Source organism: Lampetra planeri, chromosome 51 (genome assembly GCF_965212315.1).
Source record: "Lampetra planeri chromosome 51, kcLamPlan1.2.h2, whole genome shotgun sequence".
In the NCBI taxonomy this organism is placed as follows: Eukaryota; Metazoa; Chordata; class Hyperoartia; order Petromyzontiformes; family Petromyzontidae; genus Lampetra; species Lampetra planeri.
This window is the reverse complement of record NC_136157.1, coordinates 2877217-2984945: the sequence shown is the minus strand read 5'-3', so window position 1 is coordinate 2984945 and position 107729 is coordinate 2877217. Positions and strand designations below refer to the sequence as shown.

At 50.5% G+C, this 107729-nt stretch overlaps 3 protein-coding genes across 15 annotated transcripts; 1 reads left to right on the top strand and 2 right to left on the bottom strand.

Moving 5' to 3' along the window:
* The first annotated feature begins 6140 nt into the window (after nucleotides 1–6140).
* Nucleotides 6141–62674, top strand: YEATS2 (YEATS domain containing 2). Of its 10 annotated transcripts, none has more exons than XM_078616687.1 (34): nucleotides 6142–6419; nucleotides 8914–9024; nucleotides 9927–10024; nucleotides 10986–11078; nucleotides 11868–12125; nucleotides 12445–12563; nucleotides 13784–13945; nucleotides 15490–15601; nucleotides 16921–16965; nucleotides 19720–20032; nucleotides 22127–22396; nucleotides 23195–23317; nucleotides 24613–24722; nucleotides 27150–27263; nucleotides 27357–27542; nucleotides 28331–28550; nucleotides 29997–30143; nucleotides 33932–34084; nucleotides 35100–35245; nucleotides 37277–37438; nucleotides 39519–39644; nucleotides 46795–46929; nucleotides 47343–47457; nucleotides 48838–48990; nucleotides 51239–51325; nucleotides 52999–53128; nucleotides 55007–55083; nucleotides 56340–56422; nucleotides 57817–58036; nucleotides 59030–59142; nucleotides 59628–59795; nucleotides 59972–60046; nucleotides 60173–60246; nucleotides 61182–62674. In XM_078616687.1, the coding sequence occupies exons 2-34, from the start codon at nucleotides 8925–8927 to the stop codon at nucleotides 61300–61302; spliced, it is 4608 nt and encodes a 1535-aa protein (XP_078472813.1). In that variant the 5' UTR covers nucleotides 6142–6419; nucleotides 8914–8924; the 3' UTR covers nucleotides 61303–62674. The 10 variants fall into 10 exon arrangements, with proteins under 10 accessions (XP_078472821.1, XP_078472813.1, XP_078472817.1 ...); XM_078616691.1 differs by having other exon boundaries at nucleotides 6142–6433; nucleotides 27381–27542; XM_078616690.1 differs by having other exon boundaries at nucleotides 6142–6433; nucleotides 30003–30143.
* On the bottom strand, nucleotides 48503–101916 carry LOC144734481 (uncharacterized). 3 transcript variants are annotated; one of them, XR_013588521.1, is made up of 8 exons: nucleotides 101673–101914; nucleotides 99490–99666; nucleotides 95769–95859; nucleotides 94509–95150; nucleotides 94043–94390; nucleotides 91241–91566; nucleotides 82513–90134; nucleotides 48503–48516 (listed from the first exon to the last, which is right to left on the bottom strand). XR_013588521.1 is itself a non-coding variant. In XM_078616697.1 (7 exons), the coding sequence occupies exons 5-7, from the start codon at nucleotides 94265–94267 to the stop codon at nucleotides 87053–87055; spliced, it is 3633 nt and encodes a 1210-aa protein (XP_078472823.1). In that variant the 5' UTR covers nucleotides 94268–94390; nucleotides 94509–95150; nucleotides 95514–95859; nucleotides 99490–99666; nucleotides 101673–101916; the 3' UTR covers nucleotides 82100–87052. The 3 variants fall into 3 exon arrangements, 2 of the variants coding, with proteins under 2 accessions (XP_078472823.1, XP_078472822.1); XM_078616697.1 differs by lacking the exon at nucleotides 48503–48516 and having other exon boundaries at nucleotides 82100–90134; nucleotides 95514–95859; nucleotides 101673–101916; XM_078616696.1 differs by lacking the exon at nucleotides 48503–48516 and having other exon boundaries at nucleotides 82100–90134.
* LOC144734482 (tripartite motif-containing protein 59-like) lies at nucleotides 63501–80026 on the bottom strand. Of its 2 annotated transcripts, none has more exons than XM_078616698.1 (5): nucleotides 77801–80026; nucleotides 71305–71484; nucleotides 70169–70318; nucleotides 68637–68834; nucleotides 63501–66138 (listed from the first exon to the last, which is right to left on the bottom strand). In XM_078616698.1, exons 1-5 carry the CDS (start codon nucleotides 77894–77896, stop codon nucleotides 65107–65109), a joined length of 1656 nt encoding a protein of 551 aa, XP_078472824.1. In that variant the 5' UTR covers nucleotides 77897–80026; the 3' UTR covers nucleotides 63501–65106. The 2 variants fall into 2 exon arrangements, with proteins under 2 accessions (XP_078472824.1, XP_078472825.1); XM_078616699.1 differs by having other exon boundaries at nucleotides 71305–71481.
* Nucleotides 101917–107729: the final 5813 nt, after the last annotated feature.

Sequence of the window (107729 nt, the reverse complement as noted above, 5' to 3'; positions counted from 1 at the left end):
GTATATAAGGGGGACCGAACCAGAGGTCCTGGCTGCGTCGCTCATCGCCGGCATCTCTCTTCATGATCCGGCCACGTGGCCGATCTTCTGCAAGGTTCTCATCGTCGTCAGTTGGACGCCGACGATGGGGTTGTGTAGAAGGGTCAGCTATGTGTAGATATTTAGAGACATTTACATACATGTATCGCCCAGTGTTGTGCTCAGTGTGAGAATACGACGTGTCTCGGAAGTCGCTCACTGCACATGTAACAAGTTGATGGCGCATCGATTACACTCGATTATGGCAATAAGGTGATGATGTAGGTGCAGCCTTTGTCAATACACTGTTGGGTGAGGGCATTCTCACACCGTTTGGGACACGGGGCGTATGCGACTTGCTGGTCACTACGGGTTGAAGGCGAGGAGACCATGGGAGTATAGTCAGTGCCGGATTAAACTAGTGCGGGGCCTGTAGCCTTTGTTATGAAGGGGCACTAAATAAAAAAAAACTTAAATATGAAAACACAATTGTTTAACTTGCATAGTAAAGTAATTGTATGTTTTTCATTTGCTATACAGCCAGATAATATGACAAATCGCTCACACAAAGGCACAAAGACAAAGGCTCCCCCCGTGTAGCCTTTAACAGACTGTTGGTGCAAGTGCTGTTAGCGAGCACATATGAAGGCCGGCACGGCACACACGTGGGTGGGTGGCCAGCACCACGCTCGGCCGCCTTTATCTCCCCAGCGGCGACGTTTACACACCGCTCCCAGGTACTCATTTGAGGCGAGGAGAAGCCCGGGACCGGTTCAGACCACCGTCACTGATGTTGGCCGTGAGCGGTGAATTGTACTCGGGTCGCCGGGTTCGTGAACGCAATGTAATGCTAATCACTGCACCACTGCTCCCCATGGTATAAATACACATCCTGCTCACGGTTACTTCATTCATGCCTTTCCGACAGGATGCAGCACTCTCACGGCACCCCTTTTCGATGCAGAGACGAATAATCTTTAGCAGCGTCCAACCGCGAACAGCCGAAACATCACTCCCTTGTCACTGGAAAAAAAAGACCTCATTTTGGTAAAACCGCATAGAGCCAAAGACGCGTTCGGTAAAGCCGCGTTGATCAAGATTCCCCTTGTACAATGTCACTGCAAATGTTGTGAATGAAATGGGCGATACAAGGACAAAGAACGTAAGCGACAATACAAATGAGACAGATTGTTTTTGTTTATTAAATCAGGACCCCAATGTACCATGCTAGTGTTAATATAATTCACGTGTGTGTAAAATTACACACATTATTCACCATATTTTCTGCAACTGTGATTGCCAATAAGGTACTACTGGTATGATGGGTATTGTTGCTGAGCAATGGAGTAGTGGTCCGGTGCAGTCTACGGTGAATGTGGGGGCCGATGTCCACCCCACCGTCCTCGCTAGGCAGGTGGGGCGGGACGTCCGCCCCTTCCGCTCCCTCCTGCTGGGCCCCCGCCGACCGAGTGATCAGGCCCCCCTCGTTAGCGCCCTCTCTGAGGGACATACTCGTGCTGCTGGCTCACAGCAGCAAGGAGTTAACCCACACACCCGCGGACGCCACAGCTAACGCTAACACGGCGCACAGCGGTAGGCCCACACCTGCGAGCGATTACCTCACCAACCGCCCGTGCCGCGGCTCCTCGTCCACTCTCGCAGTGCGTTTTCCCACGCAGTTGCTCCACACACAAATCACAGACACCACACCGATGCTCTGTGCTAACTTTTATTTGCGGCGCAAATATTTTGGGAGAAGAGCCTAGCCTACTGCTGCCTAAGTGCCCAGCCACTCAAACGTCCTACCACATACCTCGAAGCTGTACTCACAGCGTCGCACGGATGCTGTGAAGGTCAGAGGGAGGACGAGAGAAAACTTTACCTATCACTGCCTCGTAGCAGCACTCGCTGGCATCACATGGATGCTGCGAGCAGCTCGAGGAGGCAGGACGACAGGTCTTGGCGGTCCAGAGGTTGAAGACAACAGGCGGTGAATTGTCCCAGGCTCCCCTTTTTAAATCCTTTATATTAAGTTCGCATGCTTGCTTGCTTGCGTGCTTGCTTGCGTGCTTGCTTGCTTGCTTACGACCGTGTAAATCTTTCGGTCGTTTTTTAACCCACTTCCCGTGATCCAATCGAGCTGACATTTTCCACACAGACTCGTTGTGACAGACAATTAATGTTCGTGAAAAAAAATTCCCAAAATTTTACACTTTTTAGGCAAAAAAAAAATATTTTACATATATTCAAATAGAACTCATTCTTGGCTTTGGCTGAACGTCACAGTATAAGAGCCCAGAGCGTAACCCCTCCACAGGCCGTGGCGGAGTAGCGCAGTTGGTAGCGCCCTCGCTTCCCATGCCAAAGGTCACGGGATCGATCCCCGTGTCCTCCACAGGCGAATATATTTTAAATCCTTTATATTAAGTTCGCTTGCTTGCTTAGGACCGTGCAAATCTTTCGCTCGTTTTTTAACCCACTTCCCGTGATGCAATCGAGCTGACATTTTCCACACAGACTCGTTGTGTGTGACAATTAATTTTTGTGAAAATTTTTTTCCAAAATTTTACACTGTTTAGGGAAAACAAATTAAATATTTAATTACCAATTGCTTAATACTGGCAGACAATCATCTGACCCATAGATTGCAGCCATCTCAAGCCAGAGGACGAGAGGACTCTAGCCGCCACGCATATAAAGGATTTAGAGTGAAAAACTTTGTTTTTACGGGTTTACTTGTTATCCCCCTAACTTCAAAATCCCGGGGCCGCGCCGCACCGCGCAGCCAATTGTGTGCCTACCTGCGACCACCGCCCGCTTCCATTCCCTTACATGGAGTGCTGCACTGGCGGCCCCTGCTACCCTTTGTCCATCCAGCCATATTCCTTCTTGTGTGATGCACCCTGGGTAATCGGGACAGCCGCCCGGCTGGCGAATCACACACCTCATTATCGTCAATTTGTGTTGGGACCGCGTCGATTGCACCCCTAATTGGGCCACTCTTTAGGGGACGTTGGCGTTTAACCCCGATGCTTTTTTAGCGCAGGCAATCTAGGGACAGTCTCTTACGAGATGCCCCCATCGGTTGCATAGATAGCACGCCCCAGGGAAGGGTGGTGGCTCGTTAGGAGGCTCCTTGCCCACTCCCCCTTCCCCTCCCGAGGCGCATTTGTCCGAACTCTGCTTCTAATTGAGACACCCGCCCGGTTAGCCCCCCTACCGTAGAGCATCGCCCTCCCACCTTGGCCTAGACTACCTCCACTGTGGATTGCAGTTTGTTCACATTGTCGTGTACTTGGGTCACCTCCCCCACGTAAATAGGTCACATGGCCCGCGATATCTCCTATGCCAGTCTGTATCCCTGCCACTGATCCTGGGGTTGTCTCACTGGGTCCCGGAGGCTCCCTCGTCCCCCCCCCCTTACCGTCCTGGTGAGCTTCTCCTCTGGAAGAAGGCTTGCAATGGTGCACTCCCGTCCCAGCCCTCGAAACTGCACGCGCTCATGAGCAATTCTCTGACACACGCGCATGTGCTCGACAAGGGTGTTAAATGGGGGACGCGGGTAATTCGCATCTGGCTGCCACCACGATGTGCAAGTCTGATATCGCTGGACTTTCTTGGTGGCGAGGTCATCAATGATCTCGGCATCGTACCCCGGGCGTGCGCTCTGTGTGGCGCTGCGATCCCCCGATTTTGTTGTCTGTGCTTCTCGCTTTCTATTCCCCCCAGCCCCTCCCGATGTCGTGTATGCAGCTGGCCCGGTGAACCTTTTTGCACCCATACAATTTGAAGCCAACTCAGGGGCACCGCAATGTGATCTGTCCTGCGAGGGTCGGCCAATCTCCTGGCACCGGGAAACCGTGGGACTTTCCTCCTAGGGACCCTTCGGATAAAAACCCATTGCACCAGGCGATCCCCTGCCAGGACACTACGTGTGTGCGCTGCGTGTGTGTGCTCAGGGTGGGCACCAGGGGGGAGTCGCGGCGCTTGCAGAGTTGCTCCGAGGCCGTGGCACCACATGAACATCAGTGCTGATGAGCCTCAGAAAATTTAAACCGGTCCATTATTTTTCATTTCATGCTTGAAAACTGCTGGCGGGAGAGAATGGATACGAAGGAAGAAGCAACAACCGAGAAAAGAAAATGTTACTTGAACCGATTCAGAACTCCTCTGATCGATGGCGATGTGGGGCGGATGAACATTGCCATATCCTGTTATCGAGGATTTTTCTTTTTACGGATAATAGGATTACTTTTTCACGCAATATACCTGTATCCACTGTAAAAACTATGTAAGGACAACAGAAATCCGGTTATATAATGCGGGGCAGAGGGGAAATGCGTTTTAATCACGTACGTATGTTGAACTTCTTTTGCACCGTACGTAGCCATCCGTGTTAATCGGAGGTGCAGGACAGTAAGAGTGGGGATGCGGATAAGTAGTTATAATAATTATTCAGAGTTCTAAGAATATATCTCTCTCATAGCTGTCAACCCATACGGTTTACCCGTATTCTTGTACAGTGAAATTGAGTTTTCAGGTCCATACGGCGTACAACTGTTTCAATACGGGCAAAAAAAATGTATATTTGTTTGTGTTTCTCCCTTGTGATGGGATTTTGTGTGATGAACGTTGAGATTTATAAGGGCATGGGGTGACCAATAAGGTCTGAATTGGTCTGTAATAAGATAGGGCTCTGATAAGGGGTTGACAGATAATTTAATTGGGGCTTGAAGGACAAATATAATGGGGTTGCGGATAATGGGAGTTATCCTCTTATCTCCAAAGTATAATTCTAATAATTATTCAAAGTTCTCCGACTGTATCACTCTTATCCGAACCCGTACCTGTCAGCCCCTTATCAGTGCCTACCTTATTCTTTACCGAAAGAACCAAAGAATAAGAATTCCTGCAGTCACGAAAGTTTTAAGTCAGACCAATTCAGACCTTATTGGTCACCCCGTGCCCTTATAAATCTCAAAGTTCAATTTACAAAATCCCATCACAAGGAGAGAAACACAAACAAAGCGACATTTTATAAATGTGCCCGTAACGAAACGGCAGTACGTCGCATGGACATGAACACTCAGACCTAAACACTCAATTTCCCTGTACAAAGAAAACGGGGTTAAAGCTTTCGTGACTGCAGGGATTCATCTTCTTGGTTCTTTCGGTAAAGTCACGTAGAAGGGAAATAATAAAAAATAATCCCTCCCCGTAGAGGTGGTTCAATTTCGATTTAAAGTTTTCGTGACTGCAGGGATTCATATTCTTGGTTCTTTTTACGGGGAGGGGTTATATTTATTATTTTATTATTTCCCTTCTACGTGACTTGCAATTCAGTGGCCTAAAATACAATGTTTCGCTCCGGATGATCGCTGGAAAGTATGATCTGTGTTTTGATTTAGTGTGCTGATCTTAAAGGTGCATTGATAAATGTTGATACTCCGACTGATGCTCCTGCTGTTGTGGAGTGACTCATGCAGCCAGCTATGGCTGCAGAGTTTGGTAGTACATTTTGTTTACGTCGTTTATTGTGAAAATTCGGTCACAGTTCCTATGATCACTGTTTCATTGCTTTTATGGCTTTATTTTGGTGACTTTCGAAAAGTGTTTTGGTTTGGCCATGTTTGTTGTAGTACAGAGTTAAACTGATGGCCTTAATCAAAGTTGTCTTGTGGTTGTTGTTGTTTGACTTGCATCCCACTGCGATTTTTGCACACAGCGTTGGTGTACGGTGCTTTTTCTGCAATATTTTGCTGTCTTTTCTTGGATTTTCTGTATGCACATAGTCACTTTAAGATGTTTTCTTGTTCATGTTTTTGTTTGTTGCGGTTGCACCCGATTCAAGAGCCGAATGGCTCACAGGGCTATACCTAATAAATGAACTTGACTTTACCGAAAGAACCAAGAAGAAGAAAAAGAATACGGGGTTAAACCGTGTGTGTGAACACAGTTATGTTAATCTGAATGGACGGGACAATAATAATGGGGATGCGGATAATCGGAGTTATCCTCTTATCTCTCAAGTACTTCTAAGATTATTCAGACATATAAACAACAACAAAATAAATGTATCTCTCTTCCTGTTATCCGCAATTGTCCACTACGAGAAACGAATTGGCTGCGTTTCTTAGGCTTCAACCCCCTTGAGCCCCCACGTGGACTTAAAGGGCCGCGGCCGCGTACAAAAGGCGGTCTCCGTCTATGATCATTCCGCTCGCAAACCCCTCGTTACAAACCACGCAATATCCCTGACGACGCGAACAAAGAGGCGAACGCGCAGCCGTCGATTCTGCCGCGGTGGAAAACGACGAGAGCCGGGAGTGGAAGAGAAATCGGGAAGAGGCACGGGACCGAGGAGATCGCCGGTGGCTTGGGGGGTGCCTCCCCGGGCCGAGGTGCGCCGCGCCCGGTAGGGAATCTAGGAAAGTGGCGTGGTGGCTTTAATGGTAGGGCCTGGCGAGTGGCATGACATTTTTTTGGTTTCTTTAATTTGTGGTTGTTTTGTAGCGTCGTTGCGTTGTGTCATTGCCGTTGTGCAAGCTCAGTGGTGTCGAGGGATCTTTTAAATGTTGGAACATGGGCAGTGTTGTTCTCGTTAGAGGGATGACAGTGGAGTGAGTGGTTGGGCAGGTGAGTGTTTTTGTGTTGAAATTCACGTGGGGAACGATATACGGCGATTGCTCATGGGTGCAAGAAAAAGGCACCATTCCATACAGTTGTTTGTTATGGTTATGCCATGTCAGCGTTGTCGGTAGTAGGATCAGGGGGGGTTGGTTTTGTTATACTCAGTAATGGTAATTCAAATCAAATCTCAAAGTTGTCATTTGCGTAATTCTCGTCCTGCACGTGGTAATATGTCCAGGAGCTGCATGCCAATGTTGATGTCTGCTGGCCCACGAGATCGTCGTTTTGACATTCCTCGTTGAAGAGGCGTAGACTGCAGCGATTTGCAATATAGTTCCGTTTTGGTTGCATGGCCACAATTGCACCGTGGCTTGGCTTTAATATACCTCTGTGTATCTCAATGAGTCTCCATATATCTCTTTGCGTCACCGTATCTCTGTGGGTTTAGTATATGAGCCATAGTTTGGGTTGTATGGCCACAATCGTACTCCTGTAGGGGGCCACGGTGGCGACATATAAACCAGCTCGCCTGATATACAGGAGGGGGGTGGGTTCGATCTCGATCCTGTTGTATATTTGGAGTTTGCATTGTTATTCCCCGTGGTCGAGTGGATTTATCTCAGGTTTTTGTTCTCTCCATATTTAGAATGAACATGCGTTTAGAGTATTTGGCTGCTATACATTGCCACATGATTAAGCCACTTCGTTGTTGAGCTATCATTCGTTGTCAGGGTTACTTCTAAAGATAGAGCTACGTAGCTCAGTGGGCCTTACCTGGTAAAATTATTAAACAGATTTTTATAGTTTAGTTTCAAACCGTTCGGTTTGTCTTGAATTTTCCCATTCATGGAGGAGATCTTCATGTTCTGATTGCGCTTTATGGTTCCACCGGGGTCTGTGATGCATTCACACTTCACGTCGTCCCTGCCGCACTGGCATCGTTGCAGCTGAGTTCATTATAATTCTTTCATTCAAATATTTAACTGGGTTATTCCTTGGGATGCAACTGTTTTGCGAGGGGGTGTAGGGAATGATTGATTGCACGCACATTGAAAATGAGGATGTGATGCATTCTGTCACGAAAGGAATCGCACCACTTAAAAATGTGTTTTGCACAAGTAAATACCGGTGTAGAGAATGGTCACTGGTGTGCACAATTATAAGAATAGATTTACCGTAAACCAGTGTGTAGAGTAACACGATACAATAAGTGCATTTTGAACTCGGTTTTACAGCTTGCGAAATTTTTCCATTTTGGTGGCTTTTCTCGTCATTCGCATATTGGATTTTTTTCTGAACTGCTGTACTATTTGCGAACTTGGGTACAATCTTCAAACATTTCCCAGTGAGGTTGTGTTTGCTTGTTATTATGCTTCGTAATAATTTGAAAACATCATGCAAACAGCACTTGTGTAGATACCAGAGGTGTGGACTCGAGTCATGTGACTTGGACTCGAGTCAGACTCGAGTCATGAATTTGATGACTTGCGACTCGACTTGGACTTGCATAACAATGACTTTGTCCCACCTATGAGATGTGGACTCGAGTCATGTGACTTGGACTCGAGTCAGACTCGAGTCATGAATTTGATGACTTGCGACTCGACTTGGACTTGCATAACAATGACTTTGTCCCACCTCTGGTAGATACTGCAGTAAACTCACCAGTAATGTTGTTTGCCTTGTTGAGTTATATTTGTATCTATTAATGCTAATTAGTCTTTTGGTAGGTAAAGGTTCAGCCCTGCCTATACTTGTTCATGCCACTGCAGGTAGAATGGGCTCCACTAGATAAGGAGCTCAATAGATCCCCTTAATTGAATATTTGGCCTCCTCCTCAACGCTGGCCACATGTCTCTGAAGAGATGGGGGAGTACCCACACTTTACCACACCACACATTACCTTCTGATTGGCCAACTGTGGTGTAGACATTTACTCTGCTGGGTAGATATAGGCCGCATAGATGAAATAAGTGTCTGTTTTGATTTGAAGCTTTCGTGACTGCAGGTATCCATACTTTTTGGTTCTTTCGGTAAAGTCACGTAGGTTTAGAATAAAAGAAATCACGACGTTTCGGGCGCAACACATGATCGACGCTTGTGTTGCGCTCGAAATGTGATTTATTTTATTTTATATCTACGTGACTTTACCGAAAGAACCAAAGAGTAAGTGTCTGTTGTTTAATCTCCTTGTCGGGAGATCGAACCGACTACCCCTGATTTGCAAGTCCATTGTGCTAACCATTAACACCCCCTTTGCTACAGGAGAAGCTGACATGTCTGGTGTGAAGAGGTTATTTGAGGGGAAGGACCCCGACTATGAAGATGTGTCCACGGTTGTTCAGAATAAACGGCAGCGTGTCATGGAGCAGTCAGGTATGATTGCCTCGCGTAAACCCATTGTTCCATCTGCCAAACCCAGGGCTCATTTCAAATGCTGCATGTAAATACGGTGCAGTACAAACTTGCATATCTGACTCGTTGAGAACTGAGGTATAGGCAGATGTGTGAAGAGGTTGGATTTATGAGCATCTGTAGGAAATTACAGTTACACCATGCATAGATACTGCACTGGGTGGGGCAGTTAATTGGTCAGGGTGGATATGTGATGGTCATTTATGTAATGTACTGCACTGCACAATAATCATGCTATCACAAAAGTAATGTAGCTTTACAGCAGGACCTGTGGAAGTGGTGCGAATGTGATTGGGGCCTTTCTCCAGAAAAAAGATTGCTGATGATGTTGATGACAATGGTACTGTTGACATGCCTGACTTAAAAATTAAGTGCCCACATTTCATCAGTAGACTATCGGCCCAAAATGTATATTTGGCATTATCTATCATTTATTCCACTTAATATGTTCATTGCCTCATTGGCCGTGTAGCAGCAGAGTTTATAAATGCACAAAAATTGAAAATGAGGAAGTTGTGCAGCATAATGAGTCAACGGAGTTCCTCTGGGTTACTAACCCATCCGTTTCATTGTAGTTTTGGTTTTACCTTGTTGCACCATGTGTAGCCAACCATGCCAACCGGAGGTGCGGGTGAAGGACGACGGGGGAAAGACATCTTGGGGCTGTTTTCGAGAAAGACATTTAATATTTCCTCTCTGTGCGTTCGTGCATTTCTATATGTAGTATTCGCATTACTTTTCGCTGTCGACCCAAGTAAACAATTGTATCGTCGCGTCCCACTGAGTTTCGGGAAATGTAGTCTTAATTCTGTAATGCGTGCTGGGGCTGTGTGCATAAATGGTCTTGTTCCGTGCCTCTGCAGCACGTGACGCCACTGTCCAGCGCATTGAAGCCATCATCCGAGAACAGTTTGCCCAGGAGGTGAAGAATAAGGAGCATGAGATTGAGATAATAGATTTGGTATGTGAACCTGTGACTGTCAACCCATTTAATGAGCACTGCGTGTCTTTTTAGTGGTTGTGCTGTATTGGATATTTCCCAAGCCAAAGCAGGACCAAACCGTGATACGCTGACCACACAAGGCACCTGAATCTGGCTTATGACCAAACAGTGCATTGAGATAATAGACTTGGTATGTGAACCTGTGACTGTCAACCCATTTAATGAGCACTGCGTGTCTTTTTAGTGGTTGTGCTGTATTGGATATTTCCCAAGCCAAAGCAGGACCAAACCGTGATACGCTGACCACACAAGGCACCTGAATCTGGCTTATGACCAAACAGTGCATTGAGATAATAGACTTGGTATGTGAACCTGTGACTTTCAATGAATTAGATTTTATTAACACTGCGTGACTTTTAGCGGTTGTGCTGGATTGGCTATTTGCCAAGCCAAACCAGAACCAAATCGTGATACGCTGGCCTCACAAGGCACCTGAATCTGGCTCATGACCAAACAGGGCCAGGGGCCTATGTTGCATCAGTCACTACACTTGAACATTTGATGCTGACGTTACATGTCAATTGCGTGTGACATCAGTGGCACGACTCGCGTTCTTGCAGTGAAAAAACAACCTCGCACCTCCTCAGCCATGCTGAGGTGGTTCGTTATTGCCCCAACGGCATCTTGGTTTTTTTAGTGGGAAAGAAATAATTGAATGGAATGGATGTGGACCCCTGCCGCTCCCCTCCCCCGTAAAGGCTTTAACAGACTTGCGTAAAGTGCTGTTAGCGAGCACCTATTAAGACCGGCATGGCACATGAAGCGGTGGGTGGCCTGCACCATGCCTGGCGGCCTTAGTGAGAAAGAATTAATACATGCCTATACACACATTTATAAGTAAACTTTCATTTCCAGCATAGGCTCAATGTCATTGTGCATTCTCCCACCACATCCTGCTGCCCACCCCGTGCTGATGCAGCGGCTGGCCGAAGCGCGGAGAATGATGGACAAGCTTCGCGCCTGCATCGTGGCGAGCTACTATGCGTCAGCTGCACAGCCCAGAGCTTCAGAGGTCAGAACTGTTCGTCTTTTCAATGAATTTTTCTCGGTTCCCCAAAGGTGTTTGACGTTACACACCGCGTTCGTTTGTATGAGCTTTAGCACGTGCACTGGTAGGTGCCGCATTGGTGACATTTGTAAACAGGGGGTGATCCATTTACATGTACTTCACTGATTTTAATTGGCTTTGGCAGGACGTGTTCCAAGAAGGAGATATGACTAATGATCAAGAATAGTGACGGAATGGCGGCCAAGGAGTATAACGCATCCGGCACATCCATCATGCGGCGATGAAATCAGCTCCTGTGCAGGTGCTAGGTGAATTGTTACATTGCAGAAACCATATGACATGGCGGTGGCTTGGGAACACCTTAATTCTGCAGTGGATTCATCATGGCTGATGATGGTGATTACCCTCTGTGTAGTCTGCACATGTCACACTGATTGGTGGCACAGCTGTTAGCGCACTGTGCTACAAATCCGGAGACTTGAGTTCGATTCTCACTGATGGCCAACACGAGTGGCGATTATCTAAACCGGTCCTGGGCCTCCCCTAGGTCGACTCAGCCTCACATGAGTACCTGGTGCAATGTGTTAAAGTCGGACGTGGTTCGGGCCACCCACCCCCTCCTTTGCCATGCTGGCCTTTATAGGTGCTCGCTAACAGCACTTTGCCCCAACAGTCTGTTGAGACTATACAGGGGATCTTTGTCTTTCTACTTCACCTCGAGATGTACCTGTCTTTAGACGCTTTTGTAAATCCACACTGTAAATTACTGTTGTTGTATTCGGCTCTCTCCAGGGTGGCGAGCGCAAAAAGTCCGTGGAATCGACGGCGTTCAACCACCCGGCCATCCGCAAGTTCATGGACCCTCCCTCCAGGTCGTCCTCGCCTGCCAACCAGAGGTCGGACTGCTCGTCCCAGGGCCAGTCGGAGACGGAGTCGATTTTCCAGCCGAGTGACGAGCGCGATGGGTACCGGGATGAGAGGGAGAGGGCAACAGAAGAGGATCCAGACTTGGCCAGGGAGGAGAGACGCCCCTGTAGGAACACTCCCAAGGTGTGGCTTTGTTTCTCGTTTTGAATGTGCTTTGTTCGTCCTTTAGGCTCACGAGGGCACATATCGACTTAGGTCAGTTAAGTAGCAAGAGAGATTTATTATGACATGACCGAGTGGTAGCGGGAAGCAACCATCTAGCATTGTATTGATTAATGGCTATAGATAATCACATGCCTCCCACCACATAAAGCTGCCTAGTTAAAATAATCCTTTTCCATTATGATAGCAATGAAAAATAGCATTGAAACCTAACATTCACACCTACTTTTCCCTGTGGTCGCTCTTCACGTTAAATTCTCGATTTTGTTCGGCTATACAGGACACGTTTGGAGTTCCGAGTGTTGCAGAGGTGGAAAAGAGAAGGACCTACCTCCAATCGGGGGATGATCCATCCCGTCTATATTTCAAGAAAACGATCGTCGTTGGAAATGTTTCAAAGTAAGTCACTAGTTTTGCGCGCTCTGAACTTGTCCCGTTTGCATCGCGCACTTTCAGATGCACTTTTGCGGGCGTCTGGAATGCCCTTTCTTATTAGGAAGTCACTGGAGTAATGCATTTTTTATTTATCTAGATTGAAAAGTAATTTGTGTTTAGTTTGTTGTCCTTCCCCCACACCTTCAATTAGCACGGTTGGCTACGTACGGTGGAAAAGAAGTGCAGCATACATACATATGATGTGACTGTGAATGTCACTGTGTGGTGCCGGGCTTGCGAAGCCACGGCGGATAATATGTTGTCATTATGTACAGCCCGGTTACTGGGCATAGTACCAGCTCTAGCGGTGCTTGGGTGAGTGCTGGTCAGCGCGGAGGCACCACGTACAGTGTGCGGTGCGGGCTCCCGGTGAGGGAGCAAGAGGGAGCGTCAGCCAGCCAGGGTTACGTTGTGGCATGATACGCTGGTTGACCTGCCGACACGTGACTGGATGATATTGTAGGGGGGCCACCGTTGGACGGGGGCCGCTGGGTGGTCACATGGTATAAAGGAGCTCTCGGGAGCCTTCGGGAAAGAGCTCGAGAGATCTAGAAGGTGGGCGGGGCGGGGGGCGGAGCCAGCCCCAGCCCAGGCCGATATAACGGGGCCCCGCGAGGGGCTCGGGGTTCTTCGTATTGCTGGTGAATAAGATCCACGTCGGGTTGAAGAAGCCTCTAGCCACGTGGTCCGGGACCCAGCTTGTGGTCCGGACCGGGATAGCGAACCGTGTCTAGTTCTGCCGTAGCGTGGTTAGATGGGCGTTCATCACCCAAGTGTAGGTTGCGTTATGTTGTGTTGAGTTGGTGAAATAAATAGTGTTGCTCCCAAGACGGCGTCTGCGACTCGGTTGGACTCACTACACGTACATTATCCCAGACAAGACCAAGGCAATAAGTACTACAATGTAGCGATTAGAAATAAGAACAAAAATCACGATATACAAATTAGAGCCAAAGCAAACCACGCAACAGAAGAAATTCGAAACGGTGCACAAACATAAATTTATATTAAATACAATAAAATAATGTTCGCGTCATGAAAATTGTCTCCGAGTATTTTACTTTTAAAAACCATCCTGAGGAAACTAAAGTTACAGAAACCTACAAATGGATTTCGGGTGTGATCATTGCACTTGCGTGTCAAGAGATGAAGGATATGTGGCAATGCCACCTTCTCCCGCGCAGGTACATCGCACCGGAGAAGCGCGAAGAGAACGACCAGTCGACACACAAGTGGATGATTTATGTGCGCGGGTCGCGACGGGAGCCACGCATCGACTACTTCGTCAAGAAGGTCTGGTTCTTCCTGCACCCGAGCTACAAGCCGAACGACCTGGTGGAAGTCGGGTACGAAATGACTAAATACGGCTCTCTCGATTAAACCTTGCCATCGTGCTTGAATTCAGGCATGGGGAACAGTTCCTTAATGAGGGCTAGTTACAATAGCTTTGGCGGGCCGCACATTATCACAAATCTCATTCGCTTGTGTTGTTAACACGAAAGGCTCTTGCAGCGATAGAAGTGGCTGCGATTGCGTTGACGGGTTGAAAATGACGAGCGCTGCTCCGATGCTTATAAGTGACGGTTTGCGGCATCGGTAAATCTCACGTGGTTGCGGGCCGTATGAATCAAGCCTGGTCATCATCATCACGCTCCATGGGCAGATAGCCTGTAGGTGTCCACTGCACATTTTGTCACTTGTTTCCAGTTTCCTCTGTCTTGTGGCAATATGCTGAAGTCGTGTGCTGCATCTTTCTGTCACCAAACTCTTATGTCGTCAAGCCGGTCACTGTTAGGTCTTCCTTTCTTTCCGGTTCCTTCCATTTTACACGCTTTTATTTAACTCACTCTGTCTGTTGTCGTATTCTCAAAAAATATTGTAACTCAATTTTTACCCACTTCCCAATGTGCTATCGACTGCAAACTTGGTATACTTATGCCATACTGATGACAAGACTATATTCTATCATAAAAAATCAAAAACATTTTAAAACATTATTTTACACGCTTTTGATAAACTCACTCTGTTGTTATATCCTCAACTCTGTTGTCGTATCCTCAAATATTGTAACTCAATTTTAACCCACTTCCCAATGTGGTATCGACTGTAAACTTGGTATACTTGTGTCATACTGATGACAATACTATATTCTAGCATAAAAATGATATATATTTTTTAAACAATCTTTTTTATATGTTATGTTTCGGCTTGGGTCTAATTGTCCACGCTCAACTCACGTTGGTTGTAAATCACCACGGTCCCTTACGTTATGGCAAGCCTCGGGGCCACTTCCTGGAGTCGTGGAGTTCTGCCATTACTCCTATATTTTCCTGTTGTCTATCCTACTTATGTGTCCAAATAGTGCCAGTGTCCTCCTTTCACTGCCTGCATCATCAGGATTTCTTCTATGTGCAACCTTTTTCTTCTACGTTCGTCATTCTTTGGGACCAGTCTAGATGCAGTATCCTTCTATAGCAATACATTTTGAATACCAATATTTTATCTCTGTCAGTCATGTAGATTCTTCAACTCTGCTGAAACATCTTACTTGTTTTGTAACTGCACACAGTGTACACCAGGGCCATCGTTGACATCCGTAGCACTGGAGCCGATGCTCCCCAGCACGTTTTTTGGCCCTGGAAAGTGCCGTTGGCGTGGCTTGTGTTGTTGCTCTGGAGACCAGGGAGATTGATGATCGATGTTCGGTCGATGCGTTGGTGGCATTCATTGTGATTTCCCACCTAACAGAGTGGGCCGCATGAAGGCTGCCATCTTACGCTCTGTTTTGTAACTTTTACGTTGCGTCACTAATCCACGATGTTTTCTCCTGGGTTCGTCACCGCCTTGTCGCATGTTGCGCGCTTACCGACGCCGAACACATGTTTTGCAGCGAGCCCCCGTTTCACCTGACGCGACGCGGCTGGGGCGAGTTTCCCGTGCGAGTTCAACTCCACTTCAAGGACCTGCGCAACAAGCGTGTCGACATCATCCACCAGCTGAAGGTGCAGCCATGGGGCCCGATGGTGGCGAGATGTTAACTACCTCGCCTGGTATACAGCAGTTCGTGGGTTCGATCCCGACCCTGATGCCTGTATGTTTGGAGTTTGCATCTTCTCCCCCTGGTTGTGTGGATTTTTCTTCACATTTAGAAACATGCCTTTAGAGTGTTTGGCTGCTTTAAATGTCCACATGATAATCCACTTAGTTGAGATGTCATTTGTGGGCAGATCGCTTCTGAAAAATAACTATACAGGCAGTCCCTGGGTTACGGAAAGGTTAGGTTCCCGAGAATGATCCGTAACCCGAATTTTCCGTATTTCGGAAACTGAACAATTTTCCCCCAAAAATCAACGATAAAATCCCATAAATAGTTGTTCCTTCTTGACCGTTTTCTCTCGGTACCGTATCGCGCTGTCCATCTTATATCGCTATCTGTATGGTATCACTGTACATACGCTGTGCACCTTCATATAATTATTTCATTCATCGAATATCTACCATAACACTACCCATAATTAAACTGATGGAATATATACTGTATCCAGAAAACAAACAATTACGTTACAAACAAATTCATTTACCTAGTGAAGCTCGGGCTCGATGAAGGCGGCGTTTTGGCGGAGCTAGGCGTAAGGTGGGGCTTACGCTTCGCTCTGTGGTATTGATCCGCAGACCTCACCGCGCCGCACTATTTGCGCTTACGTAACAAACGCAAAGTTTCGGCATATTCAAAATATTAACGTGATTTAGGGGAGCATTTCCATAAAGTCGGATTTCCGTAAGTTGGGACTTATTGGATAGCTCAATGGCCCTTAAAATAAAAAGTCTAGTATAAAATAAAAAATAGTTTAGTACAAACGGTAGGTGATGTAACTTTCAAGATAAAAGGTAAAGGTGCAGCCCTGAAATTGCTTGCTCTACACCAATGCTACGACGAGGCCCTCAACTAGGGGGATATCTAGAGAGCTCCTCTGGAGTGCATTTGACCAATTCTTACACACTGGCCAAGATGTCTCAAATGTCGTGAAAGAGGTGGTAGTACTCTCATTTTACCCCACCACACACGACCTTCCAATCGCATAACTGCGGGATACCCATTTGTACCACTGCGTGGATCGAGGCGGCGAGCGGGATTTAAGAAACGTTCCTATTGTTTCTCAGCTGCCTCGCCGAAAGATTCAACAGGAGACCTCTACATTGGCGTCGTTCATTAAACCGCGGCGGCAGATTCCCAATGCTTCTTTACGTGGTGTTTTATAACAATTGTGCGTTTTGCCGTGTTGCCGTATAATTTACGTGGGTTTGTACATTGCGTTTGCAGTTGGATCGCACCTACACAGGACTGCAGACCCTCGGGGCTGAAACTGTGAGTACATCAAGTTCTGTTTGCATCGCTCGTTTGTGGCAGAAGTCACGTTTCCTTTACGTAATTCTCATTGCATGTGTAATTGTAATGTGAATAAAAGATTTCAAAAAATTTTAATTTCACTTAATTTTTATAACCCTTTGTCAATTTACTACTTGATGAAGGCCGACACCGTGATGGTCATGGGGGTAATTTGACCATATTCCACCACACTGTTCAGTAAAGGTTGGTAAATGGGTGACCCCGGACCGATTCATATATCACTCACCACTGACATTTAGCCATAGCCAGGAATCAAACTCAGGTCGCTGGGCTCCTAGTGTGATGTGTGAACCACTGCACCATGTCGTAAAGGCTGCCACGATAACATTGAAAGCCTTGCCTAGCCACCGCCAGCTCGGTCCTCTAATTCAGAAATCTACCCAGCACCTGCTCACGTGCTGATTTCATTGCTCCATCGCCACGGTTGAAGTGCGGTCGCCCGCTCCTTGACTATCACTGTCATTAATCCAACCACAGGCCATCATTCCTGCAAGCCCTGACATGTGCTGCCCAAGCCCACTTACTTTTCTGAATGGTCTCGTGGATTTATGTGATCTCCTAAATATATACGTGTTCCATTTATCCCCAAAGTCTTGCATCTTTTTCAGTTTTGTCCCACTTTCTTTTTAAATGTCTCATGTTTCTGATCCATTTCACAAAGCAGTAAGTACGCTTTTAATAATAAAAATAATAAACAATGTAATTCCGCGTAAAACACTGGACAGTGGATTGTGTTTCTCTATATTTCAGTGAGAGGGTGAGTTGTTTGCATGTCAGAGGAGTGCCGTACTGCATGACACAACACATTTCGATTTAAAGCTTTCGTGACTGCAGGGATTCATCTTCTTGGTTCGTTCGGTAAAGTCACGTAGAAGGGAAATAATAAAATAATAAAAATAATAAAAATAAAACATAATTAAATAATATAATATTTTTTTATGTTTTATTTTTATTATTTTATTATTTCCCTTCTACGTGACTTTACCGAAAGAACCAAGAAGACACAACACATATCCATGACCATAGATGCTGCAGTCTTGTTATATCCGCTTTGCAGCAAAGCTGTATGCCCCCCAACTGCCCTTCACGTGATAATTATGAATGCCTCACTGAATAAAATGGCATTTGGTAATCCTAACAATACAGCTGACACTTAACTCTGACGGGTTTTATATAATGGGTTTGTTTTGTCTGCTGATTAATTTGCCTTGAGAGAATGACAGTATTCTGTGTGTTTATGCGTAATGTGCAGTGTGTGCTTTGCTAAAAATGTGACCAGACGCATTGAAGAATGGCATGTTGATTTGAAAGAACACGCCACAGGCCAGTCTTCAGGTATCTACTTGCTGTAATCCTCAAGCAAACCGAATTAACAACAAGTCTAAAGTCAAGTCATAGCACATCTATAAAAAAAACACAATGTGATGGTGATCGTCCTGAGCCAGAGACACACGGAGTCTCAAAGCATTCTAAGGATTGTCTCGCATTTTGTTATTGGGCCAATGGAACTTTTTGTCATTTGCAAAGGAAGCCGGAGTACACAGGGAAGACCCATGAATGTGATGGGATCCTCATCAGCACTGCTGTTTCCAGGCTACCTCACATGCCCAGAACGATATCAACTGGAAAGCCGTAGTAGTCACCTATCCAAGTACAAACCAGGCCTTATCGCTTTGAATTTGACTTTGCCATGGTAGATGTCTCTCCATGGAACCTACCATGAAGCATGGAGAGATGCATGCTTGGCTAACATACTCTTAGAGCAGGGGTGGGGAACGTCCGGCCCGCGGGCCGTATAAGGCCCGTGAAATCATTTGATCTAGCCCTGCCAAGGCAACCGCAGGCGGGACTCGAAATTCAATAAATCTAGGAGCAAACCTGGAAAAGCAGTTGCGAGTAGCAACATCATCAATACCAGCTAACATCACCACGCCTCACCAAAGAGAAGCAGTTACAGCCATCACATTAGGGGTGAGTTAATTAAATGTTTGACCAAATATCACAGACAAATTTTTAAGTTGATAATTTTGTATGGACTGTGAATGATGTTATAAATATCCAAATGGCCCTTGGCAGAAAAAAGGTTCCCCACCCCTGCCTTAGAGTAATGCATAGATTCGAGAACAATTAAAGTTCAAGACATTGTATTTACTGTTCAGAAAAGTAAGTAGGCTTGGGCAGGACATGCAGTACAGTACTAAACTGGGACTGGCATGTGTTCGTTTCTGCTTAGCGTTGGGAAGCAGTTAACAACGAGTTGGCAATGCTACACACGTTCAGTTTTTGAGCTTCAGAAGTGGAATAAAAAAACAAATCTACATTGTTTTTACTCTTTATGTAGTCTCCCCCAAAACAACCCCATTATATGGAGGACTCGGTATGTCCTTCCACGTTTTTTCGAGGACACGCCGTGTTTCATACGCAGACAAAGAATCGAGGCTATTAAAGTCAGGTCAAGCACAGAAAACTGTGGTATGTCAGACATGTGGGCAAAAAGAATGGTGACCGGCTGCGGAAGATGGTGATGGAGGAAACATTGGAAGGTGCTCAGGGAAGACCACTATCTGACTGGATGTCAAACACCAAACGGGGGGATGGTAGCTCTCTCAGTTGAAAGATGCAGCGACAGACAGAGAGAGAGAGACTCTGCAAGGCGATATCAGCGAAGGGCGTGGGGTGGCACTGAACCGCACGTGTGGCCTACGGCAACAGGTGGTGGACGTGGAGTTGGACCGGCGCTCGCTAAGCGACGAACCCGTTTCTGCGTCGCTGCCGCCTCCCGCGCCGGTGCTACGCCAGCACCTCACGGCGTGCGTGTCGGCGCTCGCCTCCCCTTTCCCGTCGTCTCCGCCTCCCGCCGTCACAACCATTGCCGCGGCCGTCGCCGGAACGGGCGGCCGAAGCTTGCCGAGCGGTGGCGCTTTCTCCTCCTCTTCCTCGTCGTCGCTAGACACGACGCCGGCGCTGTCCCCCTCGCCCAGGGCCCAGGCCGTTGCCGCCACCACCACCACCGCCGGCTGCTCGGGTGAGCCGGATTTAAAGGCAAACTTGCCGATTTTATCCCATGACGTGAAGGTAATATTGCTTTGCTGATTGGATATATGGGGGTGGAGTGGCGGTGCAGTGATTGATACACTACGCTATGAACTTGGCGTCCTGAGTTCGATTCCCAGCTAACAGCAGTGGCAAGTGACATCTGAACCAGGTTTGAATTCTGCCATTTCACCAACCCGCATTGACCAGCGTGGTAACAACCTCAGTGGCTGACAAGGTGTGGAGAGGCCTTCTTTTTGTGATCACCTGACTAAAGGATTTGTATAATAATTAGATGTTCTCCAATCTGGCCAGATGATGCTTTGGTAATTAGTGCTGTACTCATAATCTGAAAAATAAATAGACAAAATAAGTACCACTTAAAAAAAAAACATGAGAATGTTTAATTTTCGCCACCATTGGAGGTGAGTACATCCCCAATCTCGCTTGGACATTGAGACATTTTTACCTTTGAATGGGCTATACACATGATATCACTCAACTGATGACGCACACGCGTGACATCGCCCCACGGGTATCTCTGGTAACGAGGCGCCGTGTGTGCAGGGAGCAGAGGCGGCACCACGAGTAGCAGCGGTGGCAGTGCTGATCACTCGGTGTCGCCCGTGCCGCACATGGCCAGCTCTAGCGCATCGCTCACGCCGTCCACCCCACCTCACTCGCTCTCCTCCTCCTCCCTCGCGTCCTCGCCCGCCGTCACGCCCGGGGCGCCGCCCGCACCCGACACTCCCGACGCCGCCAGCTCAGGCACGGCCCCACGCACTCGCTGGTTCTGGGGCGGGTCATGGCACGGGTCAGGTGTCGGGGGATGCTGCCGTGGTGTGATGGTTCGTGCACTGGACTTGCCGTCCAAAAGCTTGCGCTTAATTCTCCGAGAGCAGCAGTTGAATCAATGGGGCAAGTCTTTTTGAAATCCCTCTGTTCACCCAGCAATATACATATTAAACTAAACTGATATTTGACCAGGTAAGGCCCACTGAGCTATGTCGCTCTTTTTCAGAAGTGACTTGTCTGTCACAAGTGATAGCTCAACGAAGTGGCTTATCATGTGGATATTTATTGCAGCCAATACTCTCATATGCATGTTTCTAAATGTGGTGAGAAAACCCGGAAGAGCTGGAGAAAAATGCATGCGACCACAGGGAGGGGTCAACAATTTTTGGAAACCTTTTAGATCAACTATTTACCCCCCACTTTGGACTTCTGAAAGCCTCTTATAATTTTGTTGACGGACAAATGGACAGACAAATGGCACGCCGGGCTTTCACAATAGCTTAGTATTTGTGTATGTATATGTTATGTTTTTTAGAGAAGTTTTCAAATATATTTTCCCTCCGGGCAACGCCGGGTACTTCCCGGTAGTAGGAACTACATGTTAAAGAGTTAATTCGTTCTGATAGCATCGAACATTAATTTTTTTCTGCCAAAAAAAGTACCTTATAATATTGAAGCAATTGATATTAACACAAAGTTACTGACAGCATTATAAACACTTCATATTAAAAGAAACGTGATTAATTGATAACGTTTCATTGATTATAATCAATGCATTAATTAACATTTATTTTACCTACAACATCCCGTCGTTAACAAGGAAATGGTCGGTAAGCGAACACTTTGGGCTCTGTGGAGGACCTACACTACTATACACTACATTATACACTACACATTGGGCTCTATGGAGGCCCGTCGTTAAGCGATTATTTGTTAACAGGGGTGGTCGTTAAGAGGGGTTCTATTGTTCCTTATTTCATCGGGCCCATGGCCACACGGGGCCTACCACTGCGAAATGGCCTGCAAGTAATATTTATCCATCGCTGCAAACATTTTAACCGTACTAATCAGATATTGTCGCTGAATCTTTTTTATACTTAACATTGCTGTTCCTAACTTTAGCGCACTCAGTCACTGCTGTCACTGCAAGGGCCTCTTACAGTGACAGAAGTTATTTGAGCCGCGAGTGTCAATGTGTGGGTTGCCCACCAAAGGATATATTTGAAAGGTTCCCAAAGCCCTGCTTTACATTTTGACGAAACCGCTCGATGCCGGTTGTCTCCCTGAGCAGGTGCGAAGCTCGTGGAGGTGAAGAAGGAGTGCGTGGACAGGTTCTCGACCGTCTCGGGTGGCGGGTCCCGGGTGGAGGGGCCCAACGGCGAGCCGGGCACCACAAAGGAACCCGCGGGACAGCGTCCCACCTTCAGCCCCCACTGCAACTCGGCCTTCCAGCCCATCACTGCGAGCTGCAAGATCGTGCCGCAGGGAAAGCTGTCGACGCTTGGGGAGTCGCCCGGGCGCTCCTTCCAGCCGCTCACCGTCAGCTGCAAAATCGTCTCAGGTTGTTCGCGCTCACTCACTCACTCGCCCCACACGTGCGTGTGTTTGTGTAGTGTACCGGTTAGCGCCCTGCGCTATGAACAAGGACCCAAGTTCGATTCCCGCTCACGACCACCAACACCAGTGATGATTACACTGTGTAACAATTTTTTTTTTGTTCCTGGGTAGTAAGTGTTGTTTCCTCATTGTTTATGCCTCAGAAGTACAGAAAATTTATATTATTCCCCACAAACTTTGCTTTTGTGATCAAGATAATTATCTTAACCGGTCCTGGGCATCCCCTAGGTCGACGCCGCCTCAAATGATTACCTGGTGCGGTGTGTAAACATCGCCACTTGGGCGACAAAGGCGGCCGGGCGTGATGCTGGCCACCCACCCCCTCGTGTGCTGTGCCGGCCTTCATAGGTGCTCGCTAACAGCACTTGCCCAAACAGTCTGTTAAGGCTATATTGCGGACCTTTGTCTTGTGTTTACGGAAGCGGCGCTACACGACTTGGTGTGTTGCGCTACGAACCCAGCAACTAGAGTTTGATTCCCAGCCACGGCTGAGATCGGTGACCTGGGGAGTTGAACTCGGCTTTAAAGGAGTACCAAGAGCCAATCTCTAAACATTGGCACTCTGTGGTCAGATGAGACAGGTTCCGGCCACACTGGCCAGGAAAACTAATCTTCTAACAGATGTTTGGACGGTGTGCACACACAGCCTTAGGCATGAGTCTGTGAAATAAAGAGCTATTCAATATGTTGGGCCGCACCATTAATGTGTTCCTTGCCACTTATCTCACCGCTTCTGCTCCAGGTTCTCCCGTGTCGACTCCGAGTGCGTCCCCGCTGTCTCGCACATCCTCGCTCTCACCCGTGTCTGGCAAGCAGAGCCCGGCCGTGCTCTCAGTGGGGACCCCGTACATCATTGGCAGTCCCTGTGCGTCAACCCTACTACCTCCTCCCCAACCCCCCCCCCCCCAAACCTGCCAACACCATCGTTCAATTCCCTTCCATTGTCATGCATATTGTTTAAGCTATTGGGGGGAACCGACGGCCTGACATTTCATATCATATGGGCCGCAGCCACACGAGGCTTGCCACTGGCGTGAAACGGCCCACAAAGCAATGTTTATCCGTTCCTGCAAGCGTGTTAGCTGCACTGAGTACTAGTGGGGAATACTTTCGATATGACGGAATTGTGTCTCTAATTTTGGCAAGCTCAGTCTCCTGTTGTCTTTGACGTCACGCACCTCGGGGGGGGGGGGGGGGGTCAGACATTTGTGACGATGTATGACGAGGGGGGGGGGGTTGAGAAATGTGACGTCACATCAAATACGCAACTTTAAATAAATATAGACAATAGGTTCTACTTAGTTAAATAGACTTTTTAATAAATGTTTTCTCCTATAACATCAGAGTGCAGCGCCACATTAAATACGCACTACAATGACAATAGTTGAAAACGATTTTAAACATGTTTAATTTTTTTTTTTTGGGGGGGGGGGGGGGCAGAGCTTTTTGACGTCATATTTGAGGGGGGTCTGACTTTTTGTGACGCCGTGTGATGAAGGGGGGGGGGTCAAAAATCGTCCAAAATCACGTGACGTCATTTATGGACGGCCCCTAAGTGTCAACTAATGTGTGGCTCGCCCAAAGATATATTGGAAAATCCTATTCGCCTCTCAGTAAGGAAATGGTTCCCTGCCCCTGGCTTAAGCCAATCGTGTTATATCCTTGTGTAAGTGTGTAGTCCTACAGTTTAAGTATTTATCCTGAGTTTTGTGAGTTTGTAATCTGGAATAGGTATATTTGAGCACACTCATGTGTTGTCTGTCTCTGTGAGAGAATGTTTGTCTTTTTTTATAATTGAGGAGCAGTGGCGTAGTGGTGAGCGCTAAGCACTCGCAACCAACCTGGCGACCTGAGCTTAATTCCTGCTCATGGCCAACATCCTTGGTGATTATCTGAATCTGTTTGGGGTCTCCTTTAGGTTGACCCGGCCTTAAAAAAGAAAGTACTTTGTGTGATACGAACGCATGACTATTGGAAAGACAAAGGCGTGATGCTGGCCACGCTACCCCATTGCGTGCCGTGCCTGCCTTCCCAGGTGCTCGTCTTTCAGCACTTGCCCCCAACGGCCCGTGTCGACTACACTGGTCATCTTTGTCTTTGTTGTCCACTGTCATTCATTTGTGCCGTGTGTGTGTGTTTTTTCTGCATTCGTTGGCACAGCTCCGAGCCCGGTGCCGAAGGTGGGCACGGCCGGGGGTGTGGACGCTCGCTCGCCAGTCTCCAAACTGCACATTCATGGCGGCAGCTTTGTCAGCATGTCCGCCGTCAAGGTACAGCCCGCGCAGACATGGCGGTGGTTAGCACAGCGAATAGCGAATTACGCTTATGATACCCTGCCGATCTGAGATGGGTTCCCAGCCAGGGCTGACATCGGTGGAAAGTGAACAGATCCTATACCCCACTCCTCCACTTCACCAATGCCCACTGACCAACTTGGTGAAGTATGGATAAACAACCCTCATGGCTGCACAATGTGTAGAGGCCTCCATCCATCCAGAATTGTGTTGACATTTGACAGATTACATGGACACCCTCGCAGAGCGTGCAAACAGCAAGAACACAGTCACGCTATTTCACCTAAAATAAAAATATGTCTGACCTGGTGGTCTTAGTCCTAGGCATCTGGAAATCTGTTAAATGTTTTATCTGTGTGTGTGTATGCGTATGTATGGGGAGCGGTGGTGTCGTGGTTAGCGTGCTTAGCTTTGAACCCGGCGACCTGAGTTCGATTCCCACTCACGCCAGTGACGATTATCTGAACCGGTCATGGCCTCCCCTAGGTCGACTCAGCCTCAAATGAGTACCTGTTGTGGTGTGTATACATCGCCACTGGGGAGACAAAGGCGGCCAGGCGTGGTGCTGACCACCCACCCCCTCGTGTGCCATGCTGGCTTTCATAGGTGCTACTCGCTAACAGCACTTGCCCCGACAGTCTCTCAAGGCCGTATGGGGATCTTTGTTTTTTGTTTGTGGAGCGGTGGTCATTCTACTGAGTGTTGAAAGGCAACCGACTACAATTTCTGGCCGTGGATTAATCTACAGTGGTTAATCAGAACCTGTCCTGGGCTTTCTTTTGCTTGACTCGCTCTTAAATGATTACCCGGTGCGCTGTACAAATGTAAAGGAAGGTCTTTGGAGGCGTCCATCTCAACAGGGGTAAGTCTTTATTTTCACTTGGAGAATCGGTTACAGTTCCGTTGAACCTGGCTCAGTTGCACTCCACCTTGGTCGTCTTCTATCACCCTCTTAAATACCCTCCTAAAGGCTCTGAGCTCAGTCAGCCAGTGTCCCCACGTGGACCTGCTCTTAATTCACTCAACGTGTGCATTCCCGAATATTCTCCTGTACAGTTTCCCATGCCTACGCGTCCACTGTTACTCAACGTGTACCCCAACCATAACTCTGATGTGCAGTCCCCTACATAAATATCAGCACTGGGGAGACAATGGGGGCTGAAAGTATTGCTCACCAAGCGAACTTTAGCTTGTGTTATGCCAGACTGAATGTGAGTGTTTACTGACGTCACTTGACACAGTTATAATTATTACTTATTTACCCAAGAAGCCAATACTCTTTTTACACGCTTTTATTTAACTCACTCCGTCTGTTGTCGTATCCTTAAAAAATATTGTAACTCAATTTTTACCCACTTCCCAATGTGCTATCGACTGCAAACTTGGTATACTTGTGTCATACTGATAACAAGACTATATTCTATCATAAAAAAAAAAAAATATTTTTAAACATTTTATTTTTAACTCACTCTATCTGTTGTATCCTCAAATCTTGTTACTCTATTTCAACCGTCTTCCCAATGTATCGACTGCAAACTTGGTACAGGTATATCATACTGATGACAATACATTAGAACTATATATTTTTAAACAATCTTTTTTTACGGGTCTAATTATCTATGCTCAACTCACGTTGCCTGTAAATCACTATGGTCCCTTACGTTATGGCAAGCTGCGGGGCCACTTCCTGGAGTCGTGGAGTTCTGCCATTACGAGTACGGTACATTTCATTAAAGCGTGTTTTTTTAAAAAGTATTTAAAAATATTTTTTTGAGGATGGTTCTGCATTGTATGTATGTACGTATGTTGAACGTCTTTCGCATCTTACGTCGCCAACTGTGCTAACCAGAGGTATGGGGGGGGGGGCAAGAAACTAAACACAAAAAGAAGTTTTAAAGAAATGAGTTTTCAGTCTGGATTTAAAAGTGCAAAGCTCCAGTGGCTTCCTAATATCGAAAGGACGAACCTTCCAGATGGCCACAGAAGCGCATCTGAAAGCGCGCGATGCAGTCACCGTCTTTGTTCGATGGTTAGCCAAAAGGCCGCTGCGAGGATGAATGAAGTATATAGAGGTGTTTTCGGCCAATTAATGGGTGTGTAAGCATGTGGGAGGACACGGGAGCACATGGAGGAAACCCACGCGTGTCAGGGGGTATCATTATCCCATACAGATGGAACGGACGACACGAGTCCACGCTTGTTGCGCTACATTCTCCTGGCAAGCCAGATAAATGGTTACCTCAACACCCAATGGGAAGGAGTGGCGGAACATTTGTCTGATCCACCAACCCTCACCTCCACAGTGCTGGTTCACCGGAGTGCTGCATCGCCAGTGCCCGGCTGAATACTATCCCGTACGGCTAACCGGAGAATATTTGTCTTTTTGTGTGCCTGGCGACTTAGGAGGAGGCTCTCTTTGCAACCATGCCACCTCTGGGCCCCATTGGCAGCCAGGCAAAGCTGCAGACCCCCAAGGCTATCCCAGCTACCATGGCTACACAGACCACCTTGCCCAAGGTACATAACGCAACGTCTCCAGTCTGTGCTCTGTCGCATGCTTTGCCAACATTTTGACGTCACCTTACAAGTCCACTAAGAACCGCGGGACAGGTGTTATTGCACAACATCTCCCAGATGGTGATCAAGCAGGAGCCGATGGACGTCCAGCCGTCGCCCTCCGCCGGGCCTTCCCAGCAGCCCCTGCAGCAGTTTGTGACGATGAAAGGAGGCCCGGTGATCACGGTGCCCTCCCAGAAGACAGCCTCGCTCTCCACGACGACGCACACGCCCACCAAGGTGCTCAGGTTTTTTGCGGCCCGCACGTCGCGTGTTTGTTGCATGCTGCCCCGTTTGCCTCACAATTTGAACGAGAAATGCAGGACAAGGGCTGTTGCACAAATTCAACCTGTTGTGTTTTTTTCACGATTTAGGTCATGAGTGTGGAGGGCCAAACTGGACCTGGGAATATATCTCTAATTTTTTAAATGCCTTTTGGGCGGGCCACATTAACATGCATCAGAGCGTTATCCGCAATAAGTCTTGTGCATATTATCCAATACGAATGAACATTTAGTACAGAGTTGAGTTTCTATTCCCCACTAACCCTGTGGAAAACCAGTCCATTTTATGCTGGTTGCTTCACAGTTGGCGACAAAACCTAGAGTTAAATAAATAAAAATTCCCGAGTAAAAATACATGCTTAAAAGCATAGAATAAATGCATGTGCATGATTTTTCTTCCTTGTGTTTTTTTCCCCCTTTCTAAACTATTTTTTTTTATTCTACCAGGTAAGGCCAACTGAGCTATGTAGCTCTTTTTCAGAAGAAACCTGGCCACAAATGACAGCTCAACGAAAGTGTCTTTTCACGTGGAAATGTATAGCAGCCAAATACTCTAAATGTATGTTGATTCCAAATGTGGAGGGAAAAACCGGATCACTCGGAGAAAAATCCACACGACCACGGGGAGAACACGCAATCTCCATATATACAGCAGGCATCGGGGTCTGGATCGAACGCACGACGTCCTGCGTACCAGGCGAGGTCGTTAACATCGCGCCCTGCTGTGCTGTCCTTCCACCGCAGGTGCTGGGGATCCAGGCGGGCTGCTCCGTGTCGCCCGCCAAGCAGACCCTGACGCTCTCCAGCGGTCAGATCCTGCTCGCAAAGCCGCTACCTCAGACGGCCAAGCTCCTCCCGCAGAAGGCAGCCGCTGCATCGACCTCGGGGCCGGCCGGCCAAAAGGGCATCACCGTGGTTACGACCTCGGCTGGCGGTGTTCAGAAACCCATGTTAATGGGGACAGGTAAGACCCGCCCATCGCCGTGGATGTTACCATAGTCCATGATGTATGTATGTGGATAATAACAATATAAATGGCATTAGCGCAAGGCTATCGTGAAGGCGCTATCTATCACAGATGGGTATGGCTTGCTCGTAGTTGGCAATATTGTCATGTGGTTGTATCCTGTTTCGTAATGAAGTAATATGCGGGTAATATTAAAATTATAACAACATCACAGGATCTTTCAAGTCCACTGTGAAGCAGACGCTGAAGTATTTTTTTTCTGCACCTGCAGTCTTAACCAGGGTGGCCGCTTGTGTTCAACCACGAACCTCTGCAAATAAGCGGGAAACGCACTTCAGCTCGGCCACGTCCATCGTGCCTTGCAATGAACCTGGAGACCTTAAATTGATTTCCGGTCACGGCTAACATCATTGGCGAGTGGTGTCAGAACTGATCCTTTTAGGGAACCAAAAAACATTTGATCCAACAATTTTAAAGTTTTCAACCACACAGAGCATTGTTAAGCCATATTGTGGGATCATGATTTTTCAGCCAATATGTCATAAATCTATTGTTAACTCTCGATTATCCTTTGGATGGATTATCCGGATTGTGGGTTAAACGTTCCCATTCACACATTTTGGCCTGCGCGCTGATTTAATCATCCACTGCCCGTCACTGTCAAGGGCCAGTGATTGACTGGCTGCCCATGTGACCACAAATATTTTGACACGTAATGGGATCACTTTAAGAAATACTAAAAACAGGTGACGCTTTTCAAATCCTCACCCACATTCTCTATAAGTAAACAACAAATATGCTTTCTTACCCTAAATGTAGACGTTTTTGCATTTCTCTCCGATGTGCCTTTGGGGTCTACCGCGTGTCGTTAAGCGTCATTTTAGACGTTTCTCTCCACATTCTCGGAGCTTCTTCAGAAATTAATCCGAGCTATACTAAACTATTAAACTAAACTTTTTTTATTTTACCAGGTAAAGCCCACGGAGCTGTATACTCCTTTTTTAGAAGTGACCTGGCCACAGTTGATAGCTCAACTTAGTAGCATGTCACGTGGACCTTTCTAGCAGCCAAATACTCGAAACACGTGTTTATAAATGTGGAGAAAAAAACCGGAGAAACTGGAGAAAAATCGACGCGACCACGTGAAGAACATGCAAACTTCAAATATACAAGCGTCAGGGTCAGGATCGAACGCACGACCTCCTGTATACCAAGCGAGGTAGTTAACATCTCACCACCGCTGCAGCCAGACCTACGCAATCGGGTTTTTTTGTTGGTTATCTGGGCCATCTGTTTTTTTCTTTTATCCCGGCCATCTCCTTCACCCCATGACCCGAGATAATCGAGAGCTGATTGCGATTCTATGATTTGTACTTGAAGGAACGATTGTAGACGAACTGGGCTTGCACAAACCGCCGCACTAACGTTTGCCCGACGCGTCAGCGACAGTGGCGGCTGGCAAGGCGGTCATGGTGAGCAGCGTCGGGGCATCCATCCTCTCCCAGTCTTCGGCGACGACCGGAGGGGTCAAACATCCCCCAGGAGTGGCCACAGCATCGTCGGGCACGACCAAACCCACCCAGGGCCAAGGTAAGAAAGGCGTCATTGGGCGGTGCGGCTGCCGATGATGATTATGTTGACGTAGTATGGAGGAACGGTAACATTTTACAGTTTGATGTTAGGCTTTAACATCCAGTCGACAGCTTTGGGAGATGCGGAGTACCATTACAGAGTGAGTAACAGTGAACAGTTGGGCACGAGATGTCCAGTTGTTTGAACATGTCTTACTTGGACATCTTTGAAAAAGAGCTTCGCAGTTCATCGGATTCCTCCAGTCTAAATAAAGATTCTGATTCTGAAGTTATACCCCACGCTCGTACTGCAGTGGCCTGGAGTGCATTTGTGCATATGGTCTCTACGTAGCGTCCGTGTGATATACTCATACGAGTTGGCATTGTGCCACCGCTTCACCCCAGCTATTCTTGAGAAATGTGATTACATTGATGTTATATCCACTTGCTTTTCCATGGTCTTATGATGATACGGATTTGCTCGAGCAAGCTTTGAAGTCTGAAACCGGAGCTTGTGCCAGAAAGAAAATATGCGAAATTTTAAATACAGTTTATATCTTTGTATACATCATCACTGAAGAACATAGGGAGATGCTAGATTATAGATATGGAGGTTATATCAAATATGGGAAGGAGCATTGTTTTCCATTTGGAATAACTGTGCGGAGAAGAGATTACATTTGAAGTAAACAGATTAGAGGTGGAGAGGTATTTATATCCGACTTCTTTTTTCTCTCTAGTGGCACGTACATTGCACAGTTGTATTGAGCGTCATTGTTTTGCATTCATGAGCATGGTTGGCTACGTACGGTGAGAAAGAAGTTCAACATACATACATGGAAGGGGAGGGCTTCCTGAGATTCACTCTGGGAGTGCTGGTGAATCAGGGCCCAGTATTCGTTATTGTGCTAGATTGTGGGCAATAAATTAAAAATAAACAAACTGGAGTTTGGTTTACCACATAAACATAACGTAAAGTAACAGTTCAGCCGCCTATTTGAGTCCAGAACTAATGTTGTTTTCGGTTCATTTGTTTAGAGAGAGACATTCTGGACCATTTTTCACAGTCTCGTCAGCAGAGTCAAGCTTATATTAAATCAACGCTACTGGAAAACAATGGTCAAGATTTCCCATAGGGCTGAAAGAGGTTAAGGTGCAGCCCTGCAATGGTTTGCTGACACCACTGCTGGCAGAAGGGCCTCCACCAGAGCAGTGTTTAGAGAGTCCCCTCTCTGAAGTATTTTGCCAGCTCTTCCACGCTGGCGAGACGTCTTGGAAGCGGTGGCGGTTACCCGCACTTTACTTCACCACGAGTGACCTGCCGATCGACTAAAATGTAAATTTGCATTCTACTTTTACTTGTCGAGGCAGGCGAACGTGTTGCTATTCGCAAATCCACATCGAGCAGCAGTGATCCCAAACCACATCCCAGCGGAGGTTTCAAATATGGATTTTTCCTCTGGCAGAACCGAAATGGGATTATGGGAAGTGCAAGTGAGCTGCCAATGTTGACAACACAGCTTATGTGGATGGTTGGTGAACTCTGGTGACCGTACCACTGATAAACACGCACGTGGCCTTGGGAAGCGCAGGGGAGAGGGGGGGAGCCAGAGTTTATGGTGTTCCTAGGGTTTTTTTCTCTCTCCCTCGCCAAATAAATAGCACAGGGGCCACGCGAAATCCTCCCCCCCCCCCCGCGTTTTTTGGGTGCCAGGGAGGCAGCGCCTTATTGTAAGCGCCGGCAAATGATGGCGGCAGCGGCTGGCAAGAAAAGGTGGGCAGGGCCTTGCTAGGAGTGGCTGTGTCATTTCTCACGAAGTTGGGGAAAAACAATGGGCAAAATGGGAAGGGAGTTGAACGCGGGGCCACGACCCTTTGCGATCGAATACACAGAGGTGCAATGTGTGCCCGTGCGTCTGCCAAGGACAAACGGAAACTACGTTTTTATAAACAGTTTCCATTCTGCCTCCCTGCCCCAAGAGTTGGGTGTACAGTGTAAAACAACACACGCCACAACCATACGTGTTTTTTAGCGTATTAAATATCGCATGCCCCAACATGTGCGGGGTGATGTATTATGCAACTTGACTTTTAACTACATTTTCTATCAGGCTGCAAAAGTATTATTGTTTTTTTTACCAAAGTAAAACCCTCGTGTTATATCGCCGCATGTGCTTTCAATGAAATAAGTAAATACTGTGGATAAGTAAACAAACCACAGGATACAGTGGTGTTTCATTTGGGAACGAGATGTTGTCTTATGCATTGCTTGTATCATTGAAGTATTTTTTTTAACTTAGAATGTTTTGGTAAAAGACAGTTAATATGTGGGCATTCAGCGGGATATTTTAATGGTTTTGACTGTTAATATTCATAAGAACAGATCTAGGTCCACTGATTAGCCCTACAGACTGCTATTGTAGGTGCTGGAAGGGAGGGATTTCTTTGAGAGGAGGATTTCTCCACAACTCTGGCTGTCGCCTCATGAGGCTCATTGTCATTATTGGCGACACGTCACAGTACTCGAATTGTAAATGTTGTGGGTTTGCTCTCCAACACACAACCGGTGTGCTTTACTCGTAACGAATGGGCACGTTTTGTTTACGTGACAAACCTTACTAATTGGCCGTGTCGGGTGGTGGTGGGTTTAACGACACTTTTATATTTACGCGATCTAACCCAAAAACCTCTATTATGGATAATATTGGTCACGAAAGCCTACGTGTTAATACTGATAGTGAGTGACCTATTATGGCTATTCAGTCTTGATGTAATATGGCACAGACAGGGATGGTGAGACCAGTATCATGCAAACCTGACCGCCTTTGTCTCCCCTCTGGTGATGTCTACTACTCTGCACAAGGAGTAATCATCATAATCGGCGTGAATCTATCCTTTGTTGGGTGAAGGCCTATAACATTACATTTGTAACACTGGTAATAATTATTACTTTGAAACATATAATTCAACTATTTAGTACATTTGGTATTTACAACATTGTGATAGTGCCAGGCTCTCACGAAGATGGGTGCTACGTTTCACACAGTCTGCGGTAGTTTCACAGTAGGGGGCGATTTTGCTTTGATTCCCAATAATGGCCTCATTTCGAATGACATGGGGGGATCTTTAACTGTCCACTTTGGATCAGAGTGCATTTTATGGTCAATACACCTGCAGTAATAACCAGGGTGGCCTGCCGGATGCAAACTTCGAACCAGGTGCAATACGCGGCGAATGCGCCACTGCTGGGCCATATCATCGCATCTCAGAATGTACAAAGAGTCGGACATAGACGACAACATAATGGTATGGTTGATGTGATTTGAGGTTATTTTCATACAGAGGGGAGACGGTGAGGGCTGGCAGGCTTCTTTCGTTTGGCTGATTTAGATGCAGAGCAACAGCTCCAATTTCACATTAACGTGGTCAAGCCAGAAAAGTGCATCAGGAGTGTTTGTCTGCGATATCTCCTTCGTATATTTGTGGATCGGGCATTGCGTCGTTATACATTGTGTATGGCCTGTTATGGATGACCACAGTTGCACACTGGCGAGTTTTTAATTTTCCATTTGTTCATCAGGCTAAAGGGCATAGAGGTAAAGGGGGTGAGTCAGTCCACATGATGCACACCTCCGATTAGCAAGGTTGGCTACGTGCGGGATGAAAGACGTTCATACATACACATAAATGTGCGAATGAAGACGCTTCACAATCGTAGGCGCAGCACGTTAAGAAAGTCTCGAGCGCTTTAGCAGTAGAATCGGTGCCACACGCGCGCGGGCGGTGATGTTGTGCGTGCCCGTGCAGTGCTGGCAACTCTGCAGCTCCCCGCCACAAATCTGGCGAACCTGGCGTCACTGCCGCCCGGGACCAAGCTGTACCTGAGCACGCACGGCAAGCACGCGTCTGGCCGTGGCAAGCTGCTGCTCATCCCGCAGGGAGCAGTGCTGCGCACCAGCGGTAATGTACCCCGTCGTGCAAAACGCCTTCGTCGGCGCCCCTCCGGACGGGCTGGCGTCCGTTTCGCGTCCGGCTCGCGGAGTCTCGATCATCCTCTCGAACGCCTGTGTCCGGGCTCACGAATGTGTCCGTCATGCGCCCACTGGAGCATGGATGGGCATGTCTGCGTTGTGTCATTTTATTATGTTTTTTTCCCCAGAGTAGTCTGCAACACTACCGGAGGGTTTACCCCCACAACACCTCCGAGATTTTCCCCTATGAAATCTTTCCGGCTGTCTGGCTTTTCTCTCTCACGTACAGCAACATGACCAAAGGGGGGAGGGGCTACACTCAGCCAGACCACGTGACGAGGAGGTGTCTCCAATCCACGCCCACTGCCCCTGGTGGGCGTGGCCAAACTCACGTATTAACAACCATGAAATAAACAAGCAGTTTCAGTTTTAACTCGCATCTACCCTCAGTCAATTGTCAACCCTTAAACCGCAGTAAATTATGATGGAATTCACCTACTCTTTGTAGCGTAGGGTGGCCCAGTCGGCCTCACAGGATGTCCCCTCATATTGCAATGCGGGCACATGACACTACCTGCTTGTCACATACAGCTCTCTCTGCCCACTACAATTAAAAAAACATTTTTGCTGTGGTTGTTCCACCTGAAGACGGAAGCTTGTGTTGCCTCCGAAACGTCGTGATTTCTTTTTTCACCTACGAGACTTTACCGAAAGTTTCAGAATTGCTTTTTGTGTTTAGTTTTTTGTCTTTACCCTGCACCTCCGGTTAGCACTGTTGACTGCGTTTGATGCGAAAGAAATTCAACATATATACATACGTGTTTTATTTAACGCCACTTGATTTCTACGCTACTTTAAACCGCGCCTATAAATCAATCAAGATCAACGGTTTTCGTTGAAAAACGAACCATGCGCTTAAACAACCGAGCACGTTGAGAGGCCGCCGTTAATGAATGCCGGTGTGCGTTCCGAGTGTGAGCGTTGACGCCGCGTGTCTCGTGCAGCTGGCCAGACGCTGCAGGGCTCGGCCGGAGGTGCCGGCAGCGGCGTCACCTCCTCCTCCAGCGCCGTCCTGGGCTCCCTGCAGCAGCACGGGAAGCAGCCGCCCTCCCTGCCCTACACCTCCTACATCCTGAAACAGACCCCGCAGGTAACCCCGCTCACACGCTGACGCCACAGCTGCCTGCTGCGGCTGTCCTCAGGCTGCAGCGTGTATCAAATTGTTTGGCGCGTATCGTGACGGTACTGCAAGATGCCCGTCCGGTGCTCGCCGAGCCGCATTGGCTTCCGATTGCCGAACGAATACATTATATGGCCGCGCTCATTGCACACAAAGTGCTTGCCGCAAATTAGCCCACAATACCTTGTTGATCTCGTCAAGGACCATAAACCATCACGTAAACTCCGGTCATCCTCGCAGCGGCTTTTGGCGAGTCATCGAACAAAGATGGGCACCATATCCCGCACCTCCACATGCGCTTCAGCGGCCGTCTGGAACGCTCTTCCTACCGATATTAGGAAGCCACTGGAACTAAATAATCCATATTCATTTCTTTCAAACTGATTTTTAGTGTTTAGTTTGTTGTCCTTCCCTGGCACCTCCGATTAGCACGGTTGGCTACGTACAGTGCGAAAAAAGTTAACCATACGTACATATTTCTCTATCGAGTCGGCATTTTTTGTTATATTTACAGTCTTGGTCTCCTATTCTTAGTCACGGCTCGGCTCAGGCTTTGGCCCTGGCTCAAGCGAGCTATGGCTCACAGCAACGGTTGTGGCAGCACTGGCCTAGTTTGGAAATATATACGTTTGGCTAGCGTTCCTCAGAAGCCCCAGGCAACAGCATCGAAAGAGCAACTAGGCATCCCCGACAGCCAAAACGGGTGACATTTTACTCGCCCCAACGCTCGGATATTTCAGCGGTCATCGACGGCATTCGGTGATGAAACAGTTGTGACACGTTCAGGGTTGGATATCTTCACTTGGAACTTCCCCGAGTTGAATGTATGTTTGTTAATGTTTTGTATTTCTATTGTCTGACGGTGTTTTTTGTTTAAGTGTGTTTGGTCATGTTACAGGAAACCAGCACACCAGATTTGACACGATAAGCAAATGACCGCCATACTTCCCCTCATTTCTGGTGACCCCTACTCTGCCATCTGTAGGCATGCTTTCATTACGTATTTGGTTTGGCGTACACATTAACACGAGCTCAAAATAACTTAATAGGCAAAATAACTGAGCCAAGATACTCGTCTAAATACCAGCCAAGAGCGGTAAGACGAATCGTGTCATAACATTTCATCAATTGAAATTGATCTCACGCTCGGCAATCAGGTGTTGTTTTATACACTCTATGCAAATAAATGCACATTATATGCAAATGTTGGGATTCCACTGCGAATTGTGGGAATGCATCTGAGCCGAGCCACCACAAGGCCCTCACGGTGTGGGTGTTTTTTGTTGGATACTTTCCATGCCGAGCTGTAACCAAACCACTATATACTGACCTCACAAGACATTTTAATGAGACTTGGGGGTTAGGCAAGGCCAGGGGTGTTGATAATGATGCATTTATTGCGTGCGATGTCAGTTGGTACACTGTGAGAACACAGCATCACCGCTTAAATCTACAAAATTGTTCAGAATCGGCATCTTAATTTCGACTGAAGGAATCTAATGAGCTATGAAGCTCTTTTTCACAGATTTCCAGTAGGTTAGGACATCTGTCCACATCATTGCGTTTGACATCAGTCAGTACCCAATGAAGACACAGCATGACCGCATGTACATGTTTATTGTCCTTCCCCCGCACCTCCGATTAGTACAGTTGGTTATGTGTCCACTCGTTCGTGGCATAGTGACATCAGCGGCACGGTTGGGCTTCGGCGAATGCGCCGCTGCTGGGCCATGTCATCGCATCTCAGGATGTACAAAGAGGTGGACACAGAATGTAAGATAATAGTATGGTTCATTATATTTGTTCAGGTTTTTGCAGTGGAAAAACAAGCTGGAGCCTCCTGAGCCGCGCCGTGCTGACTCGGCATGGCCCCGGCACGGCTCGGTATTACAGTGGGAAAAAAAATAAGATTCGCGGATGGGTGTCTTGCGGCAGCCTCGCCTGGTGTCGTGTTCAACGTGTTGACCTACGTCTCCCCCCCCCCCCCACTTTCTGCCGTAGGGAACATTCCTTGTGGGGCAACCGGCATCGTCGTCATCGTCATCGCAGCCATCCCCAGTGAAGGCAGCCGGCTCCCCCGTGCAGCCCCACCCCCCCGGGAGCCCCTCCCCTGGCCCCGCCCGTGTGCCCACCCCAAGCCAGCAGGCGGCTGTCATCACACAGGTATCGCCCATTCCTAACGGTATCGCATGGTATGCAGGAGGCCGTGGCTTCGATCCCAACCCTGACGCCTGTATATTGGGAGTTTGCGTGTCTCTCTCTCTCCTCGTGGTTGCGTGGTTTTTCTCCGGGTCCTCCGGTGTTTCCCTCCACATTTAGAATCATGTGTATCGAGTATTTGGCTGCAATAAATTTGCACGTGATAATCCACTTGGCTGGGCTATCATTTGTGGCCAGGTCGCTGCTGAAAATAGCTGTATAGCTCAGTGGACCTTACCTGGAAAATAAAATTAGTTGAAAAGTTTATTTTTAGTCAGTAATCTCAACCGTAATTAAAATGATGTATCATTTCACTGCTGGTTAAAGGACTCCGCAAGCCGCCACCAATACTGCGACGCAAGAATTCACCAAGCACACGAGCAGATTTCATCGCTCCCCCCTACGGGGAGGACACGATCTGGGGCGCGTTCCCTCCCTCGGCTGCCACTCTGTCGAGGTGTGGAGGGTGGGCACCAACAAAATTAGAAGACTGCGCCAGAGAAGACATGGGAATTAATGTAATGGTAGTTGGAAAAATGGCACAGGCCAAAGGAAATGTAAGCTGCTGATCGTGAACGACACAGACTCTCATAGGGCTTCGCTAAATAAAGAACGGTACGATATGTATGCCTGTCATGTGTGCAGTAGCAGTCCACTTCCAGACCAAGTTAGGAAGTAAGCAAAGGGAGGTACTTCACTCGTACTTGTATGCTGACGGAGATAACGGGAGACGCACAAACACAGAGGCAGACCCGTACAGAGTGCAGACACAAGTGCTGTTTGCGAGCACCTATTGCGGCCGGCATGGCAAGCGTGGGGATGTGACCACCACCACACACGTGGCTACCTTTGTATTCACAGTGCTAAAACGAAACTTACCACCACTCTCCCGCAAGTGTGGAAATTTCAGTTTGTCTGTGTACGTCCGTCACCACATTATTATTATTATTTGCGCATTCCTCCGTTGTCGAGAAAGCTGTACAAATGATTTATAACTGATTTACAGAAATCCTAATTGCTTTACGAAACTATGGCTCAGTAAATAGCCACTTGGTGATCATACTGTGTCCGATGTTATACGTCTGCATCTGAAAAGTGTCTGTAACGTACGTCGAGAAATGTCGAGGATGGCCATGTATTGGCGCTGTTGCGGGCGTGCTTACGTTATGAATTTATTTTCTTTAACACCCTTAGACAACGCCGAGTGGTTATGACTCATTGTTGGGGGATGGGGTGCAGGAGGAAACCTTCTGCCACGTAATTGATCTGAGCTTGAATTTAGCTCGAGGCTCGGGAAGCCTTCTGCTCGGGTCTGGGCTGACGGGCAATGACCGAGGACAACAGTCGTAATAAGAATGCCCCAATATTTACCTGGGTATGCCTCACTGAGTCTCCAAGACTCATTTTCAGGAGGGTTCTGCGTGGGATAGATGGCCACTGCAATTAGTCTTTTCCCATTCCGATGACGTACGTGTACATCATCATTTTATTTTTCACGATCCAATTCTGATGACATACACGTATGAATTCTGCATAAAAGGCCATGTTTTTACAGTTCTGTGCGGAGACTACAATGTCTTTAATAACAAGGGAGCTATGCCTCTCTAAAAAATGATGCTGAACCGTTTGCGCTTTCCAAGATTCAGCAGTGAACGGGACCCACCCTGCAACTTACAGACGACTCGGAACGGGAAAGGATTAAACTTTAAGTCAAGATTAATGAGTGTTTCATATGTGGCAAGAAACAGCATTTAGATTCCTTTCGAGGCCAGATTTTCACCGTTTTATTCTGGCTCGGCAAATAGCCAGCGGATAACCACCCATACCACGCTGAGGGCCTTGACCTGGCTCAGCTCAGGTGTACCAATGTAAAAGGGATACACATTGCCGTCCTTGCGTAGGTCGTGACAGCATGCTCACCAGCCCATCTGTGTGTCTTGAGTGCTCCCTTCCGTGCGCGGTGTGCCTGTGGTGCCAGACGGTGTCTTTAGTTGCTGGCTCCAGCGGTTGATTGATTGGAGGTGTCTGTGACTGCACGCCACAGATCATGCAGCCCCCGGGAAGCCCGTCGGTGCACCCCACGCCCTCCTCCAGCCCCGCGGGCCCCGAGGCAAGCCCGGCTAGGACCACTACGCCAGCTGCTCTGCCCCAGCATGCCGTGCCGGCCGCTGTGAGCATCTTGCACCTTGGCGTTTTCACCTCGCACCGCTTTCTCTCCCTTCCGTGTGGCTCAAAGCGTTGCAGAGTCAACTCTTAGTTATCCATCGGTAGTGGAGAGAGTGGGTGCATTTCCCGGGCGATTTGTACGCATGCAGGTATGTATGTTGAACGTCGTTCGCAACGTACGTAGTCAACCCCGCTAATCGGAGGCGTGGGAAATGGACAACAATCTAAACACAAAAAGCAGTTCTAAAATAATTAACCCGTAAAAACAAAGTTTTTCACTATAAATCCTTTATATGCAATTGCTAATTAAATATTTTAAAAAATTCCTAAAAAGGGTACAATTTTTGATTTTTTTTTTTTCACGAAAATACATTGTCACGCACAACGAGTCTGTGTGCAAAATGTCAGCTCGATTGGATCACGGGAAGTGGGTTAAAAAACGACCGAAATATTTGCACGGTCGTAAGCGCGCAAGCAAGCAAGTGAACTTAATATAAAGGATTTAAAAAAATACGTTTTCAATCTAGATTTAAAAGTGCATAGCTTCAGTGGATTCCTAATATCGGAAGGAAGAGCGTTCCAGACGGCCGCAGAAGCGCGTCTGAAAGCGCGCGATGCCGGTGACCATCTTTGTTCGATGGTCAGCCAAAAGCCGCTTCTGCGAGGATGACCGGAGTTCACGTAAGCATGTGTTTGACTTGCACCTCGTTGATAGTACAAGTGAAGCATCCTCGCCGTGGCAGCTTTTGACTGCTGGCCATGGAACAAAGACGGTCACCGCATCGCGCGCTTTCAGATGCGCTTCTGCGGCCATCTGGAACGTTCTTCCTTCCGATATTAGGACGCCACTGGAGCTATGCACTTTTAAATCTAGATTGAAAACTCGTTTCTTTAGGACGGCTTTTTCTGTTTAGTTTGTGGTCCTTCACCCTTGCCTCCGATTAGCTCTGTTGGCTACATATGGTGCAAAAGAAGTTCAACATACATTCACATACAAAAGAGCAGCAGTGTTGCCTGCCCTCCTGCCAGTCCCTGTTACGATGTTTAGCTTCCTCTGCGTTGATGAAGGGAGCAGATGGCTCTTCCTTCCTGACCCCCGTTGGTTGAAGCGATCTCACCAGCCATGAGCGTGTACACAGAGAAAGCACACCTTTGTCATTAAACATGCTTCACGCCAGATACTAAATATTTTGTAAACCTCCCTTTTCCTCCCTTCCTAATATTGTTCAACTAAACACACATCCAACCGTAGAGACGCAGCAACACAGTCGGCCCAGGAGCTATGTGGTTTGGATTTGCATGGCTGGTCGTTACATCGCAGGAACGTGAGAGGTGGCCAGATGATTGATCATGCCTGGTGATGATGATGATGATGAGACAAACATTTTTCGAATGAAGACGGTGTGTTTTATAAATTGTCTTGTACATCAGGTGTTCATTTCTTTCGTTTTTGTCCAGACTGTCCTGATTTTAAAGCTCGGATTGTGGGGTTTTATCATGTCCGTGTGTTTATATTAATGTGTCTACTATATGCATAGCGCTGCTGAAATATTCATCCACGTGTGACGACTATTTTTAAGAGGACTCGGTCTACGTTATGTTTTGGTGGTGTCAGATTTATCACCAGGCAGAGGTGAGTAATTTTGCCGCACAGCAAGCACACGATGACCCGTCTAATTGAATTCTGACGTCTTGACGCTGCAACGATTTCCAGCCATTATCAAAGAGATTTTCTTTTTGCGTTTACATGCTTATTAAGCGGCATATTTCACAGGCAGAAGCGGATAGTTGTAAATCGCAGCCGTCTAATATAATGTGGACGGCAGTTAGCGTTTCTGAGCGACAATTGTCGGTTGAGAATGTCCACCGCCGACGTTAGGGTGCTTGCAGGGGGCCATCCATAAATGACGTCACGCACATGGGGGGGGGGGGGGTCAGACATTTGTGACGATGTGTGACGAAGGGGGGGGGGGTGGGTTTGAGAAATGTGACGTCACATCAAATGCGCGACTTTGAATAAATATAGACAACACGTTCTACTTAATTAAATATGCTTTTTAATCAATGTTTTTTGTTACAACATCAGAGTGCAGCGCCACATTAAATACGCACTACAATGACAATAGTTTAAAGCGATTTGAAGCATGTTTTAATTATTTTGGGGGGGGGGGGGCAGAGTTTTGTGACGTCATTTGAGGGGGGGGGGGGTCTGACTTTTTGTGACGTCGTGTGACGAAGAGGAGGGGGGTAGGGGTCAAAAATCGTCCAAAATCGCGTGACGTCATTTATGGACGGCCCCTAAGTGTCAACTAATGTGTGGCTCGCCCAAAGATATATTGGAAAATCCTATTCGCCTCTCAGTAAGGAAATGGTTTCCTGCCCCTGGCTTAAGCCAATCGTGTTATTTCCTTGTGTAAGTGTGTAGTCCTACAGTTTAAGCATTTATCCTGAGTTTTGTGAGTTTGTAATCTGGAATAGGTATATTTGAGCACACTCATGTGTTGTCTGTCTCTGTGAGAGAATGTTTGTCTTTTTTATTTATGGAGGGCCCCTAAGGTCACCGGTGTCCCCGTTTCATTCTCACGGCGCGGCAGTCGAAACGAGAAACGGCAAAATCCCCCGCTCCAACGCCGCTGTCCCACCCAGCAATGTAAAGGACGTCCACTACAATGAGTCGCTCGGCAGCTGAGTCGCGTAGTGCTGGGGTAAAGTGTGGGGGTACTGCCATCTCTTCGAACGTGTCTGACCAGTGTGGACATGATGGCTAGATATCCTCTTATAGTGGGGGGGGGGCTGGGTGGGGGCTCTTTCGTCATCGGTGGTGTGAGCAAGTAATTACAAGGCCGCACCAATTATATTTCTAGGTATATTTATTTGCCTCTGCGGATATCCATATTCAATATCGGTTGCCTGCTAAAATGCACTCTAGACTGCATTCTGAGTTGGCAAGCGCTCGGTAGAAATATATCCGCCTCTGAATCGCACCTTTTACCTGTCCGTTCGCGTAGCGTGCACCGCGATGACCTGCAACACGACAGTCTCACGACATGCCACGCACCGCAAAAACACGGAACAGTAACCGCCACGTATCCCGAACGCCATCCGTGAAAAAGAGCTTGATAGCTCGTCGGATTCCTGCAGTCTAAATAAAGAACGTGATTGCTACGATCTTCAAACTCCACTGTCAAGAAGTAGGGCAGCCAAGGAAATGAAGTGAGCCATGCGCTCACTCTTCCAGCTATGCAGCAGCAGCTAATTTAACGTATAATTTACACTTTTCACGCCCATCGAGTTGGTGTTGGCACAGTCACACCCTCCCCCCTCCCCCAGTGCAGCAGCCTCGCTAATGCGACAACGTTTTCAGTTTTCCTTTACAGTGTCAGCTGGAAAGTGCCCGGGGTGGGGGGGGCACAACAGCACTTCTTATGCAGCTAAGACTTTTATAAATAGCCCCTGGGGTGTGTGTGTTTTAAAGCAAAGTCTGGGCCCGTCAAGTCGCTTTGGGTTGGCCACTCGGGTCACCACAACGCCACCCTGCTACTTCACACACGTGTGACGACGTGGGGCTTTCAGATACCACGCCTGCTGCCGATACTAACTACTACTACTCACCCCCGTAGTGACGTTTTAATGCAAGTTTTGGTGGCTCTGAATAATTGGTCAGCTCTCTCGATTTTCCAGGGTTATGGAAGGGAGTGATGGCGAGGATAAAACAAAAAACCGAGATAATGCCGACACTATCTCAGCTGGGAAATAATAACATTTGTATTGCATAGCTGCAGAGAGCGAAGGTGAAATATTGCGTCATTCGTTTTTTAACGTTTACCAAAGTATGCGGACAAGAGTTGGGAGCAGATAACAATAGAAGCAGCCGCGTCTAAAAGAAACACATCAGCAAATAAAGCAAAACGTGCATTCTATTTTTTTAAACTGCACGGTGGCGAGATGTTAACCACCTCGCCAGATATACAGGAGGTCATGGGTTCGATTCCAACCCCAACGCCTGTATATTTGGAGTTTGCATGTTCTCCCCGTGGTTGCATGAGTTTTTCTCCGGGTCCTCAGGTTTTCCCTCCGCATTTAGAATCAACATCACGTGTTTAGAGTATTTGACTGCTGTAAAAGTTCCACTCGATAAGCCGCTTTGTTGAGCTATCCATTGTGGCCAGGTCGCTTCTGAAAAAGAGCTAAATAGCTCAGTGGGCCTTATCTGGTCAAATAAAAAAAATCGTTTAGTTTGATATGATTTGCTTTAAAATCAACATGCAGTACAAGGATTTAAATATTGGCAGCCTTCCGCTTGGGTCTGTAGGCTCCGCAAGTAGGATTGTGATGTTCCTTGCTTGTAATTAGGGGCGCCTTCAGATGGAAATACTACAGTACTGTACATTTTGTCAGTCACGATAATCATATCGTCAATTTGGCTAAATATCATTGTCACATTGAACGTTTGAACTTTTGCAAATATTTATTTTCTGACAAAAATTTTTTGAAACAAACACAACCATTAAATTAGCACCTTGCAAAAATTGTTTTTCTTAACTGGTGGCATGGTTGTTAAATTGCGTCATTGTTGCCGTGCATTTCATTGCTTAATCATTACAGTCATGTGCGTTATAAGCGTTACGGTTTGTAACGTTGCATTGATTACACTGGTGGCAAGTTGAAGTTCAGCGAATTGCAGATGATGAACGATTTAGTAATCCTCATTCCAACCGGAGGTACGCAAGAGCTCACAAACGATACCATCGAAAAAAAATGCATGCAATCGCAAAGGTACGGGTAACGATTTTCGCGATAATAATCACATCGAAGGATTGCATACCGTATCTTATTGTGGGAAACCATTTTGCGACAGCGCTTACCTACCACACATCTATTGCTGTCCTCGCTATTACGGCCGAAGCGCGGGTGGCGTTTTGGTGAAGCAATTGGGGTGGTTTTTTTCCCTCCGAGGCAGATTGTGGCCAGACAGGTCGAGCACAGATGTGACTGTGCCCGGGTAAACAAACGTAAAGCCCAGTCTTTCCTAGAAAGGGCTTGGGTTTCTATAATAAGCCGTGCCAACATCTGTTACCTAACCCGCTGTCCGTGTTGCACGCTGCCTTCTGCCTTGACCAAAGTGCTGTTTACGGTTTGATGTAATCCTTTTTAGCTATGTTCTGCCGTGTGTGTGTGTGATGTACGTAAATCTTATTTTTTTTTAGAACAATTGAGAGCATGGTGTGACACGTTTCAGTTCCACCGTATGTGTTGAATTTAGATGGTTTGGCAACGCGCGTGTTTGATGTCGAATTGACGTTCCTGTTTGCCGGTGTTCGCTGAACCAAACAGCTAGCTCAGCTGTGAGTGGATTTTTTTATCGAGTTACAAAAATAAACTAAATGTAGTCGACACGGACAAATTGGTAAACAAGTCTGCGTGTAACCTGGATAGATGGCTGTGAACATGTAAGGCCCTTTGTCATTCCACTGCTAGATGAAAGACTGCTCCACGCTGTGTCGGTAATGAGGGCTGTGCTCCCATTCTGCACCACGCTGGTCAGTGCGTGGGTCGGTGAAGGTGGGATGCCCCAGGACTGATTCCGATATCACTTGCCACTGATGTTAACCACGGTCGGGAATTGAACTTAGCTTGCCGGGTTCGTAGCGCAGTGTGCTAACCTCTGCGCCACCGCTCCACCCATTTTAGCGATCCAATGACCTACCTATTCTTTGGCAGGATATAAAAAAATACCCACTCGTCCAAAAATGTACACTATTTTTAAACAAAAATATTTCTTACGTAAACAAATCCAGGAAATACTCGGAAAGCTTAAAACAGACGAACAGAAGTGAACGAATCTGGAGACCTCCATATCCTCTAAAAACAATCACGACAGCTCACCCTGTCACCACAGTGGGGGGGCGGGGGGGAGGTGATGGTTATGACGCTAGCGGCGAGCCAGCGGTGACGCACGCAGACGTAGGGCCCTGCTTCTGCGGGACGCCATGTGCCCCCACCTTCCTCCCTGCCGCCATGTCAGCCGGGCACTTCGCGTGCTCCGTCTACGGCACAGCCGCCGTCACTGTCGCCCCAGGCCCCCGATCTCCACTTCACAAACAAATCGGGACGGGGGGGGGGCCCTCTCTCTCTCTCCGCCTGCTGCTGTCGTTACAGCGGTAGCCTGGCAGATGCTGCCACCCAGTGGCCGTGAGGCTGCAAAGCAACGTTGTGTTCTATAAATGAATGCGCCTTCACACTTTCTGACGTGTCGGTTGTAAATAGCGCTGGTGACAGGTTATAGGCTATTGGCCATGACCTGGGCTTTGTGACCAGGTTACTGCGAGGAGTATCATCATGTGGACTATGGGGCCGTCCATAAATGACATCACACACCTGGCAGGCGGGGGGGGTCAGACATTTGTGGTGATGTGTGACGGTGGGGGTGGGGAGGGGGGTTATAAATGTGACGTCACATCAAAATGCGCACGTTCTTCTTAATTAAATAGACTTTTTAATGAATGTTTTCTCTTACAACATCAGAGTGCAGCGTCACATTAAATACGCACTACAATGACAATAGTTTAAAGCGATTTGAAGCATGTTTTATTTTTTTTGGGTGGGGGGGGCAGAGCTTTGTGACGCCGTGTGACGAAGGGGGGTAAAAAATCTCCAAAATCGCGTGACGTCGTTTCTGGACGGCCCCTATACAGTCAAGTTACAGATATGAGTCTCATCATGTGGGCTATGTCGTGGGTGGCTAGACACCTCCACGTGTTTTTAGATATGCCTAGGAGACACCCACAACATTTTGAACAACTAAATAAAGGTTCCCTAAATGCCGATAATGCCGATAACTTAACCTGTAAATACACATGATTTTCCGTAGAACTTCTTTCGCATCGTACTTAGCCAACCTTGCTAATCGGAGGTGCGGTGGAAGGACAACATACGAAACAAACTACACAGTAGCCCACAAAGCAGTAGCCTCCGTACCGAGTTAGCAGCCAGCAGTCGAGTCCATTTAACATAATGAGAGCGTGGTGTATCTCCGCTTTTTCTCCGATGACAGAGTGGGTTGGCGAACTTGCGAGTGCCACCTTTCATCTCGCCGATAACCCCCCCCCCCCGCAGCTTCCAACAACACGTGGCTGTGTGCGCGTGCTCCGCAGGGCGCGACGATGTCGGGTCTGGGCGCCGGCACGATGACGCTGCCCCTCAGCAGGCCGCCCTCGGCGCACATCCTCCTCTCCCCGGGGCAGCAGCTCGTGGCCACGCCAGAGAGCGGCTGCTCCCCGGCGCATCAGGTGAGAGGGAAAAGAGCAGTTGAACACGTTCGTAGGCTTTCGCGAACAAATATTATCCTAATCAAGGATTTGTTTTTGGGATTCGATCGCGTGAATATAAATGTGTCGTTAAAACCCGCAACCACCCGACACAGACAATTAGTATGGTTTGTGACGTCAACAAAATGTTCCAATTACTTCAGCACAACGGTGTGTTGGAGAGTAAACCCCAAACGTCGTACTCACATTGTAAATGCTGAGTTTACTTTCCAACACTCCGGTGATCTGAAGTAGTAACTAATTGGCACATTTTCTCGTGGGACCTTTGAAATACTATAGGTGCATGCTAAACTGAATTCTTCCACAAAACTGAAATTCAGTTGTCAGCTCAGAAATGGAAAATTGGCCAACAAAACGACTGTCCGCTGTCCCAGGTCGTCCTCCCCCCCGGCGTCTCCCTCGGCAACAAGCCGGTGTCCACGACAACGGCTGGGATGGCTGCCCTCCATGCGGCCGGATTCCCCGGAAAGGCCGTCACCACCAAGTCCGGTAGCAGCCCTTCCACACGTGGCTTTGGACGGCCTTGCCGCCGCGCCTGGAGCCTCCTCCACGCGCCTTGCACTCACGCACGTACACAAGTGTGCCCGCGCGGCAGGGCAGCTCGTGGTTTGTACGCCAGAGCAATGCATCCTTATCATCTTGATTTATTCATTCAGCGAGAGCGTAATTGCCCAAGGCGTGTGATAGCATCCTCGGTGACCATGGGCAGTTCTCGTAGCACTCCGCCGAACTTGGCGGACAGTCATCAACAACACGCGACGTGGTGGTTTTGTACGGTGCCACAGCGGCAGTTGTGGGTTTTCATGAAGGGGGACCCCCCCCCCCCCAACGGTGGAGATTGGCTTCACAGAGATCTTACCCTCTACAGAACCTGTTCAGCAATGCCCACTGATGGATGTGTATTTAAGCAATCAATAATCAAACCTGGTCCTGCAATATATCAATCTGCCTAGCACAGGCAACCAAAATAATCAAGATGAGGCATTTTTTCGAATTCTGTGAAAAATACGAAATATTTCAAGGTCCACGATGCTTGTGAATTCGAGACGGTGGTGGTCCTTGATAAATAACGTCACGCAGCAGTCCTCCTCCTAGAGCCGCGTGCAGCTTCGGAGCCACAGGTTGCCGGGCCCTGGCCTAGAACGTACACAGGAGCTGATGCCATTGCTCAGTGGGTGCTTCTCGCGTGCGTTCCATTCCTTGGCTGCCACTCCATCGTAAGTCTTGACCAACCGGCCGCCAATCCTTCCAGCGACGTGTCCTGCTGCAGTCCGCTTAAACACTCGACCTGGAACAATCTACCGTGTCCACTCACCGTTGGACGATTTTTGTTTCACGATTGGGTGGCGCGACTCGATACACACAGGAGGAGGGCTGTTGGAGTTGCAGACCGTGGGGGCAGGCAGAGTAGAGTGAGCAACATCCCACTAAGACAAGGGTGACTGGGGTCTTCAACAGAAAGCCTTGGTTGCTCGGGCGAAGAGTGTGTGGAGAGGAGCAGAGTGAGATGAGAGGAGAGAGGTACGCAGGGACGACTTCGTGGAAGATCTTGTGGACGATGAGCACAATCGTGAAATTGATTCGAGATTCAAATTGGGGAGCCAGCTGAGCGAACGGAGGATTGCGCTGATGTGGTCTCGTTTGTAGATGCGGGCGAGGACTCTGGCAGCCACGTTTTGTAAACTAATCGACAGTCACGCGCACGGTTTGATGCCAGTATGGTGAACGTACCTCCGATTAGCACGGTTGGCTACATACGGTGCAAAATAAATTCTAAATGCGTACATACATAATCGCTGAATCGCTGCGCGGTCACACGCTTAACGCGTACGCTCCCCTCGCGTCACTTCTGCGTGCGGTCTGCGCCAGCAGGCGCCCTGAAGCTCCAGGCGAGTGGCTCCCCGGCGGGGCCTCAACAGACGGTGCTCACCATCCCCGCCAGCCAGCTCAAGCAGCTGGCCGTCCCCAGCGCCAGCTCTGGGGTTCACACCGTGCTGCTGCCGCTGCAGACGCTTGCCAAAGGTGCCAGGCCACACGGGGGTGTGTGCGAGCGTGCGTGCGTGTGTATGGGAGCGGTAGTGTAGCGGTTTGCGCGCTGCGCTCTGAACTCAGCCACCCGAGTTTGATTCCCGCTCAAGACCAACATCAGTGACGGTTATCTGAACCAGTACTGGGCTTCCCCTAGGTCAACTCGGCCTCACGTGACTACCTTGTGTGGTGTGTAGTAAACATCGTCACTGGGGAGACAAAGGCAGTCGGGCGTGGTGCTGGCCGCCCACCCCCTCATGTGCCGTCCCGGCCTTCATAGGTAATCCCTAACTATACTTGCCCCAACAGTCTGTGAAGGCTATACAGGGGATCTTTGTCTTTGTATGTATATACGTTGAACTTCTTTTGCACCGTATGTAGCCAACTGTACTAATCGGAGGTGCGGGGGAAGGACAACCAACTTAACACAAAAACAAGACGAGTGTGAGAGCGTGAGTGCATGCGTCCGGTGAGTTCGGTTCGTTCAGGTGTGACCGACGTTTGTGTGGCCATTGCGTTGGCTCGCACCTTAACCGAGCTTCAGGTTTAACGTGAAGGGGTCATGTCTCAGAGGTCTCCAGTGATGGCGTGATTGTGCCATTTCCCGCTCGCTCTACCCACCGCATGGCTCCACCTTTTGAGTTTATTGTTTATTTTTGTGGTTTTCAACTGAGCGCTGCACTCCCTTTGCTCTAACACCCTGAACCACACGCACGCTGCCTCCCGTTGCTGAACATTTTCCTGCAAAATTACCCAGTTGGGATTACGCAGAGCAGCAACATCGCTCCCTGCTACTGCGAACACTTGGGCAGGACCCGCCTGAAAAAAAGAGTCGTGAGGCTTTCCTGGATGAACAAGCGTCAACAATAATTATAATGATTTGATCAGAATGGATCTTGGCCCCCTTACCCCTTCATCGACCTACTTACACCAGCGTGGTGAAATATGGTCAAACAAACGCCCACGGTTGACACGGCGGTGGATTGACAACGGCCTGTAAACTATTGTAATTACAGTACAACAACAACTGCCATTCGCTACTTAGTGGCGGTGACGTCACCACGGCGCTTGTGCCAGGCTAGGTGCACGTTAAGGCCACGTGAAAGTGTCGAACGCCCGCTGGCAGGAGGTCACGGGACAGACCCAGGTGCCATGGGTCAACTGTCTGAGATGACTGGCCGATGCACCACCTGTGCCCCTTACTGTGCAAACTTAATTACAGTATAGGCACGCCTTGATGTGTGCGATAGATGCGCTCCTGGAAAAGCACGCGTATCTCAAAATCGCTTTACGTCAAAAGCAATTTTCCTATAAGAAATAATGGTAAAGGGAGGAGGTTATGGGATTTCATTTACATTCACAGACATAATCGCCTATATTATCCTAACCTATATCAGTACAATACATCCATAATACAAGTACACGCAATAACATACTTTCAATGAAAAAGAAAATCACGTCAACTCTAATTTACTTCCTATAAAATAAAAAAAATAGTAAATAAATAATTACAGCATTACCTACCTGGTACTACGCCGGAGTTGCGTAGTGGAGAGAGGATGGATGGAGACGGTGCACACGTGGCGAGATGCTGTACGGCGTAGCACGCTCGTCATCCTGCCGCACTGGCTGCTGGCAACGCCATTGGGTCAAGGTGCCAGGCTAGGGTGGCGTACGTCGCGTTGCAGACGACGTTATTCCGAAAATGGCTTCGCGTGTGTCGATTTGAAGGTCTAAATACAAAGCGCGCGTTATTCCAAAATGGCGTACCGCAAACGCACGTAAACCGAGGATCGCCTGCCTTATTATCATGACAGTCGACGATGCATTACAGTACTCGGCTACTCAAAGGAGTGCGTAAATGTATCGTACGTGTCGAGTCCCTGCCTGTTCATTGGCTGCTGAATGAGGGCCTCTTCACACGCCTCGCGGGCCGTGAGGGATTTTTTTACTATACTTCCCCGCAGTGCGGGTTGGTGAAGGAAGCAAAGTGCAGAACAACAATTTTAATAAAAAAACATACCTTCGTTGTTGAAATAAATAACTCTGCTGAGTCTATATGCCATGGACACCATTTTAGAAGCATTACATTTCTGATATTACATTGTGTTTTTTTCCCTTTTGTCTTAATTTCCAAAAGTGATTTATTTATTCTCATTTTCTGTTTACGTTTTTATAATTTCACCACGCGTGCTTGTGTGTCCTTTATTCATTTCCCGTGTGTGTCTGTTGCGTCCGGTAGCTCAGGCCCAGTCTAGTTCGGTGCCTGTCATGAGCCCCAGCACCGAGGCTTTGCCTCCCAACTCCCCCGGCCCCACTTCTCTGCAAGGTAAATGTCCTCATCCTGCCCACCACGTAGGGTTCACAGCCTCAGTCGTCCAGAGCTGGGCCCTCCCGTTGTTCAAGTCATCTCTTGCTCTACCGATTATCGGCTTCAATCTCAGAGACCTGCTGAAACTGTATGCCCCTGTCCGGCAACTTGGATCCGCCGATTCCCGGCACATTGAGTGTACCAAGGACAAATCGGCGTTCGATGGGGGATCGAGCTTTCAGTAGTCACCAGAGGTCGCAAACGGGTTTTGATTCCTTACCCGTACCCGGCCACACCAAGGTCGCAAACGGGTACCCGTACCCGTACTCGGCCGTACCCGTACCCTACCCATACCCAGCCAGGCACGGGTAGGGTACGGGTATCGGGTACCAGATTGCAACCTCTGGGATGAAGCCATGTTGCAGGCGCGGGTGGGTTGATTCTAGGAACTTGAATTGTGAGAAGAGACAAGACGTTGGGAAATGAGTGACAAACGGTGACTCACCAGTGACTCACGGTCTACCCGTACCCGTACCCAGCCGCACCAGGGTCACAAACGGGTACCCGTACCCGGCCTTGTACGGGTAGCCGGGTATCGGGTAGGGTACGGGTATCGGGTACCCGGTTGCGACCTCTGGTAGTCAGGCAACTCGTTTGTGGAGCGCCTTGCCCCAGACCGTTAGGAACTCTCCGTGAGTCGAGGTTTTTGGGGCTCGTCTGAAAAAACGTTTAATTTCTCTCGCGTATCCGTCTGTGTGGGGTTGTTTCCCTTTAGTTTTAATGTTCAGGGTTTTTACTGGGATTGTGTTGTAAAGCGCTGCGGAGGCCTTGCGTGAAGGGCGCCACGATAAAACTTTTTACTTGATTACTAATTTACTCGACACCCGTCGGATAACAAAGAAATATATGGGGGGGGGGGGGAAAAAGTAGCGTGACCGTTCTCACGTGTGCTGCCGTACGGGAGGTGTTGGGCGCGGCTTGGTGATGGCATCGGCATCAGCCGCGTCACGCTGGGCGTGGCGGAGGTTTCCTGCCTTCGGGAGGCAGGATGTTGGGGCGGCTGCCATTTTTAAGGGGGGCCTGAGTATTTGATTTCAAATAAAATAGAATCAAATTTTTTGTCATTTAATCGACTAAGTTGACTCATCATCTCAGCTCTGCTTTCGTCTTGGGAGTCTCAAGACATGATCTTCATACCACTATCGGTTCTATAAATGTATACTCCTGCAGGTTCTCTTTTCTTACCACGATAGATCCTGTACGCGCCGAAAAGTATCAACAAGGAATAGATATGTATGTTGAACTTCTTTCGCACTATACCTTAGCCAACCATGCTAATCGGAAATTTAGGAGAAAGGACAGCAAACTAAATACAAAAAGAAGTTTTAAAGAAATGAGTTTTCAATCTAGAATTAAAAGTGCATAGCTCCAGAAGCTTCCTAATATCAGAAGGAAGAGCGTTCCAGATGGCTGCAGAAGCGCATGTGAAAGCAGTGACCGTCCTTGATGGCTCGCGAAAAGCCACTGCGACGATGACCGGAGTTCTCCTGCAAATCATATCGTGACCCAGAATCTTGCTATTTCATTAAATCGTGGATGGGATGCATCGTCACCTTCCGCATTATGCACCTTTTGTATTAGTACGTGTGTGCATGTCGTATGTGTGTGCGAATGCATGAACGCACGTGCAGTGAAAACGGAGCCTGGCACTGCCCCTCTGCCCGTGGAGCTGCCCGGAGCCTCGGGGCCTCTGCTCGAGGTCAAGTCGGAGCTGCCCTCCCCCGGCGTGCAGGAGAGCACCTTCACGAGCATCCTCGTTGAGTGAGCTTCTCTCGCGCCGCCAGACAGCGCCGACTTTGACGATGACCGTGCCTCGGTCATCAGCCGTGGTCTGTATACAACGATATGCTGGGGTGGGGAACTTAAGGCCCACGGACCAGATACGACCCCACGACTTAAATTTGTATACGGCACGCAACCCTGTTATTTACAGCTCACAGCTTCATTTCACACGGCGCTACCACTTTGCAACGGCCCACAAAAGACATTTATCCGTCGCTGCAAGCATCTCAGACCCGCTAAGGGGGAATATTTTTTACTTGGTAATTTTAGCGCTGTGTGTGGTGATGTGTGGCTGGCAAGAGGTATTTGACAGTGCTACTCGGCCCTCGGTAAAGAAAAGCTTCCCCACCTTTGCGGTTGCCCAGTTAATTATGTATAAGATTCGATGGACATTTTATCTAAAGTGCATCGCCCCTTGCATCAAACCAAGCTTATGAGATATTTTTTTGTAGTTTTCTCAGTTACACTCCGAGACCGTGTAAGTTCACATGGGCACGTGTCCACTTTGTCAGAATTCGCTGTTCCATCACTCATGTTTGATGAGGGCCTCTTAACTGAGATTATCACAGAGCTACTGCTCAGCCTCCCTAATTTGCCTCTCCTCCGCACTTGGAAGTGCTGCACTTTCCCATTTGCTTTGCTATAGGGATGCTCGTCCAATAGCAGTCATATGTAAATGTACCTATGTATGTATGTTGAACTTTTTTCGCACCATACATAGCCAATCGTGCTAATCGGAGGTGCGGGAAATGTTAAATTCTCAGAGCTGGTATTTGCCAAATTAAGTGAAAAAAAAAACATTTTAAATAGCAGCACGCGGGAATCCTTTTAATCGCTGTTGGTTTCGAGGATTCGTACCCAGGGTCACGGTGGAGGTGCCGGCCGATTGCTGCGACCTCTGGGCCGACGTGTCACCTCCTTTGCAACCTTTTTTAGTTGACAATCATTAGACCACAGTTCCCCTTTGGCCGGCTGTGAAAACGTCGACTCAGCGGTGCGTCAGTGTACACAGACACCCTTGACCTTTGAGCTTGCTGTTCTGCTCTGTGATTTTGCTCCCAGCGTTTATTCTACGCTCCGTTGTTATTTCAATTCTATGTTCATTGTAAACCTCTTCTGACCTTACCCGTCCCATCACATCCAAGTCTGCAACGTTTAAATCATTTTCCAATGCTGTGAAAAAAAAAAGTTCTAAGCGATCTTCCAGTGAATGCTTTTCATTTCATTGGGGCGCCCTGGTGGCGAGACGTTAACTACCTCGCCCGGTATGCAGGAGGTCGTGGGTTCAATCCCGATCCTGACGCCTGCTGTATATTTAGAGTTTGCGTGTCTCTCCCTGTGGCCACGTGGATTTTTCTCCGGGCCCTCCGGTTTTTCCCTCAACAGTTAGAATCAACGTCACGCGTTTAAAGTGTTTGTCTGCTGTAAATTTACCCATGATAAGCCACCTCGTGATGGCCAGGTCGCTTCTGAAAAAGAGCTATATAGCCCAGTGAGCCTTACCTGGTAAAATATACTCTGGTTCTTTCGGTAAAGTCACGTAGGTATAAAATAAAATAAATTTAATCACGACGTTTCGGGCGCAACATAAGCGTCCGTCATCAGGTGAACAAACCACAGCAAGAAACAATTGCTGAAGTGGGCAAAAGGGCTGCTGTAACAACTTCAAATCTAGATAAAAATTTGAGTTTAGCTTTTATATTGCATGATCATTTATTTAGGAATAGTGTGGCCGGGGCATCGTCACTCCGTACACCAGATGTGCTCAGGTCTCCTCGTATTCTTAGCCGATTCGATGCAGGATACTGCAGACGCAACAACAACATTAACTGCTGTTATTGTTTCTGTTTCTCTCAGTGTTGATCACATTGAGAACATAGACCAGCTTCTGACCGCCATCGTGAAGAAGGTCCCACTGCTGGTGAGCGAGAAAGGTACGTAACACCGTCCGCGTTATGGGGGTTTTTCCCCCACCTTCGCTTGAATTTTCCTGGATTAACAAGGTCAACAAATTGGATTAAAAGACATTCCCAAAAGCGCATGCAAGCATAAGTACGTACATGCATGTGCACTAACACGTATGCAAATCCACTGCTGGATGAAGGCCTTCCCATGCCGTGCGAGTCATTGAAGGATATTTGACCATACTTCGCGCTGGTCAGGGTGGGTTAGGTGTAATGTGGAGAACATAGATGTAGGAGCATAGAAGTGTAGTACAACAATAGCTTTTGTCGTGCTGCCTTCTGCTTCCCACCACGTAGCCGCACAATCCGCCTGTTACAATCTTTTGCAAAATAACTTTATAGCTCATCAGATTCGCCCAGTATTCGTAAAGATTCTGATTCTTATGGGGGTCACTCATACTCTTATATAAGCGCACAACTTTATCTGTGATGAACGCTGCATTTTACGTCGTTTTCATGCAGGGGGCGGTGCAAACCTACACGCCCCCTGCATGAACGACGGAGGCACAGGGACAGACGTTCGATTACTTTGGAATAGATCTGCAGACGGCGGTCTTCTCGCACGGCCAGCTCTATGTCACCTTATCTCGATCCCGCAATCCCAAACGGGTGAAAGTCCGCATCGAACCGAACTCCCCAGCAAGGCCATCAACTTAACGACGAGAGAAAATTCACACGAAATGTCCTTTTAAATTAAGTCTTCCAGGTGCAAAATTATATAAGCTTTTAATGAAGAAATAAAATTATCTAATTAAAAACATAATACAATTCAACGATGTTTCATTTTAAAACTTCAAAACGGAGCATCGGGTGCTTGCATGAATGCGTCGTTCGTGTGCAATTTTTTTGTGACTTTCCTGACCGAAGGCCATAAATGGTTGTGTGGGGGCTCCGCTGGCGCCCCCGAACAACCCGTAGTCCAACATAACAACTTAAGATTGTCTGTGATGTGTCTCTGAGTTGTACCGCGTGTCGTTGTGAAAGACGTCCGACGCTTCTCTCCATGCACTTCGGAGCCTCTTCGAGAACAACGCGCAAAAACGCTGCTATGTGAAAATGCATCGGAGGGCCTTGCAGCTTAGCCTGCCAAAAACTTACACAGTGTGACTTATCGTTGCCTTTGCAATGGTATGATCGTCATGTTGGTTGATTGATGTTGATTATGATGATGGCGATTTTTAAAGAGCGTTTGGGTATAGCCAGCTAATTGTGTGTGTGGGTGTCAGCAGGAGAATCAACGCACCCGTTCTGCGCCACGTCTCTGGAGCAGTACTACAGCTGGAATATCGGCAAACGGAGAGCTGCAGAGGTACAGCCTCCCCACTGATAACCAACAAACCTGTGGCCCCGTGTCGGCTTTGTCAAAGTAAAAACTTTTAACTTTTATTTTATTCAAAAACAAAGGTGCAGCCGAGCAATTTGCTCATTCACGCCACTGCTGGCAGAAGGATCTCTTCCCCCCCCCCTCACCACTAGAGGGAGCTCTAGAGGGGGGGAGAGACCCTCTTGAGCAGGGATCGGCAAGCGTGCTAATCGGGAGGTGCGGGGGAAGGACAACAAATTAAACACAAAAAGCAGCTTTAAAGAAATTAGTTGAGTCAAATGAAATGAGTCGTCGTCGTCGTCATCGTCGTCGACAGGCAGTCTGTGTCTCCTGGGCCGCATGCAGCTCTTTAAGGGCTGCAGTGCAGCTCTTGAATCATAGAGGGTTTTTTTTTTTTTACCAAATTCGAAAAAATATGGCTCTCGTTATTTTGGTTGCCAACCCATATCTATCCGTTGTGCTGACCGTTGGACCGCCGTGGCAGCATCGCTGTCTAAATAAATCGGATATAACGACGCAGCCCGTCAGTTTCGGGGCGTCACGGTGGCGAGATGTTAATGACCTCGCTTAGTATACAGGGAGTCGTGAATTCGTGAATTCCTGACCCAGCCAGCATTTTGAGTTTGCATGTTCTCCCCGTGGTCGCATGGCTTTTTCTCCGAGTCCTCCGGTTTTTCCCTCCACATTTATAAACATGCATTGAGAGTATTTGGCTGCAATAAATTTCCACATGATAAGCCACTTCGATGAGCTATCATTTGTGGCCAGGTTGCTTCTGACCTTTCCAAGTGACATAAAAAATAGTTTTTAGTTTGGTATTTTGAGAAGACACTAAAAGTTGTACTGATGCTGCAGTCAGTGCTGATTGGAGGTGTGTCTGTGTGTGTGTGTCTGTGTGTGTGTGTCTGTGTGTGTGTCTATTGAGCGGTAGTGTAGCGCTACAAACCCGGTGACCCGAGTTCAATTCCCCTTCGTGGCCAACACCAGTGACGATTATCTGAAAAGTCATGGGCCTCCTCTAGGTCTATTTAGCCTCAAATGAGTACCCGGTGCGGTGTGTAAACATCGCCACTGGGTGGTGCCAGACCAACCGTCGTAGGTGCTTGCTTAACAGCTGTGCATTTGCTCCTACAGCTGTCTGTTAAAGGCTATACAGGGGATCATTGTGTGTGTGCGTGCGTGCCCGTGTGTAAACATCGCTACTATGGAGTCAAAGGCAGTCGGGCTTGGTGCTAGCCACCCCACCCTCTCATGTGCCGGGGTGTGCCGGCCTTCATAGGTGTCACTCGCCAACAGCACTTGCCCTAAAACAGTCTTTGTGTTTGTGTGTTTGTGTTTGTTGCGCCACGCTTGCGCCGGGCGGTTGGCGAACCGCGCAGTGGCAGCGCGCAGCGTGCGTGCGCAGGCTGGCGGCCGAGATCCTGGACAGCTTCCACCCGCGACTCGCAGCGCCGACCCACCCCGCGGAGCCGCTCGGCACACGGCGCGTCATGGCGTGGTGCCGCCAACGCGGTTACACGCCGCCCGACCCGGCCACGGCCGGGGAGAGCCAGGAGAGCCTGCTCGAGGAGATCCTCACTCAGATAGACTCCGAGCCAGGTTGGTGCCGTCACTTCGTCAACCGTTGTGTACGTGTCCGTTGAACTTCTTTTGCACCGTACGTACGTGGCCAACCGTGCTAACCGGGGGTGCGGGGGAAGGACAACAAACTAAACACAAATGGCAGTTTTAAAGAAATGAGTTGGGAGTGAAATAAAATGAGTCATCGTCGTCGTCGTCAGCCATGGTCAGCGGCCGGCAAACCTGCGGTTCCAGAGCCGCATGCGGCTCTTTGAGGACTGCTTTGCGCTCTGGAAATATTGAGGGTTTTTTTATACGAATTCGACAAAAATGGCTCGTTATTTTGGTTGCCGACGCTCTAACCATGGGAGTCCAGTTGACCAACGAAGTCCATTTTACCCTGGGAGTCCAGTTTACCATGGGCAGGAGTCAGAAACCTGTGGCTTTTTAAGGACTGCTTCTTGACGTTATTTATTAAGGACCATTGAGGGGTTTTTCTTACAGAATTTGGAAAAAAAATGCCTCATTATTTTGGTTGCTGACCAGTGGCCATAATCAATCCACTGCTGGTTGAAGGCGTCTCCTCCCAAGTCGCTGTCGTCTCTCACGGTGCTGCGATGCAGCAAATTGACCCGAGCACCCACACGCCAGCTGATTTCATCGCTCCATCTCCCCGGTGGACGCTCTTTCAGACGCGTTACATTCCTTGGCCACCACTGCCACTATTCTAGACCACCGGCTATCATTGTTTCTCACCATGACAAGCCCACTTTTTATTTTGAATCGCATCTTGAATCTTCTCAAACCTACGCGTTCCCTGTCATGCAGGTGAATTTTGTGGTTTTGTCTTAGAAAACGCATAACGTGATTCTCGAGGGAATCGGCAGTATGGATGGCTGGAGGAAGGGAGTTAGGGCATGCTCCGCCGGCATGTTCCGCCGATGGAACCTAACCCCCCCCCCCCCCCCGTATATCGTTTGTAATCTCACTGCCGCTGCATGTGTTTTTCCGCCGTCAATTGGCCTCGCTCAGAGGTGCCGAGCTCCCTGTCGTGCGCCTCGGACCTGCACCACCGCCTGGAGGAGCTGGAGGCTCAGCTAAGCGGCGCAGAGGCACTGGCGGAAGACGATGAGGAAGACACAGAGGTGCAGAGTTCGTCACGGGCGAAAGAGCAACGCGTCCGTGCGTGCGAGGGGCCAACGCTCTCTCCGCCATACAGAAGGGACAGATAAACTATTAAACTAAAAATGTTTCATTTGAACAGGTAAGGCCCACTGAGCTACATAGCTCCTTTTTCAGAAGCGACCTGGCCACAAACGATAGCTCAACGCAGTGGCTTATCGTGTGGAAAGCTATCGCAGCCAAGTACTATAAACGCACGATTCTGAATGTGGAGGGAAAAACCAGAGGACCCGGAGATTAATCCACACGACCACGGGAGGAGATTACACACAAACTCTAAATATACAGCAGGCGTCAGGGATCTGCATCAAACCCACGACCTCCTGCATACCAGGCGAGGTCGTTAACATTTCGCCACCGCGGCGGCGCCAGCATATCAGTCCTCACTTTACTGTTACCGCCTTTTGACGAAACGCTCTCCCGCGCCGGTCCGGCGACGTGTGGGCAGGTGGACGTGGTGGAGGTGACGGGCGACGAGTCGCGGGCGGCGGTGCGGGTCAAGCGAGAGGTGAAGCAGGAACCGGGGGCGCCCGCCGGCCACGCTCACGACGGTGACGCGAGGCTATTTCTGGGCTCCGGGCCGGCCGAGGAGTTTGTCCGGGAGAGTGCGCGAGAGGTGAGCGAAAGGGGCTTTCTAGGGCTCCCTTCAGTGGAGGCCCTTCCAGCCATGTCATGGGCGAGACATCGCAGGGCTGTGCGCTATCACCCTGACCCTTGACCCATTTGACAGATGTACATCCTGTTCACGTGGGCGATTCTTGCGTTCCACGTTACCCCCCGTGTGATCTGCAGATCGGGATCAACTTGGCTCCAACGGAGGTGGACAAAAACGTGTTTGCCCCTCTGGTGGAGACGATGATCATGAAGGTGCGGTGCCAACACGCCACCCGCTTCACCCACCACCGCCGCTTACGATCACACGCGCACACACCGCCGTGCAACTTGCGCGTGTGTGCTTGGCTCGTGGCTAACCGGGCCCCGTGTCTTCGCTAGGCTACGGAGCAGTTCATGAGTGACGTCATGAGAGAAGCTCTGCGCTGCGCGTACGACAGCTCTCCTCGCAACAGGTAAAAACAAAGACAACGATCCCCCGTATAGCCTTAACGGACTGTTGGGGCAAGTGCTGTTAGCGAGCACCTATGAAGGCCGGAGCGGCACACAAGGGGGTTGGGTGTCCAACACCACGCCCGGCCGCCTTTGTTACCCCCGGTGGCGATGTTTACGACGCACCACACCAGGTACTCATTTAAGGCCGAGTCGACCTAGGGGAGGCCCAGAACCAGTTCAGATAATCGTCACTGGTGTTGACCGTGAGCGGGAATTGAACTCGGGGCGCTGGGTTCGTAGTGCAGCGCGCTAACCGCTCCCAACAAACACACACACACACACACGTGTTTCGTACCACACTGCCCTCTTTTATATGGGTTCGTTACAGGGCTGTTATATTTATGCGTTTAGGTACAATATATAGGGTGGAACGAGAGCACAGTGGTTTGTACATTGCCGTGTGAGTTGGCTGACCTGAGTTTGATTCCCGGCCTCGGCAACATCGGTGGCGAGTGATATCTGAGCTTTGTTTAACGTCAACACGAGAAAGACAAAGGTGGCCGGGCATGGTGCTGACCCCTGCACCTGCTCGAGTGCCGTACCAACCTTCCTAGGTGCTCGCTAATGGTGCACTTGCCCCTACAGCTGCCTTATAAAGGTTATAGGGGGGGATCCTAGTTGCGTGTGTGTGTCTGTGCGTGCGTCCCCGTGTGTAAACGGTGTGTACACATCGCCACTAGGGAGACAAAGGTGGTCGCGCGTCGTGCTGGCCAACCAACCCCTCGTTTTTCCGTGCCGGCCTTGACCTGACCCTACTGGACATGTGTGAAAAAGAGCTTGACAGCTCATCGGATTCCTCCAGTATTAATACCATATTCTGATTCTGATACACGCTCGCCAACGGCACTCGTTCCTACGGGGGACCTCTGTCTTTGCTGTGCCCGTGTGCATGCAGGCCTCCGAGAGAGATGTGTGTTCAGCACCTACAGCAAGCACTCTGCTCGCTTCCCACTTGCGACTTCGTCACCAACAAGAACCTGGGCGTCATGCTGCAGCCCAAGCAGCAGGAGCCGTAGGTGCAAGCAATCGGCACCGGCATGAGGAGGCCTTCGTCCAGCAGTGGATGTATCTTGACTGGTGACGGTTAGGGGCAGTCTCGGCTTGTGCACGTTCACTTCCTTCTCGACCTCACAACCGACTGCTGTTAGCAGTTGAATGCAGACTCTGGGCACTGACCACTCTCCATATGTCTCCATGTATCTATGTACGTTGAACTTCACTCGCACCGTACGTAGCCAACCGTGCTAATCGGAGGTGCGGGTGTAATCGGCGGTGCATCACCCAGTCCCCTCCTTTCATTTGTAAATAAAATAATTAGCATTACACATGTGCGTGTGTCGATTGAAGGATGTGGACTGCGCAGCCGTGTTCCCAACCACGGATAAACATGATGTGAAATTTCAGAAGCATTTCAAAATTCGCACCCTTGGCAGCAAACGCTTGGCCCGGTCAGTCAAGCCATGGCCAGGCAGTCATTTCAGGGCCAGTTGACCTCAGCAGGGCTGGCAGAAAAGGATTGCAACAACACCAGTGCAGTCAAACCAGTGAGCTTCCTGCCCATCTCTGCGCAGCGTCGTCGGGGTTAGAGAAAGCCACGTGTCCACGACATCAAGAGATCGGTGCCAGAACGGTGTGGCACTACTCGAGCATATTGGCACAAGACAGGAAAGCGGAAACAAAAGACGAAATGTGCAGTTTGGACACCTACGTGGACCGTGACGATGACGTGTCCGCGATGCTCAGCGAGATGATGGTTTCCATACAACGAGGGCGTCAACAGCCCGCGTCCTTACCACCCGGCGTACTTCGGAAGCATTCCAGAGTCGCCAGCCTTCGTCGTCACCTTTGGGACGATCGCCGCTGAACGCAGCATTCCCAAGGATGGCGACGATAACGACGCCGGCCGTATTACACGATGCAACCATCGCGGGTTTTTTTCTCGTTTGTTTGTATCGGATGTGTTTAACAGTTCGTTGAAAAGAAGGTTGAGAAAGTACGTTATAAGTCTGTTTAACACGTAGGCTTTCGCGACGAATATCATCCATAATACAGGTTTTTTGGAGAAATTCCAAATTAAACCGATCTTACTTAAAATAAACTTGTATGATGGAGGTTATAGGTCGTCGTGGTCACCGCCACCGTGGCGAAAGCGTCGGTTGAAGCGCCCATCCCTCTTCGGTGGCGTTTGGTGACCTCCCCCCCCCAGCTACCATTTGATGTGGCCCCTTGGAGCACGCGTGCTGACGTTCGCGATTTCAGTTGAGAGGAACACATTGCCACCCTCCGGGGTCAGTGGTGAGTTGTGCTGGTTAGGCTTTCCCATAGCCGTCATGGTAACCTCACATTTTTGTATCATTTTGTATGAAAATAAAGTTATTCGGAAGCAAACGTTCATGATCATGAGTTTAATGTGTTTCTGGTTTAATGTTTTTTTGTTGGCATTCAAACGTTTCGCTTTGTATAAAAACTCGAGAGAGTCCAGTTTTTATGGGTTAGCGCGTTGCGCCACGAACCCGGTGACCCGAGTTTGATTCCCGCTCACGGCCAACACCGGTGATGTATCTCTACTGGTCCTGGGCCTCCCCTAGGTCGAATCGGCCTCCTGCGATGTGTAAAAACATTGCCGCGAGGGAGACAAAGGCGGCCGGGCGTGGTGCTGACCAACCACCCCCTCGTGTGCCATGCCGGCCTTCATAGATGCTCGCTAACAGCACTTGCCCCAACAGTCTGTGAAGGTTCTGCTGGGAGGGTCTTTGTGTGTGTGTGTGTTGAGCGGTAGTGTAGTGGTCGACGGGATGCGCTATGAACCCGGCCACCCGAATTCAATTCCTGCTCACGGTCAACACCAGTGACGATTATGTGAACCGGTCATGGGCCTCCTCTAGGTCGATTCGGCCTTAAATGAGTACCTGGTCCGGTGTGTTAACATTGGCACTGAGGAATGCCATACCAACCTAAATCAATTGCGCACGTGGTTTCGTGCAGTTTTTTTTCTTCTGATGTGGCATAAACAACATGCGAGTCCTACATTTCGACACACATCTCGTCAAAGTAAAAAATACACAACGATGCGACGCTTCTGGCAATGGCTCTGTATCGTCATTTGTGCTTGTACACCACTGTCAACACCGCAGCAGCAGCAGAAGCAGCATCCCCGAATGATGAGGTTTCATGAGACATAATAGACGCATGACCATGCCCCAAAAGTCCCGTGTTATGATATATATATTTTTTATTCTCGTTAAAAATGCCGCAAATGTGTACACTTCGAAACAATGCAGGCACGGTCGATGCAGAAACGCCGCGCCTCCACGATTCCCAAGTGCTCGAGACATCGTTGGACTTTGCGATTGATTCCTTGAGCGCAGCAACGTCAAATGCACCCATCGAGCCCAGCGTTCTGCGTTGAAATGCCACCGCGGGGGGCGCCTGGGAGGCCTTTAACGCAGCCCCCCGACAATACACAATGAGTGAAAAGACCCCCCCACCCCCCATCATCATCATCGTGCTGCTGTCGAACCCACGGTGGTTTCAAATCTTTGGTGACGGTGGTTTCAAATCTTTGGTGGCGGCGGCTCGTGCACCGATGATGTCTCTAGTCGGGGAACGCCGCTATAATGCGCATTACTTCGCTGTTTCTTTGAAAATTAGTAAAGAACACAGAAACTACTTCTCACCTACATGGGCAGTTGCCAGGCACTCTTTGGCATTTCGATTAATTTCTAAACACGCCACGTCACTCGGCTCTCGCCAGATCACCCGGGGGTGTGCGCCTGGTTATCGCCAGGATCTCGCAAGCTAAGCGGGGGGTGGTTGAGCCTGGTTAGCGCTCGGGGATTGCTGGCCGACACACGCCGTTGTCAAGAGTGCAGCCGCGGGGGGGCTACGTGGCGAGCAGCCGTTGTATGCTACCTCTGGGCTCCCTCGTCTATGCACATTAGCTTAGCCAAGCCGCACGGACCAGCGAGGCGAAGTGTGGCCACACGACCGCCACAGCCTGCACGGTTGTGCGGGGGAGGTCCGTCGGTCAGCAGTGGACAAACAGAACGGGCTCCACGTGGACAGTGCCGGATTATCCTCGTAGCAAAAGTAGCTACATATGCTACGGGCCCCGCACTTTCAAGGGCCCCGCACTAAATACTTTCAAGCTATCTATTCCTACGTGACTTTACCGAAAAAACCAAAGAGTATGAATCCTTGCAGTCACGAAAACTTCAAATCTATAACTAGCAATTCCGGTTCAGCGATTCTGCACTTGCTCTATTACTATAGTAATATACCGCCTTCGACTTTTATGCACGACTGGGTGTTTAAGGTTAGCGATATGTCGTATTATCTGGCCGTATAGCAAATGAAAAAATACAATTACTTAACCATGCAATTACAAATTTTGCGTGTTTTAATACTTACGTGTTTTAAAAATTTATGTTAGGGCCCCTTCATAACATATGCTACAGGCCCCGCACTGCGAATTCCACTGCCGGAGGGAGAAGCTCGACGAATGAAGGCAATTTTGGAAAGGGGTTTGGAGGATGTTTGGGAAAGAGGCCAAGAATTCGCTGTGAAACCTTCCGCTTGACAACTTAATCATCAAGACGGTGGGGTGGTGGAGGCGGGAGGGGGTGTTGGAGAGGTGGTGGTGGGGGTGGGCGCACGACTGAAATAAAGAAGAAAGCTGAAGCTCGAACACGGCAGCTTGCGAGCTTGAGTCTGACCGCGCTGCCATTGTGCTGAGGAGGACCAAACGGAGATGGCGAGAGACGGGGCCGACAGCGGCGAAATATTCCCCATACCGCCCCCCTCTCCCCCCCCCGCCGCTCTCAAATCCCCACCAGCTGTCTGAGAGCCGCGAGGGCGCGGGTGGAGAGGGCGCCGAGCCGCTCGGCCGCGGCGCCCAGGAGCGCTCCGAGCGCGGCGCAGCCTCCGCCGAGGGGCAGCGACCTCCCCGCGAGCTCCGCGACGCGCGACAGGAGGGCGCACGCCTCCTCCCACAGGTAGCAGGTCGAGTCGCGCGCCTCCTCCCACAGGTAGAGGCGCGCGCCATTCAGCGGCTCGCAGACGCAGCGGCGGGCGTGCGCCAGCACCGACGACGACGCCGACGCCGGAGGGTCGGGAGCGCAATCGCACAGGAGCACCGAGGCGGCGAGCGCCAGCAGCAGGGGCGCCAGCAGCAGCAGCGGAGCGGCGAAGGGGGACGGCGGGAGGGCGAACCGCGGCCGCTCGGTGGCGCGCCAGATCTTCGGGATTCCGCCGGGGATGTCGAGCGCGAAATCCCTCGTCGCGTTGCCAGCGCCGGCCAGAGCTGCCCCGCAGCGCGATACGACGGCGGCCGCGGCGGAGGCGAATCCCGTGGGGCGGCTTGGGGCCGCTTCCTCCGTCGCCGCCGGTAGCCGCGGCACGGGGGCGTCCGCCAGGCCGCGCAGGGCCACGTCGTCCCAGTCCCTGAGCAGGTAGTCCTGGGCCCTGGGCAGCTCGGGGAGGTCCAGCGTCGCCGACGGGAGGGCCTCGCCCTGCAGGGAGGCCACCTTCTCGCGGAAACTGCCCATCTGCTGGACGAACGTCAGCGGGTCCGTCACCTCCGTGAGGGCCGCCGCCAGAGCCAGGGCCTCCTGGCGGTCCAGGATCATCTGCCGGAGGCGGCGGATTCGCGGCGCCGTCTCGTGATCCAGCGACGCGCCGAGCTCCCCGAGGTAGTCGAGCACGGAGATCCGCTTCTCGCTCAGCGTCCGCTGCAGGCCGTCGAAGTAGGTGGACACGAGGAGCGCGTCGCACGCAATGGCCTCCTGCACCGTGGCCTGCACCTTCTCCAGCCTCTCGAGGCGAGAGCGGGCCAGCTGCCACCGGTCCTCCTCCTACACGGACGGCGAGGACACGCGGACATCACGTCGTTACCTCCCACCCCCCATCTACCCGATCGCCGTCCAGGCTCCAAACCTGCTTGGCTTGCCAAATCGGACATATCCCTGGGCCGGTCGGTCGTAGGCATGCGCCTGGATTGCTCCTCGTTGTTTGGCTGGGCAGCGCTCGTCATGGTTCGAAAAATCTCACGCAGAAGCACCCGAGACGTGCTTCTACGGATTCAACAGTTCGGTAGCGCCACGTGGGTCGTGTCGCAAACACTGCGTCACTGCAGCGCACAAATCTTCCTTGGCGTGTGCCTGGCCCCTAGTTCGAATGTGAGTGCGTGTTTACTTGGAACGGAGTGGAGGGGGCTGGTTTGGGGGGGTGGGGGGTGCGAGGATGGCAAGTTGTGTCTCGTCACGGCTCTGCAATTGAACCCCAACCACCCGAGTTCAATTCCCCGTCGTGGCTGACATCAGCGGCTCAGCCCCACGCGTCCCGGCTCGAGCCTCCACAGAAGCACGCCGAGGCTCTCACCCTCAAAGACGTCTGCAGCGAGCGCCCCCCACCACCTGCCCCCCCCCCCTGCTCCCCCCACCTGCCCCCCCCACCTCCCCCCCCCCACCTGCCCCCCCCCACCTTCCCCTTCCACCTGCCCCCCCCACCTGCCCCCCCCCACCTGCCCCCCCCACCCTGCCCCCCCCACCTTCCCCTCCCAACTTCCCCCCCCACGTGCCCCCCCCACGTGCCCCCCCCCAGGTGCTCCCCCCCACGTGCCCCCCCCACGTGCCCCCCCACCTTCCCCCCCACCTGCCCCCCCCCCACCTGCCCCCCCCACCTGCCCCCCCCCCACCTGCCCCCCCCCACCTGCCCCCCCCCATCTTCCCCCCCCACCTGCCCCCCCCCCACCTGCCCCCCCCACCTGCCCCCCCCACCTTCCCCCCCAACCTTCCCCCCCCACCTGCCCCCCCACCTGCCCCCACCCACCTGCCCCCCCCACCTGCCCCCCTTCACCTGCCCCCCCCCACCTGCCCCCCCACCTGCCCCCCCCACCTGCCCCCCCCCACCTGCCCCCCCACCTGTCCCCCCACCTGCCCCCCCACCTGCCCCCCCCAACCTGCCACCCCCCACCTGCCCCCCCCACCTGCCCCCCACCTGCCCCCCCCACCTGCCCCCCCCACCTGCCCCCCCCCACCTGCCCCCCCCAACCTGCCACCCCCCACCTGCCCCCCCCACCTGCCCCCCCCCACCTGCCCCCCCCACCTTCCCCCCCCACATGCCCCCCCCAACCTGCCACCCCCCACCTGCCCCCCCCCACCTGCCCCCCATCTGCCCCCCACCTGCCCCCCCACCTGCCCCCCCACCTGCCCCCCCCAACCTGCCACCCCCCACCTGCCCCCCCCACGTGCCCCCCCCACGTGCCCCCCCCACGTGCCCCCCCCCACGTGCCCCCCCACCTTCCCCCCCACCTGCCCCCCCCCCCACCTGCCCCCCCCACCTGCCCCCCCCCACATGCCCCTCCCATCTTCCCCCCCCACCTGCCCCCCCCCACCTGCCCCCCCCACCTGCCCCCCCCACCTTCCCCCCCAACCTTCCCCCCCCACCTGCCCCCCCACCTGCCCCCACCCACCTGCCCCCCCCACCTGCCCCCCTTCACCTGCCCCGCCCACCTGCCCCCCCACCTGCCCCCCCCCACCTGCCCCCCCCACCTGCCCCCCCACCTGTCCCCCCACCTGCCCCCCCACCTGCCCCCCCCAACCTGCCACCCCCCACCTGCCCCCCCCACCTGCCCCCCACCTGCCCCCCCCCACCTGCCCCCCCCACCTGCCCCCCCCCCACCTGCCACCCCCCACCTGCCCCCCCCAACCTGCCACCCCCCACCTGCCCCCCCCACCTGCCCCCCCCCCACCTGCCCCCCCCCCACCTTCCCCCCCCACATGCCCCCCCCAACCTGCCACCCCCCACCTGCCCCCCCCACACCTGCCCCCCATCTGCCCCCCACCTGCCCCCCCACCTGCCCCCCCACCTGCCCCCCCCAACCTGCCACCCCCCACCTGCCCCCCCCACCTGCCCCCCCTACCTGCCCCCCCCACCTTCCCCCCCCCACGTGCCCCCCCCACCTGCCCCCCCCACCTGCCCCCCTTCACCTTCCCCCCCCCCCACCTGCCCCCCCCCTCCACCTGCCCCCCCCACCTGCCCCCCTTCACCTGCCCCCCCCACCTGCCCCCCCACCTGCCCCCCACCTGCCCCCCCACCTGCCCCCCACCTGCCCCCCCCAACCTGCCACCCCCCCACCTGCCCCCCCCCACCTGCCCCCCACCTGCCCCCACCTGCCCCCCCACCTGCCCCCCCACCTGTCCCCCCCAACCTGCCACCCACCACCTGCCCCCCCCCACCTGCCCCCCCCACCTGCCCCCCCCACCTGCCCCCCACCTGCCCCCCCCCACATGCCCCCCCACCTGCCCCCCCACCTGCCCCCCACCTGCCCCCCCACCTGCTCCCCCCCCACCTGCAGGGCAAGCTGCAGGTTGTGCAGCAGCCCCCGCTGGCGCTCGGCCTCCGAGTCGAGGGCGTCGATGCGGTGGCCGCGGTGTGAGCCCCGCGTGAGGCAGCGGCCGCACGCGAGGGCGCAGCAGTCGACGCACAGCACGTTGAGCGGCTCGCCCGCGTGCTCCGGGCACGGCGGCGCGGCGCCGTCTCGCTCCGTCTGGCCAGCGCACGGGGGGGGGGGGCGAAGAAGGGGGGTGGGCGAAGAAGGGGCGGGCAAAGAAGGGGGGAGCAAATAAGGGGGGGGCAAAGAAGGGGGGCAAAGAAGGGGGGGGCAAAGAAGGGGGGGGGCAAAGAAGGGGGGGTATAACTTCTTTATTTGGGGGGGGGGCAGCGCTTTGACCCTCACATTAGGAAGTTTGGGTTGGGGCGTTGCTCCCCCACCCCCGTACCCCGCCCCCCCCCAAAGTCCGCCCATGGGGGGGCCCCTGTTGCCCCCCCCCCCCCCCCACGAGTTCCAAAACAACACTGGGTCTCCGTGGACGGCACTGGCTCGCGAATGTCTCCACCGTTGTGCGCAGGACGGGGGCGACGTCGCCGGCCCGAATCGTCGCCATTCTGGAACCTGCGAATTCTGCTCGCCGCGAAATGAGCCGCGGATTCCGCGCTCACCTCGTCGAGGAGGGCGAACCATCGGGCGGGCTACGGTCATCCTCGCAGCGACGGCTTGTGGCTGGCCGTCGAATGAAGACGGTCACCGCACCGCGCGCTTTCAGACGCGCTTTCGCGGCCGTCTGGAACGCTCTTCCCTCTGATATTAGGAAGCCACTGGAGCTATGCACTTTTGAGTTATATCGATTTAAAACTCATTACTTTAGAAGTTATTTTTTGTGTTTAGTTTGTGGTCCTTCCACCGCACCGAGGATTAGCACGGTTGGCTACGTACGGTGCGAAAAAAGTTCAATACATACATAGATATACATGGCAAATCGCCTGACGAAGCTGGTTGTAATCACCAGCGAAACGTCGCGCTCAAATTGTAAATGTTGAGATGGGTTTGCTCTCCAGTACACCGGTGTGCGGAGAGCAGTAGCTAATCGTCACGTTTTGTTTACGTGACAAACCTTTACTCATTGCCCTTTGGTTCTTTCGGTAAAGTCACGTTGGTATAAAATAAAATAAATCACGACGTTTCGGGCGCAACACAAGTGTCCGTCATCAGGTGGGAAAGCCCCTTTTATTTTATTTTCTGCCTACGTGACTTTACCGAAATAACCAAAGAGTATGGATTCCTGCAGTCACGAAAGCTTCCAATCTAGATTAAACCTTTACTCATTGCCCTGTGTCACGTGGTGGCCGGTTACGCGATCTAACCGCCCACCTAACAAAACAAAAAAACCTAAACGTTTTATTCTGAGTACATGTGACGGGCGTGCGGTCACGTCTCTCACGGAGCCCGCCCGCTCGCTCGCTCCGAGCGTGTCCGCGGTCATCCGGGGAGACCGAACGGATCTCTCCGGCGATCGTCGCGAGCGCGTCGTGCTCGGGGCACACCGAGGTGCGGTACTTGTCGACGATGTTGCGCAGGGAGAAGTTCACGGGCAGCGAGGTGAAGCCCGTCAGGGGCAGCTCGCACACGTGCCGGCACGACGGGCACTTGAAGGGGGTCCGCAGTGGACGCCACGGGGACAGGTGCAAGGACCCCTGCCAAGGTGGCAAATATTCCAGTGAGCGGCGACAATTATGATTAAACCTCAACGATAAAAAAAAAAAATCTTAAACTATTTATTATTATTTTACCAGGTACAGTAAGTTCCATTGAGCTACATGGTGGACAACAAATTAAATTGTTGTGCTGCACTTCTATGCTCCCACGTCTAAGCTCCTCGCACTGAGCAACGTGGTGAAACATTTTACCCTTACTATTTTTATTTTACCAGGTAAGGGCCACTGGACTACATGGTGGACAGCAAATTTAATTGTTGTGCTGCACTTCTATGCTCCCACGTCTAAGCTCCACGCACTGAGCAACGTGGTGAAACATTTTACCCTTTCTATTTTTATTTTACCAGGTAAGGGCCACTGGGCTACATGGTGGACAGCAAATTCAATTGTTGTGCTGCACTTCTATGCTCCCACGTCTAAGCTCCTCGCACTGAGCAACGTGGTGAAACATTTTAACCTTTCTATTTTTATTTTACCAGGTAAGGGCCACTGGGCTACATGGTGGACAGCAAATTCAATTGTTGTGCTGCACTTCTATGCTCCCACGTCTAAGCTCCCCGCACTGAGCAACGTGGTGAAACATTTAACTCTTACTATTTTTATTTTACCAGGTAAGGGCCACTGGGCTACATGGTGGACAGCAAATTCAATTGTTGTGCTGCACTTCTATGCTCCCACGTCTAAGCTCCCCGCACTGAGCAACGTGGTGAAACATTTTACTCTTACTATTATTTTACCAGGTAATGGCCACTGGGCTCTACAGCTCTTGTTCAGAAACAGCCTGGCCAGAAGTGATGGCTCAACGAAGTGGCTTATCACGTGGAGAATTAATCGCAGCCAAATATCATTTAAATATCCCAGACGCGTTTTTCTAAATGTGAAAGGTCAGCCCCTGGGAGGCGGTGAGTAGCGGGAGGGGGTCAGGCAGCAAGCGGCTTCTCGAATCGCCAATCGGATCCCGGCACCTGCAGGATGTCCTCCAGGCAGCCGCGGCAGAACGTGTGCGAACATGGCAACACCCGCGGGTCTTCGAACAGCGAGTAGCACACAGGGCACGTCAGCTCCTCCTCCAAGAAGTTCATGTCCGTCTGCCGCAGGGCGTGGGGGGGGGTCGAGCAAAGGTCGAGGGTGCGAGAGCACGCCTGCTGAGGACCAATCCACACGAAGACAAACGACACGGCGGGGTGAACCCTCTCCCTCGTACGGCCTTCACAAGACCGGAGTTGTAGTTGGGGCGACGTAGCGGTGTTGTCCGTGCCACCGCAGCTCGCACGGGGACCGGGAGTTTAAGGGTCGGCTGCTTCAGAGGGCAATCGAGGAAATACAAACCAAGGCGACGATCCACATCAAAGATTCACGAATTCCGCGACTGGTAAAGCCCAAACCGTCAAAGGCATCGCCGACGAGTGCGTCATCCCGCACACCCTGGAGGTATCGCTGCCATCCGTACAGCATCTACTGCCGCATTGGATTGGTTGAAGGGCCTTATCATTCAACTATGACATCATTTATACAATCCGTATAGCATCTACTGTCGCCTTGGATTGGTTGGAAGGGCCATATCATTCAACTATGACATCATTTATACAATCCGTATAGCATCTACTGTTGCCTTGGATTGGTTGGAAGGGCCATGACATTGCACTATGACATCATTTATACAATCCGTACAGCATCTACTGTCGCATTGGATTGGTTGAAGAGCCTTATCATTCACCTATGACATTATCTATACACACTGTTGCTTACATGCCATACGAAAGAATTAGAAGACGACTACAATCGACGGATGATGCCGATGGTGTCCCCAAGCCCGGCCCATCACCTCCCGTCCAGCGGCACACGTGTAATCCAACCGATGAATTAATCAATTCAATAACCGGATGGTGGGTTGGTGACTATGAACTTTTTTTATTTGACCAGGTAAGGCGTACTGAGCTATGTAACGTTTTTTTTTAAAGAAGCGACCTGGCTATGACAAACGATAGCTCAACGAAGTTGGCTCATCATCTTGTGGAAATTCATAGCGGGCCCAATTCTCCGGACGCGTGTTTTTAAATGTGGAGGGGAAACCCCCAGAGGACGTGGAGAAAAATCCACCCGTACCACGGGGGAGTGAGAGAGAGAGAAAGAACGAGGGATGAGAGGGGATGATGATGATGATGGAGGGAGACGAGAGAAGGGCGGGAGGGAGCTGCACGCAGCAGCGGCGTCTGTTTTCACAGGGGGCGGCGGGGGAGAGGGGGTTCACGGTGGGGGTGGCGACATCGAAATCACGTGATTTACGGAATACTTTAGCTGATTTAGATTCTGTTTAGGGCAGTGGCTCTTAACATTTACTGCAGCATGCACCCACCCCTTTGGTTCTCAATCGTAATTGTTTTTTTTACAATGTTAACAAATACATAGGGTTTGATGAAACTATGTAGTGCCCGTGCTTAATTTATGTTTTCGATGATTTACCTCCTAAAAAGCGTTGGCACGTCCTCGCACCCACAGAAAGGGCATCTCGCACCCACAGAAAGGGCATCTCGCACCCCCAGGTTAAGAGCCACTGGTCTAGAGATATCGGTGAGACGGATTCAGAGTTGGGGGTGTAAACACAGAAGTCATGTGATGTACTGGAGGCTTGCCCAGATGTGACAAGAAGTTACGCTGAAGTGTTCATGTTGGCAGCATTGAAATGCACGTACGCTGGACTTCTTTCGCACCGTGCGTAGCCAATCGTGCTGACCGGAGGTGCGATTAGCACGGTAGCTTCACACTAAACTCTACTCTACTCCCAACGTCACCATCATCGTCATCTTCATTGCGACACGACAAACAGCTGGCTCTGGAGGGCAGCCGCTTGGAATCGCCGGCCGCGCCGCCTGCGCGCACATCATCCATTGCGCAATTCTCTCTCGTGATCTGACCAACCGCAGCCCTCGCTGTTCCTCAAGAGCGCAGCAGCTGCAGTGATGATGATGAAGATACGTGCGTGTTGAACTTCTTTCGCACCGTACGTAGCCAACCATGCTCATCGGAGGTGCTGGGGGAAGGACAAGCTAAACACAAAAAATCAGTTCTAAAGAAATTAGTTTTCAACCTAGATTATTTAATAGCTCCCAGTAACTTCCTAACATCGGAAGGAAGAGCGTTCCAGACGGCCGCAGAAGCGCATTTGAAAGCGCGCGATGCGGTGACCGCCTTTGTTCGATGGCCAATCAAAATCCGCTGCGAGGATGACCGAAGTTCGCGTGATGGTTTATACTCCTGGACGAGATCATCGAGGTATCGTGGTTCATTTGTGGCAATCACGTTGTGTGCGACCTTATAACGCTGCATTCGTTCGGTAACCTGGAGCCAAACCGAGTGGAGCGAGAAAGCAGAATGGGACGGAACCTGTGGCCGACGAACCTGGGCACACATCGATCGCCACACCGCCCGGCAAAGCCATACACACACCACCGCCAAGCCAGCACAGCAGCGCCTTGCGTCCCACCAAGACACCGAGACGGAGCCACTGTGGGCCGCATTCTCTCTCTCTCTATCTGATATTGGGAAGCCACTGGCAGCTATGTGCTTTGAGATCTCGATTGAAAACTCATTGCTTTAGAGCTGCTTTTGGTGTGTTTAGATTGTTGTCCTTCCCCCGCACCTCCGATTAGCGCAGTTGGCTACGTACGGCGCTAAATAAGTTCAACATACTGTACATACATTAGCGCTCTGATCTGTTTTCTGGCTGCACCGCGTGTCGTTCGGAATTATGTCCGACGTTTCGCTCCGCGGAGTGGAAGCTTGTTCAGCAACGGGACGTGGAAGCTCATAAGCAGAAATTGTAACGTCATCATGATCTGGGGCTCTCACAGCATCGATAGCTGAATCGGGTTCCTGACGAAGGCTCCCACCCAGCACGTGCAGCGAAACGTCGGACACTACGCCGAAGCACACGCGGTAGCAACCCGAGAGAGATAAAACGTCGGTCGGTGGACCTACACAGAATCGGAATATTTATTTGTACTCGAGAAACCCGATGAGCTATGAAGCTCTTTGTTCACATACGTCCAGAAGGGGCAGGGCTTCACGTGTCAACAACAAACAACAAACGAACACACGACATGAGTGCAAAGTATGGGACAGGTAATTAAATCACGTACCAAAAAATATACAAATAAAACTAAGCGCCGTTTGGCGTCCTCTGGTCTAACGCCGTTTTGAGACGAGGCTCAAAAGAAAGCTGTCTCTGGTGTGGACTAATCAGTTTCAAAGACAATGCATATGCTATCAGAGTATTTTTTTGTTTGCATTCTAACCACAAGTATTGTGGTTAATGCAGACATGATTCCTTGTAAAAGGTTTCAGTTTGCTGTTTTAACATCTTAACACCTGTTTTGTTGCCAGAAAAAAGGGGAAAACCTATTCTCAAAACGAAGTGATGTATTTTTTTTACTTATCAGGTAAAGTCCACTTGAGCGATTTGCTTATTTTTCAGAAGCGTTCCTGCCCACAAACGACAGCTCAACAAAGGTGGCTGATCATCATCACGCGGACATTTATAGCGGGGAAAAAACCCCAATCCAAAACACGCAACCCCGCGATTCGCGAGCCGACGCGGCCAAAAACCAAACAAAAACTGACGATTGTTTAATTCTTCACGCCTGAAATTCGGTGACAAATTTGTATTCTCACACCATCACAGCCGCACGGCAAATAACCACGCCCAGAGGGGGTCAGGTTAGGGGATCTCGGCAAGACCACAGCCCTGTCGCTCTGCGCCGCTGCATCCAAGTCACCGTCCGTGCAGGCCCCATCACTGAACTCACCCTGCCGATGTGTCCTCCTCTCTGGCAGTCGCAGCAGAGCAGCCGGCCCGGGGACTGCGAGACGGGGAATGTAATCTACGCAGCTGTCTCATGAATCTCATAACAGACAGCGCGCAAAAGGCAAAGATGCCCCGTATAGCCTTGAACAGACTGTTGGGGCAAGTGCTGTTAGCGAGCGCCTATGAAGGCCTGCACGTGGCACAAGAGGGGGTGGGTGGCCAGCACCGCGCAAACACACACATGCACGCGTGCGTGAGTTCGTCCAGCGAAGAATTAGAGGGGGTGGCTCCTAGCCGGTCCGCGGCACGTCGGTGGGACATGTCACAGCAAGTGACGCTTTCGCGACACGCTATAAATTATGGGCCGCGGTATTTTATTAAGTGTTCAGCACTCGCGGCGCGCTGCGAGAAGCACGTGGATTTGCCTCGGCCAACCGTTCCCCTTTGACTGACACACGGCGACGCGAGATCGCGGAGGCTCTTGCACGACGCGCGTGCACTACCAACAAAGACAAAGACTCCCCGTATAGCCTCAAACAGACTGTTGGGGCAAGTGTTGTCAGCGAGCAACTATGATGGCCGGCACGGCGCACACATAAAAGGGTTTGTGGCCAGCACCGCGCCTGGCCGCCTTTGTCTCCCCAGTGGCGATGTTCACACGCCGTACTCATTTGAGGCCGAGTCGACCTAGAGTGAGGCCCAGGACCGCTCCAGATTTTCGTCACCGGTTTTGGCCGTGAACGAATCGAACCCGGGTCGCACGCGCCATTCGTCGACGCCATTCGTCGACGACACCGCGGGTCGCAAGAGGAACAAATATTGGGAGACGGTTCGGGCAACGGTCCTGCTGCACAGCAGCGAGATCGAGGGAGGTCGCGTTCTATCCAGAGCACCGCGCGCTGCCCGCTTGGCACGACGAGCCGCACGGCGTGGCGATGCCTCCATCCAGCAGTGGACTGAGCAACTCAGCTGTGCACGTGCGATGCTCGGAGTTCTACGCGTGTAGTGACATCGCGGGATGTCAACGTGCAGTACCGGCCCTAGAGGGGCCCGGTGAGTGCTGATTGATTGCGCTCGATGGCACCATGCTTGGCGTGCATTGCCAGCCCCTACAGGTCAGGGTGTGGGAGTGCCGGCCGTATGATGAGGTTACTCTGGTTGACCCGAGAGGACACGTGACCAGTTAAGTCTACAAAGGGGCCCCAAGTGGGGGCTAGGGGTGGTCACGTGGTTGGGATCGAGATCCTTCCCGAGGATTCTGGAAGGTGGTCGTGGCCAAGGGCGGAGCCGGCCACGCCACAGAGAATATAAGCCGGGTCCCGAGAGGGACCAGGGTTGTTGTTCATCCTGGAAGAAACCTTCGTCTATGCTCTACGTCCTACAGAGTCTCCAACACGTGGACCTGTAATTAGTGTAGCTAGCCTGGTGGTCACCACCATAGGTTGTTACACTGTTAAGGGAAAGTTACCCCGTGTGTTGGAGTTGAATAAATGTGTTGCCTCCAAGTCTACGTCTGCGACTCAGTTGAACTCACTACACCCGTGTCGGTAAAGTTCACCTTCTCGGCGGCACGGCGAATCGGGGACGACTGCCCCGGTCCCCGCGTTTTGGGGGGGGGGGGAGTGCCCGGGGGATTTGCCTAGGGTCCCGCACCCCCTCCTATGGCTGGCCCTGCCTCTAACTCACATTGTCGACGCAAAGAAGTCCCCCGCCCTGCTGCTATGCGCCTACTCATGTCCATGCACACCGTGGGCCATGCTGCTATTATTGACACATTCGGTGGTAGCGGCGGTGTGGCTATCGAGTGTGCAGGCGGTGCAACTGCGCCAGGGCCCACGGGCCGGAGGGACTCAGGTGCCGGCCTACGAAGATTTCGTGCAAAGGGTGTGGGGGACGGGGGGGGGGGGATTTGGACAGGGGGGTGGGGGAGAAGGGGATTTCTCTCCTTGCACCAGGGCCCATGCCAACCAGGCTGCATCTCTCTGGCTTCGGAGTGTGTTGGTCCCAAGTCCAATTGTAGGTATGTATGTTGAACTTCTTTCGCACCGTACGTAGCCGACCGTGCTCGTCAGAGGTGCGGGGGGAAGGACAACAGAAACTAAACCCAAAACAAGCAGTACAAAAGAAATGAGTTTTCAATCGAGATTATTTAAAAGTGCGTAAGCTTCCAGTGGCTTCCTCATATCGGTGGAGCGTTCCAGACGGCCGCAGCAGCGCCTCTGAAAGCGCCGCGCGATACCGGTGAGCAATTGTGACGGGAGAAGGATTGGCACCAGGCAAAACATGGATATGCAGGCGGTCGTGAAACTTTCGCCAGACTGATTTATACTGCGCCTGCAGAACGTGTGATTGATGCAGGCACAAGAAGAGGCAAATATTTTTGCGTGTAACGATTTCGACCTTACAATGGGAGGCAAATCAACCACCCAGATTTAGAAGATGCTCACATACCATCGACCACACCAACAACAACACACACGCACGCATGCACGCCATCCATCAGATTCTATTCGACGCAAACGAATACAATGCACCCAACGTTATAATAACAATGCATTATGCCCTATATGTAACGTTTCATATATATGAATACAATGCACATGTAATACTGAGAACAATCGCGTCTGTTGCCGGGTGCGAACCACCACAGATCTTACCACGTTCACGGTGCCCCTCGGGTAATTGGTCGCCTGCTCGAGTACAGTGTTGGAATTCAGCACCGACCATACGCATGCCAGAGCTAAATATAACATTCGAGCAAGGCAGCTGTCAAGCTTGTGGATAGTCTCCGTGGCCGGACGCGTGCTAAACGTGTCGGAGAGATAAGCGTTCACGCGAGCTTCTCGGCAAACTTGACGGTGCCTTCCTGCGTCCCATCGGACTCGGGCACACGAGTACGCGCACGTAGTTACGTTTAAGGAGCTCGGTGCCAAAAGCGACGATTATTCACTATGTTAACACAATTTTTGTTCCTGGGTAGTAAGTGTGATTTCGTAATTGCTAGTGCCTAAAAAGTATAGAAAATTGCTATTATTCTCCATAAACTTTGCTTTTGTGACCAGGATAGTGATATTTTGAAATTGACCTATTTTCAATGGAAAAAAACTGGCCAATTTGTGTCTTTTCGTTCACATAGTCAGAAGAAAAAAACACATGCATCAAAATGAACATGTATTTATACTAAAGTAATACAAAAATGACTACAAAAAATTTAGAAGTTAGTAGTTTTACAAGATTTACGATTATACTGTAAATCACTTTTACGAATCAGCCCCAAAAATGTAGTCTCCCATCATGTTCTCGTTATACCGTCCTTGGTAGCGGCGTTCAAAGTCCAGTATATCCTGGTGGAAGCGCTCGCCTTGCTCCTCCGAGTACGCGCCCATCTTCTCCTTAACTTTATCAAGATGAGCATCAAGGATATGGACTTTGAGGGACATCCTACCACCCATTGTGCCGTAGTTCTTCACCAGCCTCAACCAGCTCCACGTAGTTTTCGACCTTGTGATTGCCCAGGAAGCCACGAACCACTGCGACAAAGCTGCTCCAAGCCACTTTCTCCGTACTAGTGAGCTTCTTGGGGAATTCATTGCACTCCAGGATCTTCTTTATCTGTGGTTCGACGAAGACACGGGCTTTGACCTTTGCCTCAGACAGCTTAGGGAAGTAGTCTTGAAGGTACTTGAAGGCTGCCGACCCCTTATCTACAGCTCTGACAAATTGTTTCACGAGGCCCAATTTGATGTGCAGTGGTGGCATCAGCACCTTCCGGGGGTCCGCCAGTGGCTCCCACTTGACGTTGTTCCTCCCCACAGAGAACTCGGTCCGCTGTGGCCAGTCACACCTGTGGTAGTGCGCCTTGGTGTCTAAATCTTTTGTAGTCATTTTTGTATTACTTCAGTATAAATACATGTTAATTTTGATTAATATGTTGTTTTTTTCTGACTTTACGTGAACGAAAAGACACATTGCAAACAGGTAAATTTCAAAATATCAATGTCCTGGTCACAAAAGCGACGTTTGTGGGGAATATTAGCCACTTTCTGTACTTATGAGGCATAAGCAATTAGGAAATAACAATTACTATCCAGGAACATAAAAAAAACGTGTTACACAGTGTTCTGCGCACTCAATCTGAAACCCGGCTCAGCACGGGAGACGCGGGTAACGAGCCACCGTTACGCTGCATGGGATACGGGACACAGCATCGCCGATAGAACAACTTTGGGGGGGGGAGGAAAAAAATCGTGATTTACGCGCATGGATTGCGCAATAACATTTTTAAGAAGTGGTCAACCCTCCGAACCATTTAATGCTGTTGCATTCAGCGATATCGGGCGCTGCGGTGGTGAGATGTTAGCTACCTAGTCTGGTACACAGAAGGTCGTGGGTTCGATCCCGACCCTTACGCCTGCTGTATATGTGGAGTTTGCGTGTCTCTCTCTCTCTCTCCCCTTGGTCGCGTGGAGTATTTTCCTGCTGCTATGTCTACATGATAAGCCACTTCGTTGAGCTATCATTTGTGATAGCCAGGTTGCTTTTGAAAACTACACAGCTCAGTGGGCCTTACGTGTATAATATAAACATTATTAGCTTAATTATCAGTACGTAAGGTCAAAAAGGGTTTGCATACTTGCAAAAAGTGATGTAGGCTCTGGTTTAACGCCATGCTCTGGGAGAGGATTTGGCCGGTGTTCAAGAGTCTAAGTGCAACTCTACGCACTAAACTTGCATTCTATATTTGATCATCTTTTAGGGAGCTGCAGTTGCACCCCCCCCACTCTCAGCCTTAATTGGAAAGCGTCAAAAGCAAGGGGCACGTGTCTGCCAGCATGTGTGTGCCTGTGTGTGCCAGCATGTGCCTGTGTGTGTGCCAGCGTGTCTGTGTGTGCATGTGTGTGCATGTGTGTGTGTGCCTGTGTGTGCAAGCGTGTCTGTGTGTGCCAGCGTGTGTCTGTGTGCCTGTGTGTGTGCCAGCGTGTGTCTGTGTGTACATGTGTGTACATGTGTGTGCCTGTGTGTTTGCCAGCGTGTGCCTGTGTGTGCCTGTGTGTGTGCCAGCGTGTGTCTGTGTGTGCCTGTGTGTGTGCCAGCGTGTCTGTGTGTGCATGTGTGTGCCTGTGTGTGCCTGTGTCTGCCTGCGTGTGTGCGTTTTCAAAAGCTTCAGAAAATAGTATCATCTACCAATGGCAAAAAAAAACATTTGCTATACGGTTACACTTTCTAAGCAGCACTGCTCATAATAACACCGTGCAGTATACAATACAACGTACACCATGTCGCGGGCGCGGGGGAGACCTGCACTGTGCCATGAACCCAGCTAGCTGAGCTGCTTGCTCGGCCACGGCTAACATCAGTGCCGGATGAAGCTCGTGCGGGCCCTGTAGCATGATGTTATAAAGGGGCCTTAAATAAAATAAAAACATTAAAACACACACATTTTTTACTTGCATAGTAAAGTAATTGTATTTTTCATTTGCTATACAGCCAGATAATACGACTAATCGCGAACCTTAAACACCCAGTCGTTCATAAAGTCGAAGGCGGTATAGTACTATAGTAATAGAGCAAGTGCAGAATCACTGAATTTATAGCTTGAAAGCGTTTAGCACGGGGCCCTTGAAAGTGTGGGCCCCGTGGCATATGTAGCTCCCTTTGCTTTTAGGATAATCTGGCACTGGCTAACATTAGTGGCAAGTGGTATCTGAATCGGTGCTGGGAAGAGCAGGGCAGAGCACCCCCCCCTCCCTCTTCACCTCCCTGCCACCCATTTCAAGCCGCACGACCCATATGCCGGTGGGGGGGGTGGGGGGAGTCCATCAATCAGTTGGCTGACAGGAGCGGTAAGTTAAACCACGAGATCCTACAATCTACGAATAATGCCGATGGCATCACCAAGCCCGGCCCATCACCTCCCGTCCAGCGGCACACGTGGGAACAGAGGCGAGACTTTCCCCGATTTATACTATCGGTCGCGTAATCAAACCGATAAGCGAAGTAATCAATGACATAACTGGATGGCGCAGTGGTAACTATCAACTCTTTTGTATTTCAGCAGGTGAGGCCCACTGGGATATAAAGCCCTTTTTTTAGAAGCGACCTGGTTATTACAAATGATAGCGCAACGAAGTGGCTTATCGCGTGGAAATTTACAGCTGCCAAATACTCTAAACGCGTCATGTTTGTAAATGGAGGGAAAACGGGGAGGACTCTGGGAAAAATCCACGCGACCACGTGGAGAGAGACACCGCAAACTCCAAATATACAGCAGGCGTCAGGGTCGAAAATCACTTGTGCATCACAGTAGCAAGTTGCTGGCTTCGATTTACAACTCGGGCACCCTTGCGTGTGGAGTTTGTATGTTCTCCCTCTGCTCTGCACGTTTCCTCTGGGATCTCTGGTTTCCCCCAGTAGCTAAAACAAAAAAACCATACACTGTAACTGCCATTGGTTGGCCAAAAACATCCCAATTACTCAATATTGACTTTAAGCTTTTGTGACTGCAGGAATTCATATTCTTGGGTCTTTCGGAAAAGTCACGTAGACAGGTTTAAAGAAAATAACAAAGACAAAAAACTACGACGTTTTGATCGCAACACAAGCAATCGTCATCAGGAGAAAAAAATAGCGGTAAAGCTGAGGTAGGTTGTTTTAAAGGTTTGAAAAAGGATGGAAAAACCTTTCAAACATCCTGCCACAGCAGATTTCCCGCTATTTTTTCTCCTGATGAGGATTGCTTGTGTTGCGATCGAAACGTCGTAGTTTTTTTGTTATTTTCTTTGACCTTAACTGCAAAAAAAAGACTTGGAAAGGACCATTTGTCAAGACGTGTCTCGATACTCATGTGAGGCTTTCCTGGGTAGACAAGCGTATAAAAAAAACACGAACGGACGTCCCAACTCTACCGTTGTGAATGCATGGGGAGAGCGGGCGGGAAGCAAACACATATGGGCGTGTAAACCTCAAGTGCACCTTTATTGAAAACAACAAAACGCGGCACACTTCAGCACACGACGAACACGGCCGCTGCCCGTGTACGTCGCCGTAAATCGAAGGTTGCACGGCACAAAATACGGGGAGGGGGGAGGACACACACACGAGGCCCCCTTCCAAAAAAAACAATCATCCTCAACACCACTTGCAGAGTTCCTGCCAAAACACAGCACTGGAACTCCGCTGCGACGTCGTACAGCGGAGCTACGGGACGACACCATTTCGACGAGTTTAGAAAAGCGAGCCGGCCCGGGCAGGACGACGTCCTCGTCGTCGTCGTCGCGAGATGGGGATGGTGGTGGCCGGCGGTCGACAACGAACCGCGGAGCGGCAGCCGAAGAGGGACCGTCTGTCGCGGAGATGGAGCGGTGAAAACGGAAGGGAGGGCGACGGCCTCGGCAGGCCTCCACCCACAAGTGGCTTGAGCACGGCCGACGATAAGAATTTGCACTTAAAAAGACGCTCGCACGCCACGGCAATTTCAATGTCCCTCGCAGCTCAGCCGTTCTTATGCCCTGCTGCAGTCTCTCCAAGGGGACCCCCTCCCACCTTCCACCGCGCAGTGGCGGCTGTCCCTGTGCAGCACAAGGAGTACACAGCAGCAGCCTGCAGATGAGCATCCGTGTGCCAGTTGGGGGGCGACGACGAGGACGATTGCAGTGGTCCGGCACCGCTTCCTGTCGTTGCCGACACACTGTTTAAACGCACAAATGTGTAGATGCACAACCGTTCGTATAAACCGCACAGCACAGCGGCGATTCACAAATACGGACACCACCGGCGTTCTTCTGTGACGCAACGACACAGGCAGGTGGGGGCTCTTCCAGCGGCCGCGCTTTTCAAGTCAATTCCGCGCGAGGATCCCACCGCACGAGCCGCAAAGAATTTCACGCGGAAAAAAATCCTCAAATTGTTTTGTCCTACTTCACTCGGCCACTGCATTGGCTACGCACTTAACAGTATACGCTGCCGCGTAAGGCACTTGTAACTTGGGCGACAATTCAAACGTTTCGACGAAGGGGCCCACCCCTGGCGCCAACGTTTGTTGTTGTTGTTGTTGCTGAGAAACTTAAAATACTGTAAGAAATTTCGGAAATAAATGTATTCGACGGTCGCGTACGAGAATATAATAAGTAGAAGACGGCTCGAGCCAGCGCTACACATTGCGGGCAAGATGCCTTTGTACAACCATCAAACACTTTAAATACAAACACAGTCACTTTAACTATAGACACGCAAATCAATATCAATAACTGAGTGCACCATGCGCACAGCTGGGTATCCACACACGTTTAGAGCAAACAAATGTTGCGTTGTAAAAAAAAACAGCATTCGTTTGTATCTCTCGCAGAGGCATTATGATACCACGGCCCACGGAAGCAGATGTCACAGAGCTACTTCCGAGATTCCTTGGTCACCTCTGGTCCACCGAGTAGAAGGCGGGAGGTGGGGGCAGCACTTTCACATCCGCTACACGTATGAGAGCAATGTTCGTCGGGTGGCAGTCGATCAGATATTTGACATTCTCAGTGCTAGAATTTAGCCAGGTTAAGTGCACAAATTTGATTCCATCAGATTTTTTTTGTGCGTGCAGTCATTGGTGATGGGTGCAACGACCTCTAAACTCACGACACTCGAGATATCGGTTTGATCACATGGCGCAGCGGCTCGCAACTGGGATTTGAACCCAAGATCTCGACGCTTGCACCCCGTGTGTGTGCGACAGGAGGCCGTTTCTCTCATCAGGCGGTTAACATTTTTGAAAAGTGCATTTCTTAATTAAAACCCCATCTCCACGTAAGGGCGCGTTTCTAAATCTCCCCGTGAAGGCGTTTGGCCAAACGTTTTCGGTGTTGATCATTCGCAAGGGACTCGACGTGGAAAATTATCGCCAAACTGCCCATGGACGATCCTGTGCAACGCCAGCAATAATTTGATCGTTGTGAAATGTTTTACGTCAAGAAGTTAACCGTTTAGGCATTGCACATGTACACAACAACAATAACAACCGCCATCCGCCATTAAGTGGCGGTGACGTCACGACAGCGCTTGTGCCAGGCTATGTGCACGTTGGCCTCAACATGAACAAACACACAGACGTACAAAGCAATAAATAGGTTAAATACGAAGTAAACAATTCCGCTCACCACGTCACACACTGGACATCTGACAACAGACTGTAAACACGTTACCGGCAGTTGGACTCGAAGACCCCCGCCAAAAAAACCCACCACAAACACAAGTGTCTTTGCACAACGCTTCAGACAAATGTTTCAAGTGCACATGTTAGGGCGTCCACTGGACGCGGCCGACTGCGAGCGACTTGCGGCATCGAGCAGAGAACGTCAAGCCCGCACGTCCCTTTCCAGTAGACGCACGCATGTTCGGCTGTGACCACGTGCCCACACAGATTCGCAATAAGGAATGTGCAGTCTGCAATGCAGTGTTTGGGACACTAATGTGTGCCCGACCAGCTAAACGAGAAACTATTTTTTATTTGAGCAGGTAAGGCCCCACTGAGCTACACAGCTCTTTTTTTCGGAAGCGACCGGCTATCACAAATGATAGCTCAACGAAGTGGCTTATCGCGTGGACATCTACAGCAGCCAATACTCTAAACTCATGTTTCTAACTGTGGAGGGGAAAAACCAGAGGACCCGGAGAAAAATCCACACGACCACGGGGAGAGAGACACGCAAACTCCAAAGATACAGCAGGAGTCAGAGTCGGGATCGAAACCACGACCTCCTGTATACCAGGCGAGGTAGTTAACATCTCCTAGCCACCGTGGCGCCCTGTTGATAATCTAAAGCCGCACCTGTGAAGCAGACCGAGTGGATCGCCTGACCCTGATAAGTACTGAACTTAAAATATTAATATTTGGTCTACAACTCCTGGAATGGACACAGGACTGAGTGACAGATCTCAGTGTCTCCTAAGCACGAGAAGCATGAGACACAATTTAGTCTTGGGTCACGCAGTGAGGCATCGATTATAATTTAACGTAGTTATACTCCTGTAATGCAGGTATGCTGAACTTCTTTCGCACCGTACGTAGCCAACCGTGCGAATTGGAGGTGCAGGGTAAGGACAACAAACTAGACACACATAAAGCAGTACTAAACAACGTCCTTAACTACTCTGCTATGATCTATGTGCCTCAATCAAGGCCTTTACTACTCTGCTATTATCTATGTGCCTCAGTCAAGGCCTTCAATGGGCCTGATGTTACTGTTCATTCTTCTTCATTTGACCTCAGATGCAAGGAACCTCACTCCACTAACCACCTCACTGAGCTCTTCAAATGAAAATCTCCTCAGCAGACAGAAGGAAAAGAGACTGCGTCCTGTCCATACACAAGGTTTCACATACTCCCCATTTTGTCATCTGAAAGGAAAGTTTACCTATCGTCCGCGCCCAGACACATGGCGATCAAGCACTGCATTCAAATTCACATTTTACTCTCAGCAACGTTCGAACGTTGCTTTAAGAAGCTTCGTTGGATGCTGGAAGAGTGTCCCGGACATCATAAGAATCACTGACATTTTTCTAAACTGTAATTCTTCTGAACGGTATATTTGTGTTTTTGTTTTACTCATACATTCTTACTTAAATGTAATTGTTATTTAAGTGAAACACCTCGGCTGTGATCTCCGGTTGCCTGGGTGAAGAGCGGGCACGTCTTTGCTCAATCCTGGCCAGATGGGTCAATACTCATGGCGCCACGGTGGCTAGGAGATGTTAACTACCTCGCCTGGTATACAGGAGGTCGTGGGTTCGATCCGAACCGTGACGCCTGCTGTATATTTGGAGCATGCGCGTCTCTCTCCCTGTGGTAGCGTGGATTTTTCTCCGAGTCCTCCGGTTTTTCCCTCCACGTTTAGGATCAACATGCTTTAGTGTATTTGGTTGCTATAAATTTCCATATAAGCCACTTCGTTGAGCTATTACTTGTGGCCAGGCCCAGTGGGCCGTACCTGGTAAAATAGTTTAGTTTAGATAAGCATATATATATAAATAGTTGTAACAACATGCCCTGCTCAGTGTAGGAAGGCCCTCATCCAGCAGTAGATCGACAAAAGAGCTGTACACGTACAATTCAAACAATTTCACGAAATATCCCCATCATTTATACTGCACTGCAATTGAGCCATAACAATTTCATGGAGTGCTAGAAATGTGTTGGACTCCCTGCACACACTGAAATCGTCTTCAGCAGCAGCAGCTGCTGCATTTGCTGATCAGAAACCCGTGTCACGTGCCGTGCCCTTGCCTTCACTCCCTGACACGTGACTAGGGGGCGCTTGAGAGACCGCCGCCCGTAGTCACGGCTCCGTCTGGCTGCAATAAATGCCCACGTGATAAAGCCACTTCGTGGACAGGTCGCTTCTATAAAATAAGCTAATAGCTCAGTGGGCTTTACCTGATGAAATAAAAGTTATATTTTTAGTGATCAGCTTACCTTTCCTATTCTTTGAACTCCTATCATACTTTAGGAGTGTTTGTTGTAGTAACTTTCTGACCCGCCCCCTACTGGACACCTGTGAAAAAGAGGCTTATTGCTCATGGCATTCCTCCGGTATAAATAAAGATTCCGACTGGTGAGCTACAATCACGTCACAGACGGCGCGTGGATGTTTATTCTGGTTCCGATACGAACGAGGGCGTGCGACCGCGCCAAGGGGCTGTGCAGCAACAAACGACAAACGCTGCACGACTTTCACCGCGGTCCATTCAAACCCCGACGTCAAATCCTAGCCCCGGTGGTGCCGGCAAATTCCGCCATCGACAAGATCTGTGCCGGCGTGGCTGTCGAGCGCGCGCAGTGACCGTATCGGGGCCCCGCAGGTCGGAGGGGCCCAGGTTCCCGGGTTGACGGCATGGAAACGCTACGAGCGAGAGCGCACCGGCCCCCGTCACTGCTCGCCGTGCTGAGTGGGCGCGCGGGCCCCGTACGGCCCGGGCTGCAGCCCGTACGGCCCCTCGTGAAGTCCGTACGGCCCGTCCTGCAGCCCGTACGGCGGCGGGGCCGGCTCGCCGCCACCGCCGCCTCCGTGCCACCGCTGCTGCTGCTGTTTCTGCTGCAGCTGCGGTGGCAGCAGCTGATGCAGCAGCGGGAGGTGCGGGCGGTACAGCTCCTGGAAGGGGTACAGCCCCAACGCCGGGTAGCCGTGCTGCTGCTGCTGCGGGCTGGCCGTGTGCCGGGCAAGGTGCCCAGAGCCCACCGGCTGCCCGGCCAGACTCTCAATGGGGCCCAGAAGTTGGTGCGGGTGCTGGCTCGGCAGCGCTGGTGGCGGCGGCAAGGGAGGGCAGAGACGGGGAAACCCGCGATGGGGCTCTCGGCCCTGCGGCGGCTCGACGTGGCGCCCGCGCGCCGCTCTCTCAGCGCCGCACCCCGCGCGGAGAGGCGAGGCTCGAGGTAGGAACTCGTACGGCGGGATCGGCGGGCACTGTCGCCCAGCGCTCTGCCCGAGCGCCGCGGACGCTGGGGGGCACAGCTGCTCCGTGGTCGCACCGAACTGCCGGCTCGGGACTTCGCGAGCATCAGCGTCGCCGGCCGGCGCCCGCGCCCGCGCTCGCTCGCGGGCGGCGTACTTGGAGCTCAGAGCCTCGTCGACACCGACAGCCCGGCCCGACTCCGGCACGGCGGCTACCGCCTGCGGGGCGGCCTGGACGCGAGTGAACAGGGAGCACGGCATTCCTCGCAGCGTGTCGACAGGCGGACCTCGTGGTAAGCCGCCCGGCGCATCGCGCGTGGTCACGACAGAAGCGTCAGATGAGCACGCGTCGCCGTGAAGGTTCCCGGCCGATGCCTCTTGGGCGTACGCCTGCACTGGCTCCTGCTTCAAATCCTGAATGCGATCCCGAGCGGGAACATCTTCGCGCGCCCGAGCGAGGTGCTTGACGTCACCCTGGCCGCTCTCCGTCGTCGCCGGCACCGGCGCTTCCTCCCCCGACCGATCTCCCTCCTTGCCGTCAACGGCCGGGGCCTCGCTCCCGCTTGTGCGAACACGATCGTACGTTCGAAACTCGGCGTCGCCCGCCGGTGTCTCGGCGTCGCCCCGACCGCTCCGGGCTGGGTCTTCGGTAAATCCCTCCGGAGCGCAACAATCGCTTCTCGCGCCTCTTCCCTCCGCGCCAGCCCCCAAGTGGGGGAGCTTGCGGGAGTCGGAAGCGTCGTCAGGCGACGTGCGTCGCCCGCCCTCCGCCCCCTCTTCCCGGCGCCGCCACCTGGCACGGCTGCCGCCGGCGGCGTCACCCCCGGGCGAATCCCTCGTGGGCTCCGCGCGTGCGCCGCGACGGGTCTCCTCCGCCGGCTCGCGCGTGGAGCGGCAGGCCGAGTCGTCGATGTCTGCGGGAGCGAGCGTTCGTCCGGGGGAGCCGCGATCCGCGCCCACCGAGGCTCCGCCGCCGTCGCCTCCGCCAGCGGATCCCGAGAGCTCCTCCTCATCCTCCTTCTCGGACACCTGCGTGCACTGGTCGACTTCTTCCACGAACTCGTCCTCCAAGTCGTCCTCCGGTTCGCTCTCCAGTTTCACCCGCTTGGGCAAATACTCGTTCACCACGACGCAATCCGACTCGTCCCCGGGGCTCTCCTCCACCGCGACGGCTCGTGCGCCACTCCGCCGCGGACGACCACGAGGAGGAGGCGGGCGACGCCGAGGAGGAGGAGGAGGCGGCGGGGCCGGCCCCCGCGTGGATTTGGAAGCGGCCTTCCCGCCCGGCTTCCTGGCGGCCTTGCTACGGGCCGAGCCCCGGGCGGCGGCGCCTCTCCGCGGCTTCCTCGCCGCCTCCGGCGCGGGGCAGTGGACGATCTGAACGGCGGGGTCCACCACGAAGTCGGTGGGCAGGTGCGCCATCTCGTGGTACTGCAGGAAGCAGCCGACGCGGCACAGGTGCACGTTGCAGATGATGCAGCCGTAGCTGCTCTGCACGCCGCGCCCCTTCGCCGTGCGGCACCCGCGGCGGCTGCACAGCACGCACACGCGCTTGCGCCCCGTGAACTTGACGCACACGTGCCTGCTCAGGTGCTCGGTCGAGATCACCTTCTCGATGTCGCGCTTGCGCCGCGGCCGCTTCGCCGCGCGCCCCTCGGCGTAGCCGGCCACCAGCTGCTTGGCGAGCAGCAAGCGGAACTGCAGGTGGCTCGCGGGCAGCTTGGGGGGTGGCACGTTGCTCAGCCGGTGTACGGTGTAGGCGTTCGCCACGGCCGTGTTGACGAGCACGAAGACGAGGTGGCGCCACCACTTCTTGCCCTCGCGGCCCAGCGAGTAGCAGGTGCGCAGGTGCACGGCGGCGTCGGCGCCGTCCTTGGACGCGTTGAAGTTGCCGATGGGCTGCGGCCGCTCGGGACACCCGCCGTCGGAGCAAAAGCCGGGCCTCTTCTGCGCCGGCTCCATGATCGGCCGGCAGTTGGTGGAGAGCGTGGTGACGCGCTTCTTCTCGCCCCACGCGCACGCCACCAGCTGCCCGCTCTGGCGGAAGTGCACGTCGCCCCTCCGGAGGCGCGCGTCGCGCAGGTCCAGCGGGAAGCCGCGGTGGTACGCGCGCACGGCGCCGCACGCGTACACCCCCCGGCGGAGCAGGTCGCGCAGCAGGCGGGCGCTCGTGAAGAACCTGCCGAAGTAGACGTGGTGGCGGTGGCCGCGCAGGCGGCGCGTCAGCTGCATCATCGTGTGGTGGCCCATGCCGTGCCGCATGATGTACTCGTCGGCGCCCGTGTGCACGAAGAAGGAGTGCACGTAGCCCGACGCAGCGCAGGCCGACATGAACACCTTGATGCCGTACTTGGTGGGCTTCGCCTCGGCGTACGGCGAGAACTCCATGGTGCCCTTGAAGCGGCACGTCGCCTCGTCCACGGTGATGTCGCGGAACGGCACGAAGTGCCGGTGGAACGCCGAGAGGAGGTGGTCGATCAAGGGCCGCACGCGGTACAGGGGGTCGTAGCCGGCCTCACCCTTCTTGGGCATCTTCTCGTCGTCGGTGAGGCGGAGGTACCTGCGCCCATCGCGTAACAATCGGAAGCGGAATGTTTATTTATCCTGGAGGAGTCCGATGAGCTATGAAGCTCTTTGCAAAGCGCGCCCAAAAGTCGCAACGCAAGTTTTCCTTTTGCCCCAAAGGCCGGCCGAGCAAGCGGTAGCGCATTTGTCACCTGTCGCAGGAGTTTGTGCATCGAATAAGTAAACATCTTGGTGGACCTTGCCGATAACATCTGGCGGTCTCTGAGTCTGTACAGAGACTTTTGGGTGACAACCGGTTTGATTGTTTTGAATAAATACTGTTAAAATGATGCACTCACAGAAAGCTGTTGGCCCTATTGGCTGTGTAAATAATATTTTTTACATAGAGACGGATTTCTGAAGGAGATGTAGTGTTCGATTATTTTGTCACGTACATTCTCCAAAACGGCACCGATGATTATTGTGCTATCCCGTGCGCTGGTGTCACGGTCAGGTAAGGCCCACTGAGCTACGTAGCTTTTTCAGAAGCGACCTGGTCATCACAAATGATAGCTCCACTTAGTGGCTTATCATTGTGTGGAAATTTACAGCAGACAAACACTCTAAACGCGTGATGTTGATTATAACTGTGGAGGGAAAAACTGGAGGGCCCGGAGAAAAATCCACGTGGCCACAGGGAGAGACACACAAACTCTAAATATATCAGCAGGCGTCAGGATCGGGATCGAACCCACGACTTCCTGCATACCGGGCGAGGTAGTCAACATCTCGCCACCACGGCGCCCCAATGAAATGAAAAGCATTCATTGGAAGATCCCTTTGAATTTTATTTTACAGCATTGGAAAATTATTTAAGCGTTGCAGACTTGGATCTATCACATGTATATTTATAGCACCCAAATATTCTAAACGCATTTTTCTAAATGTGAAGGGGAAAAACCGGAGGACCCAGAGAAAAATCCACGCGACTGCGGGGAGAACATACAAACTCCAAATATACAGCAGGTGTCAGGGCCGGGATTGAACCCACGACCTGCTATATACCGGGCGAGGTAGTTAAGATCTCTCCACCTTGGTGAGATGTTAACGCACCCCCTTCCCCGCCGCCCCCCCCCCCCGGCACTTCGCCGACGAACGCACCGCATGAGGTTCTTGAAGCGGTTGCGGGACATGGCGCGCTGTATGAACTGGTTTCCCAGGCAGTCGTCGGTGGCCCAGTACTGGTTGAGCTCGGGCAGGACGTTGATGCCCATGACGAGCAGGACGCCCAGGAAGGTGGACACGGTGGCGCGGGTCGCTGGCTTCCAGCCGACGGCGTGGCTCTGCGCGGCGCAGCGGTTCGTCTCGGCGGCGATGCGCTCCATGAACGCGTCGTCCAGAAAGAGCTTCAGAAACTCCAGGGGTTCCGCGCCGGGCTTGAGCGAGTGCACGGGCCCGGAGCTGCGAGTGAACGCCTCCACCTTCACCTGCACAGCGGCGGTAGTCACGTTAAACAAAGAAGAATAAACTTTTATTTTATTTGATCACTTAAGGCTCACCGACCTGTGTACAGTAACCCCTTCCCAACTGGGAATTTAACCAAGCGTGAGATTAGAGTACTGTATATGCGGATTTACGTCTGTATAGCTGTTTACCGTGAGATTTGAGTATAAGCAAATTGACTCCCGTACACCTACTCTTTGGGCCTTTCGGTAAAGTAACGTAGATAGAAAGATAGATCACGACGTTTCGATCGCAACACAGGCAATCGTCTTCAGTGAAGACTTCAGTGAAGACGATTGCCTTTGTTGCGATCGAAACGTCGTGATCTATAATTTTTTCTATCTACGTGACTTTACCAAAAGACCCAAAGAGTATGATTTCCTGCAGTCACGAAATCTTTAAATCCCGTCCACCTGTTAACCAACGCGACGAGCATCTCGGTTTGAGTGCTACGCGAAACGCGAGCCGTCGCGCCGATTCATCAAATCAAAATCGCCGCTGCCGCCCCACCCACCCCCCCCTTGCTAGACATCCCCTCCTCGAAGCTCCCGACTGAACGTGACGGTGGGGCCCTCGTAACCTACGGGCTATCTCCCCCACGTCTGTCGAACGGTACAGCTGCCATTGGGAGTATCTCGCGCAAACGTCTATGACGGGTCGTACGAGCTTCATAATGCGCCGTTAAGGGGCCTCGTGTTTTGATAAAACAACAAAAGAAAATTTGCCACGTCCGCCGCGTTGTCTCACAGACTCCCGTGAGATGTGAGAAGGTGCCTCTAGCTCTGGAGCTACCCCCAATCTTCTCTCCGTTCCACCACATTGCTACCTCCGCCCTATAGATGATAAGCCTGCTAAAGCCTCAAGCCACTTTCTGATTCGGACCCAGACGACCCTGAGAGTGTGGAGATGGAGGAGAAAAAGGGTTCAGAGGACTCAATAACAATCCACCTGCCTGCCTCAACCATCACCCCATCATCACCATCATAATCATCAAAGGTAAATGCAATTTAATTTACTGCACTTTTATTCATTAAGCACGTCTTAAACGTCACTAAAATTATCTTTATTTAGTTGGCTGTGTTCATCGATTAATTTTAGTGAACGAAAAACAATATTTGTACGGGATTTCACTCGCCACCTTGGTCACCCTCACCCTATTTTCCCCTTAAGGTCCTCATGTTGTAGTACAGAGTTACAGAGTTAGACTGATGGCCTTAATCTAAGTTGTCTTGTGGTTGTTGTTGTTTGACTTGCATCCCACTGGGATTTTTGCACACAGTGTTGGTGTACGGTGCTTTTTCTGCAATATTTTGCTGTCTTTTCTTGGATTTTCTGTTTGCACATAGTCACATAGTCACTTTAAGATGTTTTTTTGTTCATGTTTTTGTTTGTTTGTTGCGGTTGCACCCGATTCAAGAGCCGAATGGCTCACAGGGCTATACCTAATAAATTAACTTGAACTTGATGTTTACCAACCGCAAATTTACTAACCGCGGGAGGTTTTCAGGAACCCAACCCTCGCGGATTGGCACGGGATTACTGGATAGCTCTTTTTCAGGAGCGACGTGGCTATCACAAATGACAGCTCTACAAAAAGTGGCTTATCGTGTGGACATGTAGAGCAGCGAAATACTCTCAATGCACGTTTCTTAATGTGGAAGTGAAAACCGGAGGACCACAGGGAGAACATGCAAACTCCAAATATAAGGCAGGGTCACACACGACCTCCGGTTTTTCCCTCCACATTTAGAAACATGCGTTGAGAGTATTTGGCTGCAATAAATTCCACATAAGCCACTTCACTGAGCCATCATTTGTGATGGCCAGGTCATATAGCTCAGTGGGCCTTACCTGGTAAAATAAAAATAGTTTAGTCGTTTAGTTTGACTATAGTGCCACTATAGGGCGCCAATTGCTATGTATGGTCCCAATTAAGTAATTTTCCCACACTTGGATTATCAATGAAACCCGATTCAAGAGCTTCTTAGCTCACAGGGCAATTCTAAATAAATTGTCCTAACTGTTCTAATGAATGTACACACCTACAAACGTTTTATTTCTTGGGATGTTTGAAAAATGAATATCCACAGCCTCTCCTCATACGTGTGAACTTCTTTCGCACCGTACATAGCCAACCGTGCTAATCGGAGGTGGGGGAAAAGGACAAAAAACTAAACACAAAGCAGATCTAAAGAAATTAGTTTTCAATCTAGATTATCTAAAATTGTATAGCGTCAGTGGCTTATTAATATCGGGAGAGCGTTCCAGACGGCCGCAGAAGCGCATCTGAAAGAGCGCGATACGGTGATCGTCTTTGTTTGACGGTTAGCCAGAAGGATGACCGGAGTTCGTGTGATGATGGTTTATGCTCCTTGATGAGATCAGCAAGGTATTGTGGTTCATTTGTGGCAAGCACTTTGTGCGCAATGAGTGCGACCCTTCACCACCGTAGGTCGCTACCTCGTCCACGCTGAGCTCCTGCGTCCAGCGAATTTGCGAGCCGCCCTCTTCCGCCGCGGGCTTCCCCCTTGTCGCGTTGTCGGTCGCGTCCACGACGACCAACGAAACGTCATCATCGTCTTCCTCTTCCTCCTCCGAGGAGGAGGACCCTAGCACCTCGTCCAAGACCTCCACGCAGTCGTCGCCGCTTTCGGACGCCTCCAGCTTGAGGTCGGATTCCGCCATGCCTTCCTTGCGCGCCGCCGCCGCCACGGTTCGGTCGCCTCACCGCGGCAGTAAAACCACGGGAAGTGGAGACACCGTGACCCCGCCTTCCTTCCTTCCGAGCCGACGGCCTTAGTGGCTGATCTACGAGCAAAATACACAGCAGCAGTCAGCGGCTGACACGTAGCAACAAAGCGGTCGAGACGGATGTGAAAGCCGGCACAATATTTGTATTTATTAACCGCTGGCGCGCTGGACTTACTAACAACCCAGAGGTCGGCGGTTGGAACTCCCGGCGTGGCAGTTGAAACGGTGCAAATTTCTTAAATTCCTCCAGCCTGTCCACTCAGTAGAATTAACTGGTCTAACAAAAGGTTGGGTATGGTGGGGGTAAAAGGTAGGCACTCCCACCTCTTTTCAAGACGTCTAACCAGCGTGGAAGAGTGGCTCAAATTCACCCACGAGACGTGGATCCCTGCGGTGTTGCACCTTGACCTTCTTAACCACTGGCAAAAACCACCAAGCCCTCTTCAAGACTGACGGCCGTCTGTTCACGTGGCCAAGGTTTGAATGAGCCGACGTGTGCTCAATTCCCTGAGCGAGCAATTCATTTTTTCTATCAAGCGATCGCTTGTATTGCTGATATTGTAACGGCGACCTTTGGCACGGCTAGTTGTCGTCTGGCCGGATGTGACGCGAGCTCGTTTTGAAATTGAGACACCGTGCGCGTCTCTTGCAACATTGCCGCGCTTGTGACGTGCCCACGTTGGTTTTGAAAACTTGACCGGTAGACTGGTACTCCGCTAAGCCATGAGGAGGGGTTGTGAAGCCCTTCATCCAGCAGGGTATTGATCATGGTTGATGATGATGATGCAGGAAGTCCTTGCAAGTCTGTAGCCTGCATCTTAAGATACACCGCAGAAAGAAAAATAACGAGTATTAATCATCGAGGAATAAACATCACAATGGAAGACTTTGAACGAAATATTATGCGTCATGCAGTGTAAACAGAATCAGCGATGATGGCTACTATACTTTACAAGCCTTTTGCCCGTCCTAGGACAGAAGCTGTAATATTTACGAAAAAGTTGAGCAGAGTATAATTGTATCTTGTGTAAATGTAATGGCAGTGAATCTTGCACGAAAGAATGTCATCAAACACGACACTGCATTTAACTCTGGTACTGTATTGATGGAATTGATGCTTGCACGAACGATGTCATAAAACACCTCACTACATGTCACTGTAGCACTGTGTTTAACTGACCTTCAATTAGCCTTTTGCCCATCCTAGGACAGAAACTGTAATATTAAAGATGTACATTCACGTTTTCTTGTGCGATTGTTAATTGTTTTAGGAATTGTTGCACGTAAAAAAAACATTCTTAACTTAAAAAATGAAACCTCGGTATACGATATTTTGTGTGAATCTCTTGTACTGTATTAATGGCAGTGATTCTTGCACAAAACTACGTCATAAAAAACCTCACGTCATGCCACTGTAGCACTGCATTTAACTCACCTTCAATTAGTTCGAAATCACTGCTCTGATACTTTATTTTCTTCTGATTTCGCTCGCTGGGGTTGTAATCAATTTGAATTCGATACAATGCCTGGAAAATCACGGAGAAATGTAAATATTTTATCATAATTTAGACGCAAAAACTTGACTTACCTTTTGTTTCAAGTGCTGAAGAAATATATCAAGACACCAAATCCACTTTGTTGCTGCATAGAATTATTCATTTGATTAACTTTCAATAAAGAAACGTCAAATTTAAAGAGAATTTGCGTAATTTTATTTTATTTCCGCTCGATCTGCGGGAGTGTAAAAATCTACCCGCTCATGATTATTAATGAGGGGGGGGGGGGCCTCTTTTGCAGTGACATCACGTACGGATGTCGCACTGTGCTGCGTATATTTAATTTTAACCGTCACTTTTTGTAAAGAAACGTGATATTTGAAGCGACTTTGCAAAAAATATCTTCCCACTCGACCTTCCGCGTGAGTGTAAAAATCCACCCGCTCATGATTATTTTATTGTTAATGACGGGGGGGGGGGGGGGGGGGTTGCGGCATGTGGAGTGACGTCACGCGCATTACACACATTTCTGGGCTATTATATTAGTAACTGATACGCATAGGGAGTGGCAGTGTCGTGGTTAGCGCACACTAAAAACTCAGTGGCCCAAGTTCGATTTGCATTCACGACTAATAACAGTGGCGAATATTTGAACCGGTCCTGGGCCTTCCCTAGGTCGATTCAGCCTTAAATGTGTGATATGTAAACATCGCCACTGGGGCATGGTTCTGGCCACCCATCCCCATCGTGTGGCGTGCCGACCTTCATCGGTGCTCGTGAACAGCACTCGCCCCAAGTGTGTTAAGGCTATACGGGGGATTTGACTCATTGATATGTCAAAACACTGTGTGGACATCTCTAAACACAAACCACAGGACATTTGGTCCCGGGCATGACTTAATCTCATACGCTCTAATGTTGCATTGCAATCAGTGAATGATGCAACTCACGGGCATGTAGATTGTATGCCCATGTACGCACTTAGATTGCTTTCAGTGAAAACTTAAATTTCCTTTCAAGAAATAAATCGCACATAAAACATATATTGTAACACTTCCACATTAACAACTTGAACTGATCGCGCGTGGAAAGAAAAAAACACAATGAAAAAAGGTTAATATTACATACGTATGCACGCTGAACAACTTTCGCACCGTACGGGGCCAAAGAAGTTCAACATGCATACACACGTACAGGGATTCATCGACTGACTATTCGACTTACGAACTTTTAGAGATACGAACAAATCTGTCCGTATGTACAGTTGCCTGTTCGGATCGACAGTCATAAGTGCAACCGCCACGCAACAGATGGCGGTGGTGGCATCTAGTTCTGCACGTGAAGAACTAAAGAAAGCCATTCACCGTGTTTAGTGCACACACCGTACATGTTTGGAATCGACCGGAGTAAAGTTGGACTTACGAACAAATCGACTTACGAACAGACCTCTGGAACCTAACTCGTTCATAAGTAGAGAAATCCATGACATATGAACTGTTACGTGGAGATGGCTTTGCTGTGGTCACGCTGAAAAATAAAGGCAACATTCCCACCACAAGCTATTTAGTTTGCTGTCCTTCCCCCGCATCTCCGATGAGTACGGTTGGCTACGTACGGTGCGAAAGAAGTTCAACACGCATACGCACACTCAAGAGACGATGGGACAGCCTCATTTGCAAGAGCGAACCGGGTCACTAGAACGGAGCAGTGCGGGATTTCGGACTGAGAGCGCGCTGCGTTGGATCAGCTCACAGGACGGCGGAGGTTCAGCTGGTGCACCAGAGGTTCAGCTGGTGCAACCGAGATGCCACCGCCCTGGTGGAGAGTCCATTGGAAGAACACAAAACGGGGCAACTCGGGCGGGCGGGCGTGCGCATACACACGCGGGCGCGCGCGCCCACGTGTGTGTTTTCATCACGAGCCGATCGCGCGGACTGGCTTCAGATGCACTTGGTCGTCTGCAGACCACCCCCCCCACTGCAGAGAGGGCTCTGTCAGACCCGCCTTGTGAAACTGCCCCCCCCACCCCAACACGTTAATCAACTACAGCACAAAAAACCACGAGCACTCACATACACACACTGCTGTACGAATGTGTAAAGGGGACTATGTGTATTGTTACTCGCGTGTGTGTGTGAAATTACATGGAGTGTATATTACACAAGGCAAGCATAACCAGGCAGTATACTTTTTTAATCAGTGGCCAATTAAACTGGCCTCTTTGCTCCTCGAAGGTCATCATTCGGTTACGTCAGACCCGGTTAATTTTGCCATGTGGTTGGTGGTGGTGGTGTACATCAAACATTGATACACACACACGCGCGCACACACACACAACAAAACACTCCCACTACTCTCCGTTTCATCATTTCCAACGAAAGCCGCTCTCAGTCTCCCGTGAATACAAATCTTCCGCCAATTTGCATGCACCGCACTGTTCAAAGCAAATCCGTTTAATTGGCACTCTGCATATTCCAAAAAACAATTGTGAAATCGTGACACGCGCACTCCGGCAAATCTTTCCAAAGCTCCTTGTGTCCGGTGTTAAATCTCGCTTACACATTGGTTCGCCGAAGAGTTCCACAGAATTAAAAACGAGTGTATAAAACCTCACGGCGGCCAATTCGCTTCCTTTGGTTTGCAAGTTTGCGGTGTTTTGTGCACACCGTACGTGTGTGTGTGGTGTGTACGAATACCTGCTTGTGCATTCCCATTCCTATTGCTATTACGAACACCAACATTTTAGAAAATGAAGAGCTTAAAAGCTCACTGTCTCAAACTGTGATCTTTAAATTGACTTGGGACACTGCTTTTGTCAATGCACTGCTGTACAAGGGTCTTGCCCATGCCGTGAGGCTTGTGGGGGTCTATTTTACCCAAACTTCACCATGCCGGTCAGTCGGTGAGTGAAGGCCTGGAGCATATGCGTGAGTAAATAGCGGACGGTAGTATATATATTTTTTAAATATATATTTTTTACCAAGGCCCCAGTGAGCTATGTAGCTCTTTTTCAGAAGTGACCTGGCCACAAATGATAGACCAACAAAGTGGCTGATCACGTGGACATTTATAGCAGCCAAATACTCCTCGAAACGGATGTCGATTCTAAATGTGGAGGGGAAAACCGGAGGACGCGGAGAAAAATCCACGCGACCAGGGGGAGAGAGGCGTGCAAACTCCGAATATACGGCCGTCAGGGTCGGGATCGAACCCACGACCTCCCGTATACCAGGCAAGGTAGCGAACATCTCGTCACCGTGAGAGCTTAACAATAATGGAGTTTCCTAAACCGTCCCTCTGCTGACCACACCACGTAGCAACCGCGGCCGCTAAGACAACCTGGACCGCCCATCCAAACTCAAACCTGCTTGACTTTTTTGTGTTTAGTTTGTTGTCCATTCCCCTGCACCTTTGATTCGCACAGTTGGTTACATGCGGTGCGAAAGACGTTCAACATACATACATACAGCCCTCCCGAGATCTGATGGGATCGGTCAAAATCTGGCCGATTTGGTCATCGGCAAAAGTGTATTCATATTTGTTGATTAAAGTGATGTCCTCTGCATGGCTTTACCCATTCGAATTGGCTGTGTTGCTGTGCGTGTACATAAACCCGGGTCTCCTTTGTACAAAATATTCCTAATCTCGTTAAGCTCTCACCTGGTTACAAAGGCCATCTGCGACATTTGAATCTCGACGCTGTGTAAAGCCAAACCGATGTGGTTCTCGCACCAGATCGCGATGCTCTTCGCATCGCAGACCTCATCAACGTGTGCAGCGTGCTCCCTTCTTGCGGTCCCACCGATCCCCCGGCATCATGGGTCTGGTTGTGTTGTCCTAGACAAAGGAGACGGAAGACCGCTCTTACGTTGAGGGAAAACGAAAACGAAATGCATCGCGCAATACTGCATCGGTTACGTGACAAACCTTACTAATTGGCTGTCGGGTGGTGGCGGGTTTAACAACACATTTATCTTTAAGCTATCGAACCCGAAAAACACCTCTAATATGGATTCTTAAAATATTTAAGAAAATCTAAGTGGCCTTAAGCAGGACACACTCATGGCAATAAGGGATGTGGGTGACTGGCACGCTTGGCTATGTACGGTACGAAATAAGTTCAACATAATTACAGCATACATACAACATGCATACAACATGCATGCACCAGTGGCGGAGTAGCAGCCAAGGAGCAGAACTCAAGCGAGAGAACAACCTCCACGGAGGGAGACGGAGCAATGGAATCAGCCTCGGCGAGGAGGGAGCGATCAAATCCGTGCAGGTCCCTAGGTGTGAACGGTGACATCGCACGCGATGGCTGGTGACTTGTGGGGGTGGTGGAAGAATTTGTATCCAGCAGTGGATCGACCATGGCTGACGGGCGAAGGAGGAGGGGGGGGCGAAGGAGGAGGGGGGGGCGAGGGAGGAGGAGGGAGGAGGAGGGGGGGGCGTTGGAGGAGGAGGGGGGGGGCGGAGGAGGGGGGGCGGAGGAGGAGGAGGGGGGGGGCGGAGGAGGAGGGGGCGGAGGGGCGGAGGAGGAGGAGGGGGGGGCGGAGGAGGAGGAGGGGGGGGGCGGAGGAGGAGGAGGGGGGGCGGAGGAGGGGGGGCGGAGGAGGAGGAGGGGGGGGCGGAGGAGGAGGAGGGGGCGGAGGGGCGGAGGAGGAGGAGGGGGGGGCGGAGGAGGAGGAGGGGGGGGGCGGAGGAGGAGGAGGGGGGGCGGAGGAGGGGGGGCGGAGGAGGAGGAGGGGGCGGAGGAGGAGGGGCGGAGGAGGAGGAGGGCGGAGGAGGAGGGCGGGGGAGGGGGGGGGCGGAGGAGGAGGAGGGGGGGGGGCGGAGGAGGAGGAGGGGGGGGGCGGAGGAGGAGGAGGGGGGGGGCGGAGGAGGAGGAGGGGGGGGCGGAGGAGGAGGAGGGGGGGGGCGGAGGAGGAGGAGGGGGGGGCGGAGGAGGAGGAGGGGGGGGCGGAGGAGGAGGAAGGGGGGGCGGAGGAGGGGGGGGGCGGAGGAGGAGGAGGGGGGGGCGGAGGAGGGGGGGGCGGAGGAGGGGGGGGGGGGCGGAGGAGGAGGGGGGGGCGAGGGAGGAGGAGGGAGGAGGAGGGGGGGGCGTTGGAGGAGGAGGGGGGGGGCGGAGGAGGGGGGGCGGAGGAGGAGGAGGGGGGGGCGGAGGAGGAGGGGGCGGAGGGGCGGAGGAGGAGGAGGGGGGGGCGGAGGAGGAGGAGGGGGGGGGCGGAGGAGGAGGAGGGGGGGCGGAGGAGGGGGGGCGGAGGAGGAGGAGGGGGGGGCGGAGGAGGAGGAGGGGGCGGAGGGGCGGAGGAGGAGGAGGGGGGGGCGGAGGAGGAGGAGGGGGGGGGCGGAGGAGGAGGAGGGGGGGCGGAGGAGGGGGGGCGGAGGAGGAGGAGGGGGCGGAGGAGGAGGGGCGGAGGAGGAGGAGGGCGGAGGAGGGGGGGGGCGGAGGAGGAGGAGGGGGGGGGCGGAGGAGGAGGAGGGGGGGGGCGGAGGAGGAGGAGGGGGGGGCGGAGGAGGAGGAGGGGGGGGCGGAGGAGGAGGAGGGGGGGGGGCGGAGGAGGAGGAGGGGGGGGCGGAGGAGGAGGAGGAGGGGGCGGAGGAGGAGGAAGGGGGGGCGGAGGAGGGGGGGGGCGGAGGAGGAGGAGGGGGGGGCGGAGGAGGGGGGGGCGGAGGAGGGGGGGGGGGGCGGAGGAGGAGGAGGGGGGGGTCCCAGTTCCAGTGGCTCAATGGGGCTCCCACCCCAACTGCAGCCACGGGTCTCGGCTCACAGCGCCGAACACTCAGCCCGCCTGTTCGCGTCTCTCTCTCTGCGTGTGTCTCCGTGTGCGCGCGGGTTTCACCTGCAGCATTGCACCAGAATGTTCCCACGCGGTAGCAGCGAGGACGGAGGAGGGGGAGACCCGAGACGAGGACGACGACGACGAGGAGGAAGGAGGAGGATGAGAAGGAGACCGCATGGCGGACGAGCTCCGACGTAGGGTCCGCAGCGATTTGACGACGTCTTCGCGCGCGTTGCTGCCGAACGGAGAGCGTTCGCCGCGATCCCTTACCCGCGGTTCGAAAGGGCCGTTGCCCGAAACGTCGCCTGTTGTCAATTGTCATTGGCGGGCGTGTTAAGTGCGGTCCCAGGTGGAGTTTGATTCGAGAATGGAGTTTTGGCTGTGCACAGTGCTGGACTGTGTACTGCTTAATGTGTACTGTGTCTCTACTGCTTAATGTGTACTGTGTCTCTACTGCTTAATGTGTACTGTGTCTCGACTGCCTCATGTGTGTTTACTGCCTAGTGTATGCTGTGTACTGCCTAAAGTGTACTGTCTATACTACCCGCTGTGTTCTGTGTATACTGCCTAGTGTGTGCTTTGTCAATGCTATATCTTTTATTATTTTTCCATCTACTTGACTTTACCGAAATAATCAAAGAATATGAATTCCTGCAGTCACAAAAGTTTTAAGTAAAAAATGTACCCCCTCTACGGGGAGGGTTTCCACATAATCATTGGATCTTTTAACAAACTCCCAGACAAGAAAGCTCATCTGATCGAGTCACTCACATTTCTGAAGAGATTCCGCGACCCTAAGCTAATACCGATCTCATTTACACTGACTTCTGCTGCTGTCACATCTCCCAATGCCAAACGAATGTTGTTCAAGGCTGGCTTGGCCCTGATCTCAGAGAGAATTTGACTGCTCCGTACTGAACTAGATCATGTGGACAAGACACTCTTGAAATCACACATAACATTGCCCGAAAAAATGTATACATCTGATTGGGAATATGTAGATAACATGACTGCTTCATCAGCTGCCACAATGTCAGCTAAATGTAAAGATTACCTGATTTCCAAGTTCAACCTCCTTTCCAAGAAGAAACCAGATCCACACATTAAATAGTTAGACGTTGACAACGTTCTCAATCTGAGTAATAGTCCAATTTCCGATGGTCTAAAATCGGTTCTGGCTAAAGGGTTTAACTGTGCAGTCACCCCCAAACACATACCAGTGGATGACATTATTGCTCAGGTCGATGTATCCCTTAAGGGTTTGGGACACATCGCTGCAGACGTGACAAGATCTGAAATCGCTGCAACCCTAAAAAACGCTAAGATACCAGTTAGCAACATCAGTAAGGATGAGCGTTTTGAGTTATCTCAATTGAAAAAGAGTGATGATATCGTCATCATCTCAGCCGACAAGGGCAATGCCACGGTCATCATGGACAAAACCGTATATAATAAAATTCAGGACCTACTTAATGATGGTAGCTACACAAAAAATAATAGAGATCCCACCAACAGCCTCGTTACAAAAACGAACAGTATCATCACTGATTCAGCTTCATTAATTAAACAGACCAAACGGTTTCCTTAAAACCTTCTGCTGCTAGACCACCCAGATTATGTGGCTTACCAAAAATACATAAAGAAGGTACACCCCTTCGTCCCATCGTCTCCACCATTGGCTCACCCACCTACAAACTGCCCGATATCTGTCTGAGACCTTGCAGCCATTCACTGGTAAGACCACCTCTTCTGCACTCAGCTCAATTGGTATCGTCAATTAAGGACATCTCACTGTCCCCAGGTGATTTGCTCAGTTTCGACGTAGTTTCTTTGTTCACCAAAGATCCTGTGCCCGATACCATTGCAATCATTGAAGATTTGGTCCAACAAGGACTGCATGCTGATGTACCGGCCCTGGTGAGACACTGCCTCACGAACACTTACTTCACCTGGAATTGAACATTCTACAAACAAACTGAAGGCACCCCGATGGGTTCTCCCTTATCTCCGGTTGTGGCCAATGTTTTCATGGAAAAATTTGAGACGGGCGCCATCCAGGCATCCACTCTACGCCCGTCCTTGTGGAAGAGGTACGTGGATGACACGTTCGTCATCTAGCCACATGGCCGAGCAGCTCTGAACCAATTCCTCAACAGCATCAATTCCATACACCCAGCCATCAAATTAACCATGGAGGTAGAAAAGGATGGCAAGCTACCCTTCTTGAATGTCCTAATCAAAAAGAGATCAGATGGCTCAATGAGCCATTCTGTGTCCAGGAAAGTAACCCATACTGATGCCTACCTAAAACCTGATTCCCACCACCATTCATCCCAGAAGAATTCCCTCATCAAAAAAATAGCTGTATAGTCCAGTGGGCCTTAGCTGGTTTAACAATAAAACATCACTTTTTTAAAATCTAAATGTTTTTTTTATTTTAAACAATGCAAATGTATTTTTAACAATATGATTTACCCCTTCTGGCAATGAAACAGTTGTGTCAAGATGTTAAAACACCAAACAGAATCCTTATTCAAGGAATCCTGTCTGCATTAACCACACACAATAGTTGTTGGTGAACATACAAACTTAAATATGCTCTGGTAGTAGATGGTGCATTGTCTTTGATACTGATTGCTCCACACCAGAGACAGCTTTCTTTAGAGCCTCGTCTCAAACAGTGTTAGACCAGAGAACGCCAAAGGGCGAACAGCAAAACGATAATGCCACTATCAGGGCATTTATAGCTCGGGGTGAGCAGCTACAATATGGGACCTTTATGGTGTGGAGCAATCAGTATCAAAGACAATGCACCATCTACTACCAGAGCATATTTTTGTTTGTATGTTCACCATCAACTATTGTGTGTGGTTAATGCAGACAGGATTCCTTGAATAAGGATTCTGTTTGGTGTTTTAACATCTTGACACAACTGTTTTATTGCCTAAAAGGGTAAAACCAATCGTTATATTTTAATACTGGCAAGAAAGGTCACGTACAAATGTGTTTATTTAAATAGTTAAGCTCCAAATTGTCAAGGCGCCGCCTGGCGGACCGAAGCGGTTATCGCACCGACCTCGCTGTGGCCAGGGGTGCAGAACACAGCCCCCCACACTTCTACAAAACGGACTGCGATTACTACTAGAATGAGCCAATAATGTCTGTTTGTGTATCCCGTGCATGACGTCACTCCACAGGCCACACCTCCCCCGTCATTAATATTCATGAGCCGGTGGGTTTTTTCACTCCCGCAGAAGGTTGAGCGGAAAAAAAATATTCTCCCGTAAATTCGCTTTAAGTTAGACGTTTCTTTATTGAAAGTTAATCCAATGAGTAATTCTACGCAGCAACAGAGTGAGTTTGGTGTATTTATTTCTTCAGCACTTGAGACAAAAGGTAAGTCAAATTTATACTTCTACATTATGGTAAAATATACATTTCTCGGTGATTTTCCAGATATTGTATTGATTTCCAATTTATTTCAACCCCAGCAATCGAAAGCAGAAGAGAATAAACAGTCCCTCCAGAAAAACGCGATTATGCGATCGCATGATTCCACGCAAAATCAGCCAAAGTCCGCATATTTATGCGGGGGGCGCGTTTTTTCAAATACGCCGCACTTTCGCCGCATAAATTGCAGATTTCCGCGCGCAAAATATGCGGGCTTGCATGATTTCATAATCCCCGCATTTTCGTTGCAAAAAGTCACATATATCTTAGCAGAAAGTTGAAAAATGTTGCGTTTACTTCACACAAGCGCAGCCATTTCCCCTGTTGCCATGGGAACGTTATGAAGTAACGTCACTCATTACGCGACATCATTGAAAAGCTGCAAACCCCGCGATGCCAATGAAACCATGATGAAGCCCGCAAATCTTTCTCATTTGCCAACAAACATAAGCGCAAAAGACCGCGCAAAGCAGTTGTAAGATTGCACTTTTTTGTTAGTAGTATGCAGAGGTGGGACAAAGTCATTGTTATGCAAGTCCAAGTCGAGTCGCAAGTCATCAAATTCATGACTCGAGTCTGACTCGAGTCCAAGTCACATGACTCGAGTCCACACCTCTGGTAGTATGTAAATTTACATTACTGTAAGACTGTACTGTTACTGTATTGCTTACGTTACTGTGCACTGAAAACACTTATTTTAACAGAAGATGTCTGTTTTATATAGCTACCTCTGTAAAACAGGAAGCACACATTTTATTTTTTAATATTTTATTTATTCATTTTTACAGAAGTTGTAGCATATTCATTTTGTAAAGCTACAGAACTTGTTCGACTCAATGTTTTGTAAGTTTGAGCCATCTGTTTGTTAAGGTCTGAAATAAAACAAGATGAGAACTTAAATATTCCCAGCACTTTCTGTGATGTAGTATGCTTGCTTATAGGAATAAGAAATGACTCTTTACATTAAAGTAGTAGCCTAGTGAATAGGGTGTTGGGGGAATCACTTTTTTTTCTCTTTTTCATCAAACCGCAGTTTTTGCAAGTTCCCGCAGTTTTTGCAAGTTCCCGCAATTTTTGCAAGTTCCCGCAATTTAATCGCATAAAATTGCATAAATATCGCGCATATTCCATCGCATTTTTAAAGAAAACGTGCCGCATAATCAACGATTTTTGCCCGCAACAATCACCAAAAAACTCCGCGTTTTTCTGGAGGGACTGAATAAAGTATCAGAGCAGTGAATTTGAACAAATTCAAGGTCAGTTATATACTGTACAGTGCTACAGTGAAATGCAGTGAAGTGTTTGATGACATACTTTCGTGCAAGATTCACTGCCATTACATTTACACAAGATACAATTCTACTCAGCTCAATTTTTTCGTAAATATTACAGCTTCCGTCCAAGGACGGGCAAGGAAGCTAGTTTATATATAATAGAAAAACAACCTGTGAGGATCTTAGTACTAATTGGCTAGCGTATGGTTATATTTCTCACGTTATATAACCACATTATTTCGCCTCTAAACCCAGAAAAGCCTCACTGAGAGTGGTGACTTTTTAAAGAGGTTTCTGTCAGGTTTATACAAGAGGGCGTGGGGGGGGGGCAATGATTGCTTTATAGGTTCCAATTGAATAATCTGCAGGTTACTTTTTCAAAACGTGGTAAATTTGGACCGTAACGATGTTTAAACGATGGCTCTACTCTTGCGAACGAAGTCACGGGATTTTTTTTTCTAACATCCACTACGATTCATACACGTGCAGTATGAACCAGGGTCGCGGCTGGGATTAAGAGACCACGAAGCTCTGCAAGAAGAGGCGAACACGCTACCGCAAGGCCCCGCCACCATCACAACCGAATCGCCCGGGATCCACCGAGTCCCGTGAAATTTCTCAGAAGCTAGGCAGGATAATTGTTTTTTTACCCTTCTATCTGGCAACAAAACTGACACCTTTTTACAAGGAGTCATGTTTGCATAGACCGCAATACCTGCAGTCATAATACAAACAAAAGACATAACTCTGATAATGTGCACTGTCCACTTCAAGGACAGTGCACATTATCAGAGTTATGTCTTTTGTTTGTTTTATGACTGCAGGTATTGCAGTCTATGCAAACATGACTCCTTGTAAAAAGGTGTCAGTTCAAGGACAGTGCACATTATCAGAGTTATGTCTTTTGTTTGTATTATGACTGCAGGTATTGCGGTCTATGCAAACATGACTCCTTGTAAAAAGGTGTCAGTTTTGTTGCCAGATAGAAGGGTAAAAAACCAATTATATTTTTACTGGCAAATGAGGTTCCCATAGTCTAGGCAGGATTTTTGAGCCTTTGGAGAGTCTATGAATGGGTGACCATTATGCACAACACAGGCCGCGGTGGGAGTTTCAACAGTGCCGGATTATCCGAGTAACATATGTAGTAGCTACGGGCCCCGCACTTTCAAGGGCCCCATGCTAAATTATTTCAAGCTATCAATTCCGGTTCAGTGATTCTGCACTTGCTCTCATTATAGTGCTATACTGCCTTCAACTTTGATGAACGACTGGGTGTTTAAGGTAAGCGATTTGTCGTATTTTTTGGCTGTATAGCAAATGAAAAAATACAATTACTTTACTATGCAAGGTGAAAATGTATGTGTTTTAATATTTACGTTTTTTTTGTATT

Excerpts from the sequence above, each read along its gene's own strand:
- LOC144734482 (XM_078616698.1), bottom strand. The coding sequence starts at position 77,896 with ATGTTATATTTAGCTCTGGCATGCGTATGGTCGGTGCTGAATTCCAAC. Across the intron at positions 71,485-77,800 it reads CGAGGGGCACCGTGAACGTG|CAGGCGTGCTCTCGCACCCT; the intron begins GTAAGATCTGTG and ends ATTGGTCCTCAG. Across the intron at positions 68,835-70,168 it reads TCGACAAGTACCGCACCTCG|ACGGAGCGAGACGGCGCCGC; the intron begins GTGTGCCCCGAG and ends TGCGCTGGCCAG.
- YEATS2 (XM_078616687.1), top strand. The coding sequence starts at position 8,925 with ATGTCTGGTGTGAAGAGGTTATTTGAGGGGAAGGACCCCGACTATGAA. Across the intron at positions 22,397-23,194 it reads CAGCTGCAAAATCGTCTCAG|GTTCTCCCGTGTCGACTCCG; the intron begins GTTGTTCGCGCT and ends CTTCTGCTCCAG. Across the intron at positions 55,084-56,339 it reads ACTGCTGGTGAGCGAGAAAG|CAGGAGAATCAACGCACCCG; the intron begins GTACGTAACACC and ends TGTGGGTGTCAG.
- LOC144734481 (XM_078616697.1), bottom strand. The coding sequence starts at position 94,267 with ATGGCGGAATCCGACCTCAAGCTGGAGGCGTCCGAAAGCGGCGACGAC. Across the intron at positions 91,567-94,042 it reads AGGAGCTCAGCGTGGACGAG|GTGAAGGTGGAGGCGTTCAC; the intron begins GTAGCGACCTAC and ends GCCGCTGTGCAG. Across the intron at positions 90,135-91,240 it reads CGCTTCAAGAACCTCATGCG|GTACCTCCGCCTCACCGACG; the intron begins GTGCGTTCGTCG and ends CGATGGGCGCAG.